Consider the following 117,583-nt stretch of genomic DNA (forward strand, 5'->3'; position numbering starts at 1 on the left):
GAGTTTGGGTTGGGGGGAGCAGACCCTGCTGCACGTCCCAAAGCATTCAGGGTGCTGAAGGCCCCCCTCTTCTTCCTCTTCTGGGGAGGGCAGCAGTCCTGGAGAGCACGCACGAACTCCAACCCTGCCAGCCTGGCTGGGGGGAGCTGGATTCCCCTGTCACTCCCTCTGTCCCTCCTCCCTGTGTCCCCCAGCCTGGTGCGGTGGCGGTTCCCAGGGTGGGCACGGCGCTGGGGTCGCCCCCTCCATTCAGGGCTCGGCGGAGGGCCCGGTGCTGCCCGGTTCCCACCGCGGCTCTCAAAGCTGCTAATTAGCCCCCATCTGGCGGCAGTGGCCGGGCCGCGGCGGGAGGCCGGGGACATTGTGCACAGGAATGTCTTTCAGGGCCGCCGGCCGGCCGCCGCCACCGCCAGCTGCGCCGCCAACAATGCCAGGACGAGCCGGACCCCGCGCCCCTGCCACCGGCCACCCCGAGCGGCGTGGGGACGTGGATGGACTTCGTGGCCGTCGTGGGTGTCATGGCACACACGGCACAGCCGCCCTGGCACAGCCACTCCGGCACAGCCACTCCAGTTGCCGCAGCCCATGGGATGCCCCCGAGAGCTGGACATCCTCGCTCCATCCCTCTGCATATTGGGGTGCTGGAGATGGGGTGCTGGGGTCAGGACTGCCACTGTGGCAGCAGGACACTGCCTTGGCCACAGCTGGCCGCGGGGTCTCGGCCTGGCACGGCGTGCCGGCCGGCGCAGCAGTGTTGTCCGGCAGAACACAGAGCTTCATTTCCATCTCAATTCTGGGAACGGGGCGCGCGGCGCGGTAACAGCAGCCTCGGCCATATGGTGCTGGCGGGGCTCAGCCCGGCCGGGGGGGCAGCCGGGGGGCGGCTGCTTTGCGCTGAGCAGGGGTTGCCCGGCAGCCGAGTACATCAAAGCCCCCGGCCGCCCCCAGCCCGCCGGGACCACACAGGGCACGGCCACGCCAGGCCGCCGAGGGGCCGCGGGGCTGCCTGTGCCGCTGTGATAGGGTGGACGGGGTACAGCCGGCACCCCAGAACCGGCAGCACCCAGCCCCGCACTCCAGCATGCAGGGCTGGAAGGCAGCACGGACAGCACAGGTCAGGCTGGGCCCCCACCAGTGACCAGGACCCCCAAACTTGGGCTGCTTCTGCCCTGGCTGAGCTTGGGCTCCATCCAGATCCCCTCTCTCGGTGCCATCCGCAGGTCATCCCTGAGGCTACAGAGAGCCTCCACCCCCCATGTCCGCATGACAGTGCTGAGCCAGGGTTGCAGATGTGCCGGGGCCGCCGGCACAGCTGGAGCGAGGCCGAGGCCTGAGAAAGCCCCTGCGCATTCCCCTCCCGCCTTCTCCCTTCCCGTTCCCAGCTTCCATCCGCTGCAGCCCAGACCAGCTGGAGCCAGGCAGCCCTTCCTGGGATTTATTCCAGCTTCCTGCCCCTCCTCGCCGGCCGGCTGGGGCTGGGGCTGCCTTGGGCTGCTTCCTCTCCCTACTCGCAGCCGCCGGCTGGGCGCCACTGCCAGTACCCATCATGACACGGGACCCCAGCTCCTATCACCAGCACCCACCACTCCATGGGACCCCAGCGCCCATCACCAACACCCACCATTACAGCAAAGCATCCCACACCCTGCATGGTAGAGCATGAGGTGCACCCATCACATAACATCACTCAGCTGCATCCCTGCTGTGGTGGGGAGGCTCCACAGGGCTCTAGAGACAAGCAGCCCTGGTGTGTCTCCCCTACATCCCGAGCACCAGCACTCCTCAAACATGCAACCACCCTCCCCTTGCCTGGTGTTTGGACCCTGTGCAACCCCAGCTCAGCCCATCCCACCCCACTGCAATTCCTGATGGGAGCTTGGCACAAGTGGTTTGTGCCCAGGAGCTCCCCTGGCCAATTGGCATCTACACCACTGTTGTGAGGTGCCACGGTTGAGTCGGTGGGTGAGGATCATCTCAAACTCCACATCTGCTGGCAGCAGAACAGGCAGCTTTGGCCCCTGCCCTAGCTGGGCGCAGTTAAGTGGATGGAGGTTTCCTGCCGGAGTCGGCACATCCATGTTTCCGCAGCCCCCACCAAGCCGGAGGGACCCTGTGGAGAGGGGAAAGTGGCCCAGCAGCGGCCCAGACACAGCGGAGCCATGTGGCCTCGGCCCTGCCGGGACCGGAGGTGCCACAGGCCCAGGTGCAGCAGGCGAGCAAACCCAGGAGCGCTGAAGTGCTGGCTCCACTGGCGGCTCCTTGCAGGGACCAACACACTTCCTTCCTCCTGGCCAGCCCCAGCTTATCGGCCAGGCAGGGTGAGGGGTGACCCCGCGCTCCCCTTCCCAGGCCTTCCGCTCCCTGCAGCCCTGGGAAAGCTCCCGGCCGCACTTCCACCACACCTACAGCAGGCGGGAGCTGCCCGGAGCTCTGCAGGGCAGCAGCGAAGCAAGAGAGTGATGGTGGCACAGAGGGTACCCTGCAACCCCCAGCCTGCTCCTGCACTCTTGAGGCCTCTGGAGGCTGCTTGGGGATGCAGCTCCTACCACCTGAAGCCAGGGAAGATGCAGAGCTTTCCAAGATGCAGTGCCAGCCCCACACCAAGGGATACACCAGGCTGGGGAGTGGGGTCCTCAGTCAGGGTAGGGTCCTGCACCCCACGGCAGAGCCAAAGTCCTCTTCCATGGAACACTGGAGGCTGGTGAAATCACATCTGGAGTCTAGACTCAGTGACTCGGTGGGCTGGGCCTGGCGGCCGCACTGTACCCAGACCCTGCTGCACACTGTTTGCTTAGCTGGAGGTATTTAATTGGAATTAAAGTGGCCCCTCTTGTTTTTGCGGACAGGGCTGTTGGAAAAGGAGCTGTAAGTCATAGAAAACATCTGTAGGAGCCTGCAAAGGGTCATTAGATGGCAGAACGCGAGGCGCCACTTTTAGTGCTCGCAGCCGGCGCAGGGAATAATGGTTCAATACGGCTTTTGTGGAGGAGCTGCCAAGCCAGCAAACACTTTCTATTTATTCTGGCAGTGGGCATGGCCGAAGGGATGCAGGATCCTCCACAGGGCCTCCACAAGGGGTAGGGAGGACACTGCCAGTGCTGCAGGACACAGGGCAGCTGGTCCCAGAGGAAGCTTAAGTGGATGCTGGAGCTGCCCCTGCCTGCAGCCCCTTCAGTCCCCATGCCTACACCAGCATCCTCTGCCCTTCCCAGCCCTAAGGGGTGCAGGATTGTGCCTGGCTCCATGCAGGGAAGGAGGACAATCCATGCTGTCCTCACTCTGCTCTAGGGCTGGGTCTGGGGTCACTCACCCCTACCCCTCCCATTCCTGCTGCCCCAGGCCACACGGCGTTAGCTGCAGCTCACTGAGCACCCCAGCAGCTGAGGCAAAGCACGTCCCGACCCTGTGGGGTTCCTGCATCCCAATCTCTGCTTAGCCACCCTTCTCTGGGGCCAGATCCTGGCTCGAACCCACAAAGGGCTCAGTGACTCCGGCCCTAGATCTGGGTATCGCCGAGCAGGGGCCAGGCTGGGGGAGGGCCCAGTGCCAGAGAAGTGGGAGGGGGAAGGGGACGGTCACTTGGTCACTTGGAAACAGCTAGACAATGGCCACCGGCTCCACTGGGAGAAGGCGGGTGAGCTGGATGCCAATCCTGGTGCCGGCTGGGCGGCTGAGCAGGGCCAGGGCCACACCAGCACTCCTTCCTTCAATATGGTTTAATATGAGAGAAAGCAAATGCACAATACAAAATTTAAAAACCGGCATACATCGATACCCCACCTGGGTGGCTGCTCCGACACACACAACACAATGCTCTTGCACAATTGTTTCGTCGTCTGTCACTTGCAGAGGGTCTTAAAGGGCCCCAGCCCAGCAGCGCCGGGCACAGCCCATGGGCAAGGTCACTTCTCCTTCTTGGAGGCTTCTGTTGGCTCTTCTTTGGAAGCCCCTGGTGCCTCCTTGGGGGTTGAGCTCTCCTCGTAGCTGAGGACAAAAGGGAAATGAGTGGGGTCAGCTCCTCCCTGGGGACAGCGCCCTGGGCCAATATGGGGACAGCCCAACCTGTGGGCTTGGGTTCTGCCCTGCTGTTGTTGAGGACAAGGTGGGCTCCAGCCATCAGCCCCCAGCACAGGAAGCCCTATGGGGCAGAGCCCAGGCAGGGAGATGAGGGATGCATCCCCCCTGGACATCTCCAAGGACAGGGTGGACCCAGCCAGGGGCCAGCTCTGTGCCCAGGGATCTATCCTTGTTCCCTTGTTCACTATTGGATATCCTGGAGAGCATATGCTTTTCTTGGCTGAGCACTGGTGCCAGTGGGGCCAGTTAACAGGGGAACTGCAGCAAGACCAACAGCAGTGTTCCTTCCCAGGGTCTCACTCCTCTGGCTGCAAACCCCTCCAGCAGTGGCCCCCAGGGCTCCATCTAAGGAAATGGGAATGCTGCTCCAAGCAGAAAGGACAAGGTCTAGGATATCAAATCTTCTCGCCCTTCCCAGTCTCCTCTCTCAGAATGGGAGAGAAGCTGGCCCACAGCAGGACAGCAACAGCTCCAGCCTCCGCCCACAGAGTGAGGAGAGCTGGGAATAGGGAGAGCTTAGGCCAGGGAGAGCCAAGACCTGCCCCTACCTGGCCAGAGCGACAGACAAGGGGCCCCAGTGGCAGTGGCTACATGGCACTAGGGCTCTGCTGCCGGCGTCGGCGGGGACAGGACAGTTTCTGCTGCATGGAATCAGCCAGGCTGGCCGGCGAGCCAGACACCGTGGGGAAGTGGGTGAGTCTTGGTGTGTGAGGCAAGATTTCAGCAGAGGATTCATAGCTGCAGGAGAGAGAGGAAGCAGGAGGGGAAAGACAAGGACAGAAATGAGGGAGGGGGAAAGAGAGAGAAAAAGCAGAAGAGTTTTGGAGTGAGAGCATCGAGAACGCACCACCCTGTGCAGGAAGCCTGGCATCCCCGTTCACCTGCTCGCACCCGCTGGCCTCTCCTTGCCTGCAGACTCCAGGATAGGGCTGCAGCATGGAAAAGTGAGCACTGAAACTCAGGGATGAGGCAGCTCCCACTGGCATGAGCAGAGCCAGGCAGGCAGAACCTAGGGAGAGCAAGCCTGGACAGTGGGGAGGTGGCAGTGGAGCAGCCCAGGGGCTGGGCAGGTGACAGAGATGCAGCAGACCCTGTCCTGCTGCTTGAGGACAGCGTGCCCACAGCAGATGTGGGGGGCAGGACGGATTCCCACTGCTGAGGGAGCCAGAGTGGAGCTTCCTGCCTAGCCTAGGGAGGTCTGGCAAGGCTGAGAGCCATGGAGCCGATCCCAATGTCATCCACCTCTGCTCCACCAGCACCCCTTCCCTGGGCCTGCAGCACAAATCTGCTCTCTCCCACCCTGCCTGCAGACCCTCACTGCTTAAGACACCATGTGCAGGCAGAGACCACAGGAACTGCCAGCTCCAGGGAGGATCAGGGTGCACCAAAGCAGTACAGCAGAGCAACACCTGGTGGGATTCCTGCGGTGGGAGCCACTGCCCTCCAGGCATCAGTCCCTCTGGATCCCACTTCCTCTGCCTGCAACTGGAGCCACTTCAAGGGAGGTATGGCCCCCAGGGGCCGTCAAGTTTGCAACCCTCCAGCATCCTGCCCTGGCAACACTTTGCTGCTGGAGCAGCTTGTGCTACTGCTCTGGGAGGGCACTAGCCCCTGGCTGCCAGGCTCCCTGCGCTCCTTGCTGCCCAGTGGGCCCGGCCTCACAGCTCATCTATCCCCAGTTTCCTGGCAGGAGGTGCTGCTGCTGTCAGCTGGTGAGTCACGGCACTGGGGAAAGCGGCTGCAGGATCCCAGGTGCACAGGAAGGACGATCCCAGGACACTCAGTGCCTGCAGCAGCGATTGTCAGAAGCAAACATCAAAGGAGGGGCAGGTGCGGCAGGGCTGGGGACGGCCCAGCTGAGAGCCGCTGGGAACATGCATACCTGCATCTCCCAGGGGAGGGGAGGGGAGGGAGGAGGGAGGACAGCTGGCTTCCCGTTGCGCCCAGTTTCCCTCTGAGCAGGCTGGGAGCTCAGGAACACTCCCCAGGCTGGGGAACTGGGGTGGCTGGAGGGTACACAGCCCTGCTTTAGGATGTTCCCTTCCCTCCTCTGCATCAACCGTCGTTACTGTGCTGAGCCACCACCAAGTCTCGAGCATGACAGAGAAACAGCTCTCAGGCAGAAGGCCAGAGCTGCCCACCAACAGCCTGGACAGGCTCTGTGAACAGCTGAGCACAACAGCCCAGTCCCCCTTCCTCTGTACCCACAGTCTCTGGGGCAGGGAGACTCCTGCAAACCAGGAGAGTTTGCCCAAGTGGGGAGGTTGGGATGTGCTCAAACCAGCCTTGGCTGCTCTCACAGCCGGCTCTTTTTCCCCACCCACGGGCCCTGGGACACAATGACCAAGTATCTCCACACCAGGTGTGCAGTCCCACCCTCCCCTGCCTGCCAGCGCATGGGAAGAGCCTGTCACTGGGGCGTAAAGCCATACCAGGTGCTGCCTGCTGGTACCACACCACAGCTCCCACCCAGCTCCTGGGAGGCGGCTGGAGCCAGGCCCGGCATGTACAAACACAGACCCGCTCCCTCCACCCACGCACGTGCCGGCGCACACCCAGAGCATGCCCAGATGAACCCGTCCCTCCAGCTGTGCCCAGGCGTGGGAACATCTGCACGCTTCATGTGCCTCAGCGCCGCCGGCAAAACAGCTCCATGGCCAGCTGAGGCTCACCTGAACATTTCGGTTACTTCTCCCTTTGCCAAGGCCACAAGAAGCGGGAATCCGATGCAGGCAGGGACCAGGTACAGCAGCGCAGGCTGTGGGGAAGAAAAACAACTTTTAAACCAAACCACAAATCACCCTGAGGGTAGAGTGCAAGGCGAACTCATAGCCTTGTCCCCTTTGCACCCATGGTATCTGTCACACGGCTACCCAGGGAGCTAACACCCCAAAAAGCAGCTTCAAGAGCTAAGTTAGAGCTGCAGCAGCATGAAGCCAGATTGGATATTAAGAGGAAATTCTTTCCTGGGAGGGTGGTGAGATCGTGTCACAAGCTGCTCAGAGAAGCTGTGGATGTTCAATCCCTGGAAGTGTTCAAGGCCAGGTTGGAACAGGGCGTGGAGCAGACTCATCTAGTGGTTGGTGTCTCTGCCCATGGCAGGGGAGTTGAAACAAGATGGTCCCCAAGGTTCCTTCCCAAACCATTCCGAGATTCTGTGAAAATCCTCGCTGTGAGGTCCCAGTGGGCCACAAACACACCATGAGTCCCTGTGCAGACCACTGTGTATGGGCTCCCAGAGCCCCCTGCTGCACAGCCAGTGGGAGCTCAGGGCAGCTCAGCTGCAAAGAGCCAAACAACACAGGGATCCTGGCTGAGGGGCTATTGCTGGAAACAAGGAGCCTTGCCCCAATCCAGCCTCTGCTCCAGCTGGGCACAGGAGCTTTGGGCAGGGAAAGGTACAGGCAGGTACTGGAAAACCAAAGCCAAGAGAAGGAATAAATCCACTTTTTCATGGCAGGATGCAGGAACTTTGTGGCCAAGCTCGCCTGACCCACTTGGATGTGCATCCACAGGAGGCAGCAGGGTGGAGCTCACCTGGGCATGCTTGAAGATGTGCATGATGAATATGGTGAGGCCCAGTCCAAAGATGTAGGCCACAAAGCTGGTGTAGAAATACGTGTGCGTGTTCTTCTTCAGGCTGTAGGGAAAGAGAAGAGCTCAATGACCTCCAGTCTAGAATGCCAGTGGCTGAAATGGAATTGGCCTGGTACTCTTAGCCATCTCCCACCACAGTGGGGTGTGGGGAGCAATGTTCAACCTGTGCAGCCACTGGTGTTGTAGGAGCAGTGTGGGACTGAAGGCAGTAACACCCTGGTAAGGGGATGGAGACGGGAAGAAGGCAAGCGATCCTGCTGCTGGATGGCAATTGAGAAGGGAGGAATTGGGGCTGGAACCCAAGGAGAAGGTCCCATTGTCTTGGTGGAGATGGGCCTGTCCCTGGCTCTCAGCAGTTGTTTTTTTATCACAGGGCAGGCTGCAGGAACTGGGATTCCCAGCAGGTGCAGGCAGGATGTAGGTGGTAACACCTGGAAGAGCTGGCACAGCCCAGAGGGTCTGTGCAAGAGCAGTGGGAGTGGGGCCACACCACCGCAGTCACAGAGCACCCTGTTCCCCAGAGCCTTTCAGTGTGGGGCAACTGCTGCAGCCCAGTTGTAGGTGCAGCTTCCCTACGTGGGAAGGAGCTGCTTCCTCCAATGTCAGTGGCAACCTGGAGGCAGCCAGCACTGCCAGGCACCGATTTGCATCCACGCGAGCACCTCCCAGGTGCCAGCAGCCCTGGCTCTTTCCCACGCTGTCACTGCTTCCTCTCAGTTCCCTCTACTCCTTGGTACAGCTGGTGAGGCTCTGTGGGGCTGCTATGTGCAGCTGCCCTGATCCCCAGCCCTATGCTGCCTGCCCTACCTATGCTGGAATTCAAACCACTCACCCTCAGTGCTCAGGACATAGCCACAGAGCCAGCCCCCTCTTCCAAGAGCTTTTTCTTACACCCCCTGGGGTGTCCCCACACCCAGCTCCAGAAGGGAGCCCATGACTGTGCTCCTGGCTCCCCCTTCCCTTTTTTCCTCTACAAAAGCAGCTCAAATATGCTGCAAGATCCAACCTGCCAGAGACCCTTCCCTGCCGCCTGCTCACCTGATATCAAACCGCAGCAGCAAGGCAATGAAGATCCCTGCAGGGAGAAGGACACAATGAGGGGCTGGAAGCGGCAGAGGAGGGACAGCGAGGGGCCAGAGGAGCAGGGAAGGCACAGCGAGGGGCTGGAGGGGCAGGCTGAGGGAGGCCGGGCAGGACCCGCGGCGCTCCGGTGCCGTGCCCGGGGTGACAGTGCCCTCTCGTGGCACGCGGCACCGGGACAGCACCCGGACCTGCGGGGAGACTCCCAAGCCACCGGGACACCCGCACAGCGCTACGCCTGGCCAAGGGCAGAGCCAGGCACCTGCCCAGCTCCCCACAGCCCCCTCAAAGGAGACTCCAGCCCCATCGTCCCTCTTCTGTCCTCACCCGGAATGACAATGTCTCCCAGCCCCAGCATGGCGAAGTTGTCGGCGTCCAGCCCCTTCTCCAGCAGGTCCTGAGGGAAAACCACTGCGAGGAGCAGAGTGAGGCAGAGTGAGGGGGAGTGTCCCCACTGAACAGACCCCAGCCCCACCGGGCCTGGCAAACAGGGACCAGATCAGGGCAAGGGACCTGTCCCTGCCCTCAGTTCCCTCCTTCCCTGTAGCTTTACTTGTTCTTTCTGGGACAATTCCAGGACAAGAAACCAAGGGGTCCCAAGACCTGAACTACTGCAAGCTCCACAGCAGCACCAGTTCACCTCTCCTGCTATTCTGGGGCTCTGTGTTTTTTTTCTTCGTGGTGTTTATTTGGTATGGACTATTTTCACAAGCAGGTGAAATTGCACACTCCAAAGGTACAGAGTGACCCAGACAGACCAGGGCTCTGAAAACCATCCTTTTCCAGAGATTTGGCTTGAGGCTGGCCAATGACAGGGAGAAGGGGTCCCTAGCAGGGAATGTTCCTGCACACATCCCAGCCTGAGCCATCTCCAGAGGTGAAGGATGCATGGGGCAGGGCTTGCAGCAAAATAGACCCCAGCACACAGGGAAGATCTACTCACGTTTTATTGGGGCCTCGAATGATTTGGCAACTGTCACCATCACGTTGGTGCCAAAGACCTAGAACAGAGGAGGCCAAGGTGACCACAGCTGCACAGGAACACACACCCACACTCAGCTACAGCCTCACCCCAGGGCCAGGAGTGGCCTCAGTGGCACAAAATAGCCAAAATAGCATTTGCCAAAATGTGGGTGCAGGAGCCCTGAAAGCAAGCCCACTGTCTGAGGGAGGTGGCATACAATGGCACTGGGGGAGGTGGCTTCTTCATGGCTGTCCTGCTCCCAGAGCAGCATGGGGACAGCACTCACATGGCAGAGCTGCTGCCCACCACCAGGCCTGAACCTCAGCTCAGCTTTATACAATCAGCTCCATGTAAAGTCCATTTGGAAGGCAGGAGCTTTCAGCGGGGACAGGGGCAAGTGTCAGATCAGCTGCAGTTTGCTCTGAGGTCATTTACTTGCACGGCCCTATCAGCTGTAAATACTGGCAGCATTTGGAAGGTGGACTGTAAACACTGAGGGCAGCCACCCTGATCTCTGCACCTTTCCATCTCCCAGCTTCCAGTCCAGCAGGCACAAAAAAACAGATGGTGGTTAGCACTGGGTGAGCAAGATCCTGAAGCCTTGGATTTAAGGGAAATCTCAAAGCATCAGATTAACTGCCATAAGGTGCAGCAAATTCTGATCATTGTCATGGAATGACTGGACTCAACACTGGGATCAGGGAAAAGCACCACATGCCCCCCTACGACTATGTGGGGGCACAGCATTAACCCATTGAGATCTCCTTCCTCCCTGAAACCCTCCTGGCATCTCACTGTCATTGAATCCATGCCAAGACCCAAGTTCCTGCAGAAGGGCACAGCACGAGGGCCTCCACTTCATGGCAGCCCTTCCATAAGTCTCCAGCAATACTCTGATCCATGGAGAAGCTGAGACAGGAGACAGCCAGCAAGTGAAGAGCAGAGGGGTGTCCTCACTGTCCCCAAAGCACTGGGAAGACACACACACTAAGCAGGGCCTGGGGCACCAGGTGCGGTAAGGCAGAAGGCTGAGTCCTCTCCAGCTGAGAGCTGTGGAGGAAGTGGCCCACAGGCTAAAAAACCACAGAGCCCAGACTGTTAACGAGCTTGGGAAACAGGGGCACCACTGGCCAAGTACAAAACAACTCACAGTAGCCAGGCATAAACATGGAGGGATTACACAGGCAGCTGCAGAGCTCTGGACAGACCTCAATGTATACAAGGCTCTCAGACATTTGGAAACATGGTGATTCAGAACGTGGAGGCAGCAGGAAGGACTGGGAAATATGGACATTACAAGCAGAAACATTCTCCCATGCCCAGAGCAGAGCACACAACTGCATTCCTGCCTTCCTCACCCCCCTTTCAAAAGCAGCTCAAAAAATACTGCAAGACATAAGGAAAACCTCAAAATGAAAAAGTCAGGGTGCAGCACTGGCTGTGAAAAGGGACTGGAGGCATTCCAGGGTCTGGTCCTCTGTACAAGAGAACAGAAGGACACTAACGAAACCAGCAGATGACAGAGCCAAGGCACAGCTCATACAAGCAGGCACAGTGTGCCCCAGAGCAGCTTCCAGCCCACCCAACAGCTGCCAGGCCTTGGGAAGACCATAGTGGGGAATACAGGACCGGATATGACACACACTAAGTACCCCACAATAGCCCTGATGAGGTCCCTGCCAGCCCTGGGCTCTCTCAGTGAGACAACAAAAGAAGACGCACTTGATGAGCCACATTCTGCCACTGTGGATTCTGTCATCAGTCCTGCCACACCTCTCTGGGCTGAAAAAGTGAAAATCCTGACTTCAAGTGTGTGTCCAGCCAGCGTGGTGCCTCCAGAAAGGCAGAATACCAAGCACATGCTTCCACCAATGGCCTATGGAATGCCCACACTTACCCAGAACACATCGTAGATGAAGAGGCCCCCAAGCAAAATGCAGCCAGTGCTGACGTTGTTCAGGTGCAGCAGCTCCACCCCGTTGAGGGAGAACGCCAGCCCAAAGAGATTGTTGGCAATCCAGTGCTGAGAAGGACAGGAAAAGGAGATCTGGGTCCCACTGTACATGGAACCCCCACCTTGCACGGAAATGAGTCCATGTCCAATCCAGCCCAGGCCCCAGTTGTGCCTCACTTACCTTTCTCAGCAGGTACCAGACCCCCACAACACTGCTCAAGGCCAGGCACACGAGATCCTTGGTGTCAAACTCATAATTCACTATTTCTGCAAGGAAACAAAGAGGTCAGGTTTGAAGCAGGCCAGGCAGTTCCCCTTCCTGTGCAGGGCTGAAATGAGTGATTCCACAGCTGGGGAGCACAGAGCTCAGTGCTCACGTCCCAAACAAGGGGACTGTACCTGTGGTACACACGTGCAAACTGCCTGGGAATGAGCAGTGGGCCCTGGAAAGCTCAGACCTTCTCCTTCAGCCAGACTCTGCACATGGACAGCATCCATGGTCCTGCTGTCAGTAAGGAAATTGGATTCAGGCACTGCCTAAGGCAGGGAGAGACAAATCTTCTCCCTCTTCCTGTGACACTTAACTCCTGGTGGTATCACCAGAAATACTCCCTTACCAGTAAAGCTACTACAGGGCAGGATACTTATCAAGCATCTTCTGCCAGTGCAAAGATCTGGCCCAGATAAAGCAGCACAAATCAGTCAGACCTATGCTTTCTAAGGGGCTTAAATAAAGGCTGTGCATTTAACAACAGCCATAGCTCCATCCCCACAGCATTCTGAGAGGTGTTTCTGGGGGTCTCCCTGCCAGCCAGAGACAGCACAGAGGCAGAGTGCCAGCCCAGCTCTGCAGGGACACATGTGGCTCACACTGGCTATGTAAGCTCAGTGGGGAGCGAGAGGTGAGTCTTTGAGAAGGTTTTTTCAATGGGCTGAGAGCCATAAGATCAAAAAAGAAAAAAAAATAAAAGAGAACAGTAAAGGCAGAAAACATTCAGGCTGCCCTGCAAGACCGGCGAGCCAACGTACCCTCCTTGCTCTCCCCGGAGCCCTGGGTGAAGAGGAGCTGGTACTGTTTGTTGGGGAAATTTGCAGGGAAGAATCTGTTCATCATGGGGCTGAAACGAGAGGTGTAGAGAAGGGCAGTTCGACAGAAACCCCACAAGATGTGCTGCCCAGCACCTCTGCATTTGAGGGGGCCCCACACCCCCTCCCAAGATGGGGAAACGCCATCTGCTCCATCAGGGACTGCCAGGAGCCACAGCAACTCATCCTGCACAGAGATCTGATCTGGCTATACGTGACAGTCCCCCAAATATTCCAGGGCAAGAAAACAGAATGTTTCCCACAAGAAATGAGGATCCACCCCAGCAAATGCCCTACGGCCCCTAGCAACCCTCTGGGTACCCAGCACTGCCTGGGCCACCACTGCCTGGTTCTGCTGCAGAGCCAGGAGCAGAGCAAAGCCCTTGCCCAGCACCAGTCTAGGGAAAGCATCTGGTCCTCAAGGCCCCAGAGCTCACGAAACAGGAAACCAGTTTGAGTTTTTCAGTTACTGAAACAGCCTGAGCTTTCAACACCTCGTGCCACGCATCACCACGAGAGGCCAGAGACATTACTATGAGCTCCAGCTGCCTGTGTCACCCATCCCAGTAAGGGTGCTGAAGAGCTCTCCCCTCTGCAGGGTGGCAAGGACTGTGCCAAGAGGGGTTTAAGTTGGATATCATGAAAAGACTCTTCACCCAGAGGGTGGTTGGCACTTTTACAGACTCCCCAGGGAAGTGGTCCTGGCCCCAAGCCTGCCAGATTCCAAGAACTGCTTAGAAAACACTCTCAGGAACACGGGGATTTTTGGAGTTGTCCTGTGGAGGGTCTGAAGTTGGACTTGATCCTTGTGGGTCCATTCCAACTCAGGGTATTCTGATTCTGAGCCAGAGAAGCTCCTTAGGGTGAGTTGGCCTTGTCCCATTATGGTGTCCACTGACACCTCCACAAGCTTTCCCAGTGATGCTGTACAGGACGCTTCCTAGGACCCCCAGGGCTTTGGTTCCCACCAGCAAGGGACAACACCCTAAGAGGTTGGGCAAATACCTTGAAGATCTGGCTCTGCTGCACGGCAGTGGTGCTCTAAAATCCTCCCAATAAAACAAACTGAAAACTGAAGCCTTGGGTAGCCCTGCCCCAGTCACACCCATCCTTGTGCTGTACCTGATAGTGTGGGACAGGGCCAGGATCCCCAGCACAAAGAAATACATGGAAAGCAGAAGATTGATGTACTCTTGAGAGAATATCTGCAAGACAAAACCACAGAGGGGTTAGTTACCACAGCATCCTCCCCATCCTCGTGCTCCTGCTGGCAGCTGCTGTGTCAGTGCTCCAGGGAGATGAGAAGAATAGCTAGAATAACCCAAATTCCTGCATGCTAAGGGAGAATATGTTGGAAATAGCCATGTGCTCAAAGAACAAGCACAATGGGCCCGTGAGCTGTTGTGCATCTGTGAGCAGCTCAGGTCAAAAAATAACTCCAGTGCTGCAGAAAGGAGGCCAGAGCTTCCCCTGCAGAGCAGGGAGAGAGGCACCACTCCCAGGGGCTGCCCAGGCCCAGGGGAGCAGCAGCATCCCCTGCCCTAATTAAACAGAGTGTTTTTAAAACTCCTGCCCTCCAAGTCACATGCTCCCTTACTGAATCACACCCCTACAAACCAGTGTGGAAGGATCCTGGGGCCCTCCATGCTCTCCTAGAAGGGAGACATGGGATGGGAGAGCACATGGCATACAGCCACTGGCAGAGAAGGGACTGAACTGTACCATTCCCAACTCTGCACTGAACTCTCACCTCTTGACCAGCCAGGAGCATCCTGGCACCTTGCAGGTATCCCAAAATAGCACAGCTAGAAGCTGCCATGCCCACAGGACCACTCTGTGCTGCAGCTCCCCCAGACGCCTCCAGAGCTCAGCCATGTGCCACACCTGCATGGGCAGCCCAAGGTGCTTGAGGCCAAGACATCTTCTCCACATTACCAAAGGCTCATGCTGCTGAGAGCTCTCATCCATTACTCAGGTGATCTGACTCTGCCTGTGGGCTCTGAACATCTAAAAGACTTCACCTGATCACACAGGGGCTCCCCCAGACCTGCAGCCAAAATGGCTCCAGGAGCACAACACAGAGCCAGCAGCATTTGCCCCTCAGAGTCCCAGCACCCTCTGGCTCCAGCCTGTGCCCTGTCACATTGGCCCACGGAGGCAGGAAGAGCTCAGGGCTATTTGTTCCTCGGCACCTCTCCAGAAACAACCTGTGCACAAACAGGCTCTGATTACCCTCAAGCTGTGACAATTCAGGCAAGAACTGACATCCTCCTGCACGGTGACACTGGAGAGCTCGATCTGTGCAGCCTTACACACCTTCTGTCCCAACACTAAGGGCCAAAAACAGAGTCACCCTGTTATGGGAGCTCCTGCCAGGCAGGAGGACGTCCTGCCCCAGCTCCAGTGCCAGTCACTTACTTTAAAGAAGAGGTAGAGCCCCAGAAGGGTGCAACTGGCAACAATGGGAAAGCGAGCAGCGTCTCGGCTGGTAATGGTCTCTGGCATCTCCGAGGAGTTCTGGGGACAGAAGGATAGAACAGGAATGGATCAGCCCCTGCTCTGGCTTCACACCTGAGCAGACACAGGGGGGTGAAGAGACACAACCTGCAGGGCTCCACAGTGGGACAAAACATGACAAAACACCCATTGTCCCCTGCTATATCCAGAGGTGAGGCTGTGTCAGAGGCAGAGCCTGAGCTGGAAAACACAAACCTTGCACTTGTCCCTCCCAGGACAGCCACAATTTACTGCTTTTCTCCTCTTGGAGAAGGAAAAAATCCTATGCTGGCGTTGTTCCTTTCTCCCCTGCCCAGAGGGGAGCTGGGCCTCCTCACCCCTCACGCCCAGCCAGCCCCATCTGTGCCACCATCTGTGATCACCCTGAGCACGACACATCTCCCCAGCCACCTTCTCATCACTCACCTTGCTCTTGGGACACACTCACGCTCAAAAGCCCCAGATTTATAACCCCCCTTCCAAGACATCTTTGCACCAGCTCAACCAGCCCCTTTCAAGCCATTTCCCATGGGAAACCTTCAGCTTTCTGAGGAGGCAGAGGGCTGCCTGTTTTCTGCCTGTCCCCTGCCCACTCCAGGCCCAGCTGGCTGCTGCTCGGAGATCTAATCTCACTCAGGCAAACACCTGCGGCCAGCACAGATCGAGGGCACCTCAAAAGCCCTTGTGCAGCTTATCCCGGGCACAGCAGTTGTCATGCTGTGCCCAGCAGCGCAGGGTGCCCAAATTCCTGCTGCTCCCTGCAGAGTGAGAGATGAGAACCCTCCGCCCTGACCTACAGCTGGGCTTTGCTCACAGCCCCCCACTGCAGCCAGAAGCCCCCCAAGATCAGCTGAAGCCCCTGATATGAGGCTTAAGGGCACACAAGGAGATTTTAAAAATAGTAATAGATCAGACTGTGTAAAACAGTCCTTCCTCCTGAGCTACAGCGGCTCAACTGCTGGAATTAAGTCCCTGCTATGAAATGCAGGGAACAGCGGGAGGAATACCAGGACAGAACAGGGTGTGCAGGCAGGAGAGCACCCCCGGAGCAGCCCCAGTGCCGCGGGGCATAGCCGCACACAAGTCCCCCCAACACAGCTCCTCCTGAGGAGGGACAAGGACGGTTGTGTTTTGCAGCACTTGAATTTATCGGGGCGGCGACGACGTGGCTGGAGAAGACCCGGGGGAAGCCAACTCTCTCCCCGGGATCCCCTGCGCCTCCAGGCCCAGAGCCGGGGACATGCAGCTGCCGGTCCGCCCGTGGAACGGGGCGCCCGGAGGGAACCCTTGGGGAGAGGCGAGGCCTATAGGCCCGGCTGCCCCGAGCCGCGGGGGTACCTTGCTCTTGGCGCAGCTGACGGAGCGCAGCGCCCCGAAGAAGATGGGCAGCAGCGCCATGAGGACGAGGCTGCCGTAGGCCAGCGCCATGCCCTCGGGGGTGGCGGGCGGGCGGGCGGGGGTCCCGGCCCCGGGCGCGGCGCCGGCGGCGCTGCCGTTGTGCGCCGCGGGCTCCTCCATGGCGGCTGCTCCCACCGCGGTCCGCACCGACACGTCCCCTTACCGACCGGAAGTGCGTCACGCGTAGCGGCGCTGAAGCCGGCCCCGCCCCCGGCCCCGCTGCCAGGAGAAGGGCAGAGCCCGCGGCTGCGGCCCCGCTCCATCCTCCGCGCCCGGCCCCCGCTGTCTGTGAAGGGCGGGGGACAGCCCGGGGACGCCCTGAGGACACGGGGCCCGCTTTCTCGCAGCCCTCCTGCAGCACGGGCGGGGAGGTGGCAGCTGCAGGTGCCATCGACCCGAGCGAGTTGGGTCGGGAGCTCCTGGGCTGCCCTGGGTTTTCCTGCCCTTCGGCGTTTTCCAAGGACCTTCACCCCTGTTCTTGGAAGCCCCCGACTGCTCCCAGCCCGCTCGTGGTCATGGCAAACAGCCCCTCTGTAAAATCTCTTATAAATGGCAGCAAATTCTGCCCACACGCTGGACTAGGACCAGGGCTCTGCTGGAAAATTGGCCGAAATGTGTGTTTTCCTCGCAAATACTCCAAGCCACTGGCAGCTCGGCTGGGCCACCAAGCCTCCTCCTCCTCACCGAGATGAAAGTCTGCTGAGGAGCAAAAATTGGTGGAGATTTGAGCACAGTGAAATGGTGCTACCCCCAGTTTAGATCTGAGCCATGGGCAGGAGATGGGAGCACAGCAGGGATTATAACACAAGTCTTTAGGGTTTTTAAAAATGTCTTTTAAATTTTACATTTCAAAAAAAAGGAATCTATTTCAGGACCGGGGTGATTCATAGTTCCATGTTTCAGGCGGAGGGCAGATGGGAAGGCCTCCTGGGAGCCCGTCTCTGCGGGGTTGGCCTCCCGCCCGGGATGCTGCCCTCTCCCTGCCACTGCTGTTCCCAGAGCCGAGAAGGATGGGCAGCAGAAGGCAGTGTGCCCACACACGCCCCTGCATCCCACCCTGCTGCCTGCCATGGCCCGGCACGGCACAGCTCCTGAGCCCGTCACTGCCCCCTTCTAAATCCCAGCCTGGCTTGGGGATCCTCACCAAGGATGGCATCGCTGTGCACAGCGAGGTGGAGGAGTCCGGGGCTGCTGTCCCAGGGTGGCCCCGTGCCAGAGAGGAGCCCGCGAGTTCCCGTGGAGGTGGGAGCAGGGTGGTGGTGGCACCAGGGAACCCATGGGGTGGGGAAGACTGTACTAGAGCTGGTGGCCACCCAGGGATGGATGGCATTGGGACAGCTGGCCACCCAGGGACAGATAGCACTGGAGCCAGTGGCCACCCAGAGGCAGATGGCACTGGGATAGCCCCGAGAACACTCGCTGGAACAGCTGGTACCAGTGGGACCTGGCACCACCTTCCCAAGGAGTGGGCTCAGATGGGGGCCACAGGCAGTCTCTGGCCCCCTGCCAGCTCCTCCTCCTTCCACCCTCCCTCCGTTTCCCAGCGCCTCACCGTGGCCCCCCTTGGCCTCTCCTCCCACTCCTCCCATCCTCCAGCACGGCCGCATTTTTCTGGGTTTGAGCTCATTCTTTCCACTCCCCTCTCTGCTGACTGCCAACTTTCCATCCCGTGGCCCCCCTCCCCCGCCTCCTGCCACAGGGAAACACCAGCTGCAGCTGCGGGAGGGACCGGCAGCAGCAAGGAGCCCCTGTCCCTCGGGTGCAGCCCCCAACCCGGCCTGGCTGACGCCGTGTGAACCACAGCATCGCCTCCAGCAGCATCAGGAATCGACGAGCCGGGAGCTCCAGGGCAAAACAAGAGGAGCAGAGCAGCAGCAAGGATGGAGCAGCAATGCCATGGGCACTATGCGGCATGGAAAAAAAAATCTGAGCACTCACCTCCCCATTTCTGAGGGCAAAGCTTGCGATTTGCATCTCAGGAGAGACTAGTTTCCCATAGGGACAGGGTGCTGCCCCATGCCAGTGTCCCGTTTGTGCCAGCCCCAGCCAGTGGTTCCCCACAGTCTGACCACAGAGTGAGTGGAAACTCCCGACCCGCGTAGGAGGGCACTGCTGATCCTCCCTGGCATCGGGCCTGAGACGCTGTGCAGGTTCCCCCATGGAATCCCAGCTGCTGGATGGCAGCACAAACTAAAAACAACAGGCAAAGCCCACACAGCTCCAGCATCTCCTCCCTGGGTGCCCAGGGTCATTCCCTGCTTGCTGCAGCCAAGCACGTCCCTTCCTGGCTGTGCCCCTGCTCCCTGCTCCCTGCCTCTTCCTGGGGCGCCAGGAGCCACCAAGTGCCCAGCTCCCTGCCCAGGCTGTGGCTCCCACGGTGTTCAGGGGCTTTAAACCTGCAGCTCAGCAGAGATCAGTCCCTCCCAGAGGTTTTTACAGAGTTGGGAAATGCAGTGGCCTTCCCAGGGGATGATGCTGGACCACTGGGCAAGGAATTGGGACCATCACCAAGGGTGGCCAAAGGAAGCCTTGGATAGAGGCTCTCCCTGCCCCAAGATAGTCCAGCTAATGGAGAAGCCAGCCAAGGCCTGGCCAGAGCAGGTAGCAGATCCTCAGCCCTTGCCATAGGCAAGGAACAGGGCTCCAATCTGACCGTGTGTCTCTGGGATGTGGCTCCCCAGGGCAGGGACCCAGAAGAGAACAGCACCTCCCTGATGTGGTTTATTCTGCAGATCAAGGGTTTCTCCATCCCACAAGTACAGAGAGAGCACAGAAACACTGATGCCAGTGAGACATGGCACAAAGCCCTGGCACAGCAGGGTCGGGGTGCCAGGTGATGCCGCTGGTGCTCCCCTGCCAGGCTCCAAGCTGTCCAAGGTGGACAATGCCACGGTGCCCTTGCCAGTCCCTGCTGCCCTGCAAAGGATGGCACCGCGAGCGGGACCTGCCACGCTCCTGGTAGCCTCCAGCCCTGCTCTGGGGCACAGCTACCACTCACCTCTGGCTCTGCAGGAGCAGCTGTGATCCAAACTCTCACCACCCCAGGTGCAGGTACCCATCCCATCCTCCACTTCATGGATCTGGTCCCACTTATCCCACTCTCCTGGAGGGGAGTGGCTGGATCCAGAGCACCTTTGCATCCCTCAGCACCAGTAAAAACAGCTCCACATCCTCAGCATCACTCCAGCCCTGTCTGAGCTCTCCACAGAGCCACTGGCCACACTGCTGGCAGAGAGCAGACTCCCAGCTGGCATGTGTGGAGGGACAGGACCGTGGCTCTCAGAGCACAGACAGGTCATGGCAGGACTTGGAACGGACTTTGAGGGCCGCTTTGCTGCTGTTCCTGGCCACCAGCCTGTCGAGGAAGTGCCGGGCTCTGCTGGTGAAGCTCTCCTTGTGTTTCTGTCCAGGTGCGGGGTGCAGGTGGGACTTTTTGCCCCCTTGGCGCAGGCGGATCTGCCGCACCACCCCCTCGAAGAGCTCGTCCACGTTGTGCTGCAGAGCCGCTGACGTCTCAATGAACTTGCAGTCGAAGACGGCAGCGCAGGCCTGGCCCTCTGCAAGGGAAGGGCAGGGGGAGAGGGGATAGTCCTGCTGGCACCCCAAGTGCTGTGGGACGGGCATTGCCACATGCACAACGGCAGCTGCACGTCCAGGGACAAGGGGACAGATCCCCTCAGGGGTCTCCATCAGGCAGACACTCCACCCAATACTCACCTTCCTCGGACACCTCACGGCACCGCACCAGGTCGGTTTTGTTGCCCACCAGGATGATGGGGATGTCCTCAGCCTGGCGTGCACGGCGCAGTTGGATGCGCAGCTCGGAGGCGCTCTCGAAGCTGTCCCGGTCAGTGACAGAGTAAACGATGATGTAAGCGTTCCCTATCTGCAGGCAGTGGCTACGGCGCTGGCTGTCCTCACCCTGTCACCACATGGGGAACAAGATGTCACCGATCCGTGGCCATGACCACTTTCAGGGGACAGAAGTGCACCCGGGAACTGGTGGAACCTGTCAGCACACCCTACCAACCCCAACACTGTGGAGAACAGATGTGTTACCCTATTAATTAAATGCAGATTAAAAGCTCTTGATTTTGAGGTGAGTGTTTGGGAGTTTTCCTCCATATCAACAACAAACTGGGGCTGTGGGCTCACCTTGGTGTGGGGAGATGAGGCTGAATCCCCTGGGAATGCCCTGGGACAATGTGGTGGGTACTGCACCCTGCATGATCCAGGCACTGCTGGGCAATGTGGAAATAAGCCATAGTGGGAAAATAGGGGCCATTGTTGGGCTATTACAGTGCTGGGGCATCTCTGGGCAGTGCAGGTAAGTGCCAAACACAGCCTCAGTCCATGTGGGTGCTGAACCCCTGGCCACAGCTTGACTGTGGGCACGGACTCCATCCCCACTCCCAGGGACTCACTGCCTGACGGCACCTACAGGAGTGCAGGGCCCTGGCATGAAGGGAAGGAGGAGGTGTTTGGAGGGAGGCAGTGACAGCAGCACTGGTATTCTGCCCAGGAGATACCTCATGTTCTGGGCATGAGGAATGCCCTATGCCAGGCTCTTGGGGGCACCATTCTGTCCGTTAAGGTGTTCTGGCTGGTGATACTGACTTGTGGATGTACCCAGTTGGATCCTTCAGCCCCATTCCCAAACCATTTCCATGCATTTAGGAGTGGGTTATCATATAAGAACCCACATCAGTGAGAACACCGCGGGCAGCCTCCCATGCCTGGGGAGGGTGGGCACAGATGTGACCCCAGCCTGTCTTGCCCAGTGTGTATCCCGTGCTCCACACTGGTGAGTCCCAGACACGGACAGGAGGGTCCCAGCTTGCCCTTCAAGGTGCTCAGAGGCCCTAAGACAGCACTTGTGCCCATACAGCGTCCCTTGAGCATATCCTCACTCACCCAGCTCACTCCAACACCCAGCCCCGCCGTACCCTCTGCTCTGGCTCCCAGGTGTCCAGCACCAGCAGCGTGGTCTCCTCGCCATCCACGGTCAGCCTGCGCTCGTACGCGGCCCCTGCGGGACACCGGGGGAACTCGGTCAGCGCCGCACTTCCCAGCCAGGTCCCGGACTCCTCGCACATACGTTTGTCCCACCACGGGATGCCCCGCAGGTGACCCTGCAGCAGATCCCCCCACCAGACACCCACCTCCGTGCTGGTCCAGCAGGTCCCTCTCCTGGACGCCGGCGAAGAGGTTGACCAGGCTGGTCTTCCCCACGCCGGGGTCACCCAGCAGCACCACTCGGTACCGGGGCTTCCTGAGGCTTGGGGAGCCCGAGGAGCCGGGGGAGCAGCTGCCGCGGGGGGCTCTGCTGCCCGGCTCGGAGGCCGTGTGGCCGAGCTGGGGGTGACAGGGCTCACGCCGCGAAGTGGCCCCAGAGCCGCCCGGCCGCGGGAGCGGGGTGCTGGCCCTCCGCCGCAGCGGGCTCTTGCTCCCGGGCTGCGTGTTCAGGGTCATCGCCAGCACCAAGGGCAGGGGGGCCGTAGGGTGAGCGGGGCAGTGGGTGTCCCCCCGAAGGCCACCCGCACCCGGCAGCTCCCGACCGCGCCGCTGCCGCTCCCGGAGCCGCTCCCGCTCTGAGCCGACGGCAACTCGGGCACAACTTTCCCGGGACACCCGCACCGCCCTCCGCCCCGGGCTTTAAGCTGCGGGAGGTGGAGCCCCTCTCGGCTCCGATCCCTCCCCCACCAGACACACCCCCGGCCGCCCTGGCCTCGGCCCGGCCCAGCCGCCCTGTCCCGGTCCCCGAGGTCCCCTCGGGGCTTGCGGTGCCGGGGAACGGCGAGTTCCCCCGGGAGCCGTACCTCGGTCATGGGGAGCAAAGGTTACATTGGGATGCTGCGGGATCCGCTGCCGCGGGCGGGGGATCCACCGCGTTCTGGTCCTGTGTGGAGCAGCATCACCCCGGTTCCCGGCCATGGGTTCGCCATCCCTTGGGTCGGTTCTGCCATGGAAGGAGCTCGCCGAGCTCGGTCCGGTCCTGCCCTGCCCAAGGGAGGATGTGCTTTTTTCATGACATAGAAGCTCGGTGCCCGGCTGTGCAGCTCTGTCTCCAAGATGCAATGATGGAATACAAGGCTGGGGCTCTCCTGGCACGTGCAATAGCAGGAGCTGTTTAAGTCTGAACCTGTCCCTTGGTCCTGGACACTGGCAGCAGTGTCCCAAAGTGCCCCAGTATGGGCACTGTTCTGAACCTACACTGGGCCACCACTCCACCCACACTGGGATATACTGGCAGAGCCTCATGGCACCAGGACAGGTCCCAGGACATCCCTCATGATCAGACCACAGCGATGGGGAGGGTAGGAATGACGGTAACACCTTTATTGTGCCATAAAACCTCATCAGCAAATACCCAAGGTGCTGAGCAGGACTAGGGGGAAGAAGGGCTGAAGGCAATGAAGTCACCTTGGCATTTCATCCAAGCCTGGGCACTCCAGGGACTGGGCAAGGGGCTGTCACCAGATGAGTGACACCTCCTTGGTGGGAATGCTGAGGATCACCTCAGCATGCAGCTGAGAGAGAGGAGAGTTGGGAGGTCCAACTGTGCTTTGGTTGTCTCAGTATGAGAAGGAGCAGAAGCAGGAGCAGGGTGACTGCTCAGATAGTCTGTGCTCAGAAGTGTCCCGCTCCCTGTATGGCAGTCCTGTCATCAGGGGGCACAATGATGGAGGGAAGCCTGCCTTGTGTCAGCTGTGCCACCCTCTCTCTGTCCACAGGGTCCTGCACTGGCTTTCAATGAGGTCACCCCAGATGCTTGTTCTGAGACCCAGGACCTTGCAAACAGCTAGGGCAAGAGGGAAACCCTTTTAAACCAGGCGAGGGTAGTGCCCAGCTCCTGTTTAGTATAAACCAGAGCCAAACCTGACCCCCAGTCAACCCAGTTCTACCAAAGTCACTGACCACTCTGCCAAACACCAAAATCGGTTCCAGCCTGAGCCCTGCTCCACCGTCCTCAGAACACCCTCTATATGGCAGGCTCAGCTCTTGCCAGCCTTTCTAGAGCAGCAGAGCTGGACACAACTGGGGCTCGGAGAGGGAGAAGGAATGAATTCAGCTGCTCTCATTGTCAATCCTGAAAGACAAACAGAAGCAGAGAAAGCCTGTGGGAGCAGCCAGGTACATCTGCTTTCTCGCAGTGGGGACAAGTGCGGCACGCTGGGCTTGCTCAGAGCTGCCTCATCCATCTCCGTCTCAGCAAAGGACAAACTGTGCATCCAGAGTGTCCCAGTATAGGGCTCAGACCTACCGGTGAAATCCACCCAGGGCCTCTGGAAACACGAGGATTTTTAACGAGGGGAAGCTGAGATGCAGATGCGAATGGATACAGGGGGGGTGTTACAGCTCCTCTGGGCTCCACACACCGCCAGTGACATGCAGGGACCCAGAGAGGGCCAGTACAAATGCTGTGCTCCTCTGCACCCTCACATTCCCAGGCTGAGCAATTTGTGGCTTATTTTTCTCTTTCAAGATGCAAGTCCAATGTCTGGAAGCAAAGGGTTAATTAGCAAAACGAAGGGCTGGTGATGTCGTGTGAAAAGTTGCAGGGAGGTCAGTGGGAAAGGGCTGAGGATGGTGGAGAGGGCTCTGGCACAGGCTCCAGCCTGTCAGGGCGGGTAAGCACCAAATGCCTGACTTGTGATGTTACAGAAACTTTCCACTTGGGCCTTCCTGCTATTTTTAACTCTTCTCCCATCCACCCTCAGTAACCCCAGCCCCACCAGCTGCTGAGGCTAATTAATTCCCCTTTTTTATCTTTTTTTTTTTTTTTTTTTTTTTTTTTTAAAAACTCAGAAAAAAATTAAGTTCCACTAATCTATCACACAGCCACTCGCCTCCTCCCTCCTGACATGTTCCAGGCTTTCCTCCTCCTTCAGCTCATGCCTCCAATAGCTACAGCCATACCTATCTTCCAGCTAAAGCCCAGACCCTGGTGCAGCCACTCTTGATAGCCACCCTAAAACCTAGCCACCCTTGATACCCACACCACTGCTGCTCTGCTCGGTGAGTGTCTGCCCAACAGGGTGATGTTTTCATGAAAAATAAGCCCTGTGTGCACCCGGGGGGCAGGAGCTGAGATACACCAGAAAGGAACGATCCCATGAGCAGATCCCCCCCTGAGCACAGGTTGCCGTGTGTCACAGGGCTCTCTCCCTCCTGGCAGGCTGATGGGAAGATCATCCCCGCAGGGCAAATGGGATTCATTCTCAGAAATGGAATTGTTTGACATTTATAAGATCAACACTGTCTTTAGCCAGGATGGAAAGCAAAGGTAACATGACTGTATAGACTCATTTCACAGTGATGTGAGCAACTAGCTTCCCAGATTATTTTCCATTGTTTTTTCTATCTCCTGGAGTTCTGCCCTCACTGTGTCCAGCCAGTTCTGACAGCAGGTCTGCACCGCTGCCTTCATCCTCTGCACAGGGAGAAATCCAATCACTGCTCATTCTTCAGAGCTGGGAAATGTCCTCTTGCACCAACCCTGACCTTACCATCAGGCACTGCTGCTTGCACTGGCAGCACGGAGGAATCTGTCACCGTGCCTAGTGCCACTCCACACAGGAGTGGCTCTGGGAAGCAGAGTGGTGCTCCAGCAGCCAGCTGGAGCCAGGGACAGCATGGAGGAATGGATTTAGTAGGCTGTTGCAAGGGTGATACTTCTGCTGATGGGGAACCCTCCCGGCTCGCTCTTTTGTCCATTTGTGTCAGTCTCTGTGCCTCCTAGGACACCCATCCCACTGATCCTCTCCATCCTCTGCCCTCCGGGGACGCCCGGGCTCTATCGCCCCCCGGGAACCCCTCTTTGCTAAGGCCTCTGGGGATGCCCCGTATCCCCCGTAACCCGAGCCGGTCCCCACGGCGACAGCGGGTGGGCTCAGGGACCGGGCGGGGCCCGAGCTCACGGGAACGGGCGGAAGGGACGCCCCCTGCCGGCTCCGCCAGGGCACCGCACCGGGACAGGATCACCGGGACGGGATCACCGGGACGGGATCCACCGGGACGGGATCCACCGGGACGGGATCACCGGGACGGGATCCACCGGGCGGGGTCTGGGTGTCCGGGACTAGAAGCAGCTGTGGCAGCCCGAGCAGTCCGGCGGGACTGGCCGCGGGCTGCTTGCGGGGCGGCCGGGGCCGGGAAGGAGCAGAGAAAGGACAGTGGAGGGGAGCCCGGGTAGAGGCGGGCCCGGTACGCGGGACCAACGGAGATGGGCAACCGCCTCCAGCCCCGCAGAGCTGCTCGACGGCACGGGCGTTCCGTGCTAACGCGCACCCAGCCGGTCCTGCCGGCGGGATGGCAGCGAAGACCGGAGGTGTTTGGCAGCGGCCGAGCAGGTGTTTCCTGTCAGGGCCACGCGGGTGCCGGGTGCCGGGCATGACCTCCGGCTATACCGAGCGGGAACGACTCGTGGAGGCGCCGCCCGCAGGCCCGGTGCAAAGCCGCGGTGGAGAACTGTGGGGTGTTCCCCGCGCAGGGCAGCTCTGGGACAGCGTAGGCAGCGCCCGGGGCTGCGGGCCGGGCCGGCGGGAGGGAAGGCCCCGGTGTCCCGGCTGGCCGCAATGTCGGGGCAGCCGGCAGGGTCGGGACAGGCCACGGCTCCTGCTCAGACCGCAGGCCAGCCCGTGGCGCCCGGTCAGTCGCGGTGCCCGGTCGGGTCGGGCGCGGCCCCGCGCGGTCCCCTGTCACCACAGCAACTGGCGGCGGCGGCGCAGCCAATGGGCGCGGCCCCCGGCGGGCCCGCGCGCGACGGTTACAGCCAATGGGCGCGGCCCCCCGCGGGCAGCCCGCGGTCTCCGGGGCAACAGCGCCGCCGCCGCCGCCCCATTGGTTCCGCCCAGCGGAGGGGCGGGGCCTGACCGGGAGGGGCGTGGCCCCACTCGTGGCACCAGGGAGCCGCGTGTCCGCCTCGTGGGCTGCTCGTTCCCCGCCTGGCGCTCCCGTCACCGCCGGGGACCGATCCACGGGGAAACGCCGCTGGAATGGGTGGCGGGGAACATGTCCACGAAGGCGTCGGTGTTCCCAGAACGCGTGGTGCCGAGCGGTGCAATCCCTAGTGAACGGCCCGGGGACTGTTCAGGGCCGGGGCTCTGCTCGGACGACCGGGAGCAGCGGGTGTCCCGGGAGCCCGGTGGGCCGGCAGGACAGGGTTCAAGCGCAGCATTCTGGGGTGATCCTAGGTGTTCCGGCCGGTCAGACCCGTGCACAAGCCCCCGGCAAACCGCGAGGGGTGTGGGTGCTCCCGACGATGCGGATGTCAGGGTCACCGGGGACATCGGGGTGCCTCGACGGGAGGACCAGTGGGTTAGTGGCAGGAGCTGAAGCATCCTCGGGTGGGTTCCTCAGGGCACAGAGAGGTACCAGCGTACCGGGATGCTTGTCTGAAGGTACCGGGTGTCACCGGGGGTTCTGTGCTGCTCGGGTCGGGGTTACTGGGGGCTGCCGGGTTGCTCTGCGGGCGGTATCGGGGGCATTGGCGTGCCGGGTTAGCGAGGGGTAGCGGGGCGTGCCGTGTCTAGCGGGGGGGTACCGGGGAGTACCGGGATACCGGGGCGTGCCGGCTGGCCGGGCGGTACCGGGGGTACCGGGGCGTGCCGCCCTGCCATTCTCTCCAGCAACCCCTCTGGGCGGGCGCCCATTGGCTGAGCGGGATCTGCCCCCCCGCCTCGCGGCCAATGGGCGGCGGGGGGCGTGGCCCTCCATTGACAGACCCGGCGCGGCGGTGTTTACCGGGGGCGGCGGGGGCGGGGCGGCGGTGTCTATAAGAGCGGCACCGAGGGGCGTGCGGCTCCCGGGCAGCCCGTACCGCCCCCGCGCACCCCCGACCCGCACCCGGACCCGCCGCAACCACCCTACATCATTCCCGACCGAAGCATCTGCCGCTTAAACGGGGAGGCATCACCGGGGCGGCGGGGAGCGGAGCAACCCCGGGGCGGAGCCCTCACGGCGTGCAGCATCCCCGAGCCGGTACAGAGCATCCCGGAACATCCTCGGAGCGGCGCCAAACATCCCCGGGTTGGTGCGGAGCATCCCCGAGACGGTACGAAGCATCCTAGACTATCCTCAGACCGGTACCGAGCATCCTCGAGGTGCTACAGAGCATTCCGGAGCATCCTCAGACTGGTACCGAGCACCTTCGAGGTGCTACACAGCATTCCGGAGCATCCTCGGACCGGTACAGAGCATTCCGAGACAGGACCGCTACAGAGCATCTCCGAACCGGACACCACCGGGCCGTCCCAGGGCCCTTCCGGAGCATCTCCGCGGCCGCCGCCCGGCGGAGCCGGCCCCGCCGTGCGCCCCCGGGCCCCGTCGCGGCCGCCTGCGCCCCGCCCCGCCGCCGCCCGCTCCGCACAATGGGGGCGGCGCGGCGCGGCGCGTAGCGGCGGGCGGGGAGGCGGCGGCGGGCAGGGAGGCGGCGGCGGGAGGGGAGGAGGAAGAGGCGGAGGCGGCGGCGGCGGCGGGGTACCCGGCTCCGGGATGGTGCAGCGCGGCCCGCGGGGCCGGGGCGCGGAGGCTCGGCGGGAGCCCTGCGCCCCATTGCCCGCCCGTGACTCCGAGCCCGCCTGGTGCAAGACGCCGAGCGGGCACATCAAGCGGCCCATGAACGCCTTCATGGTGTGGTCCCAGCACGAGCGCCGCAAGATCATGGACCAGTGGCCAGACATGCACAACGCCGAGATCTCCAAGCGCCTGGGCCGGCGCTGGCAGCTCCTCCACGACTCCGAGAAGATCCCCTTTGTCAGGGAAGCCGAGCGCCTGCGCCTCAAGCACATGGCTGACTACCCCGACTACAAGTACCGACCTCGGAAAAAGGGCAAGGTGGGCACCGGAGCAGCCCGTCCCCGGCTCCCAGTGAAGATCAAGCCCTCCGTGTTGGGCCGTGTCTCTGCCAGCCGCAGGCAGCCCGCCAAGCTGCCCGCCGGCCCCGACACCCCGCAGGAGCCCGCACCAGAGGTGCCCGCTGAGGACAGCCCTGTGGTCCCTGGCACTGCTGCCTGGCACCCGGCAGCCGACGGGGAGCACAGCCCCCAGGAGCCCCCTCCACCCCTGAGCCCTACCACACCCTGCCCGGAGCCAGGGAGGTCCCCAGAGAGCGGGTCCCCCTCTCCCATGTCGGCTGGGTCCCCTCCCTCTTCCTTCAGCTCCTCCGATGAGGAGCTGGAGGAAGAGGTGCTGGGGATCATGCCCGGGCGGGCGCCTGCCAGTGCCACCTGTGGTGCTCTGGACTGGTCCGTCTTCGACAAGGACCACGACCTCTACCCGCGGGGAGGCTCCTCGCACTTCGAGTTCCCGGACTATTGCACGCCCGAGGTGACGGAGATGATAGCAGGGGACTGGCTCATGTCCAGCATCTCGGACTTGGTCTTTACCTACTGAGTCCCACACTCTGCAGGTAACGCTCATTTTTATTTTCACCCACAATCAGGTCATATCAAAAAACAACCCAGGAAAAAAAAACAAACAAACCGAAACCAGCTGTTTACATGCAGGAATCAGGTATTTTGCCTTGAAGCTGCTGGAAGGCAGAGCCCCTGCTCTCCCCACCCCCTGGCACACACCCATTCTCCATCCGTCTGTCTGTCCGACTCTCGCCTCGTGCCCGCGGGACGCATGGCCGCCCGCCGCGGTTATTTGCCCGTGAAATGCATCTCATCGGGATTTCATTGTCACACCCGGCCGCTTTCCCCCATGGCCCCGGTGCTGACAGCCATGGCTGCTCCCGGCAGCTCCCATCTCTGCCAGCACCCTGTGCCCTCCCGCTCTCCAGGAAGCAGGAGCATCCACGCCACCACAGCTCTTGGTGCTCACCCCATCTTCCCCATCCCTTGGAGAATGGCTGATTCCGTTTGGTTTTTGACTGCATTGAACGCATGGCTTCAATTTTCTCCTCTTCCTCTTTGCAGCCCTTGGGGAGGGATGCCAAGCCATGCCAAACTGTCCCTTCCCGACTCCCTGTTTTGTGAGGGGTCCCTGGCTGGGGCGTTCAGTGTCCCACAGCAGTGTCTCCTTCCCTGTGGTGCGTGCTCCCCGCCACTCGCTTTGGGAAGAGTGAAGTTGCACACACGTGACGAGCACGTGGGCGCGGGAGGCTGTGTTGTTTCTCTTGCCAGGCAGTTGTGCAGGGAAAGCTGTGCCACGGAGGGAGCCCGTGTCCGGAGTCACCCCAAAATTGTATGGGGACCAACCCTTCACCAAGCAGCCAGCCCTCATTTTAACCTTGGAGCCTGTGCCCGTGTGGGACCTGCTCTGGGCTGGCTGACCTTGGCCAGTGGAGCTGGGTGTCACCGTGCCCAGCGGTGGCGTGTGGTGCTGCGGGGATGGCAGGGAGTAGCATGGAAGGGCAGGGTGGCAGGGAAGGGCAGCTTTGGGAAATCTGCCTTAAGCAACCACCCAAACTAGTCCAAGAGCAGCTGCAGGCAGTGCTGGTGGGCGTGTGGGGTGTGGATGATGCCCTGGTGCAGGGCTCCTCCACACAGCACACACGCTGGGCTCCGCTGCCAGCCACGCCAAGAGCAGGGAGGGACATGCTGGCAGGGAAGATGCTGCTGCAGCGGCTCCTCCAGCTGGGATTTTCTTTGCTTTTCCTAATGGCTCCTTCCTGCGACAGCCGCCTCCTCCCATTGCCGGGAGCACGTGGCTGCAGTGCTGGCTCGGCAGCTGCTGCAGGCTGTGGTTGGGGGAGCAAGGGCTGCGCTCTGGTCCAGCTGTGCTGGGTGGGGACCCCACACATCCCTGGGGTTGTGGTCATGGCTGGGGTTGGCAGTGACTGCAAGAGCTGTACTGGGTTTGGCAGCAACCGCTGCTTGAAGCAGCCCCTGCAGTCCCCCACGACCCCAATTCCCCAGGGACTCTGGGTTTGTGGGGGCCCCTCGGACCCTTCCCTGCGCTCGCGGCAGCAGAGCACTTGCTGCCTGGGCTCTGCCTCCGTATTTTGGGGCTGCCGGTTCCCCCAGTTACAGGCTCACCCGTGCCTGCCCCTTGCTGTCAGGCTGGACTGAGTCGTCACCAGGGGAAGGACATCCCCCTCCCATGTCCTGGCATCCCCTGAGGGTGCCCGGCCCTGCTGCTGGAGCTACTGGTGGCCGTGGTTCAGCCGTGGAGATAGGCACTGCAGCACAGGGAGAGGTGTGTCCCCGGGCCCTTTGCAGGGATGCTTGATGTCCCCCAGCCTAGTCCCTGGGTGGCCCTCGAGGCCCCCCGCGATGGTCAACCATCAGCAGTGTAGATGTGTCGGTGTGTAGCGGTAGCTGTGCGTGTGTGTTGGCATTAGCCACGGTGTTTCGGTACCCCCGTGCGGGTGCCAGCCTGCGGAGCCAGGCGGGCATCACGCATCAGACACGTGTTCCCTGGATAGAGCGCGTCCTCTTCTCTGCGTCCCCTCCCTCCCCGGCCGTCCCCCACCGGACCCAGTCCCGCCCCCAAAGGTGGAAAAGCCAAATAAGCGCCGGGACAGTCGTGATTCTGGCAGCCTGCTCCCAGTATTTGCCTTCCCACCCCCTGGGCAGCCCCGCGCCAGGAGCATCTGATGCCCTCTCCCATGTGTGAGCCGGGTTTGGGGTTCCCGTGGGGTCCAGCGGCCCCAGAGCTCTCTGACACACACGGATCTCACCCAGCACCTCGGTGCCTTCTTGGGGTGCACAGCCACCCCGTGCTCTGGCCAGGGGTTCTCAGGGAGGGCACCCTCAGTCACCTCAGTCACCTGCCCTCCATCCCTGTCCATGGGGAAGCCAAAGCCCCCAGGTACCAGCAAGGCCTGAGGCCACATTGAGGGTCTCTCATCACACATGTGCTTTGCTGACCCTGCAGCTCAGGGCTCAGCTTTCGTTCCTAGGGGGGGACACGGGTCCCGGTGGTCCCCTATGTGCTGTGCATCACCCTTGAGCCAGGGTGATCCCTCCACAGACTGTCAGGCGAAATATTTCCTCAGGAGCAGGTTCTGGGTCAATGCCAGAACTGGAGCCAGCGCCGGGGTCTCCTGCCCTGGCCGCAAGCACAACATCATCCGCTTTGTCCCCGTCCTCACCCCTGTCCCCCTCCTCGAGTCTCGCCGGGTGTGTTTGTCAGGGAGAACCGTCGTGGACAGTGGTGGATTTTCTGTGCCGTGTGGTTGTAGTGCTTAGAGACCCCCCCAGCGTGCGGCCCCCTCCCGCTGCGCCCCCGCTGCCCGGTGCTGGCTGGCGTGCGTGTGCGAGCGTGTGTGCGTGCGCGTGCGACATCCCGTCATCACTCCAGACAAAGCGAATAATAATAATAATAATAGTAATAATAAATAATAAAAATAAACCAAACCTCTCTCAGGAAGCAGCTGCCCTGGCGGCGGCCGAGTGGGCCGGGGGTCCCCGGAGCTGGCGGGGCCCCAGCGCAGCCTGCGGATGGGCGCCAGCGCTCGGGGTCACCTTTGTAGTGTTGTGTTAGTGAAGGATCCCTGTGTCTGTTATCTTGGAGAAACAGGATTTTAGCCGAGGGGCAGTGACGACCCTATCTGGGCCCGTCTTGAGGGTGTGACACGGCTGGCCCTTGCTCTACAGAACCTCGGCTAACAATGATCCTGACTGTTGTGATTATGGAATAAAGTGTGTTGGTCTGCTCCCCACGGCTCTGGCTCCTTCTGTGCTACCTCACTCCTCCCAGGGGAATTTGGGATTCTCAGGGCTACGTGAGGTCCCCAGGGAGATGTGGGATTCCCAATGGCCAGCATCCAGCTCCCATGCATATCAGTTCCCACCGTGAGCCCGGGTTCCCGTGGGCTCTCCCGCAGCAGGGAGGTTTACCCTCATCAGTCAGTGTGGGCTGGGCGTCCCCGGGAGCAGTGTGAGCATGTGCATGTATGTGCACGTATGTGCTGTGCATACGCAGCCCCTCGCCCCACCCGTGTGTGTGTGGGCAATCCCGGCACCGCCCCCGACTCCGTTCCGCCGGGGGGAGGGGACCGAGGGTAACCAGTGGGGGAACCGGAGAGGGAGGGGACCGGAGAGGGAGGGGACCGGGGCTGCTAATCCAGACCCACAGGAGGGCGGGAGGGGGCACGAGGTCACGCGCCACTTGCATCACACCCAGACCCCCGCCCCCAGTCTCGCCGCAGCTGTTGCCACGGCAACAGGAGGAGCCCAGAGCATCCTCGGGTACTGCCAGCCCCTCCTGCTGCCCCTGTGCTGCTGGGGACCGGGCTGTCCCCGAGGGAGGGAGAAGTGCAGGGATTGCCCATGCCACGATGACCCCCCCAAGTCTGCAGGCTGTACCCACGGGAGAGCCCCCAGCACCGCCCGGGGCCTGGGCAGCACCACAGAGGCAGCAATGTTCCCGTGTGGCGTCAGTGGAGCCCCCTGCAATGGGATTGGTCTCTGCAAAAGGGCACTGCTGGGTGCAGGGGGAACCATGGCGCAGCCACGGTGAGAGCTCACTGGCCATCACCACGGCCCCTCTGACCTTATCAAAGGTCAGGGCCACACAAGGCTCCTGTCCAGTGTCCAACGTGGCCCACAGGCACGTGCACACATTGCCACTGGCCTGGTTCTGAGTCTCATGTGGCAGTGGCCTCTTGGCTACCCCAAAGGTGCCACATACTTCCCGCCATCACTCCTCCTTCCCCCCTGGATGTCTGTCCCAAAGGGCTCCAAGCACTGTTGAGAAAATGGCTCCTGGAGAAGCCACAGGCAATTAAAAACAGCCAACACGGCTGCCAGCCTTGAGCCATCCAGTCAAACTCACTTCTTTCCTGGCAAAGGCGGCATCACCCCAGCTCAGTGGAGCATGCCCTGGGAATTGGGCACCATGCCCGGGATCTCCTCCTGCAGCTAGGCACCCGGCCTGGGGTACAGGGCAGGCTGGGAGGTCAGGCTATTTCCAGCCCCACGCTGCTGATGGGGGGGACACCCTGGAGAGCCAGCAGCACACACAAGGCCTGGCGCTGGCCCAGAGGGAGGCAGATGGATGGAGAACAGTGACCGGGGCACGCATGCACCCTTTGGCTCTGCTCCTGCTCCTCTTCCCACGAGGCTGCTGGGTGTGAGGCTACACTGAGCTGGCCTGACCACTGCAGGGGAGGTGCCAGTTCTGGGCCACAGAGTGCCAAACAGCAGATCTGGCAGCCCCGGCCTGGGGAGGGCAGGAAATGTGTTTAGTAACTGTTTATTTCACAGTTTTAGTGTTTGTAGAAATATGCATTTACAGGGGGTGTGTAAATTTACAGGGGGTGTGTAAACTGAAGCACCTGCAGCCACGGTCTCCTCTCAGGCCCTTCTCCCCTCCTGGGGACAACGCAAGAACTAAAGTGCATCATGGCCAGGGAATGGAGGGGCTGCAGGAGCTCCTCCTGGGGGGCTCCAGCCATCCCCTCCTTCAGGGTGGTGTAAAGAGCAGTCCTGGGCCCTCCAGCAGCATTCCCAGGTCACCACATTCTCCTGCACCAATGGTTTCTAAAGTGCTAAGTGACCCAAGCCCCCAGTCCTGCTCTGCTGCTCTGGGGGTGCCAAGGGGCAAGAAATGAGCTCTGCCTTCAGCCACACTGAGAGGAGCCCCCTGAGCAGCCCCAGGTCTCTCCAAGGGCATTGGCACCATTGAGGAGAGCAGGGAAAGGTCTTGCTGCCTGCCTGGACAAGGGCAGTTTCACACACTCCACAATTCACCTGCAGAGGCAAAGGGAACCCTCATCATGAGAACACAAGTCAGGAATGACAACTGCCCACCTGCCCTCTGGCCAGAAAGGCACAGCCCTTCCATGAGCAAGGGCCCATGGGGCAAACCAGAACATACCCAAGGCAGTTATGGACCAAGAGGGGTGGGAGTGGGGGGTGCTGAGCTTTGCAGGGTTTCTTCTCTATCCCAAAATCCCTTTAACTAACATCTCCTTTTCGGGTGTGCAGCCCCTGGGCATGGCACAGATGGCTTTGGGCACAATAGAGCAATGATGGGGCAGCGGGAGGGAGGCATGAGGGTCAGGTAAGGGCACTTGAGGGAAATTTAGCAGCTTGGGGGAGAGGTAGAGGCATAGAGTGTCTATTGGCTTAGTCTCAGTGGCAGACTGAGTTGTCTGAAGGATTTGCTGCTTAGCTTGGAGGGCAAGGAGTGCTGGGACTGCCAATGGGACTGGTGGGGAGATGGAAGCTATGCAGGGGTCAGGGTGGCCTTTCTGGGAAATCCCTCATGTTATTTCCAGAGGCAATGCTGAAGCTTGATCAGCTCTTGGGTGAGATTTTTGACACATTCCCTAGTGCAACAACTTCTATCCTGTGCAAAGTGTTTCACAAGGTGGAAAAAGCCTTTCTCCATGTGAGCACATCAGTGTTCACTTCCAGAGCTATTAAAGAAGTCTGCAATGACAGTGCCACTAAGACTTGTGGTAGCATAACCTGGCACATGACAGTACGCACCTCTGGCAGGGTGACTGCACTTGTGTCTCTCACTTCTCTGACCCCAGATATGGTCGCAGTACTGCCAGCACAGCAATGGCAGTACCTGAGAGCTGAGGGGAGCTAAGGTCTGCTCCTGGCCCCTGCAAGCAAATCAAGCTGCAAAGATGTAGAAGCAAAAAGAGGAGTGAAGAGAAGCTCACAGCTTCACCAGGGAGTGAAGAGAAGCTCATAGCACTGTGCTGGCTGGGGTGTGGGAAAGGTCTGGCTCTGCTCAGAGGGTGCCCACAGGACAGGGAAGAGTTGGAGCACCAGCACAGCTAAAGGCAGATTGTGGGGCACACTGGAGCAATGAACAGCTGAAGGGCTGCCCTGCTCCTCAGGAGTGCAACAGCCCTCCACTCTCACACAAGCAAACACTCAGAACAGAACCTGTTGGACACTCTCCTCCAGGCGAGGATCTGCTCTCACTCCCACTAGTTTTGCCCAATGGAGAATCCAGGATCATTTGGGCACAGCCCACACACAGCTCTTCCTTTGTACAGTCACCTGAGCACAGCCTGAACAGCCAAACTTGTTCATACCTCTGGTTCCTCAGGGGATAGCAGGAGTGCCTGTCTGCTCACCCTTGCACAGGGAGAGGGGAACAAGGTGAGCATGGTGTGGGGAACTGTCCTGCTGGGCTGTTTCCCTCAGTCTTGTCACAAAGACCAAAAGCGTTACTGGACGCATTAAGAATAAAAAATAATCTTCAGACAGGTGGTTTCTGGACACGTCCTTCATCAAACATCAGCCCTTCCTGCTGGGTATGGATGCAGTGACAGCAAAGGTCCTTCCTCTGGCTTCAGGGGAAAATCTGCAGCTCAAACTTGGGCGCCCACTCCAGTGCGCTCTTCACCACAGCCAGGGCAGCTGCTCCCAGTGCCACCGTCAGCCCCATCACTGCCAGCTTGACAAAGCGGTTGGTCCGGGGCTTTGTCAAGATGGATTTTGTCCGCTCCTCCCCTCGGAGCCGCTCCTCCCCTCGGAGCCGCTCTCTGAAGCGTTGCCTCAACACAGTGTCTGGTCTCTGCTGCACTGATGCCAACTCGAAGTCCTTAAAAGTGGAAGCCGCAGTTCTGCAAGAGAAGGAAGACGTCAAGGAGTGTCACTCGCCCACCTCTGGGACCAGGAAGGTCTCCCACAAGGAGGCAAGACCTGGCAAGGGGATGTAGGGAACACATGGGCTGCCCAGCACTCACCGTTCCGCCTGAGCTGCCTCAGCTGCTTTCTTGGCGAGTTCAGAAGGTGGGAACTGGACAAAAAGGTCCCCGGCTTTACTGATCAGAGACTCATAAGGAAGGTCCTGTGGGATCTGGGACAGGAGGTGGTGGACAGAGGCCATGTCACACTCACAGTCCAGAACTTCCTGTTTCCGATGCAGCACGATCTGCAGAGGAGTGAGAGGAGGACAGACAAGGAAGTGGGGACGACTCCTTGGCACATGCTGGCACTTGTTTCAGAGCCAGAAGAAAAAAACACTTTACTTCCATCTGAAAGACCTTCTTCAAGAGGACACACTGCAGTGAAGCATTCACTAGAGGAGAAATGCCAAACCCCTTCTGAGATTCTGAGAGCACTGAAAGCCTCTTTGAGGGTACTTAGGTCTGTCTGCCTAGCAGAGCCTGCTATTGGCAGGTCAGAGACGTGGGCAGAACCTCACAGGGTTTGACTTCATGACTTGACCTCTCCCACAGGAGGATGGGCAGGTGGATGCACAGTGCAGAGCTGTCCCCAGCTAGCCAGACCTCCCAGTATGTAACAAGAAGCAGGATGAACACATGAAAGCAAATAAAAACATTGTGTCATGCTGCCTCCACAGCACTGAACCGGTACAGCCCACACATTTGGACATCTTCAGGCTGCCCTGAGTTCCCCTGGATCCCACTTGCCCTTTACCATCACCAAGGACATCACTGACTGCATCTGCAGAACAGGGTACAGCTGGGGACAGCACCAGTACTGAGTGCAGCCTCCCTCTACAGCCCCAAACTCCTACCACCTCAAAACAGTGCAGTTAATCCCTGACTATTCCATCAATACCTACCACAGCTGCAAAATAAATGGGCATCAGTGGGTGGCAGGCCAGGAAGAAGTCATATAATCGCACGACGTGGCGAAAGTCAGACAAAACGTGGCCAAACCAGGTGATCAGCCAGCTGAGAGCAAAGATGGTTCCCACCTCCGCACTACAGGGAGAAAGAGCCATTAGATCAGCCTGGAAACAGGGATGAAATGCTCCCAAGCTACCCCTGTGCTGCACAGCCGTGCCCAGGGAAATAGAGCTGGCTATTGGTGGAGCACTGAACCCGTCTCAGAGCAGGAACTGCACCTCTGACACAAAAAAGTGTTTATCCCCTGTGCCACCCCCTGTGGCAAAGTGCTGCCACTACCTGTGTCATATGCAGTGGGGGCCACAGCAGAGGCCAAACGCTACTTTCAGGGGACCCTGAATGTGTGATGTATCATGGCACTGTCTGGCTTGCTGGCCTGAGGGTAACTGAAGTCCTGCAGCACAGACAAGTGTTTGGGTTTCTTCCTACCCTGAGGGCTTACTGATTCTGAGAGTTTGCAATCAGGGTTGGTACCCAAAGATATTCTGGCTGTGAAAAAAAAAAAAGACACATCTGCCCAAAAAAGGGCTCTGAACTGCCTCTTCCCATTCACTTTCTGCTTCTGATTTTATCTGCCCAGGCACATCTGTGTGTTCCTAATGCAAAACCTGGGAATTATTCCCAGAACTAATAACAAACTACATCAAGGTCCCACCAGCCACACAAGTGGTCACGTGAAGCAGTTGTAGCATTTGTACAACACTGTCCTCAGGTCCTCAGCCTTTCCAATAGAGACTGCAAATGGGCTGAAGGTGGCACCATGTAAAACCCCTGCAGACAGGCAGCACAGGTCTGAGCCTGCTCAGAAATGAGTGCCACATGGCTTTGGGGTGTCACCATCTCACATGTCACCATGTCACTTTGTGTGGACAGCTGTTAACTCCCTGAGGAAGCCACTGTGGTGCTGGGAATGTGCTGGTGAAAACGGCCCTGTGAAACAGGCAGAGGAGAGCCAAAAGGCTCTAAGGGAACATTTGCATACCTCTGCATGAAGTCGTGCACCTCAGGGTTCACCTGGTCTATGATGGGCATCAAGTAATTTAAAATGTGCTTGGTATTATCCATCGTTGAGTCCATAAAATCCCTGAGGAAAGATTTAAAGAAGCTTTTTCAAGCAACAACATGAGCGAGCTCTCCCTCCAGGGAGGCAGCAAAAGGTGAAGTACATGCAATAAACAGCCTTGCTGGCAGGGTGGCCCCTAGCCCCCAGGAATTCTGTCTCTTTGGAGCAACTTCCTTCCAGTTTGTCTGGGACACACAGGGCTGACCTGCACATAGAACTCAGGCCCAGACTGTCACGCTGCTGTCAGCTGACCCTTCTTATTTTGCTGCAGTGCACACAAGAACCGTAAAGCATTTCCAGCACCCAAAATCTGACTCCTGCCTGGGAGAGGAAAGATAATCCCTCCAAATCACACTCTCCAGCTGGAAGCTTGCTCTTATTTCAGTGCACAAACAGGAGAAACTTTTCACGTGGGGTACAGGACACTGGTAGTACAGACCACACTGCCCAGGGCTATGCAAGGACAGTGGGAAGCAGGTGCTGAGCCAGCCCACAGGACCTGGAGAGGCCCTGGCAGCCACACAACCATGGATAATACATGTCCGTTGGCTTTTTCAGCTCCAAGAGATGCTTCAAATTACCTGAGAGCCTTCAATTATCCTTTCCCCAGGACACAGCTCCCTGCAATGCCATGTGCTGTTGTGTGGTCAGGCTGCTCTCAGTCACCCCTCTGGGTACAGGCATGACAGGCTCTGCCTTCCCAGCTCCCCTTGCAGGCTAGCTCCACCTGCACAGGTGTCCCCACAGCCTGAGGACTCGTAGCTGGCTCCTCTCCTCCCACTGAGTACCTGAGATGATGTGTTGAGAGTTTCTCCACCAGTGCCGTGGCCAGCCTGGGCCCCACCACCAGGAGGAAGGTGACCACGATGTCATGGTATCCCTGGTAGTAGTGCAGCTGGGGGTTGCGCTTGAGGACGTGGAGGATGATATCAATGAGCTCCTCCTGCAATCCTTCCCTCTGGTCATCTGGCATCCCTGTGGGAACAGCAGAATTGGCATAGCTGTGTCACTTACTTGTGCCTCTGTGGGAGAGACTGTGGTGTGCAAGGAGAGCACCTGTGCATTTACTAACCTGCCTGATCCCAAGGGATGTGCTGCACAGAGGAGAGTGGTAAAACTGGCAGAAAAAACTATCCAAGGCCCTAATGCCAAAACTCTGCCAAAGTCTCCCAAAACTGCAGGACCAGGAGAATCTGGCCACTTGCTGAGAGTTTAATCTTTAGATCTGCAGAACCCTTATCTGCAAGAAAGCCTCTGTGGAGGATGGGAGCAGGGTTTACAGATGTTTGCCCAGTGCTGCTGTGAAGAGAGAATTGTTCTGCACATCCAGTGATGAGGATGTTTTAGCAATTTTTAATTTCCCAGGAGTTCTAGAAAAAAATTCAACAGGACACATTTTCACAGAAACTATGCAAACTGCAGCAGACTGTGAGGCCTCCACTGGCACAACTTCCTATCAGTCCCCTGCTAACAACATGTGTTTAGGGACAGGATGTCACAGGGAAAACAGCCCTGCACAGCTGCAGCCAGTTTCTGGCAGTCCTTGTCAACAGATAAAATGCCCAAAGGCCAAGCAGAGAGTCTCAGTGGAGATCCTGCAATGACAAAGTTCTCCTTTTCCTCTGCTTCACTAATGCAGCTAAAAATAGACAGGAGGCTGCCATTCAAGGGCAAAAAAATCCGTAGGAGCAGAGCCTCCAGGAATCAGGCCTGCACACAGCACCCACGCCTGCAAGAATCACAGTGAATCAAGTGTTTATACAAAATAAAAGTGGCAGAAGGGGGAAGCAGATTCTGGCCAGAAATAACAACTGCTCTGCACAGAGAGCTGCTGGATTTAGTGTTTTATAAATAACACAAGGCACCAGCATCCCATCAGAACCAAACAACTGCAGAACCATTTTGCTTCTAAATGTTCTAAGTTCTGTTAAATTTGGTGCAAGAACCTGGTTTTGAGACTGTTTTACACCAGGGGTTGTTCGAAGCACAGACAAACTCACCTTCCCTGCCCCTGAGCTAGGCCATGGACTAAAATAAACCAAAGCAAATGGCATGTTTCTCAAGCTTTCCATCTGTCCTAACCTCGACAGGTCATGGTGCACATGATCTGTGCAGGTTCCATGCAGGATCCACCCTCTCTCTGTTGCAAATGTCTGCCAGTAGCAGCCTCCTAGAAGAGGGGCTCAGTGGGGCAAGGGAAGTGGAACGCTGAAAGAGCCACATCAAACACCATCTGTTCTGTGCAGAGACAGCTGAAGGAAACTGATGGCTGCAGAAGGGCTTCACTGCAAGAAGCAGCTGCCGTGAGCTCACAAGAGAAAGGTTTTCTAGAAGTCAGGCTCTTGGAGTAATGGAGTGTCACCTTCTGCAGCCTCCTAGGGAGGTCCGAGCCAGGAGGAGCCCCGTGGCACTGTCCTTGCCCCTGCAGAGTGGGAAGAGCAGAATCCCCCCTCACCTGGTGGGAAGCGGCGCAGGGATCGCCGCACATCCAGTAACACTTGCTGGTAATCCTTATTGTCCTCTCGCAGTTCCTTCCCTGCCGAGAAAAAGAGGAACAGGATTAACATGAAGCAGTGCAATGGTACTGGGAAGAGAATGAGGTGAGGGAGCCAGCAATATCCCTGCTGAATGTGGACAAGAAGCTCCACACACTCTCTACTCCACTGTATGTCCCCTCTTCCATGTCACACATCAGCCCTGTCCCTGCACTTTCACTGCCACACACTCTGACACTAAAAGCAAATGAGACAATTATTTCTTTAGACAACACATGTTAAAATGCTTAAACTGACAGCAGCATTCCCAGCGCTCCTAGAAACATCTCTGCTCCACAGTTTTGCTGTGCAATTCAAAGTGCACTCTGCAGCAGCACCGGAGGAGTGCTGTAGAGACCACAAAGAATCATTTATAAAAATGAAACAATTCAGACGAAAATCTCACCCAAGGTCAGCTAAGACAGTTAAAACAGAAAAGTTCAGCAAGCCAGCAAATTCCTTCTGTGCAATCATGTAAAATTAAACATTGTCGTCCAGCAGCTTTGGTCATCTCACATCACCCTAATGCCACCTGGCTCTTGACTGAGGTGGGGGGATGCACATCTCCAAACGACCACAGAATCAGGAACAACAAAATCTGTCCTGGGTGACTATAAAAGCTACAGGACCTAGCGCTCCTGCAGTGCTAAGGTTTAAAAACCATGTGGGTACTTCACCACACAGGTTGTTGTCCCTGTGCCTGTTCTGACCAAAAACCACGCGTCCTTCACACAACAAACTGCTTTCTGGGAGACACCTGGGGAGAATTTTGGCCACACTAGGGCTAAGCACAGCCACCTCTTCATGGGAGCAAAACCCATCAAGTCTGATTCTTTCTGCTGCAGATGAACTTACATATGTCAACTAATGTTCAGGGCCACGCTGACTGTATCCACAATGAACTGATTCCATGACTATCACTAAAGAAAACAACAAACATTGTTTTTAGAAGTCAACATGTATTGTTTACATACAACACAGTATTGGTGCTGCAGCGTGTCCCTTTTGTACATGAACTTAGTGGGAAAAGGCGGGTTAGAAAGTACATGACAAAGGTCACTGAGCTGCTCCTCCCAAGCAGCTGAGTTGAGGCTGTTCCATACCTGGAAGAGGAGGCAGGTCGTCTGTATTAACACTGAGCAGCTTTGGCCACACTTTCCACCGGATCTCGTCTGTGAGCAGCCCGCCCTCGCTGATCGCCATCCGCCTCAGCGCTGCCACGTCGATGGGGTCACTATTCAGAGCCCGGTAAATCTCTGCCACTTTTCTTTTCTTCTTAGCATCAAAGTCTGCAAAAGGTCACAGAGATGTGAGCTGACAGGCAGTGCCAGCACACAGCAGGAGCTAGCAACAGCCACTCACAGAGATGTCACATACGCAAGGGAGATGACACAGGACAGTCATCACACTGTCAGGACAGTGTGACTCTGGTGGTGACCCCTCCAGCTGAGTGTCCCCATTTCTGCAGGCTCAGCATCGGGAGCACCTCAAAGGGCACTCTCACTACTTCCCTTTCAACCCTAGGGGTCCCACTGTGGAAAGCAAATGCTGCTCCTCCTGACACCGGGGCCACCAGCAGTGCCCAGACAGAGCCCTTTGCTCCTGTCTTTCCCAATGGCTCATGGCTCAATCCAGGATCAAGACAGCACTGTGAAGCCATCCTGAAACTCTTTGCTTTCTGATGCAGCCGCCAGCTCAGATGTCTAGTGTTCCCTAAGACCAGGACTTAGGAAAGTGTTCTAAAAAGGTTAGGAAAGTGTTCCCAAAACTGTGTTCCTACCGACTCCCACGTGCAGTCGTCCTAGGAAGAAGTCTGAGTATTTCCACTGACAGCAACAGACACAAGAAAGGACATAATTATACCAGGGTAAAAGATTCATAAGCACATTGACTTGTCCTACAACAAACACAAACCTGCCAGCCATCAGTACACACAGAGCTCAACCAGCAGGAAACAATTCCCACTGTTTTGAGGAGCACAGGAACTCAGGGCAGGGAGGGAAGGGAGGAACACAAAAAGCACACAGTGCCCGGGTGAGACACACTTACAGGACATCAGAGCGCTTCCCAGAGAGCGGAGAAGGGACATTACTTCACACCACACAGTGGAATTTGTCACCGCTGCCTCATGTGAGGAAAAAGAGAAGCAGCCGAGAGCCACTCGATATCCCACACTGGAGGAGTTCCCAGTAAAGGAGGCTTTGCTGAGCAGCTGCGGCACTGGAGTGCAGAACAAGCCCACAAACACTGCCTTTTCCTAAAGGCTTTTCCCATAGATGCAACAACTATTGGGATCCAAACAGGATTCGTTCTATAAGGGAGGTGTCCAAATACGATTTGGGGTGGGAGGAATTAAAAGGATTTCGATGGAGAAACAGCTGTTTCCCAAGGCTGCGCCCTCCCGGCAGCGATAGGGGAGCTCCTTCCTCTGCCCACGTGGCACCTCAGGCACTGCCCCGGCCCTGTTCCTGCGAGCTCCTGGCTGGATATGCAGCTCTCAGCGAGGTCTGAAGGGAGCCAGCAGGTCGGCAGGCTGTTCACACACACGTACGCTAAGTAGGTCGCGCAGTAGATGCTGTTCCTTCTCAAAAACCCTTTTAAAACACTTATTGGATCAAAACAAGCTGTAGCAGCCTACGACAGAGCTCTACTCCCTCCGATTTCCAAGTTCCTCGTAACATTAAATGTCCTATCGCTCACACAGTGCCTACAGTTTATTTCCTTTCCCGCCCCTTGTGCAAGCAGAATTATTTGCACAACAGAAGCCAGCTCTGCTCAGCCGGTTCCCTATTCCCAGCCAGTTCCCTACCCCCAGCTGTTCCTGGTCCCCTGCCACACGCACTCACTGGGCTGTCACATACCGATGCCTTTGGAAGGAGGAGACAAAGCCTATGGGTGAAAGAACTGTTCACACACAAAGAACTTAAAGGAGTAGTGGGAAGGAAGGAGCACATCTTGTGGCCTCCTTCTCTCAAACTTACTAATAAAGACCCCCATATTTACACTTTTGAAACAGAGAGGGGACAACAGCGGCGAGTATTACAAAAACCACTGCATTTCAAACCATGTTTTATGCAGCCACAAGACCTGAACTCACAGGTTCACCCTTGGAAGAAGAGACACAAACACAAGGTGAAGGCGGTCTAAAAACCAGATCGGTTCGTCGATGCTCCTGCACTGCTACAGGCACCGGGCACCGACACACGGCCTCACCAGGTCTGGGCAGCCCGGCGCTGCCGCAGAGCCCCCGGTCACTACCGGGTACCGCCCTCGGGCCAGAAAGCATCAGCCGCGCCCGGCTACTTCCCGTCCGCTCGAGCCCGCGGCGGCCGCACGGCCCCAGGGCTGGCCGGACTCTTCGCTCGGTCCCGGGATCCCCGGTTCACCCGCCCGCTCCCGCCGGGACGGCTCCGAGCGCAGCACAGGCGCCGCCCCGCCGCCAGGGGGCGCCGCCGCACCCGCAGGGGGCGCTCCAGCCCCCGCCCCCTCAGCGGAACCACCGCCCCCCGCCCGCCGGGCCCGGCCCGGCCCGTACCGTGGCCACCGACGCCGTTGCGCGGCGGGCTCTGCCGGCCCATGTTCCTGGGCGCTGCGGCGCATTCCGGGCCGGACACCGGACCGGACCGGGCCGGGGCTCCGCGCTCCCCGAGCCGTCCGGTCCCGTCCCGCCCCCGCCCGCTCCCCCCGCCCCTCGCCCGCCGGCGCGCGGGCGGGACGTCACGGCGCCGCAGTGCGCAGGCGCGGCGCCGCTCGCCTGGTCACGCAGGGGAAGCAGCCGCGCATGCGCCAACGGGAGCGCGCGGCCCGGACGTGTCCTCCGGGAGCGCGCCTCGGGGGCTGTTTAAAAGAAACAAAAAACCAACCCCCCAGCCCTCCCCGCTGGCCGCGGTACAGCTTATTCCCAGCGCTGTCGGGAGCGGGTAACACACCCACAATGGCGCTGCACACAGTGGCTGCTGCCACCACGCAAAAAACCCCCGCAAACCCTCCAAACTCCCCCGTCAATGCTTTGAGGCACCGCAGAGGGAGAACAAGCGCCCGGCGCTTCTGTAAGGGTTTGTCAAGTCCACAAAACTCCTTCCGTGCACAGGGTTCTGTGCTTCCCTGTGCAAGGGCTGATAGGCACTGGGGCCATCCACCACTCCCAGTTTCCTCTTCCACACGTCTTTATGCAAACGTCCCTTGCTTGGAATAACAAAAGAACTGGGTAAAATGTCCTGCATAGCTCAGAACCAGTGCAAACAAGCTGTATTTTGTCATACTGGGTGCTTTTACGTTACAGCACATTGAGGTAACAGTCAACACAGTCCAACTTTCACATCACTTTAGGATATAAAAGATTAAGTACAATGGATTTCCACTGGATGATGGCATGGAGGAGAAAGCTATCCTGGTGTATGTGAAAAACCTCATCTCCCTGCCGGCAATCCTCACAGAAAGGGGCAGTGTTCCATGTCCCACAAACCAGTTTAATCCAGCCCACAGTCTCCATCCTAAAATTAACTAAGCAAAGTGGAAGCACATGTCCATCCTCTCCAAACAGAGGAGGGATGGGTGCCTGGGACAAGCAGGAGCTGCAGGTGTCAGCACCCACTGAGGCACGTGAATATCACTCAAATGTCCAGGGGAACAACTGCAAAGGCTTTGGGATGAGAGGTCACTGAGAGGGACAGGTGTCATTGTGCCTGCAGCCACACCAGCTGAGCCACCCTAGCACTAGGCAACTGAAAACAGAAATCCAGTGAGTGGCAACAGGCATGAACACCTAATAATAACTGGTTCATCATCTCAATTCCCCACCATCATGGTTGAGACAGAAAAGGAGGGGTTTTTGTTATGGCAAAAGATCCTTCTCCCAGGAGATACTTTGGCTTGTGACATCTGTGTAAGGCTTCTCTGCACTGCTCCCCATGGGTGTGACAGGGACATGGCCTGCCCAGGGCACATGTGGCTGTCACCACACCTCTGTCAGTGTATGACCACCCCAGGGAGGCCTCTACACAGGGAACTTAAATCTAACCTCGATAAATAAAACCAAATGTTTATTTACACCAAAGAATTCCAACACTGGATCTTTCACATATGAAGGACAAAGTATATATACACAGCAAGGGGTAGCAGGGCTGTAACAAGGGTGCTTTTCCGTTGTCAATGATAATATTTGTCCACAATTACTGATCTACCATTTCAGTTTAAGTTAACGTCTCCTCGCTCCTTCCTCTCAGTGCATATTTACAAGACTGTGAGGTAACTGGTATTCTCACCACATGGCACGTGAGGGAGGGGATGGTGGGTGAAGATGTGGGATCGGACTTGGCGCAGTCTGATTTTTCCAGCTTTAAGTAGCCACCAGCTCGAAACCTATAGAAACAATTTAAAAACAATATACCCAATAACAAACTAATTGCAGAGATCCAAGCCAAGCAATGGCTGGAAGAACCCTCCACGAGAAAGGGGCTGATCAGAGCAGGGCTTACTCTACAGGAGCACCTGTCTCAGGAAGTGCCAAGGACTCCAACTGGATCAGTAACTTCATTTTTAAGACTAAAATTACATGCAAAGGGTGAGTTAGCATTCTGGTTGACTCCTAAGGAGACATTATCCAATCCAATTAGGGTTTTGGACGCTATCTGCACTTATTCCTTTTAAGCTTATCCCACCTCTCCCTACTGGAATTGTCTCCTCAGTGTACCCTGGCTGGGACATATGCAGGACATGGGGTTCACGTGAGTGGTACTTTAAGAATCCCCTCCCCTGCCTCATGAAGACTTGATTTGGTAGTCTCTGGAGAACAGCACAATCCCCCAAGGTGTAGGCTTGTGGAGGAATAATGGTGGGAACATGAAGAGAAGAGATTTCCAGCAGGATGCAAGAGCTTGGAAATGCTGTTGATTCATCTTTGTTATTACATGAAGAGTTGTTTTGTTGTTTTTTTGTGGTTTTGTTTTGTTTTGTTTTTGGGGGAGGGGTGGGGGCAGGGGGAAGAAAAACTGTCCAAGAAGTATTCCATCTGTAGGTATTTTCAGGGAATCCCCTGAGTTACGAAAAGTTCAAGTAAAAAAAGAAAAATCAGCCTATAATAATTTTGTATATAATGACTGAACTACTATAAATCCACAAGCAACAGTTCAGACACGGTGTCTCCAAAGCGTTCATCCCCTCCCTTCCCCTGCCAGGCACGAGCTGCGTCCTGAGGAGAGGTGGAGGGGGAAACCTCTTCCCCACCTGACTCAGCTCAGGCAGCAGGAGACAGAGCCCGTCACTACTGCTGGGCGCCCGCAGCAGCTGGAACCGGCATCCCCAGAGTGGTGGTGGCAGAGATGACGGGTGAGCCTGCTAGAGGTCCAAGGGGTGAAGGTGTTGGCACTGAAGAAATCCCTGGAAGAGAGACAGGTAAGCAGGAATTAGAGTAACAACAGCACATGGCTATCCAGGACAGCTTCTGTAAAAAAGTGGGAGCTTTGCCGGGTCACTTATGTTTTCAGAGCTGCCAAAATAAGCTGAGATTAAAGATCTGTCACTATTCTCTGCAGCTCTGGGAAGGGCAGCTTTGCACACCCCTGAGTGTCACTGATGGGCAGAGATGTGGCAGGATCACAGAATGGTTTGGGTTGAAAAGGTAACCTTAAAGCTCCTCTTGTTCCAAACCCCTCTGCCACAGGCAGGGACACCTTCCACTAGACTAGGTTGCCCCAAGCCACGTTCAACCTGGCCCTTCACCAGTTCCAGGGATCTGACAGCCACAAGTTCTCTGGGCAGACTGTGCCAGTGGATTGTCCTTCAAGCCGCTGCCAGAAAATCAACTACAAATAACTTCTTAAAATGAGACCAGAAAAACAGGTCGGGCTGCTCAAGGCCTTACTTATCAGACTCTCCCACCCACTTTGCAGCTCTCCTTGCCTTTGTCCCCAGTCCTGGGAGATGACCCAACACCGCCCTTGCCTGCTGAGCTCTCCCTCTTGGGTCCTCCCACCCATCCCACATGAGAAACAAATGCTTCAGCACACCAAGCACCAAGGAGAGTTGACAGAACTGACCTGACATCATGCTCGCACTGCTGACAGGAGTGCTGCCACCTGCCATGTTGGACGAGCTCATCCGAGCCTGGTCTTTCACAATGGGATCTAGGAAGAGCACACTACCAGTAAGTGCTGTGTTGCCAGAGAGCTGCTGAGGCACAGAGACAGCCTGCGGCCTCTGTGCTCAGCCAGTTCTGGCACTATGCCTGTGTCAAATAACATCAACCATCACCTATTGAAATACAGACATTTCCACCAACTCCAGTGGAAAGCACTCAAGACGGTACCAAGGTCACGTGATACTAGGGAAGGTCAGCTAAATTATGTTATTTGGGGCTCACCAGGACTTTCTGACAGGAAAAGCTGAAGGATATTATGGCAAAGTTGATCTTTCTGTGCTAAGCAACTGTGTAATTGCAGAAAGCCAAACCCAGAATATGGGTGTAGCAAGCAGAACTATCACTAATTACAGTCATGTCTCTATACTTATTTTACATCTCTGTAAAGAGATGATGTAAAGAGAAATACACATTTTACATCTCTGTGAGCTGTCAGGTGTGTCACTAGAACTTGTCTTCCATGAGATGATCACAACTTACTAACTCTTTATTTTCAGCTACATGTAAATAATGCTCTCTCACCTGAACAGGGACAAACCTTTCCTGCCTCCCACACCTTCTGCGTCAGACAAAGGAATTCCAAACTTTGCTGAGCTCAGCACTATGCATATCTTTTTGTGGACAAAAGTTAATGAACTATTTGTCCAGCTTTCACATTCCAAGCTATTGGCTTCACTATGTTCATACTTGCAAAACATTTCCCTGGGATTTTTCAACAGGGGTAACACAGATCAACATTCTATTAATTACAGGGGTCCCTTCAGCAGCAGCAGTAAAAACCCCAAAACCAAACGACCTGAGCAAATATTGACATTATGCATTGTTGCAGCTGCTTCACAGCCCTAGATCTCAATATCTGCGAAAAACAGCAACCATTTAAAAGCATTTACTAGTGAAAGTTACATTTTTGCTTGCAAAATCAAGACCTGAATATAGCAGTAGCTAAGCAATTTAGCAACAGGAGTTAAAATGCCTGTTTATCAGAAACCAGAGTTCTCTGGGTTTATCCAAACACAAGAATCCATGCACACTTGCAGAAAGCAATCCCAAATCACATGATTTAGGAGACTTTAACAGTACTTGCTAATTCATGGGCCCAACAGGGGCACCCAACACTGATTCCTTGGCTGGTAGAGGTGGCAAACAGAGACCAGCAGCCTCAGCTCCAGTTATTTGCCAAGACCAGGCTTATCATTGTTGCCATTCTCAATTCCCATCTGCACAAGCCATGGGAACAGAGACTTCCCAGAGGCAGACCTCTCAGGACAGCAGCTGATACTTACAGAAGTAGGGGTGTTCCATGGCTTCTCTCGCTGTGAGTCGTGACTGGTGATCATATCGCAGCAGCTTGTCTAAGAAATCCAGAGCTTCTGGACTCACCAGATGTTGGTTCTCACTGTGGACAAAGCGCTCCCATCGCTTACGGGAGTGTCTGCAGGAAAACAGACCCAAATCAGGCCAGGCAGGGGACAGTGATGCCAAAACTCACTTTCTTAAGGAGCAAGAACTGTGACAGATGTCCAGCCCTGAGGGAGGCCGCCGCTCTGTGCAGCAGCCACGGGACTGAGACATTCCAGAACACAAAGCAGTGTCACTGTGTCTCCACGTGGTGGCACAGCAGCCACAGCCCCAGCACGGTCACCACAGCGCCTGCATGGCCCTGCCACCACCCCGGAGAGCAGCAGGACTCATGTTCAGAATGGATTACAGGCCTAAAACTGCAGGTTCTGTTCATCTCATATGCACTCAACATGAGTTCCTTTAATTTCTGTCCCACTATGAAGGGAAAAAAACCCATATAAATTCCATCTTTAGCAGCACCTGACTTTCTGCACTCTAATGCTGAGAAACACCATTTTGTTTTTTTCCCTCCAGACTGAAGAGAGCATTTGCCCTTCATGCTTTCTGCTCCAGTAGTTCCTTTATTGCCTGGATGACATTTAAAAATCTTTCCTCAGGTCCATTTCCATATAAAGGACTATGGGAAGCAGTGGCAAAAGGGACCAAAGGCACTAAGTGCCAGTTCTTCAGAATCCTACGTCTGATTTCTCCCACAAAATTTTGTTCATCTCAAAGGCTCTTGACAAAGCTGTAACTGTCTGGGTCTACCAAAGAGACTCCAGAGCTTAGCTCACCTGCCCAAGATGTCATTGAAACGTGGGTCCAGCTCAATGTTGTATTTGTCAATGTAGTCATACAGATCTTCTGTCCCCAGCACCTTGGCTATCCTCACCAGCTGGGAATAAACACAAAACCAAGTCACTGCTGTGAAGGTATGAAAATACCAGAGCGTGCAAGGAGATAGAGCAGCACATCCCTATGGGAGCTGGAACCTGGTCCCAGCAGTGTAAATCAGAAGCCACAGGGTCAGCCTGTGCGTTTGGCTTCCCCAGCCACACAGTCCCAGGCATCAAGAACATGCCTCCACTCACAGCCAGAGCTCAGTATCCCAAGGCAGCCAGGAGTGAGCCACAGATGCTAAAATCTCTAAAACCTGAGACCTTGCAACACTACCTCCCTTAGCAGAAAAAAAAAAATATTCAAAACCAACATGGGGAAGGCAAGAATAACTTTCTTGTTAGGTCAAAAAAGCAGAAACTCTGGATCTTGCATGTGAAAGGTGAAGCATCACCTCAGAGAGCTTCAGAATAAAGGTTTGAGAATAGGAGGTCCCTGTTTCAGAGTATTTGCATGGCAGTCACATGCTAAACATGTGATAAAGCTTTAAATATAAAAATTTTGGCCTAAAGGCAACACAAAGATTTCAGAATCTGTATAAACCTGTACCAAATGAACAGTTTCTTTACAGAGTAGGGGGAGAGTGAGTAGTGGCAGGGGCTTTCCACATAACATAACCTCAGGAATAGTCAAACTATGTACTAGAACACACCAGCCTTAATACAACTTTTTCTACAGCTTTTCCCAGACACCTACTGAGGAGCTCCGAAGTACAAAGCGCTATAAATCCACTTCTATTTAATTCGTTACATAATCTTGCACACTTGAGAAAAGGAATGTGGCTTCAAACTGAGCAAAGAAGCCATTAGAGAAAGGCTTAAAAATTCTCTGGATGACTCGATAGAAGCCTAAGCAGGAAACCTTCACGGTGCTAAGAGAACAGACATTGTACATGACCAGCTCTCACCTGATCATAGTTGTCATGGCCATGGAAAAATGGCTCCTTTCGGAATATCATACTAGCCAACATGCAACCCAAGCTCCACATATCCAGACTGTAATCATACATCTGTACAAAACCAGAAGGACAATTCAATTTCTAATGAATTAAGCAGAACAGACCTCCAAAACTAACAGGGTTCCCCCCTCCCCCACAAAGGTGATATGAACACAGCCATGTCATGCTGGAAACAAATTGAACTATCTTCATCCCTAAACCACTGTTCAGCTTAGTGTTCCAGTTACTCAAACTGGGATATAGCAATCAGCAGGATAGCAGGTATCCTAATTCCATCTCTGTTTGCCAGGATAATAAAGATCAGAGCTTTCTTCTATTTTCACTGCAGACTCCAATGTTACAAACCACTGAGAAATATGTGTTGGGAAAGGAAGCATTGCAACAAGCAATGCAAGGTGTGGACTCCCCAGGGTCCATGGGCAGGTGAGGATGTGCCTTTTTCCAGAACCAGCATGGTCTGAAAGTCACCAGGAACGCTGTGATTTCCATAATGCCAAACTGCCATCAGATAAGGGAATGCTTTTATAGCTTAATTTAGAAGTTCATGCAGTACTTGCTGTTCCCACAGGGGCTTTGTTTCATTCCTGTACCTTACTGCAAACAGTTTTGCTAAAAAAATATTCAACTTTCGTATTCCAAGATCCATAATGATCATTCTGCAGCTCTTCCTCAGGTCCTGAGACTACTCATTAGCTTCTTTCATTCAGTGGCTTTACGGCCATTGCTTTCTGCCATACATTTTGGAAGAGACTGCCTTTAGCTTCAACTCCCTAGACATCTGAATGTTGGGTTTATTACCTTGAAATGGCACTGACTTTCCATATAAAAGTCAGTGAGAAGTCCTGGAAATTCTTACCTGATAATCTACAAGAAGTTCAGGTCCTTTGAAATATCTGGAAGCCACTCTGACATTGTACTCTTGGCCAGGGTGATAGAATTCAGCCAAACCCCAGTCTATTAGTCTAAGCTAAAAATGGTAGAAAACAAAGAAAAAAGGATCAAGAGATGCTCCAGCTTTACATTGGCTGAATGATACTAGTGAACTTAGTTTCAAGTTTATTTGTAAGTCTTCCATTTTCAATTAATTTGATCAGTGTCTGCTTACATATTCTCCCTAAAGCCACATTACCAAGCAGTTTAAATAAAATACCTGTTAAAACCCTGCCTGTGGCTTACATGTGACCAAGCAAAGCCTCTAAAAGCAACACAACATTCTCATTTTACATTTGCCCACACTATGAGAGCAGAGTCCCCCTCAGAGGTCTGCTAGTACCACTACACAGGAGTACCCAAAAGGGATCCCAATTTGCCAAGAGAAAAGCAGGAGCCCTCCCTGCCCCCAGCCAGCCCACACTACCTTTCTGTGCTCATGGTCAATCATGACGTTGTGAGGTTTGACATCTCTGTGCATGATTCCCATGCTATGGCAGTAATCTAGAGCCTGCAGGTGAAAGGGGACAGATGCTGGAGTCACAAGAATGTCTCTAGTTCAACCATACTCAGAAGTATTTCCATACATATCAAGTCTAACTAGATGACAATACTGTCTAGTGTTAGATCCTCGACTAGACTCACTGATCACAGAAAATGCTTCTAGAGCTCCCTCTAAAAGAGAGGTCCCAGCAACACAAGTGTCTTGACTTCACTTCATGTGCTTACCCATAGAAACTGGAATTTCAGAGTCTCTAAGAGCATAGTTACTATGCACTAATAATCACACAAGCACCCTTTCTCCAGACTCCTAAGGATAAATTACTTAGTTCAGAAAAATGGATGAAGACATTTGACTCACATTATGCCAGGGCACAAACCCAGCCAGTAACAGCTCACAGTTTTCTTTTTTTAAAGGCTACGTGTACTCCTGATTTAGGATTTTAAGGTATCTCAATGTACCAAAAAGGCTGAAAAATAGACACTGACTTGATATTTTTCTGCCCAATTCTTCCACAGGCTCTCTCTTTCCTTCCCTTAGTGATATGATGTCACTATCATCAGTGACATAAGAACCATCTCTACAGGATTAGCTGAGAGCAAACACTAGAAATACATCAGCAAAACATCAACTTACCTTCAAAATCTCATACATGTAGAATCGAATATCATAATCTGTTAATGTCTGGTATAATTGCTGTGAGACACAAACACATCATGTCAGTGTTCAACATCCAAAAAAACCAAACCAACCCCTGTTCTGGGCTGCTGGCACTCTCTAAACCGTTTTGAAGGTACAGCCCAAGTTTCCCAAGTTACTCTGATCCCACACCTGACTCTGATCAATCTGTTCCTCTCCCTTTGAAAATCCCATACATAGTTTGCTTCCAGCTCTGCTCAGACAGCACATCCTGGTTCCTGTAACTATGTCCCTCTGGTTGTATCCACACAGCACAAGCATGATGGATGGCGTTGCACAGCCTTTCTTCTTCTGAGGCAGGTCAGTATGAAGGGACAAAGAAACATTTAAATCCCCGTTCCCAGGAGTATGGAAGGCCACAGAAACAGCTGTCCACATTTAAAGTGGTTCCAATAAATAGTTGTACACATAAAAGCCAAATGCCTTAAAAAAAGGCACTGAGGGGCCAACAGATTGATTTGCTCCCAAGGTTAAATACCTTTTGGAATCTGCATTCTCATCGTGTAACTTTTGTGGCAAAACGGTACTAATTGATGGGCTAATTACAAACTTCCGTTCCACTGGCATTTACCTTTAAAAGCATTTCCTATGCTGCAAGGAAATGCCTGCCCTATGTACTTTCCCTTCCCCAGGAAGATGAGTGGTTTTCAAACACACAAAAAAAGAGAAGTCACATCCCACACTTTACCTTAAAGTCTGTGTTGTTTACATGTTCAAAAACCAGAGCGGGTGTTCGAGACTGAAACAGATAAAAAAAGCATTCAGCCATTTTAAGTTATGTTTCCACTTAGGATAATGAATTAAATAGCTTTTTCTACTAAAACTGCACAAAGCCCCTCTGCCTTGGACATATTTATGATTCCCCTCAGACGGAGAGAGCAGAGCCAAAGCCCACAGCCTCCAGCAGCACTGTTTGCGGAGCGAATTAACTTGTCTCAGCTTACTGGTATCTCTTCCTCACAGAGTGAGGGGCTGGAGGGACCGGTGGGGGAAGGGCCCTCTAAAAGAAGTTTATCAGATTAAGAGCTGATCTGATCAGTCAATTCAAAAGCAGGATTTAAGAGCAGGGGAAAACAAAAAGCCAGGTCAGAGCTGAAATCAAACAGAGCAACTTCACCCATAACCCCATTGTAGCCCTTGAGTTCCTCCTTTACTCACCACAGGATCTTTTACTATATCTGCAAGGGTGATTATATTGGGACCGCCTCGCAAGTTCTCTAAGATCTTGATTTCACGCTTGATTTTCTTCTTTTTAACAGGCTGAAGAATAAAAACCCAAAGTGTAAGATAAAGCCCTGAAGTAAAGTGAGGCTAATAGCTCAACACCCAGATGACAACACCCAGGTGACTTCGGATCAGCAAAATATACTGGAACCTTTGCAATTTAACCTAAGTATGCATCACATCAGTAAGGGCTCAAATATCTGCTGTCTCCTTTCTAACCATACAACCCTGACAGCTACAGACAATAATTCCAAGTGAAGGAGGGGCCAGAAGATGGCATTTTTTAAAAAAGCTCTCTGAACATGATCTGATAGGCCAAGAGGAAATGGCCTCAAGTCACGCCACAGGAGGTACAGGTATCAGGAAGAAATTTCTTCACAGAAAGGGTTGTCAAGCCTCAGAACAGGCTGCTCCAGTGGTGAGGACATCATCTTTGAATAGATTTAAAAGATGCAAATGTGGCACCTGGGGACATGAATGCTGGGGTGTTGGCTAGTTGATAATCTTTGAGTGCTTTTCCAACCCGAACAGCTCTGTGATACTCCAAGACTTCTTAACTCGCATGTGGCAAATGTTTAATTGTGAGAAGTCCATAGGCTTTTGGAGAGTCACTAAATGAAGGGCCACAGCCATGACAGCCTGCCGGGACACTGGCTCTTAGAGAAGCTGAGAATTTTGTAGTCAGCTGCTGAAATGTTGCTTAGCTCCAAGTAAAAAGGTGTTGCACATCAGAGTTTCTTTAAGACAGAGCCTAATTCCTTACAGGCAGAGATCTGACTTAATAACCAAGTGCAGGGCTTGTATCAGAAGGCTCAAAACGATGGCCTGTTTCACTGAGTGACACTCCCAAGCCAGGCTTTAAGGATTTCAGTTTTAGAACATCAAAAAGCCCTTTCTAGCTTCCTGATCACCTCAAGATAGATTTTGATCTTTTGCCCAATCCCCAGCTCACCTTGAGAATTTTAACAACTACTTTTTCGTTATTTGTAATGTTGATGGCTTCAAATACTTCACTGTATTTGCCTCGGCCTAATTTTCGAACTAGCTGGTAGTCATCTTGATTTCTGTGGAGAGAAAAGGTTAGAGTTCCAAAGGGCTCAGTCATTTCCATCACAATTTATAAACTGCTCCTTAACTCACTCACTGCCTCACTTCCCAGACAAAAGGGATTAACTAGTGCCTTACTTCTCTGGAACTGGATGATTTAACAATTAGGAGAGAAACAAGGAGCTTCTATTTATAGACAAATTCAAGCCAAAACTATGAACTGAAAGCCCAACTATGTATTTCAGCATTAGCAAACTTGAACTATCCCTTCTCTGTATATTTGGAAGCTCCATTTTTCCTTGTATAATGCTGATAAAATTCAACAAAACCAGTAAGAGCAAAAATCTAAGTGCAAGGCTGTTTAAAAACAGTCTGGACACAAAGCAGCACTTATGCTCAGATGACTGTGTACATTCCAGAAACTGGGAACTGCACAGCTGAGGGCAGAACTCTGTCTGGGCCCTCCATACCCCAGCAGGAACGCAGAGCTATGAAGCTGCCACCGCTGCTGTCTGATTCTGGGACACTTTAGTCATGAGCTCAATTTAGACACCTCCTTCCTTCAAAGAGAAGCAGCCATGTCTTTTCAGCTGAGCAACAAGTAATAAAATAGTATGTACCTATTTAAACCTGTGGAGTTTCTTCACTTATCCAAGTCAGCAGCAACTTCAGTTTGAAAGTCTTTTCTTTTCAGCCCTGCACTCAGGACTGTTTGAATTGTTTCAGAAATAGACTTTCTTCCCTCTGAAAGGGTATGTTTCCTGACTACCTGGCAAAAATTCTTCAAAGTTTTAAGGCAGCTCCTGTAAATGTTCCTCCACAACTGAGAATTTAGAAGTTTGATAAGAAATATTTTTCTGAAGAGAAGTTGTGATCCTTTCCCTTGCCATCTGCCAAAAAGCATGAAAAAGCCTCACGCAGCACAGATGCCTGAACTCCACAAGTAGCACCATGCAGGATCCACAGGGATTGATCCTGGAGCAGGGACATCCAGAAGCAGCCCAGACTTACCCCCACTCAACAACATGCGACTCATAGTCCCAGTACTCCCGGGGTCTGTGTGTGTTCACATCCGTGTAAACTCTGGCCCTGCTCGGCACGGGTCCCGACATATCAGACAGCTTGGCAGGAGGAAACGAGATGTGAAATCAGAGGCGACCTGCTCTGCAGTGCTGACAGAGGAGAAAGGCCTCAGATTCCTCCACCTGCAGACAGAATATAAACCAGAGGTTAAATTCTCAAGGTACTTCAAAAGTATTTAAGTTAATCATTAAAAGCTGGTGCGAAGGAGAGGCTGGAGCCTGCTCAGCCACTGGCCTGGGATCACTTGTCAGAGCCTGAAAGCCATTTGTCTCCTCTCCCTCACACAGGACTGGCCCCTAGCAAACCAACCCCCTGACCTGGTAACTTTCAGCACCTTGTTTCCAACTGCTGGTTGTAGAGGCAACTTTCCAAAAGAAAAGAATACCCTGTATCTGCAGATAGATCCCCTCCTTTTGACTCCAGACTGAAAGCAACAGCCACAGCCTGCAATCTCACCCCGAGGTCTTGGGCCATCCAATGCAACAAATCAATTCTGCCGGGATGGGAACCAGCTTCAGTCACAACTTCGTACAGTCAAAACATTAAATCTGACTGTCCAAAAGACAGCAGCATCTGTGTTGGATTATGATGCTGTATTCAAACATGAAAGAAAGGCACTGCTGCAAGGGTCTAAAAAATGTCCTTTGCATTCTGCTTGCCCGAAGTACCTCCAATCCTTCCTCCTTACAATGCGATTTTTGAAAAGCTTCTGGTAAGTTTTATCAGTATTGAGACTGGTCAAAATCACTCAAAAGAATGTTTGTGTCTGTATGCCACAGAAAAACACTGTATTTTTATCCTGTATGTCTGAATATCATCCAGATCTGAATATTTAAGGCAGCAGCAACTCACTACAGTTTTTTATCAATATTGTCCTACTTAAGATAATAAATGTGGTGCCTTAACATCTCTCAAATCTTTCACCAGGGGAAGTTAACAACTTTTTAGATGTTTAAATACAAGAATCTCCTTGTCAGCCTTCAAAGTAACTTACAAGAAAGGGAGCTGTACTGGAGCAGGGAAGAGCATTGTTTGGTGTGTTGCAGCATAAGGCAGAGCCACACAGCCCTGTGTATGTGCTCAAACAGTGGGTAACACTGTTATCTAAACTAATATACTTATTTCTTATGCCAATCTTATCCCTTCACAGAAAACAGGCAACTGCCAGACTGCAGAAGGAAGTAACAGTGCCATTAATCACACATTAATGAGAAAGACCTAGAAATCTGCTTGGAGCAGTTAGCTTAGGCTACTAGGACACGTCACACCAGAAGAAAACTCTAGAAGCAAAATCCTGCTCTACAGGCAGAGACCTGTTGTTTATCTGAGGTCTGCAGCACTTCAGCTCCTGTGAGGACCCAGCCAGAACCACTGGCTGTGAAGATGGTGGAGGACCTGGGGGACACAGATGTGATGTCCTTCACCGTGTCACACAACCTGACCAGCAGCTGGTCCTGCTTCCAGAGGCAGAAGTGCATGCAAGGGCTCTCTGATATGGACAAAGCCTCCTTAGGTGGGACAGAGCTCAGCATTGGGTTATTTTTTGACCTACTGACACACAAATGGTGTTGGTGGCAGCTTCAGGTAGATAGGGTTGCAATAATCCTGACAAGAGGTTAAACAGGGACACAGCACTATCCCAAAGTCCATAATGGAAGGGTGACTGAGACCAGTAAAAGAAGGATGGGGCACTTCAGCCGTGGGTCCAGCTAATGGAAGATTATGAAGCATTCCTAAAAATATATTAAGTCTATTCCTGGACAAAATGCTAGTCCTCTCACAAAATACAATTTCAGAAGATGAGACAGCAATCATCTAAAACCTCAAAGCATTTATGTGGCATGACTCAGACACTTAGAAATTAGATGTCCCCAGGCATTACTAGAGCATGCAAGTTTACTAGAACAGTTTAGTACAGTGAAATTTATTAGATTTTGAAGTTCAATCACTGTGTTTTTGTTTCTCCTCACTCCCTGTGCTTCTGGCAGGAGATGCACTGGCCCATTTCCTCTGCTCAATACTCCTTGTGAAGGAATTAACTGAACTTATACATGTCTCAGATGACTTAGCAATTTTAATTTTTAAGCACAATCCAGTATAAATAAAACACACGTGACTGCTCCCCTCACCCAGCTTAGCAAGATCAGTTTCAGCAGAAAAAAAAATAAGAAAAAAAAGAAAAAGAAAAATCAATCACATTATCTAAAGATAGATCAAATTTCACAGTGGCTATTTTTTGTCACGTAGCTCTAGCCTAGCTCAAGCAGCACATTGTAAAAGGCTGCTCAGAGAAGGGCTTTTTCAGGAAATCATCAACTGCAGCTTCTAAGAATGGCACACAATGTCTATTTACAAGGGTAGGTATTATTGTCTACTGTTCCTTATACAGGAAGGGGAGAGAGTCTGCACAGATAACTTAATTTTAAAGCAAACAGAATTACAGACATACACAAACTTACCCTGCCTGAAAACTGCTCACTCTCTGCTCAAAACTGCCAAGGAATTTGTATAGATTTTTGCCTTCAGTGCCCCTGGAGGGGGATTATTTTGCAGTGGATCCAAGCTCTTTGGCAGAAGGGAATGACACAAATAAGGACAGATAATGGGGACAGGTGTTGACATGCAAGCATCAGTCAAGCCTGCAGTTTTAAAGCAGAAAAATCTACACTAAGAGCAGCAATTGTACCTAGAGAAGTGCCCTGAGCTTGTTATAAAAGATGAGTTCTATTTCTGCAGAATCCAAACAGAATGTTGTCATTTATTAATTCCTGCATTATTGACAGAATCACAGAGTAACTTATATTGGGAGAGTCTGCTCAACATCATCTAATCAAAGCAGACGTGGTGAGATCATGGTCCAGTGTAGCCTTGAGCATCTCCAGAAACAACACTAAAATTTTAATTTCTCTGGTAGAGAAGTGTTTAACTACGAAACAACCATGAGCTTTTAAGCAATGTACCAGAGGTCACAGAGAGAGGACGACAAAGCTCCCAACCACAGTCTGACACGCTGTTCACTGCCAAGGCCTGCCTGTGCAAGGACACTGAGCAGGGCTTCTCATTCAGCCCCTGTGGTGACACCCCTTGGACAGATATCACCCAAAAGGACTCACATGACAGCTACAGCAAAGGAACACCACGCCAGAGTTTCGCTGTTGGCTTTTCCTACACAGGCCTGTCCTCAAAAATGCCGTTGGAGTATTAGCAAGCTGATAATTAGATGATTTCTTACACAGCAGCCTTATCAAGAGGAACCCTGCTCATCCCACACAAGAACAGAGCCAAGCCCAACTCCTGTCCTGCTGACAGACTCCACAGGGGTGCCCAGAGCCCCCGCCCAGAGACAAACAATTGTGCTGCCACCATATAGGAATTTTTCAATTGGAAGGCCTACTAATTAAAAAAGATCAGTTCTTAAAAGTTTGAATTCTTCTAACAGTAGCCTGTTGTCTGAACAGCTTGGCAAGCTTAGACATTTTGTGCCTAAAGTTCAATAAAATGGTAAAAAAGCCTCTCAATGTTCTCTTTGACTCTGATTTTTAAAACATTTTAATCTAAACCAGTTACAAACCCCCTCATTTTTAAAAAGGCATTTCATCATCCTTACAATGCACTCCAATTCTAAAGGCAACTATGGCGTCATAGAGAATCTGATATTTTGTGAAGGATCCACACTTCCAGCACCTACTCCAATTAGTACAGGAATTTTCTACACCCTGTGTCCTTCCAGATGCATGCACTTATAGCAAGCAGCAACAAAACACAGCTAAGAAATCCATGCAGATTAATTTCTGAGAAACACACCTACTTTGCCTCTAGTAGGCAAAAAAATTTGACCTTTTTTTTTTTTTTCTTTTTTTTTCTCCAGTCCAGAATAACTGAGATACTGGAATGATTTTTTTCTTCTTTTTAAATGGAAATGTTCTTGGCACGGAACCTCTCTCAAGCAGTTACTCACTCAGAACTTAAAACCTATGAAGTTGCCCCAGTATGATGCAGCACTTACAGAAGCTCCCAGTGAGCTGAAAGCCAAGAGCTTCCCAGAAGACTGGTGTCCCAAGGAACTCACAAGTGCTATCCAAGTGATGACCTTTGTGGATAAGGCTTGGAGTATAAATAATGTACCCAAGAACACAAACACCGCTTGACACCGGCTTCCCTGTGGATAGCTGCTAACAGCATGCCTTGCCCTCAGTGTGAACAGTATACTGCCAGAAAGATCCAAGCTCATCCAGGGGGAGTGGAATGAACCCAGAAAACCTTCTTCAACACCACGTAAACCTGGTCATTCCCAGTGACTCACCTGAACTCAGCTGCAGTGAACCCCCAGCAGTCCCAAAGGAGTAATACAGGCCCTGAACTGCAGCAAGCTGAACTCGAAGACCCAAGAAAACATTTCTGCCGCTTTATGAATTCCAGACAAGCTCCCCTTCCTCTTGAGGAGAAAGCAAGGTGGACAGATTGGCCAAACAGGTCTAGAGACTTCCCTCTCACTTCTACTTTCCCCACGTAAGCTCATTACAGTGGCGATTGTGCCAGCCTAAGACTGTAAACAGGCTGAGACAGCAGCGGGTTTGTTGTGAGAGAAGAAAAGCTCTGTCAGTGGAGAAGAGCAGAATTACAGTGCAGAGTCTGGAAGCAAAAGGTTATTCCCCTTCTTTTATCTGCAACTGCAAGCAAGGTGTTACCTTTCATAGCAGAAAGCTTAAACCCAGCCTCTAAAATCGTGAGTGTAAAATATGATTTGGTAAGGTGAGCAAGAATTACAATTATCAGATAAAATTGTTGATGATTTCCTTCACATAGCCCTGTAATCCTCCTGGGAAGTGCACTTGCTCCTTCAGAGTTTGGAGTATATCTAATACTGGAGAAATACCACTGAAATTAAAAAATCAAGACATACCTAAATATTACAGTACTGCCTGCTGACAGTCAGTATCAATCAACACCAGCTTACTCTTAAAATAATAGTAATCAACTTTATTAAAAAATATGCCCTGTCTCACATAAGAAACCTGATTTGTGTGTTCTCACGATGCTAAAGCTTCAGCAATACAAGTACAGAACAAATGACCTCCAGAAGTCCCTTGCAACCTATATTTTTCTATGATTTTACAGCTAAAATAGAAACAAGCCTGGATTAACAAAATTGACATTTTACATCCTTTCCTGAAGATCATTTACCTACTAAAGGGACAACATCAACAGAAAAGTAGATTTTATAATTTGAGTTTTTTTAAGAAAAAAGCCTAGGCTTGAAATGAAACTTTTCTCTGGGTATTGTTTTGGAACAGCACAGTCTGCTTTAACTGCATTTTCCACCAAAACTATTTTCCAGATTTCTTTTAAATAGCTGGTTGTATCCGACTGTAGAGAAATAATAAATGATATGTAATGACCTCAACATTCTCTTAAAAATGAAACATGAACTGTTGTGATTAATTCAAAACAAGACATGGCCAGTCTGTAGGGAAAGCAGTTGACAGGTTTAGTTATACTTGAAGAAACATCTTGGAGTAATTCTGCACTAGAAACATCCTAAATTTAGATTGGCTCTTCCTACATCAGCTCCACTGATTCCTTTCTGAATTCCTCACGATTCCTGCCAATGAAGAAGTCATCCTCTGTAATGAGGATCACAATCTATATAGAAGACACAGGAATGGTTTTACTGTAGCTCCATGTTTTATGATACTCTTCACAGTCTTGGGGAAAACTTCACTGTCCCACTTTCCCAACTCGGAAAGCAGTGTCTAACATGTCTGTCACCCTCCAGGATGCCCTGGCAGTGGCTCTGGTGCCACACATTGCTGGCAGAAGGTCTGTCATGCTTTGTCTTCCTTTTTGTTTAGATCTGTAACAGGTGAATTTTAGCAGAGCTCACATTAACTTACGGGTCTCCAGCACCTCAGCCTGGTTGGACACCTGCCCTTTGCCTAACATCGCTTTTGGCAACAGCCCATGGACCTGGGGCAGAACAGCGGGATCACCTCCAGCAGCAGTGACAGGAATGCTGCTCACCATCTCCTAAGGGATTCTATGCACAACAGACAATTTCCCAAGGTCATGAACACTATTCTTTTCAAATCTAAGACAGCCAACAGCACATGGAGCAAAGGGAAAGACCTCAAAACACAGACCCCAAAGCTGACCCTGGATGAGGCCATGCAGCTGCAGGGGGCAGCAACATAAACAAGATGTCCAAGCCCCAGCAGGCGAGCGCAGGCCCTGCCTCTTTCCCATGCCCGCAGCTTCTCCTGCCACCACTCCCAGCCTCCCATAAAGCCAGCGGATATCCTCACTGCCAGTGCCAAGGACTCTTGACACAATCCAATAAAAATGGCTGCAACACAACCAGGCACTGCCAACTTAACCTGTCTGTACACACACCAAACAGAAACCAGCGACAGAACTCTTCTGCTTGCACCTCTTCTCCAAACTGACAGTTCAGGCTGAGCAGGGAGGGCAGGAAAGGCAGAGGGATTTTCTTTGGAGGAATATAATATCTCTTTAGGTCTGCCCTAAAGCCAAAGCAATACTTCAACAGGAAGCAGTTCCTTTTTCTTCCAAGAGCACTAACAAAACTAAATCTCCTACTGCTGGAGCTTTGGACAGTATTCCAGTTACCAAAACTACAGTTTCTGAGACCCAAGCAACACCAGAGATCTCTTCCTGGAGGCTCACAAAGGGGAACATTTCAGCAGCACTACAGGCTCTTCACAGCTGACATCAGGTTCCACTGGCAGCATCCTCTGGAAAGTTCTACCTCCCTAATTGCTGCTAAGTGACACAGTTGTTTTCCTCATTAATTAGTAGGCACAGGGTACTGCCAGGACAATCGTTCAGCTGATTTGACTCCTGTAGTTCATGTACAGAGAGGGATTTAGGTAGAACTCAGAAAACTGACTGTACCAACCATTTGTAAAAGTTATAGAGTTTTAACTGATCTGATCATGCAATTCCTAGAGGCAGGAACAGTTACCAGAGCCAAAGGATAAACCAGAGGACACTGCCTCTAAGTATTTCTTCAGGAAATCCCTGTGATCAGCTGTTCCATGGAGCAGGCAATGCATCACAAACCATCACTCAGCCAGCATCGAGCAGGCATAGCAAGAGACACTTGGTGCAAATCCCTGTCAGCAAGTGAAGTTCTGACATAATTCCCTAAAAATTTATCATTATTAACACAAGATGAAACCACCTACCACCATTCCAAGAATCAAATTGAAAAAAACAGCTATTAAACTTCAGCAATCAGCACTCTCCTTCACACCTTACAAGCCCCCAGTAAAGCCAGTGTGCCAAAACTTGTAACTTAATTTGTAAGTTCAGTTGAAATTAATCTAGATGCTGCAGAGTGAGCAAAAAGCCCTCTTTTTCCTTCTGGAGTACAACCAAGCGTGGAAGAAAGGCTGGAATTCAACAGCACACTGGTAACAGACAGAAACCTGTGACAAAGGCTGCAAGAGAAGGAACACTGCAGGAGCTCTTGCTTTTCTAGACTGGAAATTAATTTGTTGTGCGTGTCCACGCTCATCCATTTTCTGAACACTAAAAATAAAGACTTTCTGACAACTCACACGCACATGTGCAAATATGCTCTGAGAAAATGCCTTCTCCAAAGGCTTTGGTAACAACAGGGAGAGGCACCTTTTCAGCTCCCTGGACACACAGGAGGATCTGGGGCCACTTCTTCCCACCACAGGGAAGACCTTTCCCACCCAGGGAAAGCAAGTTTTGGCACGTTACTCTGTATTAGCACACTGGATTCTCCCTGCACTTGGCTTAATTAAAAGAGGACTAATTTAGCCTTTGGTTGTTCCAGAAGGTGCAAGGGCAGAGCTCACTTTCTGCAAAAACAGAGTGAGTAACTTCAATTTTCTAGGTGTGCTCTTAACGTGCAAGACTATCCAATGGGAAACCTGCAGCCGAACTCTTGCCTTGACTCAAAATGGTTTTCCATCTAGCACACATTTTATTCACCACTCACATGAAATAATATGATGCAGCCATTACATGGGCAGGAGCTGGACAGCCTGCTTTAGAAACCAGCTCCCTGCAAATGGTAATATTAATTAAAAAATAGAACTCAGTAAGGAGGACATAACCTAAATCTTGGAACTAAACTCCGTGGAAAATTAAAACTATTGAAGTCATAACCTTCCAAACGTGAGTCTGTGGTGGTACCAAGTCCACAAAGAACTCCAAGCCTCCCTTCTGCTCTTCAGCCTCCCAAAGCAGCAGCATGAAATGGGTAATAAAATCATTTATCCAGAACAGTGTGAACACAGGAGCAGGTAAGACCTGTGCCTGGCTCATGTTGCTGCTTCTCTACTGGACTCCTCACCAGAAAATATCCATGAACCACTTATCCCACAACTACATCAACAATCCCACTTCCCATCAGTCTTTCCCACCAATATGCAAATTTGGCACCTTGATGGCAAAAGGGGCCAAAAACCAGCTTGGAAAAGCACTCTACATTCAGCAACAGCAACACCACCAGCTCAAAAAGCTGCGGCCTCCTCTTCCAAGCAGTTTTTTTCAGGTTCAAAGGAGAACTCCCTTTCTCCAATTACATTCTGTAAATTCCAGGGAAGTCAGCTCTTGGAAGCCCCTGGAAGGAGATATCCAAGCTTAGAAAAATTATCCAAGAGCTATCTTGCAACAAATGTTTGTAGCCAGACTAAGCCAAGGCAGTCTTTTCTGATCTTAAAATCTTGGGTTTTTTTTTCTCTCAAGACCCTTATGGGACACTAAGATTAAGATGGCAACAATTTCATGCACAGAGTTTCTAAAACAAATATCTTAATGCAAGTGATTCCATAATGGAGGAATGGTGGAGGTGACAGGTCTGGTAACCCAGAAATAAATCCCTGCCTCTTCAGAAATGTGACACTAAATTAATCACACCACCACAATGTCACCCATTTGCTTCTCCTGTCTTCCTTTGCCTTATTCCTCAGAGGACATGAGGAAAGACAAAGAGAAAATTAGTTCTGTAAGGAGAAAATGGAGAATAACTGAAATGGAAGTAAGAGGACACCTATCATTTAATAAAATTAGGAAAAGTTTGGGTACACGTTCCTTTCATCAGAGCAGAAAGTTCCTTTCTCTACAACTCCCCAAATATATAACCACCTTTCAACATCCTATATATACCAAGATTCCTACTTCCAACACATCCCATGCTGATGAAATAAATCTGCATTACTTGGAAAATGCCCCAGATATTGAACACTAAGTCTTTCAACGTCTAACCTTCAGGAAATGGTATTTTACCAAGTTAATCCCCAATCCCAGGTTTGCATCTTCACTCTCACATCTTACCAGCCTTTTTCAAGCAAACAAGTACCATTAACTGCCCCTGCACAAAGCTCAACAACCTCAGTATCATGCAACATTCCATTATCTGATTTCCTCCATATTTGCTAGAACCTATGGCAAATTTTATTATCACTTTTCCAAAGAGCCATTCCCAACATCCAACAAGCCTCACTTTCCCTCAATCTATGAACCCACGACCCTTGCCAAAACCAGAAAACCTGTTCTGAACCTCCCACTTGGAAGCGTCTGCTTTCTCCTCCAGCACCTACCTCTCATCACATTTGTCCACGCTCTGTGCCTCATGCCCTCACACACATCACCCACATCTTCAGCTGCATGAGTTTTTGCTTCTTTGCTGCAGCCAAAGCCAAGATTATGTTCCCTTCCCCAATCCCATTTCAACCCCCTGCAGGCAGCAGCTGACCAGCCAAGCTCTCTGGTCTGAGTGCAGGACATGTACACCCAACTCTGCCACCACACACACTGGGAACAAGAAGACAGCAAATTTCACTAACAACAGAAATTTTGTTACCAGGCATTGACATAAATCACTAGAGAAAGCTGAAATAATGGAAATTTTTCCCCATTGACAAGATGGAAGGAAAGGATCACTGCCTACCACCAAAGATGGACGTTTTTCACACTCAGAGAAAGGTCTGGACCTTTACAGTAAACCCCTCCATGCCTGGAGTCATCCAAAGAGAACAGGGATTCCACACAGGCACATCCTCTCCTGAGTGCAGAGCACTGCCCTGTACCTGGGATGGGACATCCCAACTCCAGTTTTTATCTTCCAGTTACAGACACGGTGTGTGTCTTCACAGAGCATGTGCTGTAGGAAGTGGAACATTACCCTAATCCTAGTTTTAGGGCTAATTAAGGAACTGACAACGCTTCATACTTGTCCCAAATCTTTCCTTGGGTCTTCCCAAGTTCACTCTCTCCCCTCCTAGCAGAAACTTTGCTCTTTTCTACATCACACCAAAACCAGCAAACAGAAGATGAGCTATTCCTCTGCCCCAGCTGATGATGCACCCAGAATCCACACTGGATTCACATCTAACACCCAGGTCGGCTGGCAGGATGGCACAAGCCCCAGCTGTGAGTCTGAATAATTTGAGCAATTCTGTTTCAGAAAAGAGAGCGTGTTCAAAGAACAAAGAAATCACTCCCAGCCCCAAGCAGAAATACTGGGTGTCCACTTGCTTTCCTCTGAACAGCTGCCACTATGCCCAGTCCCTCTGGCAGGGGCTCTTCCCAACCCATTTGTGCACCCAGGATTGAGCTTCCCTGAGGAGCCGGGTCAGCACATGGCACAGCCCCTTCCAGAGACACATGCCCAGTTTCAAAGCCTGGCACCAAGGGTCAGGGCAAGAGCAGCTCCCCAAGGCCCAGGGTCAGGTTTGAGCAAGAAAAATCTCACATCATCAGAGACCCCTCTTAGGGGCACCAGGGTTGGAACTGACTCACAAAGAACATCAAGTTCAACCTGACCCTGCTCAGGACACCCCAGCAATCCCACCCTGTGCCTGAGAACGTTGTCCAAATACTCCTTGAACTTTGTCAGGCTTGGGGCCGTTACCACTACCCTGGAGAGCCTGTTTCAGTCTCCATCCACTCTCCAGGTGAAAAACATTTCCGTAATATCCAACCTAAATCACCTGCACACAGCTCCACGTCATTCCCCCAGGTCCTGCAACTGACCACCACAGATCACAGATCAGTGCCTGCCCCTCTGCTTTGCTTGAATATTCACAATCCAAACTTTATTGGTTTTACCCAAAGCTCTCAGTAAGAAAGAATTAAGTGACCTGACAGACATGTGGTTCCATAATCTTATCTAACCCCTCTCTTTCAAACCACATTTTACCAACAGCCACACTGCTCTCGGTCCCAAGGCACAATTAACTAAATTACAGCGAGGGCAAGACTGACCACCACTCCTTCCACAGACGGGTGTGGAAAGCCGTGAGAACGACCTTCCCCTCCACCCAGAAAGGCCCAGAACGGAGTCCCTGCGCAGCCGGGGGTGGGAACGAGCACTAACAGGCCTTTCCATGCCCCTCCGCATCTCTGCGTTTCTCCGGGCAGGGTGGGGAAGAGGCAAGATCGAGCAATTTAGGTAAATAACACCTACACGGCCCGAACGTGCGAGCTGGAAGAGATGGGGGAGGGGACGGCTCCCGTTCCGCGGGGCCCTGCCCTTTCTGCGCGGGCGAGGGCGGCCCCGCACCGGGCTGGGGGCAACGGGGCGGCCCCTCCACGGCCCCTGCCCGCTCCCCCCGGGGACTCGGAGCCCCTCCGAGGGCGGCAGGCGGCGGGACAAGCCCAGCCCGCCGCACCGGACCCGCCCGCTCTGCCCGTTCCCCCTCAGCGCCTCCGCGGCCCCACTCTCCTGAGGGGCAGCCGCGGCCCCCCGGCCCACACCGCGCCCGCGGCGGGGGGGCGGAGGAGCTCAGGAGGCGCAGCGGAGCCTCCCCCCCGCCGCCCACTCCGCCCGCCACCATCGCGGGGCCCCGCGTGGGCGCCGGAGCCGCCGGTACCTGGCGCGGCCGCTACCGCCGCCACCGCCGCCGCACACAGACAATATGGCGGAGGCACAAGGCTCGGCCGCCGCCGCAGGGACCAGAGCGAGGCGCGCCGGAAACGGAAACAGCGCGAGCCCCGCCACGCGCCGCGGGGGCGTGCGCAGGGAAGGGTGGAGTGCGCCGCGGGGGGCTATGGGAGTTGTAGTCCGTGGTGGTGGCGGCGGTGTGGGGAGGACGCGAGCTTGTTCCCACTCCGTGTCCAGGTGTGTCCTCGTCAACCGCGGGAAGGTGGCGGGGCCCGTGTCGGCCTCCGCGGCGCCGGCGGGAGGCCCGACCGTAAGCGGTGACCGCTTGGGCCCAGCCTCTCTGTGGGGCTGTGCGCGGGACCCGCCGCCAGGGGGCGACTGCGGCCTGCGGAGGTGCCCCGGTACCGGCGCTTCCCCTGGGCCTTCCATTCGCCCCGGTACCAGCCCTTCCCACGGCGCTTCTGTGGTCCTGTCCTGTCCCTTCTACAGCCCTGTCCCCGCCGTTCTTCAGCTCTTCTCTGGCCCTTCTATCAGCGCTTTTCCAGCCCTTCCACTGGCCCTGCCCCGGCCCTCCCAGAGCCCCCGGACTGCCGCAGAGCGGTGGGGTCCCGCCCGGTGTGTGGGGTCTCGGGCGCTGTTCATGGAAGCGGCTGATCCCTCTGCTAAGCCGGCAGCCGGGCCAGCAACCAGGTCAAGCCTTGACCTATTCCAGCACCTCATGACCTTCTCTCTCTGGCTTTAACTTTCTTAGTCCAATTTCTTGCCGCGCAGCTCAGGACATCACTTTTCCCTCAAAGGACTGGCCACAGCGAGTGGTCCAGCGACCCATCTGGCTGAGGCTGAGCTAGGGAAGACCCCGAGGTGAGAGGAGAGGCATCCAGGTTCAGCCTGAGCAAGGGCAGGAGCCTGGGCTCATGGCATGCTCAGACCAGAGCTAGCTGGGAGCATGCAGCCCTGGGATTGTCACCATCCTCCCACCATGGCCGGGCTCTGGTTTGAGCCGTGAGCCAGCCTGGAGGGGAGGGGGCTGTACTGAGCTATGTCTGCACCCCTTTGAGCGCCCCCCAAGATCTCTCCATGTCCTTCAGAAGGCAGGCAGCCTGCCCTCCCCCAGCCCGACCTCATGGAAAGCTGAACAGGGCCAGGCTTCACCCCACTTCCCTCCCGGTGTGGGAGTCTCCCCCAGGGGAGGCCGCTGGCCCAAACCTCGCAGCCCCTCACCCCGGGTCACTCCCATTAGGTAAAGGAGCAGCTCGTCCTGGCGGGGGTATCTCCCTCTCGCGCTTTCCTTGTATTGTACGGGCCTGGGTCATCGAGGAAATCTTACAGGTCCTTCTGCTGCCGAGTGGTCACGGGGGAAGCCCAGCCCCCTTCCCCCCATTGTCAGCGGCCGGGCCGTATCCTCGCTCCAAGCCCCGGCCCCTAAAAATAGCTCTTTGTCAGGCGATTGTTCCGACACCTTCGCGGCGGCATTGACGTGGACCGGAGCGGGAGAGCGGTGGGGTAGGTGGAGGGGAAGGGCTGGAGGTCCCCCCTGGGACCACTCGGAGGATTTGCCGCTGATAAGAGCCCCTGTTGTGGGGAAATGGGCTCCCGGCGCGAGGCACGGTGCCGAAGGCCTTCCCGTGCCTGCTGGTCACCTCTCCCCCACCTGCCCCAGCCCTCCTGCCAGCCCCGCACCCCACACCACCCTGGTCACCAAGCGGGGGAAGTGTCTCCCCAGGGCACAGGGGGGATGCAGCCCTGCCAAGACCCCAGTTCAGATCCTGCAGAGTGGGGTCCAGCTCTGTCCCCCCAAACCGGTTCCCTGGTTTCCCCTTGACCTGTTCACCCCACTGGGGCCAGGGCAGGCAGGGGCAGCCCTGGGGTAGTGAGGCTGCCCATGTGTGGGAAGGCCATGTCTTGGAGGGTTTAAGGCCATCCCTGCAGCACTGTTCCTGCCTTGAGCAACTGCAGGGATCCCCTGCAGTGAGACCTTTTCCCATCCCCTCTCAGAGCCCCATCTCCAACCACGGTGCCTGTTTGATCGAGTGTGGGCCCTGCCGTGGGATCCCAGGGAGCTGGCACCACTGCAGGACTTATGCTGGGAAAGGGGCTGTGCAATGGAGATATCCTGGGACAGTGCCCTCCCTTGTCATCCCCTGCCACCCACTGCCAGCTGAAGGTGATGACCCCCCTGGGCCCTCTCCTGCCCAGCCACCCCAGCTGCAGAAATAGGATTTTTTTTTTTTTTCCCATGAAAAGGTTTGGATTAAAATAACCTCCTGGCCCAGATCCATTTTTTCTGATGTGGCTGGACGTGTTTGCCCGCAGCCCTGCTGGGTATCCAAGCCTTGACCCTCCAGGCTGCTGTCCCCATGGTGGGGACATGCCCATCCTCTGCCTGGCCTTCGGGGACATATCCCTCTCCCAGCCATGCCCAGCCTCACTGACTTGGAGCCACTGGCCCTGCTCAGCCGCTGTCCACAGGCTGAGCTGAGCCCCCAGGGCCACTGGCTGTAGGGCAGGGCACGGGGCCAGCCCTGCTCTGATTACCCCCAGCGCTTTTTCCTTTTTCTTCCTTAATTTACTGAGGGCTAAATCCAAATATTACAACTTCCCCTCCTCGCCGCTGGTTACGCAGGCGGCCCCGGCCGGGCATTGTCTTATTGTTTGCAGAGGGAAGCTCCAGCGGGAGATTAACCTGGCGTTCACCCCGCGCCACGGCCTCACACCCTGTCCCTGCTGCAAGACCCGTGTCCCCAGGGACTGGCACGAGGTCCCAGCAGGGTGAACGGCTCTGAGGGGTGCAGTGCACAGGGGTGACATGGAGTGGTGGTGGCAGCCCTGCAGCAGTGTCCTCTGAACCACTGGGGTATGTGGGACCTCGCAGCATTCTTGCTGTGCATCCCTTATGATGATGAGGTTCTGGCAGGTGTCTTGGGGGTCTCAGGCAGACCTTTTGCCCGTTTTCTCCAGGGATACTGGCAGGGTGCTGGATAGTCAGTACAGTCTGAGAGTCAGTACTCCCTGCTGGCATGGGGAGGCAGGGACTGCCCAGCACCCCAACCTGGAGGACCATCATGCTGCCCCTTGGTCTGCCTATCCCATTCAATCCCATCCCATCCCTCCCTGATCCTTCTCTCCACCCTGCCCTGGGCAGCAGAAATATATCACCCCATCTGCACTCAGTGCCATCTAGACTTTGGGGCCCCCTTCCCAGTCCTTCGGCTCCAGGTACGACAGGGCTCGGAGTGAGCTATGACTCTCAGTTGTTAGCTGTCACTGTCACAGGGAGGATTCCCCAGGCAACAAGCAGCTGAACTTTGCTCCAGGATACACTGGGATCATTATAATAAGCCTCCACTGTGGGTGAAGCCCAGGGAGGGTCAGGCAGCACCCAAAGGTGTTGCCAAAGGACAAGGAATAAATAGGGCTGGATCCTGGGCCTAAAATCTGTCTTTGTGTCCTCTGTCCTTGTCTGGCTCCTCTTGCTCTGCTGACTCAGACTCAGACATGGTTTGACTCCACAGCCTCATCCTGGAGGTGACGGGTCAGGAAAGCAGCACTGCCCACGGATTGCAGGCTCTGCCTGACCCCTCTGCCCTCTGTCCTCCCACACCCCACGGCTAGACATACCCTCCTCCTGTGTCCCTGCGTGGCCATGGATCCCTTTCCAGCAGCCCTCGTGCACAGCAATACCAGGGGCAATCAGGTCCTGGCACCCTGTCACTGGGAGTGAGCCCCAGCCTGACCCCCTGCCCACGGCTCCAGCAGCTCCTGCCTGGCCAGACCCAGCCTTATCTGTCCCACCAGCAAGGCAGCTCCCGGCACCCGCGGGTGCAGCCCTGCTGCATTCCAGGCTGGCTGGCCAGCCTGCGGGAAGGCTGAAATATTTGGGAGGGGAATGGAGAAGGGAAAGGGGAAAAAAATAATAAAATAAAAAAATCTATAAAAAGAAAGTTTAAAAACACAAGTTAAAAAAAAAATACCAGGCGCGGAGTGCAGCTGCGGTTCTGGTTCCAGTTCCCAGGTGATGTCAGGCCTGGAACCTCTCCAGCCCTGGCCCCTCAGAGACGGTCTTTGTGGGTTCAGCACTGAGTGTTTTTCCTTCCTGAGACTCGGGGACACCTTCCTGTCTCAGAGAAAGCGGCCAAGAGCCTTTCCAAGGGTGTCCGCACGCAGGAAGGGGAGAGGATGGGAGGGGAGCGTGGCTGAGCTCAGTGCAGGGCTGCGGCTGCCGGGGAGCCGGCGGTGGCTGTGAGCGATCAGTGGCCACAACACTCACCCCACACGGGCCAAAGGGGCACCCAGCTCCCACCAGCCCGGCAGCTCTGAGTCACCGTTTCCCTCTCATGGTGCTGGGAGGGGCTGGAATGTACTGGGACCCACAGGCTTGTCACTGGGACATGCTGGGATCCATAGCCGCAGCAGTGGGATGAGCTGGAATCCACAACCCCAGCACTGCATGTTATTGGGTGCCCAGCTTCTGCACTAGGACATACTGAGACCCAGGGCTGTTACACTGGAGCTTGCTCTGGGGTCACTGTGTCGTCCTTGGCACTGGGGTGTGCTGACATCCGTGGCCTTAGCACTGGGACATGCTGGATCCCACAGCCTCAGCAGTGGAACATACTGGGATGCATGGCCTTTATACTGGAGTTTTCCAGGGCCCTAGTCTCTGGCACTGGGACATACTGGATGCACAGCTCCTGTGCAGGGATTCATTTGGGCTCATGGTCTTCATATTGGAGCTTGTTGAGGCTCCAGTTGCTGGCATTGGGGCATCCTGGGACACTGGTGCTCAGCCCTGGGACATACTGGGACCTATACACTCAGTGCCTGGGACCTGCTGTGCCCTCAGCACTGGGACCACCAGCCCTTGCTTACCCCCTGGGGGTCTCCAGAGCCGCTATTTCACGAGGACGGTCCCCTTTTATGTGAGTCGGGTTGTTTGCAGAGCACAGCATCCCCCACGGCCCCTGCCCCCCGATAAACCCGGGGGCAGGGATTCTGTGTCCTGGGCTGTTTGGAGAATCTCACGGCTGTTTATTGGGGTCTGGGACACATTAGCCACGCTGAGAACAAACCTCTCCCACCCACCCCGGTCCCTGCTTGGGACCAGCTCTCACAGCTGCACCGCGCTGTCAGCTCCATAAATCAAACCCGGGGGAGGGAGCCTGGGGCAGGCTCACCTCGGTGAGCTGGGGGCCAAGAGGTGCTGTGGGCTCCCAACAGAGCCTCTGCCCTGGGGCAGGCTTCAGCAGGACCCCCAGCGTGCTCCCCCTGCTCCAGGTTTGCTCCAGGCCCCCAGGGAGATAGGGCAGCTCCAGTTCTTCAGCCCTTGGGGGGAGCCCCAGCCGCCCCATCCACAGCTGCCTCTGCTCCGTGGGACACAGTGGCCCCTGGGAGCCACCAGCCCCGGCATAGCACCATTCCCAGGCTCAGCTGTCTCCACTGCCCAGCCAGTCCAGACCCCTCAAGCAGAATCCCATGTGGGGATCTGGCCTGGGAACCCCCCATGTCCCCACCTGACCCTGTGGAGGTGCTGCTGCCTGCAGCTCCACCATGCAAGGCTCTGCATGGTCGTTGTGGTAGTGGCAGTCACAGTGGGAACAGTCATTGTGCTGCTGGTGGTCAGTGTTGGTGGCGGCGGTGGCAGCGGTGGCAGTTGCATTGGTAGCGATGTCTCACCAGTCATGATGTACCAGGTGGAGGGCACAGCGCAGCAGGGCAGGGCTGGGGGTCCAGGACCATCTCAGGGACCCCTCATCTCACCCCACATTGGGGTGACAGGCAGGCACTGGCCCATCAGAAAAATAAGGTTTTATTTTCCAAGCGGCTGCACGTGCACAACCAGCATCCCCAGGGCCACGACACTGTCCCCCTGGAGCGCCTCGACGCCGGCCGCACACAGGCCCCTTCCAGCCCAGCCCTGGGGTGCGGGGACCCCCCTCCCCGGCCCTGCCCCGCGTGGGCGGCCTCGGCCACGGGAGCGTCCTCCCGCCCCACTGCCAGCTCCAGGGCCAGTGTCAGTGTGGTGCCAGCCTGGGCTCGGCTGCTGCCACCTCGGGTGAGCAGCTCCCTCCCTCCCCACTGCGGTCTCTGGGCTGGCGTGTGCTGGCTCCGTCTGCCTCTGCCGCTGTCTCAGGTGGGTGCTGCCGGACCCCGGCTCATCTCCGCGACACTCGCAGGGGCGTCACCCCTCGCACCTTCAGGCAGTTGCCCCCGAGGTCCCTCCGACTGCCCTGCAGAGAGAGGAGGGAGAGCTACCATGGGGTGTCTGCGTGGGCGGCACCCTGCTCCTGCCCACTGTCCACCACACTGACTCCTCCATGGGGACCCACTGTGAGACGGCCAGTGGCTCAGTCCTGGGGCGGCTCTGTGCTGCCTGGAGTGGACAGACAGACAGATGGGGCTATGCCTGACAAGTGGTTGAGTGGGTGGCTGGGAGATGGGTGCTGTGGTGGGTTCCCCTTGGCCTTGTCACCCTGCAGGACACAGTCCTCATGGCTGCTCAGCACTGCAGGGCTCAGACCTGTGGCAAGGGCCAGTAGCACCCCAGGACAGACACACAGCCCCAGACAGATCCACAGCCCCAGAGAGACCAAACTGGGATGGGGAGACTCAGCCCTACCTCCCAGTTAATGAGAGCAACATCAGCCCAGTACTCCCCAGTATAACACTGCACAGACCAGCATGGTCCCGATTTAGCACAGAACATTCCAGTATAACTCAGCATGGATCAGCAGAGCCCAACAGAGCCCAGTTCTGATCCAGCCTATTTCCAGCTTGCGCTGCCCAGCATGGCCCAGTACAGCCAAGGGCAGCACAATCCCTTCCCAGCCTTGCCCATTTCCAGTCCAGTACATCCCCTTTCCAGCCCAGCCTCAGGATTGGGATGCACAGAGTTGGATCCCAACCCAGCTCCCCCTACTGCCCTCCAGCAGGAGCTTCCCAGCCCAGCCCCACAGGGGCTGCACAGGGTCCCCTGGGGGATCCAGCACTGTGCCAGACCTGTGGCTGCAGCCCCAGGAAGGAGCCCAGAAGATCCCAGCTATGCCAGGGACCAGGGCTGGAGGACTCAGGAAGGATGGAGAGGCTGCTGAAGGGGTCGGCAGGAACAGAGGAGCAATTAAAAATGGAGCAGCAAAAGCAGAAAAAGCTCTGAGGGCTGGAGTGTGACCCTGGCTGTACTGCTTGGGGTCATACATGGGACAGCTTGAGGGTCCGTGGGGACAGTGGCAAGTACAGCAGCCCTGGCTAACAGCCCTGCCAAGGGATGTCCAAGGGTCAGACACCTTCCAGCCCCTCACCCTGCACCCCATATCCTGCACAACTATTCCTAGGTCAAGGGCACCCAGGACCCTGGCATGGGCAGCTCGCCACAGGAAAAGTGTCCCTTAAGCCACAGGGGGCTGGGGGGGATCAGCTGGGTGGGCAGGGTAGAGATGCTCTGCCATGGCCCAATTCAGCCGTGTGGGAGCTGTGCTGGTGCTGCCAGCAGACCCTGCATGGGAACACTGGATGGGGAACTCTGTCTGGCCCCTCTTGGGGGGGTCTGCTGGGCTCTTCCTGTCTTCATCACATCAGAGAGCTGCGGGAGTAGCCCTGCTGCAGTGCTGGTGGGCTGGCAGGGCTGGGTATGGAGATGGGGATGAGAACAGGGATGCGGATGGGGAAGAGGACAGGGATAGGGATGGGGAAGAGGTCAGCCAGCGAACTCTAAGCTCCCCCTGGGAAAACCGATGCAGTCAGCTCCGGGGTGACTGTTTAACCCCTGAGACCTCCCAGCCCAGATGGATGTGGGGGAGCAGCCCAGCCCTCTGACGTGAGCAGGAGCTGTAGGCGTGTGGCTACAAGCAGGATTTGGCCAGGAGCAGCCGAAACCTCCAGTGGGAGCTGGAGCCAGAAGCTATGGTTCTCACTGAGCCATGCCGAGTCTCCTGCCCTGCTAACCCTAGGCAGGGTCTGCTGCCCCCCATCCCTTGGGGACATGCTGAGCCTCCTGCCCCCCACTCAGGCCAGGAGGAACCCTAACCCATCCCAGAACCCCGCTCACCCCTTTCCGCTGGTTGCTGAGGCAGAAAGTGCAGATGCTGCGGGGCTGTTTGCTGTCCAGGTCGCCCTTGGCGCCATAGATGGCACTGAAACAGGGCTGCCCGTCCTCGCAGCCCTCACCCAGCAGCAGCACGTTGGCCAGGTGGGAGATGTAGCTGGAGGCCAGGCGGAGGGTCTCGATCTTGGACAGCTTCCGATCCACCGGCTCGGTGGGGATGAGGGTCCGCAGGGCGGTGAAGGCCGTGTTGACGCTCTGGGTCCGGTCCCGCTCCCGTGCGTTCGCCGCCTGCCTCTGCTTCACCATCACCATCGGCCCCGGTTTCCGCGGCAGCTTGCGGCGAGCCTCGGCGCCCTCGCAGCAGCCGAACGACTGGTCCGACGTGTCGCTCTCGCTCCGGTTCTCCTCGTCCTCCGAGAGCATGCTGAGGTCGGGGTAGAGCACGCGGGCGGCCACGGGGCGCAGCATGGTGAAGGCCATGGTGGGGTGCCCGCCCGCACCCCCGGCCCTGCTGGGGGGACCCCCCGGGCTGCGGGGAGCCTTCCCCCGCCGGCACAGCTGCGACGGCGGCTCCGGACGCCTTCCCGCGGCTGCTCCGCCGCGGCAGCCGAGCAGGGCTGGGACGACCGTCTGCAGGGGGAAATCGGGATTTATACGGCCGGGGAGGGGCTGGCTCCGGAGCCCACCCCCAGCCGGCCCCCCGAGCTCCGGCCAGCGGCCAGCGGCCAGCGTCCTCACCCCAGCCCTGAGAGCCAGTGCTGGCTCTGGCCGCTGGCCTGGCCCCGCTCCGGTGTGCTGGCCTGGCTGCGGGCACCTTGACCTCAGGTCATGCCCACGGTGGTAACTGAACCGTGGCAGTGCCAGGGCCACTGTCCAACAAGTGCTGCCTGTGCCATGGCCTCTGTCACCTGCAGAGTGATGACACACACAGTCAGCCCGCAGGCAGCATATCCCCAGCCCCTGCCTGGGTGTCCCTTGCCAGCTGTGGGTCCCGCACAGGGTGGCATGAGATGAACATGGGGCACAGGAGCCGGGGTGGAGAAGGCAACCAGGAGTGAGTGGCACTGGTGCAGTGCCTGGGGTGTTTATCAGAGGGATGCCAGTGGAGGACACTCTGCTGCCCTCACCCTGCCATGCCCCACTGGGTCAGGGTCTGTGCCCAGGAGGATGCCCGGGGCAGGCAGGGAGCAGCAAGGGCAGGCAGCCCCACAGGGATGCACTCCTTGCTCCTCTGTTCCCAGGGCCTGGCACTGTGCCTGCCCACCATGGGAGGGGACGGGGGACATGGAGAGGCACGGGCAGCACTGCCAGGAGCATTTCCTCCTGCCCAGGAGGAAGGCGTGTTCCGGCAGTGGAAACACGGTGTCTTTTCCTGAGAGGGGAGTGATGAGCTGGCAGCAGTGGGAATCACCAGACTGACCGTTGCTCCTTGTTGTTCCTTGGCACTCAATACCACAGACTATGGCCCTGCTTCTCCTCACCAGAGAGGAGTCTGTGCAGGTCCCACTCTGCCTTCAAACCCCTAGCCCTGAACCCAATGCTCCCAGGAGCAGGCGGAGGGCTAGCCAGCTAAACCAAGAAGGCAGGAGGCTTCCTGCCTGCCTTCCTCCCCTTCCTCCTCCTCCTCTATGCTCCAGGAATGATGCAGGTCAAGCTGCAAAAACATGTGGAGGGCAGGATCTGGCTCCTGGCAGGTAGCACCAGCTGCTGGGGATGTGGCTGGGAGACTTGGCAGTGCCAGCTGCAGTCCCCACTGTCCAGCAGCTCCAAAGCCAGAGAGGGATGCTGGGGGAAGTCTTGGAGGCTTGCCAGGGCTGAGACAGTGGCCATGGAATGCAGCCGGTATATCCCAAACATCCCAGCGAGGCTGTGATCAGTGGAGTGCCCTGGGGGCCATGGAATGGGGTGGCATCATGTTCCTCAGCACCCCACAGCCAATGGTTACAGGACTGCAGCTTGTTCAATGGCTCCTGGGGTCTGGGTCTCCCCACAGGCTCTCCTAGTGCTTCCAGGGCTTGTGGCTGCTGGACCATGACAGGGGCAGCTGTGCTGCCTGGCACCACTTCACTGCCTCCCATCCTGCTGGCTGTGAGCAAACGGCCCCTCTGCCCCCTGCGGGGCACAGGCAGCCCCTGGCGGGTGGGACCCCTTGCCCTGTTTTCCTTCACCATTTGTCTGCCTGTGCAGAGTCTGTAAATCACGCAGTGGGGGGCAGAGAGATGGGCTGGGGGCTGGTGGTCTTGCTGGGGCTGGGGACATGTAGGGCTGCACCAAGGGCCAGGGGTCCCCCTGGAGCAGGGGACATGCAGGGCCACACCAGGGGCTGGGGACATGCAGGGCTGAACAAGAGGACAAGGATCCTCCTGGGGATGAGGATGGGCAGGGATCTGCACTGTGTCCACACTGAGAACTCTGACCAGGCATCAGTCCCCATGATGGACCCCAACCTTCTTCTGTAGTCCTTGACCAGGTGCAGACCCCCACAAAAGGGTACATGCAGGCAGTGCCAGGGCAAAGCTGGGGATGGGCAGGCCCTTGGCATGACAAGCAGGGAACAGGCAGGGGAAGGCAGGTGCCTGTACAGAGAGAGGAACCCCCACTCTGCTCTCCTCTCACCCCAGAGTCTTGCTGAGACATGTCTGGGGGTCCACAGCAGCCCCTGGCCCTGACAGGCAGTAAGATGGATGGCAGGGGCTGTGTACTCAGCTGCATGTCCCACACATGGCCACCAGCTGACGGGGACAGGCTGGGGGGGTCACCCACACCCAGCCAAATTGCCCCGGGGCTATTCTGGGGGGCATGGCCACGTGTGGGGAGCTGGTGGCCTGTGGAGTCTGGAACATGGCAGGGCACAGGAAGGGATGGAGCAGCAGACAGGAGACGGCTCAGTGTGGGGTGGGGACAGCACACGTGTGTGCACACATGAGTGTGTGTGTAGGTGTGCAGCTGCACACACGTGTACATCCAAGCAGGCATGTGCACACAGGGATATGTGTGAATAGGAGGATGTGTGCATGTGTTTGTGCAATTGTACGTGGATTTGGATGCCTGTGGGTGACCCGAATGCCACCACCTCCTGCTGCAGTGACATCCCCACGTTGGCACAGATGTGTGTATGTGTGACCACCACCTCACCAGATACTGCATACAGAAAGATGGATGGACAGGAGCTGTCATCCCTGACTGGGAGAACAGCAGGAGCCATGGGAAGCAGGGAACACTGCCGGCTCCCTGTCTGTCCAGCCGCCTGCCGATGCTGTGGCTGCAGGGCAGGAGGACACATGGCAGCAGCCAGGTTTTCCTGTGCTGCCTGGCAGGAATCTGGTACAAGACATGAGCCCCTGTGCCTGGGCCCCCCCAGCTCCCCCAGCACTGTGGCCTGGGCTCTGACTCAGCTGGGCAGTGTGAGATACAGTTGAGACTGTAGCATCACAAACCTTCCTCCAGCTTGAGTGGGTGCCAGGACATGGTGGGGTTTGGAATCCCAGCTCTCCCGGCTGATCCAGCCAAGCTAACTGACCCCTAGGCAGAGGGCAGTGGGTCGAGCATTCATGGGACCCTGCATGAGACATACAGCATGGAGGGGACATGGCCTAAGCATGGGGTTGCAGCCCTGACCCCAGCCCAACAAGGCATCCTCTGCTTGGCAGGCATTGTGGGGTCAGAGTGCTGGGCACCCTGAGGGCTGAGTCCTTCCTCTATTGCCAGGGAAATGCCCCCTGCCCCCCACACCAGGGAGTGTTTGTCTTCGAGGTGATACTTAAGTGTAAGAAAATAAACAGGGAGCAGATGGGGCAGGGGCCAGGACTGCCCCCGGCCCCGTGGGATCGCTCTAGCCCTGCTGGGAAAACACCACGGCCGGCGAGGCAAATGGATTCCAGACCTGCAGCAGTGCTGGAACATGTGGCCACCAGGACAGCGGGCCTGACCCTGCTGAGCCCTGGTGAAGCAGTGCTGGATTGATCCATTCAACCCCACCCCATCCCATCCCATCCCACTATAGCCCATCATTCCCATTCCATCCCACCCTGTCCTATCATATCCTATACTACCCATCACAACCCATCCCGTCCCATCCCACTGAGTGCCCCCAAGTCCACAGCCCCTGACCGGACCCTGGCACTGGGGGATGTCCAAGACTCGCTTCTCTGCCTATGGCTCCCTAATTTCGGGGTGCTTAGGCCAGTGGGGCCACAGGCCTGGGAGCTGCCTCATCCCAAATGCACAGTCCAAGTCCAGCTGCCTGTGCCCGACCCTGAGCCCAGTGAGGCAGAAGTCTCATCCCACGGTAGTCTATCCCTGCTTTCCAACACTGGGAGACCAAAGATGGCAAATTTGGGAGCCCCCGGAGCCCCCTGGGTGGGGAGGAGCAGTGAGTGTCCCATAGGGAGTGGACATTGTGAAACATTTGGGGGAACAGGAGAGTTTCCCCATTTTCCTGGATCAGGGCTGTGTCCGGGTGACCCGGTGGGTCCCCAGGCAGTGTGGGAAGCACCAGGCCCCCTCCCCCCCGGGCTGTACCTGAGGGCTGGGGCTGCTGGTCTGGAAGGCATTACACGCCTGTCGTGCGGGGAAGTCTGTCCCAGTTCCGGAGCTGGGAACCCCCCCCAACCAGGCTCGGGCTGGGGGCAGCCCACAAAACGCCTTTGTTCCTGCCCTGGAACGAATGGATTGGAGGCAGCCGGATCAGCTGTCAGCCGGCGACACCAGAGACCCCGCGGGTCAGGCAGAGGGAAGGGGGACAGGTGGAGGACGGATAGATGGAGGCAAAGTAGGGCTCTGGAGAGAGCCATTCCTGTTCCTGCCAGGGGCTTGTGGCACCAGCAGCCCCAGCTGGGGACTAGCTCCCACTGCCCACACCATGCCAGCCCATGGATGCACCAGTCAGCCCTGGAGATTGCTCACACAACACCTTAGACACAGCTCCGGGTCCTGGCTCCCAGCTGGTGCCAGGGAGTCCTGGCAGTGATGTCAGGACACCCTGGGACTGGCACGGACCTTCAGCACTGTTTGCAGGGGATGGTAAACTGGAAAAGCAGATCCTGCAGCAGGCTTCCCAGGTGGAAGAAGCCTCCGTGGCTTGCAGGAAAAGAACCTGCAGGATATTGTCAGCCTCAGTTCATTCCCACTTTGTGAAATTCCCGGTTCTGCTGAGCTGCCTCTTATCCAAGGGATGAGGGGCACAAGTCCGTGAGAGTGAGGCAAACAGAGTTCATGTGAGATGCCCAGCAGTGGGGGCACACAGGATATGGGCAGGCATCAGTCCCTGCCATGGGACACCCGTCTGGGAGCACTTTGGAAATGTCCACATTGCTGCAGGAGCTGCCGCAGGAGCTGCTACCTCCTCCCTCCACCCCCCGCTCTCTAACAAGAGGAAACTTTTTAGCACGCCACAATTCTTAGGAGAAATTTATGGCCCATCAGGGAGCCGCGGGCCAGGGCTGCTCTCCGTGAGTGCTTGCAGGGCTTCCTCCCGGCATACAGCTTCTTTCATGCGGCACATGCAGCTCTGCCGCGCCGGAGTCTCCCTCCGGACCCCTCCCCTCATCCAGCACCCCCAGCCCACCCGGCTCTTCCTCCCCAGTGGATCCTGCGGAAACGTGGAGGCAGCGGTATATTGTTCCCGGTCCGATGCTGGTACTGCCAGCTCCTGCCATGCAAAGGACCCGGCCGTGCCCTCCTCTCCCAGCCCGTTTTTGCCCTGGGGGAACAGCATCCGTTCAGGGAGGAGCATGGCTGATGGGGCAGAAGTGTCCGGCCGCAGTTCCTGTCCCACTCCTGCTGACTCACGGCGTGGTGAGTGAGTCAGTGGCCTTTCCCCTCCCTGGATGGAGGCTCTCGACTTAGAGGGATGCTGGGATGCCCAGGGGATGCTCGAGGCGTTTTCTCCAGGCTGCACGTGGTGCTTGCAGAAACGACAGCATCCCAGCATGGCAGGACCTCGTGCGTCCCCACAGCTGGGCCAGAGCTGACCCTGAATTCAGCTCCATGGAAGGGCAGGCTGGTAGAGCATTGTTCTGTAGCAACATCCATCCCCCAGCACAGCATCCATCTCCCAACACAGCATCCATTCCCTTGCAGAACATCCATCCCTTTGCAAAGCATCTGTCCTTGTTCTGTGTGCCCACAGCCACCGCTCTTGCTAATGCCAGGCCACCATGCTGTGCCATGCTGTGCCATGCTGTGCCATGATGGACCACTGCATCCCTGCTCCCAACCTCAGCACCCTCTAGCACCACGCCAAAGAGCTGCAGGGATTTTGATCATCTTTATTCCAGGTGCAGCAGCGGGTGTCCCCACCACAAGATTTTGGAGATGTCCTCCATGCAGTCTGGGATGACAGGTGAGCCCAGAGTCACTGAGAGAGGGCTGGGGACCGGCCATGCCGGGTCGGCTGTGTCTCTTCCCTGTGTCCTGATTCTGTTGTGTCCCAGTTCGCCTGTACCCCTTCCTGGTTCAGCTGTGCCCCGAATGAGCTGTGACTTGTCCCAGTTCCAGTGTGCTCCGGTTCAGCCATTCCCGCTTGAGCCATGCCCCGGTTAAGCCCGTTCCATCCCGGTTCAGCTATTCCCGGTTGAGCCATGCCCCGGTTTAGCCTGTTCCATCACGGTTCAGCTATTCCCGATTGCGCCGTGCCCCGGTTCATCCCACCCCAACCGGTTCATCCCGTCCCGGTTCGTCCCGTCCCGGTCCTCGCGGTCGGTCCGGACGGCGCAACGCGGCGCAATAGCGCCACCTGCCGGCCCCGCCGGGCACCTCCCGGTACCGGTGAGAGCCTGACCCATCCCGGCTGCAGGCACCCCGGGGACCCTCCAAGTCTGGGGGACCCTGACCCATCCCGGCTGGAGGGACCCCGGGGACTCCCCAGGACTGGGGATCCCGAGCACATCCTCACCAGGGGCTCACGGGTCGGGACCAACGGGGACAGAGGGGGCAGCTGGGCATCCTCAGGGTGCTGGGCTAGCGCAGGTGAGGTGTGGAGGAGCCGAGGTAGGTACGGAGGTCACTGAGGGTGGAGGGGATGATCTTGGCGGGGATGGTTTCCCGGCGGAGTGCCTGGTGGGCAGCAAAGCGGTGGCAGCCACCGAAGGAGTAGAAGTAATCGCCGCCCTCACTGCCTTTGATCCAGAGCACGTCGATGGGGGGCACCCGCTCGGGATCCTCCTGGAAAAGGAGAGAGACGTCCAAGAGCAACACACCCGGGCACTTTCAACCTGCCCTGACACCCCACCGACCTGACTGTGCCAGGGTTTGGGTGCTGTCAGCTTCCCCAGCAGTGTCCTCTGAGTGGGTGCAAGAGGGGCTGCCTCTGCATCCCGGGGCCTGTGCTCACCTGCAGGGTCTCCATCAGGCTCTGCACCTTTGCCGGCTCCAGCTGTGCCGGGATGGGCCGGATGAGGACACGCATGGGCACGTTGTGCACGGCCGCGATGTGTTGTGTGTGGATGCTCCTGTCTTCGGCCTCAGCCATGGCTGTGGTTGCCTGCCGGCTTTGGCTCTGCTCTGTCCTGCTCAGCCGAGCCCTCCGCTCTGCCCCGAGCAGTGCAGCGCCCAGCCGGGCCCCTTTGCTTCCTCCTGGCCCAGCCATCGTCATCACAGCCGCCGCCCCACTGTTTTGCAGAGTCACAGTGCAAGGGGCAGGGCAGACTTCCGGGCCGGGTGCCAGAGCCGGCTGGCCCGCTGCCTGCTCCGGAGAGCCTGCGGTCAGGGCTGCCCTCGGCTCCTCTTTCCCGTGGGACACGCATGGGCACGCGGCAGCTGAGCCCCCCACCATGTGTGCTGGGGGTCCCTATCCTGCCCCCTGGGGGTCTCGGGTCCCACCTGGCCGTGCCGGGGCACTAAGGATCATCCTGCAACTGAGAGTTGCCCCCCACCTGCCTGGCAGTACCAGGAACACGTCCCCGACCCAGAGCCCCCTCCCTGCTGCGCTGACACTTATGGGGTCCACGGCAAGGGGGATGAGGCATGAAACAACCGCAGAGCTGAGAAGTGATGCTGGGATGCCCCACAGCTGGGCAGGCACTGAAGAACTTCAGCCCTGAGCCTTTCTAGGTCATTTCTTCAGACCAGTGTTCCAAATGGGAAGAGGCTCCCGGGAAGAACTGGGTCTCCCAACCCCTCTGGCTGCTGCAACCGGGACACCCTGAACCCACACCAGGGACACGATGACAGTGGATGGCACTCACCCTGGCTCCCTGGTGTCATGGAGGGTCCCCAGCCCCAGAGCTGACTCAGAGGTATGCAGGTGATGGTCGGGGATGGGTTTGTGAGGCTCTGGAATTAGTTTATTGCAAGGTGAATCTGGTAATGACTCTGCGAGTGAAAGATTGCACTGATGTCACCGGGAGCCCAGGGCTCAGCTAGGTCTTTGCTGACAAGCTGGATGCTAAAAATAATTTGCCTCCCCCTACTGGCAACCACATCTGGGAAAGGATGAGGAAAGAGGGGTGAGGGGCAGGAATGCCTGTCTGCCCCTGGGAGCAGGGGCTCTGCCGGGTTGTTGCCACCGGCGACTACAAATAAAATTTGCTCACAGAACCCTCCCCATCCAGCGCAGCGGCGCCCCGGCGGTGTGTGAGCATTAGCGGCGCCCTCCCCGGGTTGCCCGCCGGGCTCTGCACCCGCTGCCGGGATTTCACACACCGCTTTACTTCCAGGTCAGCGCTCTGCCGCGCTCACAGCCCCCGGCGCTCTCACGGGCAGGGTGGCATCGTAATCCCTCCTTGTCACAGTAGGGGTTTGTCTGGCAGCTGCCCACTGGCTGAAGGGCTGGCAGGGCCACGTAGGGAGCATGAGATGCTCCAAGCGCCTGAGCCACCCGTTCCCAACGGGCTGCCAGGATATCACCCCTCTATATTTGGGGCAGTTCTCTCCACGATGCTCCAGCCCAGGAGTGGGCCTGGGTACAGGGCACCGTGGGATGGGCAGACTGGCAGCTCGCGTGCCACCCGCCACCGCCGACACAAATCCCCCAAGACACATGGTTAGTGGCAGAAATCCCTTTTATATCCCTGAATTGCGTTACAAGTAATACTGCGGGTGGCCGGATCTCAGTAGACTTGTCATACTGGGGCTGGCGAGTACAAAACCTGGCAGAAAAAATCTATCATGCACGGAAAATTATTGCTGTAGTATCTGCTATTTACAGGAGAGAGGGGCAGCGGCGCAGCGCTCCGAGCCTGCCGGCCTCAGGACACCGTGCTCCGCGGAACGGCGCCGGCATCGTGGGGAAAACCCGGTGGGGTGCCCGCGTGGCCAGGGCGATGCTCATCCCCTCTGTGGGGTGCGGACGTGTGGTCACCGTGCCAAGGCAGCGAAAACCATGACAGGGACACCCCCACTCAACCCGTGACCAACACAGGCACCGAGGCAGCGGGAGGAAGACGGTGCAAAGGAGGAAGACGGCGCAGGAAGACGGTGTGGGGGTGCGCGAGTGCGGGGCCCCGCGGGGTGCCGGGCCGAGTCCCGAAGTGTTGGGGACCGGCACCGGGTGATGGGGCTGTGGCAACTCGCGGCCCGAGGTAGGAAGCGGAGGCGTGGGTCGGGCCCCGTTCCGGAATGCCGTGCGCGGCGCTTGCTCCGGGGCCGGTGCGGGGCCGCTCCGCCGGGAGGTTGCATAGAGTGGCTGGTTCGTCCCCACTGGGCTGGCGCGGGGCACGGAGCAAAGCAGGAGCCCGTGGCAGCAAGGAAGACAAAGGAGAAGGGCTTTGCCTTTGGGAGAGGCTTGCAGGACATGGAGCCTGGGCTGCCGGGCCAGCTGGTGCCCTCCTGCCTCCGTGCCCGCCACACAGTCCACTCGGGGTCCTGTCCCCGTCCGTGTCACCGTGGCTGTGTCCTGGGCACGGCAGCTCTGCTGCAGCTCTGCCACCTCCTGCGAGCCAGCGCTGGCATGGCCCGGCCAGTCTTGACAAATAAATAGTGAAAAGCATAAGTTATAAATAATATAAATAAGAACATTTAAATAGACTCACCCAAACTTTACAGCTACTCTGACCCCCTCCTCCTGAGTGCAGGTGGGGGGCAATGGCGAGGGAGCCGGGAGCCGGCGGGAGAAGGGGCTGGGGACACATGGGGGGTGGTTGGGGGTTCGGGTACTACCTGCCCCAGGGCTGGGTCTCCAGCCCAGCTGCCAGCCCAGCCCTTTGTGTGGTGAAGGGGGCCGCACCTGCCTGGGGGGGCTATTCCCCATCACCGTGGCAGGGGCCAAGTTGTGCTTGGCCAAGCCATGGGCCGGGAGTCAATGGAGGACGTGTCCTCTGGATCTCTGCTGGAAGCCCCTGGCTCTTTCCCTGGCTCTTCCCCTGGCTCCAGGGCTGTGGATCTGCACTGCCAGGGTGAACACTGTGCCAAGGGGCAAAGGGGCAGCAGGGTGCCCTGTGTGGTGGGCTGCAGGGACCCCAGGCTCCAAGGGTAACTGGCAACCCTGCCCTCTGTCAGCTTCAGTGACCATCAGTCCTGCCAAGCCGGCAGTAACACCAGCCCATGGTCTCATCAAGGTTAGGGTCAAGGGGAGGGTTTGCTCCTAGTGGGGAGCAAAAAAGTGTCTTTTCTCCCCTGGGATCCCCCAGGAAGAGAAGCAGCAGCTCTAAATAAATAATAGTAATAAATTAAATAAATAGAGGTGAAAGTCACAAGCTAGGGGAGGAAAGTCTCTCCTGGGTCTGGAGGAGGTCCCCAGGTGAGTCCCCCGCAGAGAGACCTGCCTGGCTGCGGGGGGGCTCTGGGACCCAGGGAAAAGGAGCTGGGTCCCACAGTGGGGGGCCCCCATCCCAGGGAGCAGATGGGGAGTGAGTCTGCGGGGATGTATCCTTCAGCCTCAGCACAGCAACAAATCAGCTGGCTGCAGCTGCAGGAGTGCTGGCACAGGGACTGGGACCAGGATGGGATAGGGATAGGGATGGGGATGGGGAGGGGGACAGGATGGGATGTATAGGGGAATAGGGGTGGGTATGGGATGACATGGGGACAGGGATGGGATTGGATAGAAGGATGAGGTTGGGAACGGGGATGTGCACAGGGGCTGGGGGGCTAGTTCCCTATTGCACAGCTATGTTCGGAGCCCTTGAAGCAGGCAGACTCGTAGTGCTTGTTGAGGTACGACTTGAGGGCGAAGGTCTTCTCGCACTGCTTGCACTTGTAGTGCTTGAAGGCGGAGTGGGTCTGCATGTGGGCGCGCAGGTTGGAGCGGTCGGCGAAGGCTTTGCCGCAGTGGGAGCAGCCGAACGGCTTCTCCCCGGTGTGGGACCGCATGTGGCCCTGCAGCAGCCAGGGCCGGCTGAAGGCCTTGCCACACACGTCGCACTTGTGCTTGAGGTTGTGGGTGAGGACGTGCATGGCCAGGGCGGGCATGGAGACGTACGCCTTCCCGCAGGTGGGGCATTTCCTCGCCATCTTGCTGTCCAGGCTGCGGTGGGTCTGCTTGTGCCGGCTGAGGTTGGAGGAGGTGGCGTAGGTCTTGCCGCACTCGGGGCAGGAGTGACGGTGGCTGCCACGGCGCTGGCTCTCGCTGCGCCGGCGCGACCGCCCGTCCGTGATGAAGAAGGCATCCATGGAGTAGCTGTCTGTCACTGCTGCCTCCCCATTGAAGTAGCGGGCGGAGAAGCTGGACTGGGGGCTCTCGGGATCGCTGTACTCCTCATGGCCGGGTGCGTAGGCTGGGTCTGGCGGTGGTGGTGGCAGGCCTTGCTTCTTGTCAGTGTCATAACCGGCTGGCGCCAGGCAGTGCTGGAGGTACCCTGTGGGGACAACACAGTGGGGTCATTGTCCCTCCAGAGCAGCCTCACCACGGACAGGAAAAAGCCACAAGCTAAAATTTCCCGCAGGAGGTGCAGAACCAGGGTTGTCCCTCCCTCAAACTGGGTCCTGTCCCTGCTGAGCCACTGAGCATCAGAGCTGCATTGTCCTGCCCTGGCTCCTGTCTGCATCTGTCATCAGGATGGGTCCCATCCCGTAGGGCTGCCCGGGATGAGAACTGGGAATGGAGCTGCAGAATGTCCAGCTGCGCCTGCCCCGGCTGCGGGCAGCCCCCGGGGGCCATTAGCTGCCAGACAGCTGTCAGTGCCGGGAGCTCATTGTTCACCGGGGCCCTGCTGGTAATGAGCTATGCTCCGTGGGCAGCCGGGATGAGGGGATGAAGCTGCTCCAGGTTCCTCTTCCTCAGCAAAGGGGCTGGAAAAGCCCCTCACCTCCTGGAGGAGCTATTCCCTGGAGATGGGACAGCACCAGGAGGGGAGCAGCACCGGGTCACTGGCCTCCTGCCAAACTGAGCAACCCACAGCCCCCCAGATGTGGAGCCAGGCTCGGGTACCACTCCACTGGCATCACACACATGTGACATTGGTGCAAGTCTGCTCGTGACATGCTTTGTATGTGGGACTCCCAACCTATGTCAGAGTGGGCGCTGCGTTGGCATCCCAGTCCCTTTGCGCTGTCACACAAAGGTCACTGCAGGAGCAGCAGTGCAGCTCCATACCCATGAAGCCAGCAATCCTGGGGATGTACAGGCACCTCAAGACCCCCAAATTGGTCCCAGCAATCCCCTGCCTTGTGCACATTTGTCCTTGCAAGCTGCTTCAGAGGCCTCATCCCCGCTGATAATGACAGAGTGGCTACTGGGGGCCGGGGTCAGTGCACACTGACATGGGCTGCCCCCTGCACACCGTGGAGCAGCAGGGACATCCCAGCACAGCCGCAGCCTGAGCATCCCCTAAATCCACATAGCCTCTGGTAGCACCCACAGGACCCCTTGGCAAGCAACTGCTGCCATTTGTCCCGTGGTGTCCAGGGGTGCCTACTGTGGGGAGGGGGCTGCGTGACAGGGGCAGAGCCGGGCCCCCCCCATCCCCCGCGCCGTGCTGACAGCGCGGGCTGTGCAGAAAGCGCTCTGCTCAGCAATTTCTCACGCTGCCTCCGAGCATGCAGCAAGGTTATTTCCAGGAGAGCAGCGTCGGCAGCTTCTGCCCAGCTGCAGCACATCCCTCCCCCACTGGCTCCTGGTTGATGAGGGGGAGCAGAGGACCCTCAGGCCAGACAGGCTTCTCACCCCGGCCCCTTGCAGGGAAAGCCCACCAAGGGCTGGGGGCACTAGGAAAGGGGGAACAAGTGCCGCAGCGGCTGGGCGATGTTAGCTTGTGCATGGCTGGATCAGGCCCATTCCCGCATCCAGCTCCGCTTCCCAATTCACTATCAGCCAGGACTCCCCAGCTTATGCAACAGACCCCCCGACCCACGGACATCCCCTCTCTCTGGGCAAGTGCCTGGACTGCCCTGTTGAGCGGCTGTGCCAAGCCCGGGGAACTCCAAGCCCACCCCAGTGTCCCCCCGCAGGACGGGATTCCAAGGACCACGGCCATCCCCGGTCCAGCCTTTGCACCTCTCCCGCTGCTGGAGGTACCCCCCATTCTCCCTCCCCGCTCCCCGTGCCCCGGAGGACTCCGGGCCCCCCCGCGCTCCCAGGGGGGCTCGGGGCACCGCTGCGAACAATGAAACCCTCCGGCACGACGAGGCTGCCGCCCCCCGCCGCCCCCGCAGAACGGTTGACTTCTTACCCCCTCAACTTGTAGCGGGAAGGAGCCCACCTCAGTGCCCCATGGCCGGGGGGGGACTCGGGGCTGCCCGCGGGGCTGACGCTGTCACGCAGGGGATGTTTCCCCAAGGACCAACTTCGGCAGCGGCCGGTGGCCCAGGAGCCGCGGACGAGACGGCGACCGAGGGATGACACACCCCACACCCCGCACCCCTCGCCCGCCGCGGGACACAACGTGGGGACCCCCTCCCCGTCCTGCCCCGCGTCCCCCCCGTGTCCCCATCCCGGTGCCCCGCCGGGCGCACAGACAATAGAGGCGGGGGGGCCCCTCCGGACCCCCGGCCCCGCACTCACCATCGCCGGCGGCGGGGCCGGGCAGCGTGTAGGGGGGCTCCAGGGGGGCGTAGGGGGGCGCGGGGGCCCCGGCGGCCGGGAACGCCTCCGCTTTCAGCTTCTTCACCAGGAAGGAGCGGGGCATGGCGGGGCCGGGCAGCGCTGGACACCTCCGGTACCGGCACCACCACCGGCCCCGGCCGCCGCACCGGCCCCGGCCCCCCCCGCCCCGGCCCCGGCGCTCGGCCCCGGCGGTGCGCACGGAGAGGCGCGGGGAGGCGAGTGCGAGGGGCGGGGAGGCGGCAGGGCGGCGAGGAGGAGGAGGAGGAGGAGGAAGAGAAGGAGGTGGGGAAGAGGGGGAGGAGGAAGGCAGGCGGGAGGGGGGAGGGGGAGGGGGCCGCTTCGCCCGGCCGCGCCCGGAGCCCCCCCAGAGCCCCCCGAGCCGCCGGCAGCGCGGGGTGCCCCGGGCATCACGACACTGTGGGGTTCCTGGTCCCTCCCCCTGGTTCCTCCCCCCACCCCGGCCACGGACAATGGGGACACAGGGGGACGGGGGGGAGACGGGAGGGGGGGGCACATGCCTCTGCCTCCCACCGCCTTTGTCTCCCTGCCGCCAGTCCCCGGGGCCAGGGAAGGACGGGTCTGCCGGGCGGGAGTCCTCATCCCCATCCTTGTCCCCATCCATGTCCCCTGTCCCCATTCCTGTCCCCTGCCCCTTGTCCCTTGTCTTGCCTCCATCCCTGTCCCTGTTCCTGCTTCTTGTCCCTTTCTCCTTTCCTTGTCCTTGCTCCTGTTCCTGGTTCCCATTCCCATCCATCTTCCCCATTCTAATCTCTGTCCACAGTCCCCTTCCACTGACCCCTTTCTCTTTCCCTTCTCCCTTCCCTTGTACCTTTTTCTTTGCCCTCAACCCTTTCCCCTCTTCCCTTGCTCTCATCTCCTTGAGAGAGCATCGTCCGACCTCTATCTTGTCCCCATCCCTGCTCACTGTCCAATCTCTCTTTTCCCACCTTCTCTCCCTTTCCCATGTCCCTGTCCCACTCCCAGTCCCCAGGAAGCACCATGACCTTCGGAGCCACAACAATAGCTGGGCTCGTGGCAGTTCATTGTTCCCGGGCAGAGCCCCCACTCCTACTCCCCCTTCGTCTCATTGGAGCCCCCACTCCTACTCCCCCTCCTCCTCTCTGCGCTCCGCTGCAGGCAGCTGGTGGTCCGGGGCTGCCTTTCCCTGCAGTGGTGCCATCTGAAGGCCGGAGTTGTGCCATCTGAGGGCCAGTGGGTGACACGGGGACCTGACTGGCAGCTGGCCGTGCTCACCCTGAGTGAGCCTCGTGCAATTCCGAGAGTATTGCAGCACTTAAGAAGGACGGTCCCTCTGCTGTCACCGCAGGCAGAGTGCCGGCACGGCTGGCACGGGGCAGCCCTGGGCACACTAGCCCCTTTGGTCAGGGATGTGACACTGGGTCTGAGGACCAAAAGGAGCATCCCCACAGGGAGCACCATGGGCCTTCCTGCTCACAGCCATGTCTGCTCCTTCAGTCGTGCCCACAGCCGCATCTGGAGGCAGTCCTGCATCACTGTGCTCCTGCTCACTGCTTTGTGTGGTACTCCACAGCCCAGAGCATCCCACAGCATCCTACACTATCCTGTAGCCCAGGGCTTCTCACAGCCCACATCAGTCCACAGCCTAGAGGATCCCACAGACCACAGCATCCCACAGCAATCCACAGCATTCCACAGCATCTGATATCCCACAGCATCTCACAGCTAAGTGTATCCCTCAGCCCACAGCATCCCCATCCCAGAGCATCCCGTATCCACAGCACTCCACATCCTACAGGATCCCAGGGTTGCTCCCCATGTGGGCTGGGTTCTCTCCACTTGCTCCCGCAGCGCTTGGCCAGGGGTTGCCGGCAGCACCACGAGCTCCATCTGTCCCTGCAGCGCTGCCCTGACGTCAAGCCTCTGCCAAGTTCAAGGTCACCTCTCCCGCAGGGCTGCGGCCCCGAGGGGACATTGCCTGCCGGGCTGCTCGCGGCATCCCACACACGCACACTGGGCTCCCGGCCTCCGCTCCCTGATTTATTTATCCGTGTGTGTGCCTGCTCTCTCCTGGAAGGCACGTTTGCAGAACGGGCAATTACTTACGCCCTAGTTGGGCCTGCCTGCCCGCTGCCCGCCCGCTGCCCGCTGCCTGCCCGCCCGCTGCCTGCTGCCTGCCTGCCCGCTGCCCTGGGATTTTGTCTCTCTCCAGGCTGCGGTGTAATAAGGGAGGTAATTAAGTGTAAAAGGCAGGAGGAGGGAGGGCTGGGAGGGGGGAGCAGCCCCGGCTCCTTTCGGAGGCAGGGGACTGCGATAATGTATGGTAATAACCGCAGCCAGCCCTGCCGAGCTGATAGCGCTGACGGCAGCGCCTGGGCCCCCCCCAAACCTGCCCCCACCACTGTGGGGAGGGGGAGCAGCGCCAGAAGAAAGGCTCAGCCTTCCTCCACCGGGTTTGTGCCTTCCTGAGCAGCTGTATGGAAATAATTCCCATCGGAGGCAATTGTTTCCCCGACAAGAGGGAGGGGGCTGCGGGGCTATTGTGGGTGAGGGGTTTTGGGGGCTCCCAAGGGCAGGATCGTCCTCTCGAGAGGCAGGAGGAGAGAGGTCAGGTCCCTACTCCAGCTCCCAGTCTACCCACAAGGGACATATCCTGCTACTGGAATGAGACAAGCTGCCCTGCGGTGCCCCCACATCTCCCACTGGTCCTCAGCTCCCCCGTCCTCCATGAATCCTGGACACAGGCTGTGGAGTCAGCCAGGATTTGCCGGAGGATGCCCAGTAGTGCCAGGAGGCAGAGCCCTCACTCCTCTCCTCTCCACTGCCTCAGCTGCAGGACCCCCACCACTGCCAGCTTGGGGGGCTGCTGGCCATTAGGTATTCCAATCTCGTCCTTCCCAGAGGCGTCCGGGTCGCAGCCGGAGCCCCGAAGTGGCTCCAATCCGTGGTCTGGTGCTGCCGCCGGCGCAGGGAGCAGATGCCAGACAAAGGGCCGGGGACAAAGGCCCGGCTGCCTCGTGCCCCAGGGAAGGGGCGCAGGCGCGTGCAGGGCAGGGGTGCTGTCCCATCCTGGGGCTGCTGCTGCCCTGATCTCCTGTTCCTGCCATGCCCCACTGTCCACTCGGCCCCCACCCTGGCTGGCATGGCTGAGGCACAGTTGGGTACAAGGTGGGCCATCCTGGCACTGGTGCTGTGCCAACCCTGCCATGGGCACTGTGCCCACACTGTTCTGGTGCGAGGCTCTGCTGTGGCTCTTCTCCAGCTCTGCCCATCTCAGGGTGTAGTGGGGCTGAAATGGGGCGCAGGGGGGCACAGGGCTATGGGGAGGGAGCAGAAAGCATGGATGAGATCACAGCAGAGGGTGGCAAATATCACATGTATCGCTCCAGTCCCACTGTGCCTCAGTTTCCCCAGCTGCTATTGGGGGCCTTGTGAATGTCCCGTGTGCCCCCACCATCCCCCTCCCCACGGCTGCCTTTGTCCCCACTCCCCCCAGCTGGCTGCAAACCCCCTGTCTGGGGGCAGCTGCCACAGCACAGGGCTGGGAACACCGGTGCTGCCGGGTGCAGCTGGGGCTGTGCCCACCCACAGATTCCAGGGGGGCTTTAGGGTGACCCTTTAGGATCTGCCAAATGGTGCCAGACCCCCCCAGGGGAAGAAACAGGACATGGCTCCAATTGAGAGGTACCCAGGTGGGGGCCACTGGCACAGACAGCCCCCTCAACACGGAGAGTGTGAGCAGCAGGGAGGCAGAGGGCTGAGTAAAACACCTTCTATTGCTTTCACATGATGGAACACCCCGTGCCCAGGCTGGAGACAAAGCCCTGGAGATGCTGCTCCCTGGCAGAGCCCATCAGAAAGCTGTGTCTGCAGCCGTGCCGCTCCCAGCGCTGCTTCTCAGCCAGCCAGCCTCGCTGATTTGGGGAGTTCATTCTGGCAAGAGTGGCGATCTTGGGGTGTCCATCCCACTCATGCTGGGCACTGCAGGCTGCAGTAGTCAGCAGATTTGAAAAGGCCGTAGACGTTGACGAGAGGGAACATGAGCAGTGCCCCGAGGAGGGAGCCCAGCTGCTCCAGCAGCCCGTACCACACCAGCGCGCTGCGGCTGCGGCTCCGCAGGATCACCCCGGCCATCACCTTCATGTAGCAGAGTATCCCAGTGAACAGCACCCAGGAAATGACCTGGTGGCACAGGTGGAAAAGTGGTCAGGACCAGGGGTTCCCCACTGTGGGGACACCGTGGTGAGGTCAGGTGCAGGTGTGGTGTCAAAGCCCTCCCTGAGTGAGAGGGACACCATGACTTACGATGATGGCATCGCCCCACTGGGATTGCTGGAGGACTGGGCAGGGACTCATCACTGCGATGGCCATGTTGTAGGCACCAAAGCCTGTCCCTGCCATGGCGAGGATGACCATCAGGATCAGGGACCTGCAAAGGACATGTGAGTGTCACTGGAGAACACCACTCGTCCCTGGTGAGCAGCACAAATACGCAGCACATTCTGGCTCCTTGCTGGCTCCATCCTCCTTTCCTGGAGTGTCCTTGCTGCCAGGGCATGGACACCCCACAGGCCCTCTCCCACCCAGAGCCTACACCCCCAACCCTTGCAAAGTAGGGGCCATTCTTGGGGCAGAAGCCCCTGATGTGCATCCTGCTGCAAAACCCAGGGCCTTGCAACTCACCTGCTGGGCAGGAACATGGCCACGATGCAGGCGAGGGGGTTGGCCACGGAGCTAAGTGTGGTTGCCAGGTGGTAGGTGGTGTGTCCGTAGGGCCGGCAGGAGTAGGACTGCACGGATGGCAGGACTCCGTTTGTCAGGGCGTTCACCCAGGTGACGAGGAGGTAGATGAGGGTGAGCTGGGTTAGGGAGTAGGAGACCTGTGGCAGGATGTCCTCAGGCCCCTTGGTGTCCTTTGGGCATGAGCAGTCTTTGCTCAGCTGCAAGTCAGCACTGTCATCAAGGATCTGGTCAAATGAGTTCAGCACAATGTTGCTGGGAAAGAGGTGCTGCTGAGAGAGCTCCCACACCTTGGGCTGCCGGGTGAGGAAGAAGAAGGCCAGCAAGCAGATCAGCATCATTGCCATCATGAGCAGGAAAAAGATGAGGGTGGAGAAGTTGGGTGGGAGGTATTGGGTCTCCAGCTGGAAGATGGTGCTCTCCATGGTCTCATTGCTGGTGGTGATGTTGACCTCATAGCTGACATTGGTGCAGTGGGAGATACCAGAGCCCTGGCCCAGGGCAATGAGAGCAGGGATCAGGGCACTTAGCCCTTCACCTATGAAGAAGGTGTTTGTGTACTGGGGCTGCAGCTGCATCATGAAGGGCAGGAAGGTGACAGAGGAGGTGCAGTCCACCAGGGCCAGGAAGAAGGTAAGGATTAAGAAGGGGATGCTGTGGGACGTCCCGGCAATGAGGGATGTGTGGTTCCAGAGGAAAGCCAGGAGCAAGCAGGCCATGACACCCACGGACACGATCACATAGATAACAGCCACCTCCTTCAGCAAGCCAGGCCTAAAGCGATTCATGAGGGTGACGAAGAGTGGTCCCACGTTGGCCATCTGGATGATGACGGTGATGTAGGAGGGGAGGTACCACTGCTCTGGCAGTGCTGTCACCAGCAGTGGCACCTCCACCCACAGCCCGTTGATGGCCACCCAGGAGCCCATGCCAAAGGCACAGGCCAGAAGGTGGGTGAGCAGTGCCATAGCTCAGGGCTGGGTGCCTGGCCCTGGGAGTGACGCTGCTGTGCTGTGGAGAGAGACTTTGATTAGTGGTGAGGTGAGATCTGACCCTTCCAGATCCTGGCCCTGTCCTCCCATGACCGCTGCCTGTGTTGGCAGAACAGCTTCCCTCCTACGTGCTGTAGGGGTGTGAGACCCACAGCCCAGCCCAGCCCCACTTTGCCCTCTGCAAGCCCTGTGGACCCCTCTGCCCCCTTCAAGTGATGACAAGGTGCCCTCCTGCCCTGGGTGTGGATCCTGATGAGCTTCACCTGGTCTCATCCCAGAGGGATGGGGCTTGGCAGCACCAGGTGCGGTACCCAGGAGGGCATTGAACCTGTGCCAGCTCACGTTGCAGCTCCGTGCAGCCTGGAAGGGCTCGGCACAGCTGGGGGCAGGGTGAAGAGGGCTCTCACCTGAAGGCTGAGTGGCCTGGGCAGCTGCTCTGCTGGGAACGGACGCCTCGAACCTCCCACTGCATCTGCAGGGCAGGACGGCGCAGCGCCCGTCCCCTCCCAGCCAGGACCCACGCGATCCTGTCACGCTCCGGCGGCCGCAGGAGCCAGGCCCCGGCAGCCCGACCTGCAGCCCAGCCTCTGCTCGTACCAGTCAGCTGAGTCAGCTGGCATCCGGACACATCCCTTGCCCACTGCCATCCCGCTCCTGGGAAGAACTCTAACGTCCCCTGTGCCTGCGTTCCACGCCCCGCGGACGCGCAGAGCCGCCTCCAGCCCTCTCCCGGGCCGTTGAGGCCGCCAGAAGAAACTCACGTCTCACGGGGCTGAGCCCGGCGAGCACAACGACCCACCCATGGCCCCGGCCCCGCGGGCAGACATCGGGCTTGGAGCCGGAGCCGGGAAGGAAACGGGCTCCGGTCTGACCGGTCCCTCGGCAATCTCCCAAGGGTAACTCACTGCGGTTTGAGGAACCGGCAGCACCACGCGGGCGGGAGCCAGTCCCGGCTGCCGGAGCCGTGACGTGAGACGGGCGCGTCACCACCTCCGGATGCGGACGGGTGACAGACTGGCCCTGCTCTGCTCTTCGTCTTGGTCCCAGCTGGCAGAGTCCCCAGCTCAGGGGGGTTATTATTCTTGGCGGTGTCCTGGACTTTGTCCTTGTCCCCGCCTGAACTGCGTCCCACCTATCACAGACTCTTCTTGCAGGTGCAAGCGTCACCCGATGACGGTTCCTCTCCCCATCAGGATCTCTGCGGGGTTACGGGCATGGGGCGCTGGGGAACCTCCGAATGTGGCAGCTGTCCCACCTCAGGACGCTGCGGGGACCAAGCCGTGAGCCAGCAGATGAACCATTTGCACCGGTCGGGAGGTGACACGGGTGAGGAGACAGACCCCTGGTCACCCCCAGCAGCAACTCCCCCCCTCTCCCATCCCAGGACCCACCTCCCCAGGATGCCTCATGGCAGCTCTTCCCCCAGCACCCACCGGGTGTCGCTGGGAGAGCAGGCTGCAGCCCTGCAAAAAACTTGGGGCTGCCTTCCTTCTCCCGTCTGCTTCCCTGCCTGCTTCCCTGCCCTACCTGTCTGCAGTACCCGTACCTGTCCCTGTCCCTCCGGGGGAATAGAGTTTGCTCCTCCACTCTGCCCTGCGCCTGTGGGAACACCCATGGCAGCCAGGACCGTTGGATGTAGCGGGAACAAGGGTGTCTCTTGTCCCCGGGGATGCAGGGACACTGGGTGACAGTGGCGGGGGCATGGTCACAGTTTGAGGTACTGCTGTGAGTTAATCCCAGCAGGCAGTTTAGCCTCCCTCAGCTGCTCACTCACACACACCCCCATGGGATGGGATACAAAATGGGAAAAGATAAAATAAGTTAAAGGGACTAAAATGACGGGTTGAGATAAAATCAGTTTAACAGGGAAAGCAAGAATGTCCTATAATCCGGGGTGAGCAGGGAAGGGGCAGAGCTGTTTTATCCATGTCCCTTCCCAATGTCTATGCACCCCCAGCGCTCTCACTCGCTGGTGGAGCAGCGGGAGGAACAGAAAAGTCCTTGGGGTTCTGTGAGCATGGCTCAGCCATGATCAGACACTCCTGGGTTATCAGCACTGCTTTCAGCACAACTCCAAAACAGTCTCTCAGTGTCTCTATGGACAAAATTATCCCAGTCAAACCGGTACTGGACCCCAAAGGACCTGGAAGGTGGGGAACAGGTCCAAGGTGCTGAGGAAGGTGGGGAACAGGCGCAGGGGGATTGGAGTGGGAGTGAGGCAGCGGAGGTCATTGTGTGCCATGGGTATGGGCAACTGTCCTGTGTTTAATTTGTCGGCACAAAGAGGCGGCTCAGCCCGCAGTGAGACCCTTCCCAAGGGCGAATGGCTACGGGACAGCGGCAGTTCGAGGAGGTGCTGGGTGTGGCACCCCCGTGTTGTCCTTTCACGCTACTCACCCAGATCCACCCGACGCGTGCTGCCTGCCCTGCCTGTGCCTTCTCCGCCCCCTGCCCGCCCCGCAGCTGAACTCCCGGCCCGCCGGCCCCTCGCCCCTCCGCACCCCCGGCAGATGCGAGTGAAGGCCCCGGAGCAGATGGCAACATTTGGTAGCCGAGTGGTCCCTGCCTGGGCTGTGATGACCATCCCTCCAGGAAGACCCCTCCTCACCCAGCCAGGGCTGGGGAGCCCATCCCAACTGCAGCCAGTGCATGCCTGGGGCGTGCAGTGGGGATCCCCAGGGTGGGCACACTGCCCGTGCCATGGAGGTGACAGGGTGGCAGGAGGGCATGGAAAAATCGGCAGCCCAGAAAAGCAGAGGTCTGTCCCTGATCTCAGCCTTAGTGAAAGCAATGCCCTTTCTTCCATGTGTGAGCAGTGGGGATGGTCTGCCTGGGCTGAGGGTGGCTCCATTGCTGGGGGCAAGGGGACCCCCTCACTCCAAGGACTACTGGCCAACCTATTTGAGAGGGTATGATCCCCAGACTTGGGGACCTGCTGGCGGGTCTCAGCCTCGACCCTGGCAGCCCCAGCCCTATTTGCATTTCATTTCCATGTGAAAGGAGCAGGTCAAGTTGAAAGTGGAAAGGCTGGTGGGGGGCAGCCGGGAAGGGGCCGCTGCCGGAGGTGAGACCCCAACAAAAGGGCCGGATCCCCAGGGCCCAGTGCTCGCCTGGCCATGGGCTGTGGCCACGGCCCCACGGCAGCTGCCATCTGCGGGTCTGTGCCGCCGCCACCACCGGCCAAACAAAAGCCTCGTGCCCAGCATGTCCCCATCTGTCACCTCCCTGCCTCCCGGACCCCTGAGCAGAGACCGAGTGTGAACATCCGGGTGCAGGCAGCATCATTCTCTCTGCCCACAGGGAATGGGGTGATGCTGGGTGCTGTGGGTGCCTCCCCATGCTCCTTCTGGAGCGGCTCTGTAGAGCTCTTGCTGGGGAAACTGAGGCAGGTGGTGGCCTATCCTGGGTCAGGGCATGGCAACAGGCTGGAATAAAACACTAGGAATTAACACACAAGATGAAGGGGTTGGGAACCTGTCAGCTCTGGGGGTGCCTCTGCGTGGGGGTGCCCACACTGCCGAGCCCCAGCCCTGCGGCTTGGCAGGTGTTGCCAGGCACCCGGCTGCCTCCGCCCAGCACTTCCAGGCGGGGAATTGGCCGCTGAGCATGTTTTATACTCATTGGCAGCTTAATTTAGCATCCAGGAGGTCTTGGCAGTGGCACGAGGGTGTCTACAGAAGGTGAGAGCAAAGGCAGTGCCAGGGCCTGGTTGTCCCTGTGTTCACAAACACCGTCCCACGTGTTCCTGGAGCAGCGGTGGGGATGGTGCACCGGGTGCTGGGGCAGCATTCCTGCAGGAGGCTGCGCTCCCGGAGCATGTCCCGGGATGCTCCGGGGAAGGGTGAGGCTTGGGGCGCTGCCTGGATCCAACGCCCCGCTCCAACGGGCCAGACGTGCCCGAGCAGCTCCTGCAGCCTCCTGCCCGCACCCGCACGGCCCCGGCACCTCTGGGGGAGCGCAGCCTGCGGGCTCTGCAATCGCCTACCGACTGGGATTTTCCAGCTGAGCCCGTTGTGCGAATCTGGGCTCGGGGCAGCCCTCTGGCTTCCAGACTGTGTGCTTCTCTTGGCCCTTCTCCCTCCACCGGCTTCTTGTCTTGCTCCAGGAGCCGTTTGAACAATGCAGGGCTGTGATTAAGCTCCGTAGCATGAGCCGAATGCTCGATCCCTTTGAGCAGAGCTGAACGGAGATACCTGTACCACGGGGCAGGAGCCACCCTGGGGCTGGGTTCAGGTCAGCAGGCTTGGCGACCCTGTTCCAGTTTGTCATCTCCCTTCCTACTACTCTGTTGATTTTCCTACATTTTGGAGTTTATTGCTGCTGGCTGCGTGCGGAAACAAGGTGAGATTTCCAAACCAGAGCAGGCCCTGCCAACTGGCCATAACCAGCCATATGAGGGAATCTGGGTGCCCACAGGAAGCCTGGGAATTTCCCCTGTGTCCCTGAAGCCCTAACCCAGCACCAGAACCCTCTGCCCACAGCGAGCAGTGACATCCAGAAGCATTTTGGCCTTGTCACTGTGAGCACCTCAGGCCGTGTGTGCATCCAGCGTGCCCAGCTGGCACTATGACACCTGGGATGTCACCGGGCACCGTCACACTGCGTGACGCAGCCTGGCATGGAGGAATGCCCCGTGCTTTCCATCCCATGTGAGCACTGAGTTGCCTCGGAGGGCGTCCTCCCTCGCCCGGCGCTGACTCAGCGGCATGCAGAACCGCTCCAGCACGCTCCAGCTGCCGTCACGCGGGGGGACGGGGAGGACGTGGCTGGGGAGCAGAAGGTCTGGGGACATCAGGACACCATTGGGACACTCTTGGAGAGCGAGCAGAGAGAAGAAGTGTGGCAGCTGATCCGTGCTGAGGGGGCTCTCACGCCGTAGGGCCGATCCAGGTGGGTGGCAGAGGTGGCGCTGGTCCAGTGCCAGTCCAGTGCCAGCGGAATGGGGCTGGGTGAGCCGGCAAAGGGGTCACAGCTGTGTACCTCTGGAGCAGCTCCTTCAAGCAGGTGATCTGGGGTGCCATGTGAGCCTGGCCGGACTGCCCACCCCAGGAGGAACTCTTCTGAGGAGGAACTCTTCAGAGCTGGGGCCACACTGGGCAATGCCCAGAGCTCAGATCCCTGCACTCCAGCTGGGTTAGGGGCTTAGGATTATGTTGCCGTGTTTTTGGGGCTGTTCAGAGGGCGGCTCTGCTCTGCTCGGCTCAGCTCAGCTCGGCTCAGTGCAGCCCAGCCCGGCGTGGCTGTGCCAGCGCAGTGGCTCAGCACTGCAGGAATGTGGAGCAGCAGGTTGTGCCCGGCCGGGCTGTCTGTGCTGGGGAGGGGACCCCATGCCGGCCACTGTGCTGGGGCTCCCGTGTCCTTGTCCCTGTACTTTGATAGCCATCTCCTCTGTGGCTTGGCTGAGTGTCTGGTACAAAGCTGAGCTGCAGTGACTGACATGGGGACATTTTCCTGCTTTGCCTTGCCTGGGGGACACTTTTGCACCCTGTGCTGAACAGGGGAGCCTTCCCTGTGCTGGGCACAGGTATGAGGGCAGTGAAGCTGGCCATTGGGCTGGGAAGCACTGGACCCGAGGAATCGGGCAGAGGGGCGCAGAAAGCTGCCCCGGGGAGGAGGCAGGAGGATCTGTGCCGGTGCTGGGACCGTTCCCAGCTGTCGCCACGCCTGGCCGCCCCCCTGCAGACATTTTCCAGGTCAGGAGGCAGCATGTTCCCCCAGGCAGGGGACGAGGATGGGGAGAGGGGCAGCCAGCCTCCCCCATGGGTACTCGTGTGTCACAGCATACCGGGGGGATGCACAGTGTGCTCTGCTGGGGTTTAGATTCTGGGGAATTTGGCACCCGTGGGCTGGTAGAGAGTGCAGAAATGGCTCAGGGTGCCGGGGCTGGCTCCTGCCGCCGGCGGTCAGTGCTGGGACAGGCTCTGGGCTGCTCCCAGGAAGTTTGTGCACGCAGGTGAGCGGCGACGGTGGCAGCTGCCTGCTCGGGTCTGCCACGGGAGCGAGTGAGGCCACAGCACACCGGCCCCCACCCTGCCTGCCACTGCACCTGGTGAGTGCTGGGGCTTGCTGTCACATCCTCGGGCTCATCAGTGCCCCAAATCGGGACCCTCAGCAGGAATGTTAGAGCAGCTTGGGAAAGGGGTTGGGGGAGGGGGTCTGACCCACATATGCTCCTGTGTGCCCTGCCACTGCTGAGCCCCTCTGGCTATTTGGGCTACTCTGGGTGTGTCCACCTCTGGCCAGGGGGCTGCAGAAGGGTGTAGGGTGTAGGTTTGGGTGCCCTCCCCCCCTTTTCTCTGTGGGCGGGCCGGTGCCTCTGCGCGACCGTTGTGGCGGCTGCGCTTGTTGGGGTTGGCAGGGACCCAAGGACACGGGGTGCACAGGGCCTCACTCTGCCCCGAGCACACCGCGGCCAGGGAAGCACGAGTGGAAACCCCCGTGTACTCCGCGTTCTTTCCAAGAAGCTCCGGGATAAGAGCAGGGAGCCTGGGAGCAGCCCCGGAGCTTGCGAGAGGGGTGAGAGCTGAGGGAAAAGCAGAGCGAGTGGAGCACCGAATCCAGCAGCCCGGCAGGGTGGTAGGTGATGGAAACCTGGGCATGGGAGATGCACGCCTGGGTGCAGACAATGCATAAGTGCATTGGGCATAAGTGATGCAAGGATGTAAATGAGGCACCCCTGGGAGCAATCAGTGCTCCCCTGGGAGTGGGTGCTGCACGCTTGGGTGAACGAAATGCCCCCCCTGGATGTGGGCAGTGCACCCCCGAGCACGGACGATGGGCACATGCAATGCACCCCTTGATGCGGGCGATGCACCCCCGGCACCAGCGCTTTGGGCAGAGCATCAGTGAGGGGTGCTTGGCTCTCTCTCTCCCCCCCACTCTGTCCCCAGGGTGCTCCTCTCCGGGCCCGGGGCGCCCTCCCCGCCGGCGCCATTGGCCCCGGTGCGGTTTGAAGCAGGCGTGCGGCGCGGATTGGCCGGGGCACTTGTCGGGGAGGCTCGGCGGCGGCGGAGGCGTGGTGACCGCCTTCAAATAGGCAGCCCGGAGCGGGGGGCGCAGCGAGTGCGGTACCGCACAGCCCGGGCTGTCTTTGTCTGTCGTGGGGCCGGGGCGCGGGCAGGGGCAGCATCGCCGCCGCTCTCACTCCGGCCCCGCTCTCACTCCGGCCCCGCTCTCACTCCGGCCCCTCTTCGCAGCCGACGGCACCTGAGCCCCTCGCTGCCCGTGGCGGCCGCCCACCCGTGTCTCGGTGCCGGCACGGAGGATGCCCGTCGAGGCGCTGCAAGCCGGTGACACCATGAAGGGGGTGACGGTGCCTTTCACCTCGGCCATGCCCGTCCGTATCCTCCGCAAAGGGCCCGCGTATTTCCGCCGGCACGCCGAGCCGGGGGCCGGGAAGCCCAGCGCAGTGGAGAGGCTGGAGGCCGACAAGGCCAAGTACGTGAAGAGCCAGAAGGTCGTCAGCACCAAGCAGGAGCCGGTGAGGCCACTGCTGCTCAAGCAGCCCCTGTTCACCCCCGGGGTGCGCCGGGCTGTGCTCACCCCCAGCCGCAGGGCACCCCCGGGGCCACGCCGCGCCGACGCTGCCAGCCCGAAGACCTCCCTTGACCTGGAGATCCTCAACAACCTCATCAACCTGTGTGACAGCCCCTTCCCTAAGGCGGAGACCCCGCTGGGCAGGGAGTGCAGGTGGCGGGCGGAAGCGCCAGCGGTGGAGGGACCTGTCAAGCCACCGGAGGGCCCGGCCACCGCCAAGCCCCCCGGCAGTGTGGCCGTGCGGAGGGTGGATGTCCGTCCCTGTGGAGCTCCGCGGAGCCCAGTGACACCTCTGCCTGCATCCCCCATCCCGGGTGGGCTGCCTGTGACCCCGTCCCGGAGCTCACCCGGCCGCCCCGAGAGCGCCCGCCGGCAGCCGCTGCTGCACCGCTCCAAGTCGGACCTGAGCGATCGGCTCTCGCGGGCCACCGCCGACCTGGAGCGCTTCTTCAACTACTGTGGCCTTGACCCCGAGGAGATGCAGGACATGGGGGCTGAGCGCTTCGCCCGCGCCAGCTCTGACATCGTGTCCGTCAAGTTCCACAGCGTGAGCACGGCCAGCTCGGAGGGCGGCCGCTCGCCACCCAGCGCTGCCACGCCGGAGGGACGGCCGGCGGAGCGTGTGCCCTACGGCATCTCCATCATCGAGCGCAACGCCCGTGTCATCAAGTGGCTCTACGGGCTGCGCCAGGCCAGGGAGCCCCAGCAGGTCTCCGATGTGTAGCAGTGCCGTGGTGGGCACCGGGGATGGGTTGCTCATAAGTGGGCGATGCTGGATGGGGACAAAGCACAGGCTGTGCTCTGGGAGGAGCAGGGACCTCTTGGCGGTGACAGCACCCTTGAACACAGCCCTGCTGTGCCACAACATCACTGGCCTGATGTGGTGGCCAGGGATCCACTGTCAGACCCCTGTGCCAGTGCTGGAGAGCCAGGTCCCTGCAAGCCTGTGGGAAGGCCAAGGACACATGTCCCTGGGTGTGTGGCTGGTCCTCAACACCCACAGGGCCTCATGTGTGGCTGCCCTGCCTGCAGTGCTGGCAGCTCCTGCCTGTCCTGCTCCTCACCAGCACCCTAGGGTGGGGTGCAAGGGGCTGGTTCTCCCCTGCATGGAGCATGGACACTGCACTGGGTGAAGGAGCTGCCCCCTTGCAGCCTCCGTGGAAGGGGTCCCACTGCCTGGAGTGGTGGCCACATCCTGGTGGTCCCATCTTATTGCTGAAGAAAAGCCTGGTGCTTTGAGGGGTGAGGGGGAAACCTGACCCCCTGCCTCAAGCTGCCCAGGGCTGTGTGTCTGTGTGTGTGAATGTCTGTGGGTGCCTGTGTTCCCCTCTCCAGCTGCCAGTGGGCACGAAGCCCCCCCCCCCGCCACCATGCTGGGCCTGGTATTTATGAAGACAACAGTTCCTCTTTTCTACTCTTTTCCTTATGTTTGATCTGTAAATAGTAATTATTATAATGCAGCCAGTTTTATTAAATCCCTGTGTTTTGGAGGCTGTGTGTTGTCTCTTGGGGCAGTGGAGGTTGGGATGGGACAGGGACTCTTGAGGTGCCTGCAGCTCTGCAGGGCTGTGGGTGCTGAGTGGATGGGTGCTGGAAGGGAATCATGGGTTCCATACTGCGGTGTGCCAGCGCGGGGCCCGGCGGGCACGGCAGGGCGGTGGTTGGGTCTGGCAGGTCCCGGCAGAGCCCCAGCTGTTGGGATTCCCCTGTGTGCCATGCACCCTCCCCTGCCTCCTTCCCTCACTCCTGCAAAGCTTGGCCAGGTCCCCCGGCTCTCTAAGAACTGGGTGATGGGGGCGGCAATAGCAGAGACCTCCCAGGTGGGCCGGGATGAAAGCTGGTGCAGGGAGCGCTTTGAAGATGAAAAGTGCCCGTGTGTTCTCCCAGGGCAACCTCGCATTGCACCGCAGCCCTCCCGGCACCTCAGGTGCCTCCTGTGCCCTGAGGTCCCCTGCTCCTGATGTGTCCCATGCAGGCAGGTGTCTGCTGGGGAAGGTGACATCAAAGCCACCAGCAAGCACCTGCACCCAGGGACCCTACCCAGATCCTGGGCCTGCCACTGCCTCCCTTCAGTGCCAGCCCCCTCAGCAGCTGCTGGGGAAGGCAGCACCATAGGCCCCTTGAGTGGGGCTTCCATCCAGCGCTTGGAGTCCCCAAAAAAGCTGTCATAAAGGAGAATTTACCATCCCAGCTTGATTCTTGCCCTGTTGTGTGTCCACCCAGATCCCCTGCTTGGGGTGCAGGATCTATCTGACTCCTGCTGGGGTATTGTCAGGTCCAGCTGCCGGGAATGTGGAGGGCAGGATGTGGTGTCAGGACATGGTGACAGGACATGGGGATGGCATCTGGCCGTGAGTCAGGCTGATAAAGTGCTCTGGGGAGGACATGCACACCCAGGAGATCCTTAATGATGACACATGGGGCACTAGGTGTTTCCCCAAGGAAAACACTCCAGAAACCAGAGGGTCACAAGGACCCCGGGCACTCGCCTGGGGTCGGGCTTTGCCCTTGGGGTAATCTCTGAGGGAACCAGATCCTTGCTGGTGGCTGGGACCGGCTGTCCTGCTGGATTCCGCAGCATGGTGTGTCCCAGGGCTTGGTCTAAATTTGTTGCTATTGCTAAGGAGAAGGTGGGGGGGCCCACCAGTCCCCAGCCAGGCAAGGGCTGAGCAGCCACATGTCCCTCAGGTGCTGTTAGTCCTTGGTGTGGCTCTGATGTCCCATGCCCTGCATGAACGGGACCTGACATGGCCATCCAAAGCTCTGTGTACTGGTGTGCATGCATGATCCTGTGCATGCAGGATGTGTCCATGTCTGTGTGTCCATGTGCACGTGTTTGTGAGCAGCATTTCGATGTGCTCACACAGATGCACACACAGCAGCCTTGTTCCCGGATCAGGAGTCTCCATCTGACTCCCACCCATGGGACTGCCAGCATGAAACCCCAGCACAGACGTGTTCAGACACACGTGCCCCCCCAGAATGCCCCTCCCCCTCTGCCCCCCTCTACTGCATGTCCCTGCTGGGGACAGCAGGACAGCCCCATGCTCCCTATCGCTTTCCCTCTGGCAGCTGCTTCCCGGTGGCTCCGGTTTCATGGGGAGCGCAGCTGAGGCCATCAGTTATTTCCAGGGAGGAGGGACAGCCAGGGAAATGTCCATCACCCTCACCCTCTGTGCTGAGATTCCCCATGGGTGCCCCATGTGCAGGCAGGAGGTGCAGGCAAGCAGCCAGGACAGAAGGAAAACCGGCAGCACCGCCCCCCGTGTTTTCCATTTTTTAATTATTCCCCACTGATGAGCATCTTCTGGAAGCGCCAACAACGTCACGTGCTTTAATCAGTGTTAATTAGCGGGTGCCTCGGGACAGTGATGAGGGCAGGCAGCAGGAGCCCCCCCCTGCTGCTGCGTGCACAGCCGGTGTCGGTGCCAGCACCCACCACCTCCCACCTCCCAGCCCCTGTAACCCACAATCCCCTCCCCACCCACGACCCCCCAGCCCCTTCCTGCCAACCCTGGGGCCCTGCCAGCCCCTGCCAGTGCAGTGTCTGCTCCCAGCAAGCGCCTTCCAGAACTGGGCCATCCTAGGACTGGTACCCATGAAGGTCCCCGGGGACTTCCCCCTGCTCTCCTTTCTCTCTGAGGGCTGGAGAAACCCAGCTCCATCCCATGAGAAGCAGTGCCTGTCCTGCCATACTTGGGGACAGTGGCTTGGGCCATGCTTGGAAGGGGACAGCCTGTGGCCCTCTACATGGCTGTGTCTGGACCAAAGGGGAAGAAGGGACACCACCATCCCCCCCATGCTTATCAGAACTCCTGTCCCACCTAGCTCCTCTAATCCTGCAGGAAAGTGGGATGGTGGAGGCTTTACAATATCCAAAACCAGGGAAAAGGCAAAGCCCTCACCATGTCTGGGGTTCCTGTGAAAGCACATGGTCTCAGGGGTTCTCAAAGCGCCATCCCTGGGGGGATCTTGGAGCCCTGTCCCCAAGACAAATCCCTGAGGCCCAGCAGAAATTCAGGGAGAGAAGCTGAGGTGAGATCAGGGGGTTTCCATGTGCTGGAGCCCACTTTGGCAGGTCTGGCTTTGTTCCACTCCAGCTCCTGCAGCTCCAGCTCCTGCAGCGCCCTTCACCTCTGCCCACGGTTCCTCCAGCATGGCTGTGGTGACAACGCAGACTTCTGAAAAACGGGATAAACAAGAGTAAAAAATATAACTCATGGCAAAGGTTCTCTGCAGCAGCTGGGGCATCTTAACCGCCCCCAACCATCCCTTGTCCCAGACTTCTCTCTGTGCTGGCACTGGCTGCAGGCACGTTAGAAGCTGGAGGGTCGGATCATCATGCGGGTGCCCTTGAGGGAGTAGCTGGGCCCCTGGAAGTGGTGCCAGCGGATGCCGTTGAGCTTGCGGATGTTGTTCCGGGCCGGGTAGTAGATGCCATTCAGGTTGGAGAGGCCACAGGCATCAAACCACCATCCTGTGGGAAGGGAGCAGGTGACGTTGCAGGCTGGCACTCAGAGGTGCTGCATGAGGGTGTCCCCCTGCTCTACTCACCTCCCGAGAGCATCTGGGCACACTTGCAGAGACAGTTGTCGTTGTCAGCGTCACGGGTGCTGAATTGGGTGCCCTGCAGTGCCAGGCCACTCTGCTGCCCAGCCGTACCACTGTAGTCCTGCAGCGACAGCCTGTGCCCAGCAGGAACACAGCCACTGTCACTGCTGGCTGCTGGAGGGTCATAGAGCCCCCAAAACTGCTCAGGGGCTGTCAGGAGCTGAACACAGCACAGAGGGATGTGGGCAGAGAGCCTGCAGTTTCAGCTTGGCCTCCTGTCCTTGGACCCCAAGAGTGGAGGTTGTGGTATGCTAGGGCAGAGAGGACCCTCAAGTCTCCTCCAGTCCTCTTGCTGGGGGTCAGCTCGGTGCTTGCTGAGGGAGGGATGGTGCAGGGGATGCCTGGGGTCTGGTTCCACTGCCAGCCCAGCAGTGAAGGCTCCCAGCTGCTTTCCACCCTCCTGCCCATGGTCAGGAGCACATGGTCATGGTAAGCTGAGCATTAGAAGCACAGCATCCCTCCCTGGACAAGGACAGCCTGGGGATGCCCAACACCCCCAGGAATGCCTGGTGGCCACAGCTGTCACCTCCCTTGCCCAAAGACCCTTAGTGCAAGTGCCCAAGTTGCTCCCACTAGGATGGCAAACCTCACTGCCTTGATGCAATTTTATACATTAAAAATCTACTTCTCAGGAGCCCAGGGAGAGATTAAAGTGTTACACAAAATGCCTGGCACTTGGCATCATAACTACACCAGGACAACCCAGTGAAGCCCCAGGTGATCCTGCACCTCCCTGGGGCACCACTGCTGCCCACAGGGCTTGGGGACAGTCAGACATGGGGAGTGCTGGGTGGCTGTTCCCACAGCGCCTCTCCCCTACCTGTAAAACTGCCGCTCACTCCCCAGCTGGAATTTCCCGTAGTGGGCATACACCTGGCCGCCCTCCCAGTCCTGCAGCTCGACCCTCAGGGCGTAGGGCACCCGGCTCGTCAGCAGGTGCACGGCCTCATTCCCCAGCCAGTATTCCCCCGACGCCTCCCCGAAGCCCTGTGGAGCAGCAGGGTGGGTGAGTTCAGAGTGCCTGGGTGCCCCCAGGGTGTCCTCCCCCCCAGTCAGGCACATACCTGCTTGTACTCCCTCCAGCTCCTCTGGAAGCTGAGGCTGCCGTTGGCACGAAGCTGGATGATGGTCCAGCCCCCTCGATCCGTCTCCATGTCACAGTATGCCTGCCAGGGGAGTGAGGGACAGGCTGGGGGCAGCTCAGTGTGGGTGCTTTATGGATGCTAGAGCTGGCTGAGGGGCTGGCAAGGGTGTGCTGTGCCCAGTGCCTGGCTGAGGGGTCTCTCCTCCCTCCGTGGGCAGGGGCTGGGGTCTGCTGCTTATAGGTCAGGGTGCCTTCAAAATCAGTTTTATGCCCCCGTTTGGAAGGCTGTGCCAGCCCTGCTTTCACCCCATGGGCGCTGCCTTCACCCCTGTGCAGCCCCCAAGGCTAGATGGGGTGGAGAAACTGCCCTGGGATGTGCCAGGAAACAGGGATCTGGTGTGGGGCTGGTGTGCACTAGGTGGGCAACACTCCGGGGTACTGCAGGGAAGCCCTCTCTGGACTGTGCTCACCTTTTTGGGCTCGCTGAGGTTGGCAATGTGCAGGGTGTAGATGCCACTGGCATGGATGCCCGCCCGGTGCACCTCGGCACAGTCCTGGAATTGCTGCTCCTGCCCAGGTGACGTGGCTGTGGCAGAGGGGACAGTGAGAAGGCAGAAACCCTCATGGCCCTGCAGTCTGCCTGGTTTTGCTGCTCTTCTCTCTCCGTTTGGATGCCTTTGTGCTCACAGATTATTTTTTTGCCTTCTGCGCCATCCCCTGAGGGCTGGGAAAGGCAGCTGTGCCACCAGGGCTGCTGCCAGCCTAACCTCTGGGGGTTTGCCACGGCTGGGAATGGCATCAGGCTATAGACCCACCCCTTGGGGCTCCAAGCTGCTCCTTGGTTGCAATGAGTGGATCATTTTCTAGTGGGAGGTGTTCCTACCCACAGCAGGGTGTTGGAATGAGGTGAGCTTTAAGACCCCTTCCAACCCAAACCATTCTATGGTTGAATGAGTCTCTGATTTTTGAGGTGAAGTCACTCAAGCTGAGCAGACCACAGGGGCAGCCTGGCACACTCCTGGGAGGATGAGGAGCTTTCCCACTGCCCCCCACTCTGCCTGCACACCCCGCTCACCTCTGCCCTGGGAGATGAGGCGCACCAGGCTCTGGACAGACTGGATGAGCTGGAGCTGCTGGCGCTGGAGCAGGCTGCTGTTGGCACTGGCAGCCAGCAGCGTCTTCTCCATCTCCTCGATGGTGCCGCTCTGCCGGCTCAGCAGCCGCTGCAGCTTCTCCTTCTCTGAGTGGGCCCCCGCCAGCTCCTCCTGCTGCTTCATTTCCATCTCCAGCACCCGCACCTCCAGGATGCTGGGAGTGGGATGCAGCGGTGATGGGGTGGCAGAGCAGTCCCAGTGTGTCTGCAGGGACCCATTGCTGTCCCCATCCCCTGCTGCACCCCCTGAATTGTACCCTCACTTTCTGGGATGTGCCCAGCCAGGGGAACCCAAAGCCCAGTGGATGTGCTAGGGACCACAGCCAGCACCTGGAGGGGTTCAAGCCCCCTCAAAGTGCAGTGTGAGCTGGGAGAGGACCAGCCTCCTGTGGGGTCCAAGGGCTGTGGGGGTCCCTGAGCTGCCCCAGCCCCTACTTGTTTCTTTTCTGCAGCTTGTGGATCTCATTGGTCTGCAGTAGCAGCTGCTTTTCCAGCTTGGTGGTGGACAGGGAATTCTCCTGGAGCTGCATCTCGATCCGCCATGTCTGATTCAGCACCTGCCTCGAGAGCAGAGGGGAGTCTTGGCATCAGCAGCCAGAGCCACACCACACCCGTGGTGTCACCGGGCTGGCTGGTTTGTGGCACACAGCCCTGGTACCTCTGCTACTGGTGCATTAAACCCTGTGTCACCTCAGGAAATTGCTTTTATCTGCAGACAAACCATGCCACCCACCACAGCCGCAGGCTGGTGGGGACGTGGGGACACCTGTGCCATACCTGGGCCTCCACGTCGGTGAGCTTGCGGCTCTGCTCGGCGCTGCGGTTGAGGAGGGAGCTGCCGATCTCCAGCATGGTGGCAGTCTGGTTCTGCACTGCTGTCTGCTGCAGCTCTGCCATCTCCGGCTTCACGCTGCTCTGGATGTAGCTCTCCAGCTGTGCAGGGAAGTGAGGATGCAGGGGGTCATTTGGGCATCCCTTTGAGTCCTGTCTCAGCATCCTGGCTGAGCCTGGCATCACTGGGCACAGCCCCCAGGCACAGCCCTGTGTCTCCACGAGGCTTGACCCACCTCAGGGCCCTTAGAATCTTATCAGAGGACAGAGGGAGCTGAGCTGCTGCAGGGGAGGCTCCTCAGGCACTGCCTGCCAAGATTCCTGGGCTGTGGTACCAGCTGGGGCCTGGCACAGACTTCCGTGTGCCCAGGTGTGCTGGCGAGCTGGGGTTGATGCCCAGCTAGGGTGGCCAGGCAGGGAGTGGCTGGCACTGGCATCAGCATCAGCTGCCAGTCCCCAATCACTGGTTTCCCAGGGCTGGGGATATGGGTGAGGGGACACAATCAGCCAGGGAAGGTGGGTGTCCGGCACCCGGCGCTGCTCCACGACGTGGAGTACTCGGGGCTGGGAAGAAGCTGGCTGCGAACACAGCTCAGACACAGCTGAGATGACGCTTCCGCTTTCCCAGCCCGCGGGGGAGCCGCCTTTCCCAAAGGCTTTGCTATTTCTGGCAGCCCCGCTCTGAGGTTCCCATTCAGCCCCTCCCCGGGGCGATGGCCTCGGTGGGGGCACGGTCCCTCGGCGGGGGCCGCAGGGAGCGGAAGGGGCCACGCTGCCGCCCACGCTGGGAAAGCAGCCCCTGAGAGCAGGAGGGGACATCCCACAGATGCTGCTGTCCCTGCAATCCCCAGGTCCTGCTCCCTGCCCAGTTGTGCAGGCAGAGCCCCGCATCTCCCTGCATCTTATGGGGTTGTGGACCAGAATCAGCAGGGTTGGGGTGCTGCTCTCTGAGCAGTGTCAAAGCAGGCAGTGGTGCCGGGATGCTCCGCACCATGGTGGGAATGCAGTGGTGCCGGGATGCTCGGCACTGTGGCAGGCAGGCAGCAGTGCCGGGATGTTTGGCATCGTGAAATTCCAGGATGTTCAGGCGTCCTGCAGGCAGCAGTGTTGGGATACTCAGCGTGGGAGTGGGGATTGCAGCAGGCCAGGGCACACGGCTCTGCACTTGTTTGGCATGATGAAATCTCACTGTTCCCTCCTCCTCCACACCAGGCAGTGGCAAAACCATCACCCCACTGTGAGCATCCATGTGGGGCAGGAGGATCCCGTGGCAGGAAGGTCCCAGGGCTGACCATCCCAGCCAGCATTGCACCCGTTTCCCAGGGGATTTTCCCTCACAGGAACATGCTCTCAGAGAGGAAGCAGGGAAAGGTCGGAGAGCCGCGTCTGGAAAACATTTCCCTGAGATGAGGGATTGCTGGAGAGTTTCCCTTTAACCACGTCGTTAATCTTGTTGCTTCACAGGGCTTGGGGAGGCCTTTTCTCCCTCTCAATCTTGCTTTTCACTTTTTTTTTTTTTTTTTTTTTTTTTTTTTTTTTTTTTTTTTTTAAATAAACATATCTGTGAGCCGGGGGCAGAACATACCCATGGAAAAGGTCAAGCTGGCATGGGGAAGGCTGAGAGCTCTGGAGATGGAGCCCTGGATCCTGGCCCCAGCAGCTCCCTGGGAGCTGGAGTGGGGCACGGTGTCCCCAAGCACATCTGGCATAGGGGACACAAGTGGCTCTGTGCCAAGGACAGGGAATCCGGGATCCCCCTCCTCTCCTTCATCTCATGGATGCTGCTGTGAGCTGCGCTCTCATGGTCTCAGAGACTCATTTTTCCACCATAGGGGCAGAGCTGCTGGGGGAAAAGCTGTACTGCTGTTTTGGTCACCCCAAAACCTCACCGTGGAGCAGCAGGAAACTCAGCCACTCGCTGTTCCCATCCTGGGATCCCACTGCCCACAGCTGGATCATCCTGTGCTGCCTTGCAGCCACATCCCTCCCCTGTGTCCCAGTTCCTATCCTGCCCTGGCATTTCTAAACATTTCACAAGCACCAGCCCAGGAATCCTTGAGTCACAGGTGGGTGGAAAACCCTTCACCTGCTCTCCACACTGCTGCACACATCCCAGGGTGAGCAGCATCAGCCCCTGTGCCTCAGGCACCTCAGAGCTGCCAAAATGCCACTGCCCCATTGGAGACCCCATCTCACCCCAAGTCCCCCCCTAGACCCAGTGGCACCATCAAATGTTTGTGTTTGAACTAAAATGAATTCCTCTTGAGATAAAAGCAGCTGATGTGTCCTTGTGTGCTGGGTCCTCGCCATGTCCCCACCAAGTGCTGAGTGGGGAGAGTGGAGCAGCCCCTCAGTGCCATGGATAGGGGTCCTGGGGGAGGCTAGTGCTGGAGATGCTGAGGGGGTCTGGGGAATCTTGTTGGGTACCAGGAGATTTCCCAATTTCTCAGCACCCTGCAGGGCTCCCCATGCCAAGGCAGAACAGACAGGGATGCAATGTTGTTTACGATCTGTTCCTGAACCCAATGCCTCTTTTGAGCCCTCGTTTGTTTGTTCAGGGCTGGAGTCTGACCAAAACAAGCGTTACTGGGCAGCTCTGCTGAAATTTGGGAAGCTGAGGAACAACAGCAAAAAACATGCTGCAATCTGCCTCTAAAAGGAGAGAGCCATGCTGTAGGATGGGGCGGGATGGGATGGATAGAACAGGATGGGAATGGGGAAGGAGTGGGGTATTGACTGCCCAGTGGTCCACTGCCTTGTGCTCCTTGGGGCTGTGGTGAGGGGCACTGCTGCCCACAACTGCCCAGATGTGCAGTCCCACTTTGCCTGTGGCTGTCTGCCATGTGCACCTGTGATGGGACCCTGCTCCCCTGCCTTGCTTGGCCGTACAAAGGCTGCCCTCATCCCGAGGGAAGCTCAGAGCTGCCCTGGGGACACAGGGCATAAAGACACCAGAGCACAGGGACAGCAAGGCTGAGGGTGCAGGAATCCCAGGGCACAGGGGCCCCAGGACTTGTGTGCACCCAGCAGACCCAGCAGGTTGCACAGTGACAGAGATTCAGTGCCACCAGCCAGGTTGTCACTGGCCCTGCTGACCCCTCTGCAACACTCTGGGCTGGCTTCCAGCAGAGCCCCGGTTCAGCGTTTTCCCAGCTCTTGAGGAATTTGTTCTCTAGGATGGCTGAGGGGACAAGGAACAACATCCTGCACGTCTCTGCTCTCTGCACTGTCCCCCACAGCCACAGTGGCTACCCAAGCAGCGTGGCTGGCACAGGCCATCCCCAGGACCCCTACTCAGTGTGTTGGCCCCATCCTGATCCCTGAGTGCTGCAGGGGGTCGGCACAGGGACATCGCCCAGGAAATGGGAGTGCAGAGGCACACGGGTCCCATTGGGACACCACAGCACATGCATGTGGCTCTGCTGGGTCAGTGACAGCTGGGGACAAGCCATTTCCCCTCTTATCAGTGCAGGTACCCAGTGTTCTTGGCATGGGCTGTGGGCTTGGGGCCCCCCCAGAGACGTGTCCCCTGGGATGAGCTATTCCTGGGTCTGACGCAGGCAGCTTCACTCAGCTGGTGGGGGCTCTAGGAAGGAAATGCTGCTTCCTGCCTCAGGCATTGAGGACGGGGAGAGCCAGTGGGGGCTGGGGGTGGCAGCCCTGTGGGTACACAGCCCCTCTGGTGTGGCACCCCACTGCTCCCACTGTGCACCACCCATAGGCCACCCAGGAGCTATGGGTCCCACACAAAGTCTCACCAAGTGCTGGAAGATTTGCAAAGCCTGTAAGAGGGAAAGTAATGAAGCTGGAGAGATTTTGGTGGCCCTGCCCTTGGGACCCTTCCCTTGCCACTGGCCAAACCTCTTCCCAGTCTCCTTGCCCAGATCTTGGAATGCTGATCCCCAAGGAATGCTTGGCACAGCTAACCCAGCCAGGACCATGAGGAGCCCTGTGGCAAGGATGGACAGGGAATACAGCCTCAATGGGAAGTGATCTGTGTGAGTGATCTGCAGCACACATGAGCTGCAGCCCCCGCAGAACCTGCAGCACGCAGGGCTCAGAGAAAAGCTGACCTGGATGCTCAGGTGGGCGCAATGCCCACAGCTGTGCCACAGAGATGCTGCATGTGTGGGTGCTGGACACCGATCCCTGCCCACAGCCACCCCACTGCTTGTCCCCGCACACGCATCCCCCACATCCTACACCCTACCTTCAGCAGCCACTGGGTGCTGTTCTCCAGGATCCTCTCGAGGTGCCGCAGGCGCTGCGCAGCCCCGTGCCCGGCGGTGCCGGCGGGCGAATCCCGCTGGAGCAGCGCGTTGGCCGGGCCGGGGAGCGGAGCGGGGCCGGCGGGGCAGGGCACAGGCTCGGCCTCGGGCAGCACGAAGGTGTAGCTGCAGTGGCCGTGCTGCACGCGGTGGTAGCGCCGGCGGCCGCCGCCCTCCAGAGCCCGGCGCTGGGCTCCGGCAGCGCACAGAGCCGTCGTGGCACAGGTCAGGGCCACGAGGCCGAGGCTGAGCGCCCGCATGGCGCGGGGGTCCCCGCGGGGCCGGGGTACCACGGCGGGGGATGCGCCGGCAGCCTGCTCCGTGCCGGGATGGGTCAGTGGGCGCTCGCCGCCAAGCGCGGCGATTTCGGCATTTCCTCCCTCTGAGCCGGCGCTGGCCGCCCCGGCCTTTTATCGCCAGCCCTCGCAGGGGGAGAGGGGAGGAAAAAAAAAAAAAAAGAAAAAAAAAAGAAAAACAAAGGAAAAAAATTGTTTAAAAACAATACTTCTATCTTTTTTTCTTTCCTCTGAGTCCACTGCGGGGAGATCAAGTTTCACACGTGATCTATAAATGTCTCTCTCACTCACACACACACATTCACACACACACACACACACAGAGTCGCACACGCTGCCCCGTCCCTCCCCCGGCAGTGCTTTGCACAACTCATTGCAGGTCCCGGGGTGGACAGCGCCACGGCAGCACCGAGCCCTCCCACCCTCCAGTCCTGCACCCAGCGAGTCGCCCCGATCGGCACCCGCTGGGATTCACCACACCCAGGCACCCCCGTCCCACGCAGCACAGCTCCCTCCCCGAATACCAGCTATTTATAATGCCAGCGGGAGCCGGGCCTGGATTTCGCTGCTCTGGCCATGGGATGGGCCCGTGGGGACCAGGAGGAGGGCTGTGTCCCAGGCAGAGCTTGGCAGGACACAGCCAGGCTGTGCGTGGGGCTCGGCGTGCCCAGATCCCAGGCTGGGGGGCTGTCGGGGGCTGATGGACTCCAGCCAGAGCTGGGGGTCACCACGTCTGCCAGCCCATGTACTGGGATAGGATCTAGGCTGTGTCCCCCAGGAGGAGACAATCCCGATGGTGGGGACAGGCTGCCAAGGGGATGCCCAAGGATCTTAGCAGAGGGGGATTTTCTCCAACACCCAGAAAAAAACCCTGGTGATTTCCAGTCCTGTGGAATGGCAGTCCCACCGTCACACTTGCAGCTTGCCCCAGTGTTGGCTCAGGCAATGAGCGATGCTGGCGGTATTTTAAATAAAATCTTGGAATAAAATCTTTCCCCAGTACCTCAGTCCTGGGGGGCCAGTGCAGGGTGTCCCCCCACAGGGACCCAAGCTGCAAAGCTGGGGAATGCGGGATTGCACCGTGGCCAAGGCCAACATCCCCCACCCCCTTCGGCAGCAACTTATGGCAGTGGGGAAAACAGGGACGCAGGAGCGATGCCGGGGGTTTAATCCGTTTATTTGTCGTGAAGCGATCGGAGGAGCTGCTCCGGCAGCTTTGTGCCGGCTCTGGGGCTGGCTCGATGCTGACACCCAGCGCTCCCGTCCTGAAGGGTCTGTGCAGCCCCCGCAGCCTTGACACGCCGCGGCCAGCCCCGGCCTGCCCCGGCTCACGCTCAGGGCAGAGACAGGGAGTTCGGACCCTGGCAAACCCCAAATGCAGAGCTGCCTGCGGCTGGGCAGCGGCTGAAGAACACACATGGTTCATATCCCGATAGAGCCCTCTGTGCCTGTGGACACACACAGCGTGGCAGGGAGGGACAGACTGGCACACCTGGGCTCAGCACCCCACGGTCACGCCCTCGGTGATGGCTGGGAGGGGGTTGCCGCTCTGCTTCCAAAACATCCCAGTTTGGGAATGCAGGAGGCAGCAGCATCCCTTGCCCGGGCTTGCACTTGCACTGTGAGTGTCCCTAGACCAAATACAGATGCAGTCACCCCAAATT

General features: G+C 57.5%; 11 protein-coding genes across 22 annotated transcripts; 2 read left to right on the top strand and 9 right to left on the bottom strand.

The window, feature by feature from the left end:
* Positions 1 to 3,701: 3,701 nt before the first annotated feature.
* On the bottom strand, positions 3,702 to 18,899 carry HM13 (histocompatibility minor 13). Of its 5 annotated transcripts, XM_066330741.1 has the most exons (13): positions 16,593 to 16,826; positions 15,177 to 15,275; positions 13,881 to 13,963; positions 12,702 to 12,790; positions 11,854 to 11,939; positions 11,616 to 11,741; positions 9,698 to 9,755; positions 9,082 to 9,165; positions 8,713 to 8,749; positions 7,615 to 7,717; positions 6,750 to 6,835; positions 4,626 to 4,815; positions 3,852 to 3,984 (listed from the first exon to the last, which is right to left on the bottom strand). In XM_066330741.1, the coding sequence occupies exons 1-12, from the start codon at positions 16,770 to 16,772 to the stop codon at positions 4,665 to 4,667; spliced, it is 1,182 nt and encodes a 393-aa protein (XP_066186838.1). In that variant the 5' UTR covers positions 16,773 to 16,826; the 3' UTR covers positions 3,852 to 3,984; positions 4,626 to 4,664. The 5 variants fall into 5 exon arrangements, with proteins under 5 accessions (XP_066186839.1, XP_066186842.1, XP_066186838.1 ...); XM_066330742.1 differs by lacking the exon at positions 4,626 to 4,815 and having other exon boundaries at positions 3,702 to 3,984; positions 16,593 to 16,823; XM_066330746.1 differs by lacking the exons at positions 12,702 to 12,790; positions 16,593 to 16,826 and adding an exon at positions 18,591 to 18,899.
* A 309-nt stretch (positions 18,900 to 19,208) lies between these two features.
* REM1 (RRAD and GEM like GTPase 1) lies at positions 19,209 to 22,287 on the bottom strand. Its single transcript, XM_066330747.1, has 4 exons — positions 21,815 to 22,287; positions 21,599 to 21,681; positions 20,370 to 20,574; positions 19,209 to 20,209 (listed from the first exon to the last, which is right to left on the bottom strand). The coding sequence occupies exons 1-4, from the start codon at positions 22,122 to 22,124 to the stop codon at positions 19,932 to 19,934; spliced, it is 876 nt and encodes a 291-aa protein (XP_066186844.1). The 5' UTR covers positions 22,125 to 22,287; the 3' UTR covers positions 19,209 to 19,931.
* A 5,822-nt stretch (positions 22,288 to 28,109) lies between these two features.
* Positions 28,110 to 32,261, top strand: SOX12 (SRY-box transcription factor 12). Its single transcript, XM_066330757.1, has one exon. The coding sequence runs from the start codon at positions 28,149 to 28,151 to the stop codon at positions 29,046 to 29,048; it is 900 nt and encodes a 299-aa protein (XP_066186854.1). The 5' UTR covers positions 28,110 to 28,148; the 3' UTR covers positions 29,049 to 32,261.
* Positions 32,262 to 35,524: 3,263 nt separating this feature from the next.
* On the bottom strand, positions 35,525 to 44,474 carry TBC1D20 (TBC1 domain family member 20). Of its 4 annotated transcripts, none has more exons than XM_066330749.1 (8): positions 44,306 to 44,474; positions 41,874 to 42,059; positions 40,692 to 40,772; positions 39,025 to 39,211; positions 38,156 to 38,257; positions 37,107 to 37,248; positions 36,262 to 36,449; positions 35,525 to 36,138 (listed from the first exon to the last, which is right to left on the bottom strand). In XM_066330749.1, exons 1-8 carry the CDS (start codon positions 44,346 to 44,348, stop codon positions 35,865 to 35,867), a joined length of 1,203 nt encoding a protein of 400 aa, XP_066186846.1. In that variant the 5' UTR covers positions 44,349 to 44,474; the 3' UTR covers positions 35,525 to 35,864. The 4 variants fall into 4 exon arrangements, with proteins under 4 accessions (XP_066186846.1, XP_066186845.1, XP_066186848.1 ...); XM_066330748.1 differs by lacking the exon at positions 44,306 to 44,474 and adding an exon at positions 43,984 to 44,170; XM_066330751.1 differs by lacking the exon at positions 44,306 to 44,474 and adding an exon at positions 43,868 to 43,966.
* A 1,317-nt stretch (positions 44,475 to 45,791) lies between these two features.
* CSNK2A1 (casein kinase 2 alpha 1) lies at positions 45,792 to 68,608 on the bottom strand. 4 transcript variants are annotated; one of them, XM_066330755.1, is made up of 14 exons: positions 68,460 to 68,608; positions 56,518 to 56,711; positions 55,412 to 55,523; positions 54,394 to 54,495; positions 53,924 to 53,974; positions 53,173 to 53,232; positions 52,462 to 52,545; positions 51,961 to 52,071; positions 51,054 to 51,155; positions 50,044 to 50,144; positions 49,192 to 49,340; positions 47,808 to 47,894; positions 46,996 to 47,148; positions 45,792 to 46,131 (listed from the first exon to the last, which is right to left on the bottom strand). In XM_066330755.1, exons 2-13 carry the CDS (start codon positions 56,616 to 56,618, stop codon positions 47,033 to 47,035), a joined length of 1,176 nt encoding a protein of 391 aa, XP_066186852.1. In that variant the 5' UTR covers positions 56,619 to 56,711; positions 68,460 to 68,608; the 3' UTR covers positions 45,792 to 46,131; positions 46,996 to 47,032. The 4 variants fall into 4 exon arrangements, with proteins under 4 accessions (XP_066186852.1, XP_066186851.1, XP_066186849.1 ...); XM_066330754.1 differs by adding an exon at positions 59,049 to 59,154 and having other exon boundaries at positions 45,792 to 47,148; positions 68,460 to 68,548; XM_066330752.1 differs by having other exon boundaries at positions 45,792 to 47,148.
* Positions 68,609 to 74,260: 5,652 nt separating this feature from the next.
* Positions 74,261 to 77,632, bottom strand: TCF15 (transcription factor 15). Its single transcript, XM_066330758.1, has 2 exons — positions 76,512 to 77,632; positions 74,261 to 74,697 (listed from the first exon to the last, which is right to left on the bottom strand). The coding sequence occupies exons 1-2, from the start codon at positions 76,986 to 76,988 to the stop codon at positions 74,623 to 74,625; spliced, it is 552 nt and encodes a 183-aa protein (XP_066186855.1). The 5' UTR covers positions 76,989 to 77,632; the 3' UTR covers positions 74,261 to 74,622.
* Positions 77,633 to 82,757: 5,125 nt separating this feature from the next.
* On the bottom strand, positions 82,758 to 84,134 carry SRXN1 (sulfiredoxin 1). Its single transcript, XM_066330760.1, has 2 exons — positions 83,842 to 84,134; positions 82,758 to 83,672 (listed from the first exon to the last, which is right to left on the bottom strand). The coding sequence occupies exons 1-2, from the start codon at positions 84,100 to 84,102 to the stop codon at positions 83,469 to 83,471; spliced, it is 465 nt and encodes a 154-aa protein (XP_066186857.1). The 5' UTR covers positions 84,103 to 84,134; the 3' UTR covers positions 82,758 to 83,468.
* Positions 84,135 to 86,231: 2,097 nt separating this feature from the next.
* Positions 86,232 to 90,511, bottom strand: SCRT2 (scratch family transcriptional repressor 2). The gene is made up of 2 exons (XM_066330762.1): positions 90,388 to 90,511; positions 86,232 to 88,243 (listed from the first exon to the last, which is right to left on the bottom strand). Exons 1-2 carry the CDS (start codon positions 90,509 to 90,511, stop codon positions 87,537 to 87,539), a joined length of 831 nt encoding a protein of 276 aa, XP_066186859.1. The 3' UTR covers positions 86,232 to 87,536.
* A 3,780-nt stretch (positions 90,512 to 94,291) lies between these two features.
* On the bottom strand, positions 94,292 to 97,033 carry SLC52A3 (solute carrier family 52 member 3). Its single transcript, XM_066330759.1, has 4 exons — positions 96,902 to 97,033; positions 95,092 to 96,159; positions 94,714 to 94,837; positions 94,292 to 94,590 (listed from the first exon to the last, which is right to left on the bottom strand). The coding sequence occupies exons 2-4, from the start codon at positions 96,114 to 96,116 to the stop codon at positions 94,378 to 94,380; spliced, it is 1,362 nt and encodes a 453-aa protein (XP_066186856.1). The 5' UTR covers positions 96,117 to 96,159; positions 96,902 to 97,033; the 3' UTR covers positions 94,292 to 94,377.
* Positions 97,034 to 100,425: 3,392 nt separating this feature from the next.
* On the top strand, positions 100,426 to 105,166 carry FAM110A (family with sequence similarity 110 member A). Of its 2 annotated transcripts, none has more exons than XM_066330763.1 (2): positions 100,426 to 101,030; positions 103,337 to 105,166. In XM_066330763.1, exon 2 carries the CDS (start codon positions 103,405 to 103,407, stop codon positions 104,398 to 104,400), a length of 996 nt encoding a protein of 331 aa, XP_066186860.1. In that variant the 5' UTR covers positions 100,426 to 101,030; positions 103,337 to 103,404; the 3' UTR covers positions 104,401 to 105,166. The 2 variants fall into 2 exon arrangements, with proteins under 2 accessions (XP_066186860.1, XP_066186861.1); XM_066330764.1 differs by lacking the exon at positions 100,426 to 101,030 and adding an exon at positions 101,328 to 102,189.
* Positions 105,167 to 107,147: 1,981 nt separating this feature from the next.
* Positions 107,148 to 116,441, bottom strand: ANGPT4 (angiopoietin 4). The gene is made up of 9 exons (XM_066330765.1): positions 115,566 to 116,441; positions 111,302 to 111,457; positions 110,960 to 111,081; positions 110,447 to 110,679; positions 109,842 to 109,957; positions 109,352 to 109,453; positions 109,108 to 109,274; positions 108,231 to 108,361; positions 107,148 to 108,153 (listed from the first exon to the last, which is right to left on the bottom strand). The coding sequence occupies exons 1-9, from the start codon at positions 115,881 to 115,883 to the stop codon at positions 107,993 to 107,995; spliced, it is 1,506 nt and encodes a 501-aa protein (XP_066186862.1). The 5' UTR covers positions 115,884 to 116,441; the 3' UTR covers positions 107,148 to 107,992.
* Between the last annotated feature and the right edge of the window lie 1,142 nt (positions 116,442 to 117,583).

Source organism: Sylvia atricapilla, chromosome 16 (assembly GCF_009819655.1).
Source record: "Sylvia atricapilla isolate bSylAtr1 chromosome 16, bSylAtr1.pri, whole genome shotgun sequence".
Taxonomy (NCBI): Eukaryota; Metazoa; Chordata; class Aves; order Passeriformes; family Sylviidae; genus Sylvia; species Sylvia atricapilla.

Excerpts from the sequence above, each read along its gene's own strand:
- TBC1D20 (XM_066330748.1), bottom strand. The coding sequence starts at position 44,056 with ATGCTTTCTGGCCCGAGGGCGGTACCCGGTAGTGACCGGGGGCTCTGC. Across the intron at positions 42,060-43,983 it reads CGCCGGGCTGCCCAGACCTG|ACTTTGATGCTAAGAAGAAA; the intron begins GTGAGGCCGTGT and ends GACCTTTTGCAG. Across the intron at positions 37,249-38,155 it reads GTGCACGACTTCATGCAGAG|TGCGGAGGTGGGAACCATCT; the intron begins GTATGCAAATGT and ends TTCTCCCTGTAG.
- SCRT2 (XM_066330762.1), bottom strand. The coding sequence starts at position 90,511 with ATGCCCCGCTCCTTCCTGGTGAAGAAGCTGAAAGCGGAGGCGTTCCCG. Across the intron at positions 88,244-90,387 it reads CGGCCCCGCCGCCGGCGATG|GGTACCTCCAGCACTGCCTG; the intron begins GTGAGTGCGGGG and ends TTGTCCCCACAG.
- SLC52A3 (XM_066330759.1), bottom strand. The coding sequence starts at position 96,116 with ATGGCACTGCTCACCCACCTTCTGGCCTGTGCCTTTGGCATGGGCTCC. Across the intron at positions 94,838-95,091 it reads GCCATGTTCCTGCCCAGCAG|GTCCCTGATCCTGATGGTCA; the intron begins GTGAGTTGCAAG and ends TGTCCTTTGCAG. Across the intron at positions 94,591-94,713 it reads AGTGGGGCGATGCCATCATC|GTCATTTCCTGGGTGCTGTT; the intron begins GTAAGTCATGGT and ends CTGTGCCACCAG.
- ANGPT4 (XM_066330765.1), bottom strand. The coding sequence starts at position 115,883 with ATGCGGGCGCTCAGCCTCGGCCTCGTGGCCCTGACCTGTGCCACGACG. Across the intron at positions 109,454-109,841 it reads ACCTCAGCGAGCCCAAAAAG|GCATACTGTGACATGGAGAC; the intron begins GTGAGCACAGTC and ends CTCCCCTGGCAG. Across the intron at positions 108,362-109,107 it reads AGTGAGCGGCAGTTTTACAG|GCTGTCGCTGCAGGACTACA; the intron begins GTAGGGGAGAGG and ends TGCTGGGCACAG.
- FAM110A (XM_066330763.1), top strand. The coding sequence starts at position 103,405 with ATGCCCGTCGAGGCGCTGCAAGCCGGTGACACCATGAAGGGGGTGACG.
- CSNK2A1 (XM_066330755.1), bottom strand. The coding sequence starts at position 56,618 with ATGTCGGGACCCGTGCCGAGCAGGGCCAGAGTTTACACGGATGTGAAC. Across the intron at positions 53,975-54,393 it reads ATATAGTAAAAGATCCTGTG|TCTCGAACACCCGCTCTGGT; the intron begins GTGAGTAAAGGA and ends TATCTGTTTCAG. Across the intron at positions 47,895-49,191 it reads CATGGAACACCCCTACTTCT|ATCCCATTGTGAAAGACCAG; the intron begins GTAAGTATCAGC and ends TGCTCTTCCTAG.
- HM13 (XM_066330741.1), bottom strand. The coding sequence starts at position 16,772 with ATGGAGGAGCCCGCGGCGCACAACGGCAGCGCCGCCGGCGCCGCGCCC. Across the intron at positions 12,791-13,880 it reads GCCCTGTCCCACACTATCAG|CCCCATGATGAACAGATTCT; the intron begins GTACAGCACAAG and ends CTCTCGTTTCAG. Across the intron at positions 6,836-7,614 it reads ACATCTTCAAGCATGCCCAG|CCTGCGCTGCTGTACCTGGT; the intron begins GTGAGCTCCACC and ends TCTTCCCCACAG.
- SOX12 (XM_066330757.1), top strand. The coding sequence starts at position 28,149 with ATGGTGCAGCGCGGCCCGCGGGGCCGGGGCGCGGAGGCTCGGCGGGAG.
- TCF15 (XM_066330758.1), bottom strand. The coding sequence starts at position 76,988 with ATGGCCTTCACCATGCTGCGCCCCGTGGCCGCCCGCGTGCTCTACCCC. Across the intron at positions 74,698-76,511 it reads TCAGCAACCAGCGGAAAGGG|GGCAGTCGGAGGGACCTCGG; the intron begins GTGAGCGGGGTT and ends CTCTCTCTGCAG.
- REM1 (XM_066330747.1), bottom strand. The coding sequence starts at position 22,124 with ATGACCCTGAACACGCAGCCCGGGAGCAAGAGCCCGCTGCGGCGGAGG. Across the intron at positions 21,682-21,814 it reads CCTGCTGGACCAGCACGGAG|GGGCCGCGTACGAGCGCAGG; the intron begins GTGGGTGTCTGG and ends GGTGTCCCGCAG. Across the intron at positions 20,575-21,598 it reads CCTGGGAGCCAGAGCAGAGG|GGTGAGGACAGCCAGCGCCG; the intron begins GTACGGCGGGGC and ends ATGTGGTGACAG.
- SRXN1 (XM_066330760.1), bottom strand. The coding sequence starts at position 84,102 with ATGACGATGGCTGGGCCAGGAGGAAGCAAAGGGGCCCGGCTGGGCGCT. Across the intron at positions 83,673-83,841 it reads GCCTGATGGAGACCCTGCAG|GAGGATCCCGAGCGGGTGCC; the intron begins GTGAGCACAGGC and ends CTCCTTTTCCAG.